At 56.6% G+C, this 121,328-nt stretch overlaps 5 protein-coding genes across 21 annotated transcripts; 1 reads left to right on the top strand and 4 right to left on the bottom strand.

Annotated features, from left to right (window-relative positions):
* Nucleotides 1–8,074: 8,074 nt before the first annotated feature.
* Nucleotides 8,075–10,374, top strand: IL17B (interleukin 17B). The gene is made up of 3 exons (XM_033006143.2): nucleotides 8,075–8,151; nucleotides 9,104–9,390; nucleotides 9,603–10,374. Exons 1-3 carry the CDS (start codon nucleotides 8,131–8,133, stop codon nucleotides 9,856–9,858), a joined length of 564 nt encoding a protein of 187 aa, XP_032862034.2. The 5' UTR covers nucleotides 8,075–8,130; the 3' UTR covers nucleotides 9,859–10,374.
* Nucleotides 10,375–10,913: 539 nt separating this feature from the next.
* On the bottom strand, nucleotides 10,914–14,130 carry PCYOX1L (prenylcysteine oxidase 1 like). Its single transcript, XM_033006791.2, has 6 exons — nucleotides 14,040–14,130; nucleotides 13,520–13,726; nucleotides 12,854–13,028; nucleotides 12,555–12,766; nucleotides 12,315–12,455; nucleotides 10,914–11,737 (listed from the first exon to the last, which is right to left on the bottom strand). The coding sequence occupies exons 1-6, from the start codon at nucleotides 14,128–14,130 to the stop codon at nucleotides 11,079–11,081; spliced, it is 1,485 nt and encodes a 494-aa protein (XP_032862682.2). The 3' UTR covers nucleotides 10,914–11,078.
* Nucleotides 14,131–17,281: 3,151 nt separating this feature from the next.
* Nucleotides 17,282–30,353, bottom strand: GRPEL2 (GrpE like 2, mitochondrial). Its single transcript, XM_033005409.2, has 4 exons — nucleotides 30,000–30,353; nucleotides 24,563–24,731; nucleotides 23,613–23,694; nucleotides 17,282–21,581 (listed from the first exon to the last, which is right to left on the bottom strand). The coding sequence occupies exons 1-4, from the start codon at nucleotides 30,065–30,067 to the stop codon at nucleotides 21,226–21,228; spliced, it is 675 nt and encodes a 224-aa protein (XP_032861300.2). The 5' UTR covers nucleotides 30,068–30,353; the 3' UTR covers nucleotides 17,282–21,225.
* A 773-nt stretch (nucleotides 30,354–31,126) lies between these two features.
* AFAP1L1 (actin filament associated protein 1 like 1) lies at nucleotides 31,127–55,060 on the bottom strand. 3 transcript variants are annotated; one of them, XM_042790102.1, is made up of 20 exons: nucleotides 54,992–55,053; nucleotides 51,267–51,323; nucleotides 40,711–40,839; nucleotides 40,031–40,114; nucleotides 39,576–39,673; nucleotides 39,301–39,412; nucleotides 38,807–38,905; nucleotides 37,901–38,112; nucleotides 37,356–37,535; nucleotides 36,600–36,686; nucleotides 36,242–36,335; nucleotides 35,942–36,094; nucleotides 35,266–35,477; nucleotides 34,694–34,839; nucleotides 34,214–34,292; nucleotides 33,966–34,080; nucleotides 33,588–33,752; nucleotides 33,152–33,330; nucleotides 32,758–32,886; nucleotides 31,127–32,364 (listed from the first exon to the last, which is right to left on the bottom strand). In XM_042790102.1, the coding sequence occupies exons 4-20, from the start codon at nucleotides 40,095–40,097 to the stop codon at nucleotides 32,341–32,343; spliced, it is 2,151 nt and encodes a 716-aa protein (XP_042646036.1). In that variant the 5' UTR covers nucleotides 40,098–40,114; nucleotides 40,711–40,839; nucleotides 51,267–51,323; nucleotides 54,992–55,053; the 3' UTR covers nucleotides 31,127–32,340. The 3 variants fall into 3 exon arrangements, with proteins under 3 accessions (XP_042646036.1, XP_032862348.2, XP_032862354.2); XM_033006457.2 differs by lacking the exon at nucleotides 51,267–51,323 and having other exon boundaries at nucleotides 54,992–55,060; XM_033006463.2 differs by lacking the exons at nucleotides 51,267–51,323; nucleotides 54,992–55,053 and adding an exon at nucleotides 43,527–43,591.
* A 3,129-nt stretch (nucleotides 55,061–58,189) lies between these two features.
* ABLIM3 (actin binding LIM protein family member 3) lies at nucleotides 58,190–113,955 on the bottom strand. Of its 15 annotated transcripts, none has more exons than XM_033005806.2 (24): nucleotides 113,535–113,955; nucleotides 81,838–81,978; nucleotides 80,423–80,452; nucleotides 79,134–79,317; nucleotides 78,616–78,728; nucleotides 76,026–76,152; nucleotides 75,822–75,915; nucleotides 70,691–70,778; nucleotides 69,256–69,314; nucleotides 68,663–68,734; nucleotides 68,095–68,250; nucleotides 67,010–67,039; nucleotides 66,336–66,465; nucleotides 65,377–65,475; nucleotides 63,921–63,971; nucleotides 62,413–62,532; nucleotides 62,092–62,156; nucleotides 61,579–61,726; nucleotides 60,837–60,866; nucleotides 60,306–60,364; nucleotides 59,724–59,784; nucleotides 59,485–59,492; nucleotides 58,837–58,917; nucleotides 58,190–58,449 (listed from the first exon to the last, which is right to left on the bottom strand). In XM_033005806.2, the coding sequence occupies exons 1-24, from the start codon at nucleotides 113,545–113,547 to the stop codon at nucleotides 58,336–58,338; spliced, it is 2,073 nt and encodes a 690-aa protein (XP_032861697.1). In that variant the 5' UTR covers nucleotides 113,548–113,955; the 3' UTR covers nucleotides 58,190–58,335. The 15 variants fall into 15 exon arrangements, with proteins under 15 accessions (XP_032861697.1, XP_032861681.1, XP_032861688.1 ...); XM_033005790.2 differs by having other exon boundaries at nucleotides 62,413–62,547; nucleotides 113,535–113,954; XM_033005797.2 differs by having other exon boundaries at nucleotides 62,413–62,547; nucleotides 81,838–81,975; nucleotides 113,535–113,954.
* Nucleotides 113,956–121,328: the final 7,373 nt, after the last annotated feature.

Below are 121,328 nucleotides of genomic sequence, written 5' to 3'. Positions count from 1 at the left end.
GGCTTGTGATTCCCATTACTTTGAAAAGCTCCATCTGGCTTGGGAAAAAAGGCGTTTCGGCGGCCACGGGGCTCTCGCCAGGCTGCCTGTGTGCGCAGGGTGAGATCCCTGAGTGCCGGTGGGGCTGGGACCCCCATGGGATGGTGGTGGTGAGGCCAGTGCTGCAGGGCTGGATGCGCATGACACCCTTCCTCGGGTTTTAGCAGCATGGGGAGCCGGTGTGGGAGCTAAATCACCGCAGGACTGCGTCAGCCCCAGCCCCTCCTGGCCCTGCGTGGACCATGAGCCCACGTTCGGCCTCCAGCCGGCACTGGGGCCCCATTAATGAGCAGCCACTTGGCAGCTTGTGAGGGAAACACCCAGCACTGAAGCGCCTTCCTCCTCCTGCGCCGGCCGGCCGACAGCCCCTGGCATGGCGAGTCAGAGAGGTTCACCTCTGCTCTGGACAGCGCTGCCCTGCCCCGAGCCCCCCCGGGCGGTACGGCTGTTTGCGGGGCTGGGCTGGGCTCCCCCCGGCAGTGAAGCCAGCAGCAGAGCGCAGCTCCGGAGGAGGGGGAAGCAGCCGCTGCGGGGTCCTCTGCAGCAAGTGATAACAGAGAGAGCCAGGGAGCAAGGCAGAGGCACCAAGAGCTTCTTCTTTGGGTTTTCCAAGGACAGCCCCAAAGCCGGGACCAGCACCCCTCTGCCATCGTGCCAGGCTTTGTACAGGGTGTGGAGTGTTTGGTGTCCCTCCTGCTCCCTCTAGACTTACACACCACCTCAGCACTGAAGCCTCTGCTACAGGAGCTGAATGTCCCTTCAACACCTCTGTGTGTCCCCCCGGGACATCCCTCCCACGCTGAGGCCATGGCTGGCCACCAGCCCCCTCCCCACATTAGCCCTGCACCCTTGCAAACTGGGCAGCCACCAGCCCAGCACAGCTCTGGATGTCTGGAGGGTCGGGGCTGGAAAGGAAGCCCTGCTGCCAGCGGCTGGCACAGAGATGGGTGCTCAGAGTCACCCAGCCCACCCTGGGGAAGTGAAAGAAGGCAAGCTGGCAAAGCCAGCTCTGAACTGGCTGGCCTGGTTTTGCTCAGCTGCTGGAGAAACCCCCACGGCTGGAAAGAGGGAGCGTGGGCAAGTCACTTTGGGAGTTAAAGAGGAGAGGAGGAGAGGCAGCGGCTGGCAGTGCTGGGGAGCACTCAGCCACACCAGCTGGCTCTGGGGAAGGCAGGGGTGACAGTGGGGAGCAAAACCAGTGCAGAGGAGTTGTACCAGTGACAGGATTCGGCCAAGGGAAGGGTGAGTCGTCTGGGAGGTCACTGCCCTACCAGCTGCAGTAAAGGAGAAGCAAGGAACCGGCCTGTGCTTTCTGCACCACTACACGCACACACACCTACGTGCACACACTCACACCTCCCTCCACCCCAGGCACCCTGCAGCAATGAGCACCGTGGCCAGGCCATTACAGAGCAGGCAAGTGTAGGACCTGCCGTGTGCTCAGTCCTGCTGCCTCCCCTGCCAGGGGACAGCAGGGCTGGCAGGCCAGTGCTGTGGGCTGCTTGGTGGGGGTGAGGCCAAGACACAGGAGAGCAGCAGCCAGCACAGCCCCAGGGGATGCTCAGCATCTGCAGGGAGAGCAGGGACTGGAGTGGCTGTGCCTGAACCTGCCGGCAGCATGCCCAGACAGGGGAGAGAGGCAGCTAGAGTCCTCCAAGGAGCCAGAGCCACCATCAAGGTACCTGGCCAGGAATATGAAGGACTTTCCTGGGGCTTCTGGCAGCAGACAGGGGGGGGAAAAACCAACCAACCAACCAACCAACCAAACACCAAAACAAACCCAACAAACCAAAAAGCCGCGATTGTTTCAATCCCTGCACACACACAGATCCATTTGCCCGCAGAGCAAAGCCGTGCCACCCCACAGCAGGGGCATCCCCCTCTCTCTGCTGCAGATAAGCCTTGGTGCATGGCACAGAGCTAGGCTAGCAAGTGTGGCATGTCCCCAGGACACACTGGGGCTCCTCACTGGGCACAGAGTCCCTCCCACAGTGCCCCTCACTGTGCCCACGGGTACCGAGCTCATCCCCATCCCGTGTCCCAGGAGCCCGGCAGCCTCCTCGGGAGCCGGCATGGAGCCAGCACCTCCCAGCCCCCGTCACCCTCTGTCCCCTCTCCCCTCCGCATGGCCGCGCAGCCCCTGCTCTCGGTCGGCTGGCTTTGAGTGAAGCACAACTAACTACTGCCGTTAAACAAACCCTATAATTAGAAACCAGGTTTCCTAAATGAAGTGAAAAATGTAACGTTAGCCTCTGTTTGTTCGCTGGATGCTGCTCTCTTGTTCCATGACCCAGAGGGGTCGTGCCCTGTGGTTTCTGAGAAGCCTTAATAAGGTAATGTTTAGGAGGTTACTATCTTTACAACTCTTGTCTTATTACAACTCCATAAGAAAAACATTTGGGGCAAAGCAGGATTCCTTGGCGTGGGTTTGTTTTTATTACTCCTTCGCTAAGATGCTGCCCAGCGATCCCTCATCACGGCAGATGCAGTTTCAGTATCTCCACAAAAGTGATTTTTTTTCCCACCCCTTGCTGACCTCCAGCCCCCTTGGCCGGCTGCAAGGGCCTGGGTGGTCCCGGGCAGCAGGGACAGCCCCGCTCCCGTCCCAGGCAGGCAGCGAGTCCCACTGGCCACTGGCCGTGCACGGGGCAGCGATGGAGAGGGAGCCCCTGGGCAGGCTCTGTGGGGCTGCTCCCACCTTCCTGAGAGCCCGGGGAGCAATAAAGAGAACCCGCTCTCCCATGAGCCTTGCTAACATCCAAACACACCAAATTTACAGCCTTGTCATCTACTGCCCAACATCAGAGGGGGCTGCTGGGGGGCAGGCGGGCGTTTCTCAGCCCGTATATTATTACACCCGAGAGCAGGCAGCCCCTGCCTCCCTCGCCCCCATGCATGCGCCATCTCCGTCACAGGGGCAGGACAGCGTGATTAATGGGTGAGCTGGGCTGGAGCAGCTCTAAAGGTGACCTTCAGGACTGGCCTGTGCTGCTTTGTAAATCCCTTCCCTCCACAGACTGCTAAAACTGCAGCATGTGGGAGCAGGGGACGGGGACCAGGGCAGGAGACCTTCTGCCCTGACTTCAAACCGCCAGTTCCCCCCCCGATGATGACTCCCCAGGAGCTCAGGGGTCCCTGCATGTACTGCAGTGGCCCCATGCCCATGGCCGCAGGGAGGAGAGGTTTGACTTGAGCACAGCCTGCCAGGGCAGACGTCAGTGCCACCGTCGAGCTTTCCACTTACCTCCGCCTTCCGCTTTGCCCTGGGAAACTGGGAACTTGGATGCCTGCCCACAAGCAAAAGCCACCATAGCCCTAAAAATAAGAGGCTTTCTCCTCACAGACCCAGAGGGCACTGCTGCCCTGGAAGCACATCCCTGGGAGCTCCCTCCAGCCCCGTGGCCTTGCAGGGAGGGCAGTGGGGATGGCTCCGTGCTGCTCCATGTGCCCCGTGTGGGGCTGGAGGGCCAGCGCTTCCTGCAGCCAGGGGCTGGGATGCAGTGTCCTGGCAGGACAGTGCCTCACCTTTGCAATCCAGCACAAAAAGCAGCCACCTCTCCAAAGCGCTCTGGGGTTGGTGTCCGGCCACCGCATTGCCTGCCTTCGGCTGCAGAGGGAAGCAAAACTGAGTTATTTGGAAACCCAGCATTGCCCAGCCATGCTCTGCACTGGTGGGCAGTGGGGCACTGCCAGTACAGGCTGAGGCCAAGACCCCGGAGGGCAAGCACGGAGTACATGGAAGGAGCAGGGCATGGGGCCAGGTGCCAGTCAGGCTTGGCAGGCTGGTGGAACCCATGCCTGGGTGGTGCCTCAGCGGTCCCTGCAGCCTCCTTGCCTGGAGGAGACCACGGCTCTGCCCTGCTCCATCCTATGGGGGAGCTGGCTCTGCCCCACACAGATCACCGAGAGGGGTCCCTCTGGGACCAGGGTCTGTCCCTTGCACGGGCTCCTCCAGCCCTCTGGTACACCACACCGCGCGCTGTGCCAGGCAGGGGCGGAAGGAAATGGGTGTTTCCAGCACGGGGAGTGGGAGAGCAGGCTTTTTCCATCAGGTGCTCCGTCTCCAGGAGCAGAAAGCAAAAGAAAACAAAGGGCAGGAGAGGAGCGATGCAGGAGGAACCTGCACGTCTGGATCGTGTAACCAGCGACGTGCTGTAAACGCTGGGCGGCTGATGGATGTGCCGGCGAGGCCGCAGCAGGATGTGCCGGACGTGCACCCTCCCTCCCGCCCCGCCGTCCCGGCGCTGCCGGCAGCCGCTCTCCTGACGCCTCTGCCCCCCCGCCAGCCTCCTGCCCGGGGGCGGGCAGGCTGGGGTGCTGCCGACCCCACGGCCCCCAGCCCCGAAGGACAACCCTGCACAGCTCTGCCTCCCGACGCCAAAGCCTGGCTGTTATCTCACGCGTGTGATCCAAAGGGCGTGATTTACAGACAGCCCTGAGCATCACCCAGCTCCCCGCCTGAGCAGGCTGAAGGGCTGCCGAGACAGCCGGATTAGGGCTGTATAAATAATACTGTCCTTTGATGCAGAACCCAGGCGCAGCAAGACCCTGGGCTGCCGACAGCTTGTCCAGCCCCTCGCACAGCCACCACGGTCACCCCTCCTGCCTGCAGCACCCCGGCACCTCCGCAGCCACAGCACCCACATTGGGTGATGCCCCTTCCCTCCCACGGGAAAACCCTTCCCACCAAAGTGGGGACTCTGGGGACAGCACCAGTGACACAGGGGCGCGGGAGGGGATGGGTCCGTGTCCCACGACAGCTTCCCAGGGGAGGGCACCCACCCCACTCGATGCCAGCAACAAATTCCTGGCCGCCCTCTCCATCTGGGCCGTGGCTCTGTGTTTATGCAGTGGCAGGAGCCGGCAGAATTAAGCACTTTTTGTTTTTCCCTTTTTTGAGAACGGGGAGTTTTAATTCCCACCAAACAATGTTCTTTTTCCAGCAAGCTTAAAATAAGCCTTTTTGGCCCGGGTGCCTCTGGAGCCACTCACACGCTGAGTGGGCCTTTGTGCAAATATGGATGTGAGTGCCGCGCTGCCAGCTCGGCCGGGCGCTACCTGCCGGGGGGTGGGGGGATGCGGGGGGCCCCCGGCCCCAGCCTGCCTCCTCGCCATGGCATGGGGCTGGCTCTGGCAAGGCCGGCTCGCTGGGGCACGCTTACATTTGATGAGTGGAAAATGTTGCTCACGCAGAGATAGGAGGTACCGCGGCCGTGCCGGAGCCTCCCGCCGGCCCCAGTCTCCTGGCCCACGGGTGGGTGTGTGCTCAGGTGTGCTGGGGCCTCACAAACCCCACGGAGGTTCTGGGCTCAGGAGCAGCCTGGTGCCTGGAGAAGGGGCCGTGCCCGGCAGCGTGGCACCAACAGTGGTGATGCTGCCCACTGCCCACCACGGGTGGAGGGGACCACAGACCCCATGCCAATGGCTCCCGCTCCAGCAGGGCCATTCCTGCTTGTGAAAAAAGGCAAAAAGCTATTTTCTGCCAGCATGGGAACTGTTGTCTGATTCCCCCCGTTCCTTTACCTGTGGTCCCTGTTATGTGCTCTGCTACACACTCCCTGGCCAGCGCGTGCCTCCCACACGGCCACCCTGCATCCCTCTGCCCTGGGAGCTCGGGCTCAGCTAGAAGCTTGGCAGAGGGTTCCGGGATGGTTACCCTGGGAAATACACACCTGTGTTTACTGGGGACAGGTAGAACCTGTCTTCAAGGCCCCTCCTGCCCTGTTTGGGGACTTGCTCTCAGTCTCCAGACTCTACTTTCCACACAAATTTCCCATGGCAGCGGGGCAAATTGATGGGGACGTAGCAGAGATGAGCACATACAAAACCCAGAGGCACATCCCCTCTCCCCTCTGGGTAACCCACACCCAGGGAAGATGTGTGTGGGTTTCCTGCCCTTCCTCATCCACCGTCTCCCTCACCTTCCCCCGTGGGGCTGACCGCAGCACACCCCACTCCCACAGGGACGGCACCACGGCCAGCACGGGCACACAGAGCCCACCAGCCACCTCTCCGTCCCAGCCGGGAGGCAGGGTCTGGCCATGACCCAGCCGCCCATGCACCCCAGCCCCTTCTCTTGTGTGAGGCCGGTGGGGAAAAGACACCCGCGCCCGCCCCCGCCTCTCCCAGCTTATCAAATTTGGCCATGTCTGAAAAGCTCTGGTTTCCTTTTCACCAAAAAAGATCAAAACTGGGTAATTGGCTGCCGGAGCGGATGCCTCTGAGCCTCTCTCATGTGTAAACAGCATTGCCGAGTGCTGACACAACGCAGGCGGCCGCGGCACACGCAGGCGGCCAGCACCCGCCGGGTGCCCCAGGCCCAGGACTGCTCACTGGCCCCTCTTGGGGCATCACGGAATAGGGGATGAAATCGCTGGGGTGCAGGCTCAGCACCCCAGACGAGGCTGGTGGCAGAGGGCTGGGCTCTGCTGTACCACCCAGTGCTGCAAAGGCAGGTGGCTGCAGGGCCCCTGCTACAGCCAGGTCCCCAAGGTGACAAAAGGGACGTGCTGTGCTCCATGTACAGCATCAGACCTCATTCGAGGGGATGGAAAAGCCCCCGAAATGCTGTGTTGGGGCTGTCCTTGGGGATGCTAGCGTGGGCTGGGACTCCCTTGTGGGTGGGAGCAACCAGCTGTGTTCCCAGCTGCATCCCAGGGATGGTAGGGCTGGAAGGAGGAGAGGGGCAGTGGGAGTTGGGGGTGCAGTGAGTTTTATCCTATTTGTGGGGTTTTCTAGAGGCCTAGTTCATGGACTGGGAAAAGGAGGTGAAGATTTTCCACCACCCTACAAAGCACAAGGGCCTTCAGACCCCTGGGGTTGTACAGTGAGTGGGGAGGCAGAGGGGAACGCAACATCTAGTGTCGCCCCAAAAGCTGGCGGTGCTGGGGAGGGAGAGAGGAAGGGGGAGGCAGCAGCCCCAACGATGTAAAGGGCCCCTCCAAAGGAGTAGGGCAGACTCTGCCGTCCGTGGGCGTGGGGAACAGCACCGGGCACCCCCGCGTCCCACGGCCGTCTGGGGCTGGCAGAGGAGGGAGGGAGGGATGCGGAGGGGTGGGAGCTGCCGGAGGAGGGATGCAGCGGGGAAGGGCGGCGGGCTGGCGGCGCGGTTGGGTGGAGGACAGCACCATCGTGTGGCACAGCGGCTGCCTGGGGGCAGGGACAGCCCAGGGCAGGGGGGCTGCAGTGCCGGGCTGCCGCGGCCCCCAGCCCCCTCCCAAGGCCAGTCCCCCCTCCCGAGAGAGGCCCCTTCTCCCCTGTCCCCGGGACGAGCCGTCGCAGCCGGCATCTCTCCCGCCTCAGTTTCCCCCACCGCAGCACCCCGCATCCCAATGCTCGGCCCCGGGAAGCCAGGGCAGCACCGCAGGGGCGGGGGGGGAGCACCCCCCCACTAACACCCGCCATCCTGCAGCTCTGGGGCCCGGCCCCGGGACCAGTTGTGAGCAGAGCTGGTGCGTGCCCACCGCCCGGGGTTGGGCACAGGTTTGAGGACAGCGGGAGAGGAAGCGTTTGGGGACAGACAGCCCAGGGGTGCAGGAATTGATGGGCGCTGTTGCCTCACTGCTGGGCAGAAGGGTCTGGTGGCTCCTGGGGACAGCAGAGCTGGTGGTGGCACATGGGTGACAGCAGGCCCTCAGCTGTCCCCACAGGGACAGCCGGACAGCCCCAGGCTACCCGCACACCTTGCTGAAAGGACGCAGCCCACCCCCAGTCCTCCCCGCAAGCCCTTGCTCCCCTAGCCCAGCAGCAGCGTCCCTCCCGGCCCTGGCAGGGCTGTGACCTCGCCGGTGGCACCACCAGAACCCAAACCCCCTCCCCAGGGCAGGGTTTTGCCCAGCAAGCCCCTCCAGGCCGCCCACTCCACTGGGGACTCGCCACCGGCCACAGCCACAGCCGCAGGTGGAGCCAGCGCCCGGGCAGGCGGCTGGTGGCCCGGTCCCAGACCACGCTGGCCCCCCGCCCCGCCGGCGCCGAGGCTCCCTGGCACCTCGGGGACCGGACACACCTCCGGCAGAGCGGAGCCGGGGGCTGGGGCTTTCCCTTTTTAGCTCCCCAGCTCGCCAGTGCCAGCCACACTGCAGGACAGCGGCGATGGAGTGGGCTCCAAACCTGGTAGGTGACTGCACGGTGGCTCAGGGCTCGCTTCTTGTTTTCCTTCTTTAATATAATTATTTGCACGCTTGTTTACGGGTGGCTACCTGGGTTTGTTTGCTTTGGAGAGGCATGCCGTGATCTGCCAGGCCCGTTGCTCCCACGCCTGGCACGGCGAGGATGCAACAGCCTCAGAGAGCCAAGCTGCGACAGTCCGAGCGGACAGTCCGGCACCGGAGGGGGAAAACAGCCCCGGCTGAGCGGTGGCTGCCCTGGGGCACCGCACACCCCCGGGCAGGGCTGCGGGGCTGCCTGCGGCTGGCTGTAGGGACACGAATAGCAGGGACCAGGACTACAGTAAGCAACTTTGTTTGCCGCTGGGCAGCCTGCCGGGTGTCAGCACACGCGAGCTCAGACCTGCAAGGCCAGAGGGAGAAGGAAAGGAAAAAGCATCTTTCTTTTCTCTCTCACCGTCCCCAGAGCACAGAGGGAGGGAGAGGAGGGTTTGGATAAAGATCCCATTCTTGACTGTCTCATCTCTAAAGCTCCTTTTAAACCGGAGGCTGCCCAGGTACAGCCTGATCTAAGGGTGTGCTCATCCCTCCCAGCATGCAGCCGCCTCGAGTGGGCAGGGAAGGGACGGGGAACAGCCCAGGCAACATGGGCAGGGACACTTTGGGCAACGTAAATTCCCAGCTGCAACCAGGGAGATGGGCTTTTCAGCCACGTATATCAGCTGGGGCTTTGGCTAGGGGCTCACCACAACCGTGTGCCCACCACCCCTGCAAACTGCCCTCGTGTGCTTCTACGGGTCTCGCCCGCAGGCCAGCGTTGCCCTTCGGGGGTTGCATGTGCCACCCTAAAGTCAACGTGGTCCTGCCATCACTGGGCGACCCATGGGAGGTGGGAGGGCTCCCCTTCCACGCCAGCCCTGTGGCGTGGGCAGCCATGCACCATCCTCCTTCCTCCTCAGCTTCTCCTCTGCATCTTCACCTTTGCCATGGTCCTGGTTCCTGAAGCGAAGGACCAAAGCAAGGCAGCAAAGGGCAGGAGAAGGGGCCTGACACAGCCCCCCACGGCTGCCCCTGCCCTCGCCTGGGCCCCGGACGACCCCTACACCACCATGGCAGACTACGAGCGCAGCATCCAGGACATGGTGGGCCAGCTGAGGAACAGCTCTGAGCCGGGCGACACCAAGTGCCGGGTCAACTTGAGGCTCTGGAGGTCCAACCGCAGGAGCCTGTCCCCCTGGGCCTACAGGTGAGCTTGCAGCGGGGACCTCAGGGACATGCACGGTGGCTCCGTGCCAGCAAGTGCTGCGGCGGCCACGGCAGCAGCATCCCGGGCCTGCAGTGGCTGCTGGGGGGTGCAGCACCCCATTTCACCCTGTGAAGGCATTGCCCTGCCCGCCCCCAGCTGCCCACTGCCCCCCACCGTCGCTCCAGCCTCGTCTTGCTTTCCCTCTCCTCCAGCATAAACCACGACGCAACGCGGATCCCGGCAGACATCCCCGAGGCCCGATGCCTCTGCACAGGCTGCATCAACCCCTTCACGATGCAGGAGGACCGCACCATGGCCAGCATTCCCATCTACAGCCGGCTGCCCGTCCGCCGGCTGCTCTGCCAGGTGCCGGGTGAGGTGGGGCACAAGCCCTCCGGGAAGAAGTGTCACAAGAAGTACCAGATGGTCATGGAGACCATCGCTGTGGGCTGCACCTGCATCTTTTGAGGTTGCAAAGCTAACCCCTGCAGCTACCCGTGGGCATCTAACCAGCTTGCTCTTGCTTCCCAAGCTTGCCCAGCCCTCTGGGAGAGGGTGACCCCGCTGAGCATCAAGGTGAGGAGAGCCCCTGTGCAAGGCGATGGCAGCTCCAAGAGCTCCCCAAAATTCCCCGGCAGACTCCATCAGCTTCAGCAGCCAGTTTGGGGACACCCAGCGTGGGGACAGCCCCTGCACGTCACCCAGCTAGGCAGTCCCATGGCTGTCCTCACAGCGAGATGCTGCCCCGAGCTCCCTCACCTCCCAGGAGGAGCTCAGCAGGGTGGGCTCGCAGAGAGAGGGAGACAGCTGTCTGCTGGTCCCTCCAGCTGGCCAGGATCAGGCTTCCTTCTTCCCCAAAGTCTCCATTTGCCTTCGCTCCATCAGTACAACAGCTCCGGGAGCACCCAGCTCTCCCCAGTCCACCTACAAGTTCCTCTGCACTGGGCCAGGCAGCGCGGGGAGCGGGGCAAGCGGACGGTGGTTTGGGAGACTTCTGAGGTCTTCAATAAAGCGCATCGCTGGTCCCCAGCCGAGCCACCCCTGCCTTGGCCTGTCACCCTGCCCCTCTGGCCCTGCCTGCCGGGGTGTGGGTGCTGTCCAGCCTTCTCCCAGCAAGGCTTTTCTGCCCCCCCTCCCCTAACACAGCTGAGGCCCCTGCTCAAGGAAGTCTGGGCACCCCCCTGCAAGCCAGGACCTGCGACAGCCCACCCTGCACGCCCCTCCCCGGGGCACGCGTGGCCAGGCTCCACGCACGTGTGGCATGGGAGAGGCCACGGGACCTCCCCCCCCAGCCGGGGCCAGCCCTACCACCACGTGTCCGGGGGGCAAAGCCAGGAAGGCAGCTCAGGGGGGACCCATCTGCTGCCGATGCCAGCCAGCCTCATTCTTGAAAGCCCCCTGATGTCCCTCCCGAAACCAGATGCACAGTGACCCTTTTTCAGAGGAAAAGGCACAGGTCCCTTTCCAGTAGAGCCTGGGGAGGGGAAACAGGGAAACTGAGGCACGCAGCACAGACACACAGCAACACTGGGCAGGGACTGTATTCCTGAAGGCAACACACATTCAAGTCATCCGGGACACAGCCTGCCCCTTCTCCCCCAGCCCCAACCCCCTGGTGTCCCCAAGGCAATAAGTACTCCCCAGGCTACTACACACAGCAGCTCCCAGCCCACCGCCTCCCCTGGGCGTCACAGCTCAGTCTTCACCTTGTGCATCAAGTCCTTCTGGTCGATTTTCTCCAGGTCCTGATGCCAGCGGTTGTAAGCCAGCAGGGCCACATTTTTGGCCGCTACCGCTATCATCTCCATGGAGCTGGCCACCCACTCCACCCCGCTGAGGTAGAAGAGGTTTTCATGGAGCACGATGGGTGGGAGGGACTTGGCAGCATCGTAGCGGGGATACGTCTGCCACTCTGTCACCTGCACCGAGTAGTAGGACCTGAAGAGGGTCTTCAGCTGCTGCTTGTCCAGCGGCTGCTGGGAGAGGACACGCCACACCGCGGCCTCCTGGGGCTGCTTGCGACGGAAAGCTGCTGAGATGTTGACAGGACAGATGTTGTCCATGGCATTGAAGAAGAGGTCAGGGGTGTCGGTGGTGAGGATGCTGGTGAAGGGGAAGAGCTTGGGGTCGGGGAAGCCAAAGTAGGAGGAGTTGAGGTAGCCGTGCACCACAGAGGTGACGGAAGGCTGGAAGGCCCCGGGGAAGTCAGCGATGGGCGGTTCAAAGTTCTCAAAGGTGAAGTTGCTCCTGCTGGGGTGCAGGGGAGTCGTCACAACCACCATGTCATAGAAAGCTGAGCCCTGCCCTTCACTGCCCTCGTAGTGCACCTGGTACAGGGCTCTCCCCTCTGAAAAGAGATGGTGGACAGTTAGGAGTAGCCCTGAGCCTCAGGTGGTATTGCCCTGTCCTCTTTTTTTCTACCATGGCCTCCACCCCCCGCTTTTCCAGTACACACCGGTGCTGGACCATAGTATCTGATGGTTATGGATGAGTTGCTGATGCTTTAGGGCAGTGGAAATAAGATTTTAGCAAGCTGGTGGGAGAAAGTTTCCGGAGAAGCCCAGCCTAGCAGGGCCAGGAGGACTGGGACAGCACAGCCCACCCCCCAAACCCCAGGTATCCAGACCTTCTGCTGTGGCGAGTGGGGGAGCCTCTAACGAGGATGGTGCCATAGAAGAGACCTGTGGGACCTCAGGAGGGAACTGTACTGCAGGGCACCCACTGGATCAGACAAGGGGAGGAGACGGACAGACCCCTGGGCCCTCACCCAAATGCTTTACCAGGACCAGGATGCTCTCCAGCCTCCCACCGCTCCGTCTCTACACCAGCATCGCCGTGCTGCCACCACCAGCCTCCCGCGCGGGTGCACCCAGACCTACACTCAGGCCGGTGGCACCCAGAGCAGACCCCGTGCCCAGGCTCACCTGAGCTGTGCAGAGAGACGCCCGTCACCCTGGCCGGGATGACGTTGGCTTTGGTCAGCTTCAGCAGACCTGAACACACCAGCTTGTTGCCTCCTTCCACCGCCCAGGTGCTGCCCTGGGCCCCTGCCAGCGACATGGCTCCTGGGGAGAGGAAGAGGAGGGGCGGCTCAACAGCCTGCCCGTGGAGGGGATGCTGGGAAGGAGGGTCCCACGGGGAGGAGAGGGGGACCCCGGTTTCACCTGCGAAGGCAGGCACCAGCACCGACTGCCCGTAGCTGGAACGCAGGACGGCCGCGATGACGTCGTCCACGAAGCGCTGTGTGACGCCCACCTCCAGCAAGGACTCGGCCACCGACCGCTGCGTCATGTTGACGAAGGCGTCACCCCCCAGTGAGCGCAGCAGCTCCTCCAGGCTGGAGAAGGCATAGCCGTGTGCCTGGTACTTGTAGATCCTGGAGGGGACGGGAGCACGGGTGATGCCCCGGTGCCGAGGAAGACCCCCCTTGCATCCCCCCAACTCGCCCTCTGGGCTCTCCCACCTCATGAACTTCTCCATCACCTCTTCCACCCACATCTGCAGGCGCAGGAAGCTGATGCCATAGTGCCACCAGAGCCGGAAGAGGTTGAGCAGGTACCAGTCGGTCTCCTCCAGGACAAAGTGCTCCCCGCTGAATATGGCGCTCTTCCCGGCCACCTCGCGCCGGTGCTTGAGGCCTGCAGGGAGCAGAGGGGCCCCGGCCCTGCTGGGCTCGCACGTCTCCCTGGGGCTGGCCAGCTGGGAAAGGCCACTGCCAAACACCACCGCAGTGGGGATGTGGGAAAAGATGCTCTTGGAGGAGCGTCAGGGAGTGTGAGACCCCAGGGCACTGAGACCCCAGCCGGATCCTATAAGCTGGGGCATCCCACGGAGCTGCTGCTGCTGCCTACTGGGACAAACTGGTGAGATTTTGTGAACAAACCCCCCCCCACACTAATTCCACCACGACCCCTTACCCTGACGCTCTGCTGGGCCACCCCATCCCTTTCTCTTTCAGGGCACAACAGGGTTGGGGGCGCAGGGACAGTGAGGGGGTCGCCCCGTACTTGGGGTGTCGATGTGGACTGGAAGCAGCTTTCCCCACTGCCCCAAGCCCACAGCCCAGGGGCACGCCAGCCCCCCAGCTGGGGGAAGGAGGCCACGCGAGTGCTGGGACGCACGTGCTCACCCAGGATCTTGACGAAGTCCTGCATGTGGAGGCTGAGGGCATGGATGGAGGCTCCCCTGCTCTCGTACTGCTGCTTGTTGACGGTGACGGTGGCCAGCCGCCCCCCCACGCCCCCCGCCTCGTACACGTCCAGCTGCACCTGCGGCCCGAAGTGCTGCTGCAAGAAGTAGGCGACGGCCGAGCCACCCAGCCCGGCGCCCACCACGGCTGCCGGCGGAGAGGGGCGAGGGCGGCCGGGTCAGCAGCGCACCCCGAGAGAGCAGCGGGGCACCGCTGCCCCCCGCCCGGGCTCCCGGGGAGGGGGGGGGGATGCGGGGGGGGGGGGGAAGGGGCCAGCGCTGCGTGCGATGGCGGGGATGGAGCGGGGGTGCATCGCAGCCTATCTCCCGCCGCGGCGCGGTACCGGAGCTCCCCCCCCCCGCCCCCCCCCCCCGCAGGCAGGCAGGAGGCCGGGTGCTGCCGGTACCCGGGCTGGGTGCCCCCCTCCCCGCCCCGTACCCCCCTCCATCCCCGCTCCTACCGATGCTGCGCGGCGGGGCGCGGGCGGCGGCGGGCGCGGCCAGGAGGGCGGCCAGGGCCGGCAGCAGCAGCGCGGCGGGCGGCGGGGCCATGGCGCGGGCGGCGGCGCGGCCAGCGGGGCCCGGCAGCGCCCGCCCCTCACCGCAGGCCCGGCCCCCGCGCCCCCCGCTGCCGCCCCGCCCCACGCCGGCACCCGCCGCCGGCGAGCGGAGCCGGGCCCGCCCCGGCGCTGGCGGGGAGCGGAGCTGGGTCCCGCAGAGCCGGAGGGATGGGTGCCCGGAGCCGGCAGGGAAGCGGCGCGGGGGGCAGCGCCGGGCTCACCGGAGAGAACAGCAGCGTAAAAGCAGGCCTTGGGCTAACCTCCCGCCCAGCCAGGGGAGACCCTCCGCGTTGCAGCTACCGGAATGAAATAGTTTGAATCCTAGAATATTATTTTGATTTTAGTTTAAAAGTATGATTTTGATTTAACATGAAGCTACAGTAGCTCTGAAAATATAAGGTACACTAAGGCCCTTAGGATTAAGCAACTAGTATGCTGTGTGCTTTGAACATTGTAAGAATCGTCATGGGCTCTGAATTAACGCAATGGGTACTGGTTATGGATCTTGACTTGAAACAATAGGTACCTGAGGAAAACTGGTTTGGTTGGAAAGATTGGGCAAGGGAGAGGTGAACATTAACCAAAGGTGGAATGAGCACGCGCAAGGATGGAGTTCAATCAGCAGACACAGTGATGAAGACTATCAACGACCACCAGAGACCCCCATCCAGTATAACCACGCATGCGTCGGAGACATTTGCATATGATAATAATTTCCAAGAAATAACATGAATATCCTAATCATTGCCCTCCCCCCATTCTATTTAAATCAATTAGTGAGGATGACCAATGATTTCTGTAGAATAGGAATATAGGTAGGGAGAGGTAACTAAAAGCCAATCATTATAAAGGTCAGCTTAAACGTTATGGAATTATTGATCTTATGTAACTATGACTCTGCTGAAAAAGTGTATAAATATGTTGTGCTTCGTACCTATCGACGAACACGTCTTTGGCGGAGCTATCCCCCGTGTTCCCCAGCGCTGCAATAAAGAAGTGCCTGCTTATCTGCTGGGTGTAGATAAGTTCTATTCGCGATTGCGACCGCTAACATCAGCACCTGCAAGTGCTGCGGGGTGGCCCACGAGCCCCCCCCGGCACCGCCCCGGCGAGGAGTCTCAGTGCCCTCTGCCCCTCCCGCAGCCGCTGCGCAGCCCCCGCCGCGCTCGGCAGCAGCCCCCTCGCCACCAGCCCAACGGCGAGAGCCAAGGGCCCAAACCCAGGAGCTGCCCCCGGGGGGGCCCTCACCCCGCTGGGGGCTGCACTGCTGGGCAGAGCGGGGGCCAAGGTGCTGCCCGAGCGCGTTGCTTCCGCGCGCTCCGTCTGCACGTGGGTGACGGCACCCGGCGCTCAGCACCCGGCTGAGGGGAGCAGGCTGGATCCTGCACGGCTCCTGCATCAGCACGAGGGCATTTCGAGCTTTTGCTTGCACTTTCTGCCCTGGGCAAAACAAGGTGCCCGACAGCAAGCAGCTTGTGCCATGGAGATCCCATCTGGGAGCCTGCTGCTACTCAGATTACAAAGGATAGCGAAGACTGAGCAAAAACGCTGGAACAGGTAGGACACGTAATTACAGCCCCAGAGCCTGCTGTAGCCCAGGGCTGGCTCTGTACCAAGTGATGAAATTTAGTTTGAGAGTCCTTCATCTGAACTTTGTCTCAAAAGAAACACAACACAAGCTCAGGCCCCCTCCTCTCCCCCAGCCAGGAGCCTCTTCAGAGTCCCTGCATGGGGGAGCACACATAACCTAGAAACTCAGGTGTGAACATTTGGGGGGGGGGGACAGACAGACGGACGACACACAGACAAAAACTACTGTTGCTCAGCTCACCCAAATCCTTACAATGGCCGGATCAACCCACCAGGATGGGAGGGCAGTGTTCCCAAAGCTGCTTAAAACACAGCACACAACTAACTTTGCAGCATGCCTCAGGTTTTAACAAGCTCTTACTTAACGGGCCAGATTTCACCACGGCTGTGGGCGACAAGATATCTGGCTGTACACGCATCGAGGCTCCTAGGAGGCCAGGTCAGCGCCGCTCACGACCGCCTCCCTCTCACGGCAGAACACGCTCTGCTTGCGGGCATTCTGCAATACCGTGCTGTAAGCAAAATGCTCTTCCCCTCGCTCACAAGCTCCGATGCTTTTCTGCAGATGGCGGTGGCCGTGGTTTGAAAACTCTCAACTCTCACTGTCGCTGCGGAGAAAAACCGGCAGAGCCAGAAATGAACTAACACAGCAGCAGGCAGCAGTATTTCCTGGTCTAGTCTGGTGAGCGAGCACCGAGCAATGCCCACACAGATTAGGCAGAATGAGGAAGAGCCCCTACAATGGGCATAACCTCTGCTATCACAAGGGGACTTTGCTGGCAGATCTTTAACACAGAAATTTAGATCTCACCCCAGAAAGGCCATTTGTAAATGGTCTTTTGCAACGTTTTCTTTCTAGTGAAAAGTGCCCAGGGGCACTAAGGCAAAACCAGCAACAGAGGCCCAGCTATTTTTGCAGAGGATGGAGGAAGGGAGAATGAGATCTGTTACAATCACACCCCTACAGAGAAAGCCTGTTCTTTTCTCCAACAAATCCCTGAAATTATAACCCGCCTGCGGATACCACAAGTGTTAACACACACTGTATATTAAGCCACCCTTAATCAAGCTGCCACACAGTACGCCTGCTACAACACACCACACACAAAAGGGCAAAAATGCAGCAAAGCGAAGCTGAGAAAGAATAGAATGGCAAAAATAAAACCAGATATCAAGATTTCAACTGTTAACAGCGTTCTGCATAATGAACCATCACCAAAGGCTGGCAGACAGCATTTCTCTACACGATGGTCCATGAGCAGACACAGGAACAGGCGTGGAAGTACCACGGAATGACACACCTGGGCAGTCTGTCAGTGCAGAAATCCCCAGCTCACCCACGTCAGGCGAGATGGCGCATACACACAGGTATGTGCATCGCTGGGAGTCCACCTAAAGCATTGCTCCAAAAAATGTTGAAGGACTATAGCCCTTATTTTAGACCACTGGATCAGGAACAGCAAGAAACCCTTCCATCTGCAGTCCCACCTGATTAGAGCACCAGTCGGGATGAGCAGCAGTTTGGGACAGGGAAAAAAGGAAAAAGAAGCAACTGCAATTCTTGCTTTTTTATTAGCAAATGGACAGTATCTGGACCTCTAAAGGAAATCAGCCCTTTCCAACATTAACTCAAATGTTGTTGTCAATTACTTGCACTACTTCCACACTTCAGTCTTTGTCTTTCATACAGCCAGGACCTTTGGGTAAACAAAGAGCACACAAACACAAAAAAAAATACAATATATACAGGTTTCCCACCAACTAAATGGACTTAAGATTTTTGGAGATTAGCAACGCTTTGTTCATTTGACTTTGCAAGTAATAGCAAAACATCTCAAATTTTAAAATAAAAAAATACTACAATATTCACAATATAAAACTTAAATACATTTTTTTTTTTTTTTTAAATTAAAGGACTGCTAACAGCTATTGATGTATCACAGCTGTCTCTTTCAACAGAAGCTCTGCTGACGAAGCACTGAGAATTTAAGGTTCACAAAGCGACATTCACATTCTGCACTGCTCCTGGTCAGTTAAGACGCTGCCACATTCACAAGACACTGCCACTGGAAACGCATCCAGGAGTTCAACCCAAATATGCCCCGCTGAGGGGGTACGGCAAGGTCACAGAACAAAGCAAACACCCACGTTCAGTGGGGCTGCCCACTTCTCGAGAGCAGAAACGCAGGTCCACACATCGCCATCACACGCGCGTCTTATCTAGCTGTCTGCTTTCCCAGCTCGAGCTCTTCAGTTCATGGCTGGGCAAACGGAATGGAAATGACTGAGGCACGTGACATTTTCTCTCCTCTTCTATTCCATCCCTGCTAATCTACTCCTGTGTTGTATTAAACAGTCATTGAATAAAGTGTCTGGAGAGAAAAAGCTCCCGAGTCGTCCTCCTCTCTGGTGTAACTCCGCAGAGTGCGATGGAGCTGCACCAACGGGGACTGCCCCACCGTGCTGGGTGTGCAAGCTCTACACAAACAAGGCAGACAAGGGAGCAAGAACCTACAAAGGAGAAATTCTATCCACCCTTACGCAATCTCATCCACTATAAAAAAGATCGTTAAGTGTGCTTGAAAGGCAAGAGAATCAAATTTTGCCTAGAAAAATCTGGATTCTGTGATGGAATCCAGGTTTGGTTATTTCATTTTCACTTCACCATTCAAAGGAAGCAGAAGCTAGGACAAACAACAGCTACAGTATTTATCTCTTTGGTAACTTCTGTAAAAGAGTCTCTAAGCAATGGGTACATCTTACAGTATTCATCATAAAAGCCCGGTAAGATCCTGTAGAAGTTTCATAGATTTTAAAAAAAACTGGGGCATGAACTGAGAAAATAGCTGACCCAAAATTCAACAGGCCCTGTGGGAGGGCGAGAAAGACTGTACAGGAACCGGATCCCTCAGATTCCTGCTCTAGCCACACAACAGTGCCTCAGTGAAAGCAGATCCCAGATATACAAGCTGAATCATTAATCTCTTGGTACGGACAGAAGGTCTGGAGTGCATTTTAGGGTATTTCTTTAAGGCAAAAATGGGTGAATACTGGCTGAGGAGACAGGCAGGCTTAGCAAATAGTTTAGTGGTGGACCAAGTAGCTGCAGTATACTTTCACAGCCAAGTGGCCCCATGGGTCAGTTTAAAGAGGATTTTAGATCCCATCAGTTCTGGTCACACACTACTTTTAAATCTGGCTCAGGTAAGCTGCAGCCTTTCTATGACAGAAAACTACCTGTTGTGTAAAATGCCTTTACTTTTGATTAGTTCCTTATAAATAAAGTTTCACATTCAAAATTAAGTTTCCACAACCAGCTCTCCCCTCATATTGCAAAAAGACTCAGCTGATACAGCAGGGACTGAATAAGCAGCAGAGAATCCAATTGCTTCTTCCAGCTGAAGTCACGTCTCCTCAGAGCAGGCAGTCTTGAGGCAGAACAGCAAGACTTGTATCGTCACGTTTCATATTCTACCTGTTCTTTGTCTTGAGTAACAGCGTAACCTGGTGATCCAGTCAGCATGTAGACCAGCAAAACAATGAACGGAAGTCCTGCATATCTGAAATTTTCAACATGATAAAACAAGAGCACTGAAGAAGGTTTCTCCAAAGTGATCTAATGCTGTCATGAAACATTTTCAGGGTTGAAATCTCAAGCACCTGCCTGAAAACCTAACTACACAAAAGCAAAAAGCCACACTTCAAAAAGCATCCACCACTGAGTCACCCCCACACAGCTGTCACTAAAACAGTTTGCATGAAGCATACTAGAGATGTGCATCTTCCTTAAACTTCTGGAATAACAACCAACTAGCTGCACATAGTCTCCCCAGATGAAAGACTGTCGATAGCTGCTAACTGAAGGATGTGGTAATCTTGAAGTCCACCACAAAAGGATTATGCACTGAAGCCTGCAATGCAATGGGAGAAGAATAAGCTTTCTTCCAAACCAGTGATGGGATCTGCCACAAGTAAATAGTTTCTGAAAATGGATCTCAAATAACCATCAGGCCATGGATCCAATTCCAGAAATTAAAAAAGCAGAAATTAATGAATCGGTAAGAAACCATCTGAAAACAACCATTCCCACCTCGTTTTTGTCTAGTGCAGACCATAGGCTGGTTTATAGAACTCTTCTGCCATTATACTGCTTGCGGCTCTGTAAAGGGTTAAATTCTGATCTTATTCAGTGACTGCATCCCTTCAGCTGAGATAAATGGACTCACAGGCAAAAGGACCACTGGGAAATACACATGCCATGCTGCAACAACAACATGCCTCCAACTAAGAGGACGGCTCGAGGTCAGCTTTCACTTCCTCAGCCTTCTGCTTCTTTTGCTTTCTTGTCACTGCTGCTAAAATTGGTTCAAGGGCACTTGAGACTTTTAGTAGAAAAGATTTTTCTCCTTGCATCAAAACCCAAAAGGTTTAATATTTACTATGACCATGCAAAAGCAGAATCTGAATGTGAACTGGGAGTTAGCGTTATCTGAGTACCATTATCGGGAGAGGTGAGAAAATAAACCAGTCCAGATTTCTTGCTTAAGGGCACACCTCCATTTTGCCAGCAGCTGCAACAAAGAGCATATGAAAGCTGCACAAATACTCATCAGGGAAGAGAAATTACCCTCCTCTAAAATATATTTTTTGGTTGGAGAAAAAGAGATTTGAGAACAGTCTTCTGGCTCCATCAAAAACCACTACTCCCTGTTTTACCTTTAGGAACAAAGAGGCAAGCTGAAATTTTATCTGGAGAACAAACATTAACACATTAGTCTGACCTAACAACTGAATTCTTTTTAAAACCTCATCCCTATTCAACTGTAGTACGACAGAGATTTCATTCATTTGGCATTGTTTTCCTGAAGTGACATAAAAAAAAGCTGCCCCAAATGTCATTTCAGGTGATCATCTTCATCCCCACCTGTGGGGTCTGGGGACAAGGGGAGACACCAAAACCAGCCTGATAATAATACTCAGCCCTTTGGGCTTTTCCTCTTCCAAATGCTTTGCAAAGAAAAAGCCTCATCACTTCCCTGTGAGGTAGGTCAGTATTATTATATTCCCTTAATACAGATATGGAAACCGAGGCAGAGAAGTTACTTTCCTGAAGGCTACACTGCAGGAGTCTGTCTTGGAGATGCAACCAGGAGACAAGACTCCTTAGCTCTCAGAGAGTTTTCCTTTCTCTCCCATATCTCCCCTCCTCCCCATACAAGTCTTAATGGAGAAATGAGCAATGGAGAAAGGGGCTACAGTGCCACAATTCTGACAAATAGCAGGACTCCTAGTACTACTCCACATACTCCAAAAAGGATTATTAAATATACAAGTACCTTAGAATTAATGGCAAAATGACTGCACACATTATAAAGAAGCCAACATACAATACAAACCTATCTTAATAAATAAGTAAAGACATGCAGCTGCAGTTGTGACTGAGTGCTGAGGCACCCTCAGCTCAGTAAGGTCCCAGATGCCAAGGGGTAAGCCCATGTCATTCCTGTGACTCTACTGCCACGCCAACAAGTGCGTGTCTGATAGTGCGACCGTGGAGTTTATAGCCATCCTGAGTCACCAGTGCTATCGTGCCCGGCTGCATTCCCTCGGCTGGTACATGGCAGACTATTTCATGGTCATATGGATCATATTTGCCACCAACAGGGTTCATCTTCTGAAGGCCATGTTTGGCAAATACACTTTGCAGTTTGGCCTCTATAAGAGAGAGGCCTTCACAGATTTTCTTCAGGGTTGGATTGGGATTACTAGGCTCCGCTTCTTCTGAGGCACTCTCAGCAGTCTTCTCCAAGATATCCGCTACCTCCACAAGGTCCCTGCAGAAACTCTGGATCCCTACAGGCACAAAGAGCAAGAAGTAAATGAAGGGCAGTTTACAGAACATACAGAGCTACAGCACCAATGACAGGTACAAAGTCACAGCAGTTTGAAAGCACTTTTAAAGCTGCTAATTGATTTGAACCATAACTTTAGTGAGAGCAGACAGCGCCTTCTGTACTCTGTAGCCAAAACTTTACCGTTACATGGGTAGTACTCTAAAGACTCCCCAAATCAAGGTATATGCAGGAAAGGTACATTTATACACTTCAACATATATATATGTATAGTATACCTGACAAAGCAGAGCATTAGTATTTCACTCCAAAAAGTTCTTGAAACCAAGACTTGCCATTTAAGACATTGTTCTACACCCTCTCATATAGTCTCACAGAAATGTTTTGCCAAGCAATTCACACAAATGCCCATGCACACGGGGAACACACACACTGGGGGGAAGTAAAAATAATACATGACCATTCAAAAGTACATCCACAGTTTTATTCATAAGTTAAAACCACTGTGGAAAGACTGGACAAAATGGTCCTTGGGTTGGTCATGAAAAGTCATACTGTCTTTTTCATTCGAAAAATAGGTTTAGACTGTATACATTTCCAGAAGTGGTATATTACACAGTGCAGAAATTTCAGGAAAACCAGCCTCCCTCAGTCATATAGATGCTGTAACTAACTTACTGGAAAGACATATTAGAAAACGGAGAAACAATAGTTAGGTGCTCTCTGTAGTTGTACATACATGTTTAAACATGCATAGAACAAAGAAGCATGAAGGAGAAGCAACAAAGGAGCAGACAAAAGCAGACTGACTACCAACCATTTCACAGAATCACAGAATCATTTAGGTTGGAAAAGGCCTTTAAGATCATTGAGTCCAACCGTTAACCTAACACTGCCAAATCCACCACTAAACCATGTCCCTAAGGCCACAGCTACACCTCTCGAATACCTCCAGGGATGGTGACTCAATCACTTCTCTGGGCAGCCTGTTCCAATGCTTGACAATCCTTCTAGTAAAGAAGGTTTTCCTAATATCCAATCTAAAACTCCCCTGGCACCATCTGAGGCCATTTCCTTTCGTCCTATCACTTGTTACCTGGGAAAAGAGACCAACACCCACTTTGCTACAGCCTCCTTTCAGGTCTTCCTCTCGCACCTGTGTCTGTTCTAATGCTCTACAGACCCTAATGCCTCACTCCATGAGCAACTTCTAATACGGAACCTAATTTTTCTTCAAATCTGAAGCATATTACATATAAAATTCAAAGACTTCAAAAAAACCCTCTCAAAACCAATGAATGGTGCTGATTATCTCAGAACTCAGCCATTTTATAGCACAATAGGTAGAACGGTAAGAAAAATACAGCAGTTCTAATTTCAAAGCTCCTAGAATTAACTAACAAAAAACCTTCCAAGATTCACGCATTGTAGAGAATAAGAGTTTTGCATTCTCAGAGACGGTGATGACAGACTGCAGCGATTAAACAGCAGTTTCTTCCCACCTTCACCTCTTTCTGTTGCTTAAGATACAAATTCAGTTTGCTTCACTGATGCTAAAATATTTTTTATACAAGTTTTAAAGAACATCTGATATAGGAATTGACCACCTTTGTCCCAGGCAGGATCTATCTCCTAAAACCTAGAGCAGAAGAGGCTGTTAATATAGTACAGTAGCTCACAACCTGATGACACAACTAAGAGTATGAAATACACCCTGCCAGAGCCAGTCCCTAGCACACAGAGCAGTCTGTAATTTCAACCAAATCCACAGAACTACACCAACTGCACTGGGCCTATTTTATTAAAAAAAAATCATTACAAAACAGTCACTGAAGTAACCCTGATAGGACACAGCTGGACATACAGAAAAAAATAGCGAGTAAGCCCAGACACCACGAGTCTGGACCAGACATCATGCCTGATTTTACAATGAACGAGGGCAGCACAGGGGAAGAAAAAAGCATTGACCAGCATTTTATGCTCAGGCAGGCAGGCCACCGCAGTAAACACAGCTCTGCCTCACTTTGCTTACCAAAGAGCTTGGCGTCTTCCACAAACTTCTGTGTTCTCCTCCGGACATTCTCAGAATCTGCCAAGGCTTTCCGGTATCGCTCCTGTAACCACAACAGCAAGGGGAGACATCAATCATGTCCTGACAGTTAGCAGTCCCTTAGAAACACTTTAAAAAGGGTCTACTTCATGTCAGAAGGTTGTGCTGGGCTTCTGTGTTTTCATTACACACAAACCTAAGTCTGTCTCCTACTGATTAATCAGCACAACTGTAAGTCCCTCAAAAGACCCAAGTGAAGCCAGAAACATTCAGGGCGCAGCTCAACTGAACACAGCATTGTCAGGCTGCTGCTTTTTGCATGAGTCACTGTGCCTATTGAGGCACTCCTTTCTCTGGCAGGCAAGTTGGTGGTCTCAGCAACAGATCTGCAACTGGCTGATTTATTGCTTGGCATGGCAGTACCCTCATGGTGACTATCTCCAGAATTGCCTGCCCAGTGCTGCGGTATTTAATCCTTTCCTTAGTCACATCTGTTCTTCAAAGTCCCTATAACATGATCGCTACCATTTCCACCACACCGCCGTCACTAAAGAGGACTTGCCTTCTCAGACAATCTGGATCCCATGCAACACAATATGTGATGCTAATTGGGAAGAAGCTACTGCCATTCCCTCTGTACAATCCTGAGAGAACTGACCAGACCATTTCCAACATACACTTTTGCCTGCGGGGATCATACTATCGGTATCTTGCTCCTAGGTACGACTGACAGATGGTGTTTCTGGGGAAGGCAGACCGTACTTCCACAGTGCACCCTCTCACACTTGGAGCACAGCTGCTTTGAAGGCTGCCATAGCAGAGGAGCATTGTGTGCATGTTACAGGGCTTACAGAAAAATCTAGGGCTGAACAACAGACCAAGTCAAGGGGACTGAACAAAAGACATCATGATGCCATCAGCATCATACTCACAGTTAAATCCTGCACTTGTTCTTCCAATTTGATGGCTTTATGCTGTAAGGCACAGTCAGAAAGGGGATGCTTGGGCTCATCACGGGGATCTTCTGGGCCACACTCATCTCCTGTACTTCTCTGCTGAGCTGCAGTGCTGAAAACACAGGGGGACCTCCTGAAATACAAACTAGTGACAAAGAAGGAAAGTTAAGTAACAACAGGGTCAACAAGTATTCTAGTTTAGTGTCATTACAAAGCAGGCTCTATTAAAAAAGGTATATAGGATTACTAGATAAGATTTTAGCTCTTTTCAGAAAACACGAACAACTAGAAGAGAAACATAGAGACACAGATGTTTTGAAAAATTCTTTTATTTTAGACTCACATCACTACAGAGGCTGTACACCACTTCTTTGACATACCTCGAAGCGAGTCAGGTTTTTACAGGAAAACAAGTTGCCAGTTGCATTTTTGCTGACCTCCCAGTACAGGTGGTCAATACCCAATGACAAACTTCAGAAACATTTTACAAGGTAGTCTTGAAAAGGAGGCAGGTAGTATAAAGCTGTTTTTACAGTTATTTAAAAAAATCCCAATGTTCTGAGCAAAATTCGGTAAGATCTCCAAATCCATGTCACTTAAGATAGGCAGGCAGAGCCTAGCCTGCTACTTAAGATGGTACAGTGACTGCAAGAGGGCAAGCCACACCAGTGGAACGGCTGTGGATTTCTGCGGAGCAATTCAACAAGCAAGGAAAGACCATACACATCTAAAACTGCTGGCTAATGCAGGATCCAGTTCTCAGATGCTCTGACCTGTTTGGTCTCCTGGGTGCAAACACATAGTATTTGGTATATTCAGTTTTCTTCCTATTGAGTGAAAAGTACAGTTTGAACCTTTTGCCAAACAGTTCTTCTCACAAAGTAGCACTCACTAGACTGTACCCCCCAGCTTTCATGTTCACTGCACAAAGAACAGTTAAGAAACCAAAGAGAACTATCAGAGACATGACCAAGTTGTGTGCAGCCCAAATATTCTGAGGCCTTCCCCCAGGACCTTTAGAGCACCCTTAGTTGTGTTTGTAAAAGGGACTGAATGTGCCGACTGAAAATTGTCCCTAATATTCTCCAACAGTTCTAAGCACTTCAACCGTTTTTATCTCTACTGGCAATGAAAGAGTCCCAAAGGCAAAAAACAAAACAAAACAAGCCCAAGCCTCAAGTGCTGAAGCCTACCTTATTTCCAACAACTTTGTCATCTCAAATACGCTTTTCAACTAAAAATCACACTTGTCAGTGGTTCGCGTTGGTATAGCAGGTGAAGCTCACCTGGGAGACTGACTCCATAACTTGCTGATGAAATGATGAAACGTTGAAACAACCAAAGAGTCAGATAATTGGACTGAGCTCTATAAACACTGCCTAGGTGCTTAGCAGCCTATTCTATACTGTAACAACCTCACAGGTTTCCCCAAAACTAGATAATAGAAGTCTGGCTGAAAACCGTTTGGCCAGAAGATGATCAAAAACAGCACGCTAGACACTTTCTAAAATAGAGAAAATATTTTTCACTTCATTCTGTCTTTTCCAGAAAGCCATTCAACTGCAGTAACAATGCTGTCACTCCAAGAGCAAAACCAAAGAGTTTTCACTCCCCCTCCTACACACTTGTTTTTACAAACTGACCTAGACAGAACCCATGCCTGCCATCATGAGGCCAAAGCCTCAGCCCACCTCCCTCTCATGCCTTACATCAGGAACAGAGTCTGCAGAAGAAAGTTCAACTTACTTCCAAACCAGCTCCATCCAGGAAACATTTTTGTATATGCTTACCAAGGAAGGCTGTCTCCTTTTTTGGGAACACTCAGGCTCTTCCTCTAAGCAGGGCTTTCAACATCCCCTTTAATAGGGGGGTTTTGCATATACTAAGTGCACGTCTACTGAGTGAAATGCAGCATGGCACAGAAATCACTGCACTGGCATCGACTCAAACTTCTGTGTTTATACAGCACAATTCAACACTGCACAGAGATGCTAATTTAGGCCCCAGAATCGATATAGCTGAGTTCATGTTACCAGGCCTGCACCATTAACCTTTCTTACTTCTCAGCAAGGTTATATTGCTCAGATACAATGTCGCAGAAGTGCACAGCTTTTGTTTATGGGTCTATCAAATCAGTCACGAGACCTAAGAGTTGTTCAGCAATCCAGCTAAACCGAGCTTACAGTGGCAACTGGACAGAACAGGTTTGCTCCCCTTATTCCAGTACTGGAGCTGTGCAGAATGACAGTTCAGGGAGTTAAACCAGCTGAAAACTAACCCTACAAAACAAAAAGACTTTTCTGTCTGTGCCCCTGAATAGGTTTGCTGACAGATCAGATGAGTGCAAGAGACAGTACAAAAGAGAAGACAAACATGTGAAGGCTGGTGAGATGTGGGAGGCAGAATATGGGGAAGGGGTGACCCCTCTGGGTGTCAGCCAGGGCTCAGACTGGCTCTGCTTTATGACCAAAGCACAGTTTAAGAGATTTATATCTGCCCAAATACCACAAAGCATCTCCTACCACTCCCTGCTTAGCAGCCCAGATATTCCCTCATTTTATCTTTAACACAAGGTTGCTAAACGTCTCACAACACTGATGACAAACCATTTTCCCACCTGGAGACAATTGCATATGCAATTTTTTTATTAAGTGGGTACTTAAAACATGACCTGTATGTCAAACCACTTTTCAACACATTACATGCCAAATACAAATCTGAAAATGCTTCCACTATGTACACTTGCTCTAGAATAGGACATTCCTCACACTAATCCTTAAAGAACCAGGCGAGGGTCTGTCAGCAGGCTCTTTTCAGAAAGCTGCCCAGCCACTGCAGTTCTGGGTGCCAGGAATGCCAACATGGAAGAAAACCCCATATTTTATCTCTGGCTAGAGAGAGGTCTGTTTGGGGCACAAGACCCGATCTTGAATGATTTTTAAGACGCTTGTCACATTCATTTCGCTGACTGGTTAACACAGCACTTTTTCAAAGTTACAGAAAGTAGACTAAACCAGAGGTGAGGACAGAGAAGGACCCTCTCCACCAAGCCTTCAAAATCAATCTGTGAAGCTTTAAAAAACTGCAAATCTTTCTTTGTAAATAAAAGGTGTGTCCATGGTAAGCACCAGATAAAAGCGTTGTCCTTTAACATCCTGTATTTCATTTAAAGAGCTGCAGGTATGGAAATTAGCCATACTACAGATGAAACAAAGAACCTGAAATGCAGCTAAGAAAGCAGCCTTGCTAGGCACCTCACAGGTTAGATTCCTGTGTCGTAAGAAAAGCTACACAAATGAGTTAACTCTTTTGCATGCAAGAAGCAAAGGTTAGTAAGTCATTTCCCTCTGCAAGTGATTTACACTACACGACTGGGTGTGTTTCAATGTGTAGGAGGAGAGGAGCACGAACCAGCTGGTGTGTCAGCTACAGGACCTGCCTACGTGAAGCAGAGAGCTGCCTGCATGGACTCCTTCCTTCAGCTTGTGAAACCAAGTCCCAGAACACTCCCCCATGCAGTGACATGCCCTGAGTATCTCATGCTGTTCGGACGAGCCTGCCTTAAAAGTTGTAGGCAATAAACAAGAACCACAGACTGACCCCAAAGGGAATTCTTAAGAACTATTAGAACTATTATGCAGAACTGAAAATACTGCTCAATTTACTTCTTCCTTCAGGATGAAAGAAATACTCCACTAAAAAGGGCAAGTGCTATTTACAGCCTGTCCACTGCACTGTGTTCCATCTTCTAACCACAGTCTTGATCACTGCTGCCCTAAAAATAGTCAGAAATCCCACTAGAGGATGTTGACACATCCTGAAGTGACAGACACATGCAAGTCCCAGTGCATGTGAAGGGATTATACAAGTATGCTGGTGATACTGAAGGATTTACAAACTGATGTCACAGAAAGCCAAGTAGATAGATGTCGCAGTGAAGTTGATTGTAGCCATATGGTTTAAGCCAATTGTCTTTAACGATCGAAATTTAAATGATGTAAGCAGGTCTCTGTGGTCAGAACAATAGCATCACCTCTTTCTGTAGCACAGGTAGGATACCCAAACATCACAAACCGAGTCTGTCACGTTCCCTCTGAACATGAGGGTCCTACCCCATCTCTCCTTGAACATTCCCTCCTCCTCCCAAATCAGCGTGACAAAGCATGGAAGTGCTGAGACACACTGAAACACCTGCATTGGTGTTTCAGCTCTGACAAGCATGCTTTGGAAGGAAATCTCCTAATTACCCCCAATTACTGCGCTCTGTTTCGTCACTGTGTGATACCAGATACTCCTCTTCAGTGAAATTGGAGAGCAAGCTTGTGCAGTGCACCTCGACACAGCAGTAGGCTCCCAGACTACAGCGAGTCCAGGGTGAGAAGTCCCCGAGATGCATACAGCATGGGGGTCTGGGCCCCACCACCCAGCGCTCTGCTGTTCAGAGCTGCTCCTGGTGGCTGAGACACAGGCAGGGCCACGGAGGACTTGGGTACAAAGAGGAGCTTCACACTGATGGCAGGTTCTGGAGGTTCTCCGTGAAAGATGCCTGCTCAACTCCCATCGAAGTCACCTATTTCAAACTTGGTGCCCATTTCAAGAGGGGCAAAGCAGTTTTCACACATATAAGCACATGGAGAAGAGGAAGGACTTTCAGACATGCATCTTTGTATTTAGTCCTAAACACAGTTCCTTCTATTATGTGCTGCAGAATTATTTTACTGCATTTAAGTGGTCTTTTGGGTTCTTCTTTTTCCAGAGAAAAAGCTCTAGGATAAACTAACGTGTGTTTTGACTTTTCTTTTCACGTGCCCACATTTCACTCAAACAACCAAAGCACCTGTTACAGATTTCCCTTTTATAAGCCATGTTCCACAATGTCCCAAAATATGATGGGACACTGTTTTTCTGTCTAAATATTGACACAATTAAATGGACCGTCTTCCCTTGACCATCCAAAATGTGCTGGAGGTACAGGTGCTGCATCTCTACCAAAAATAAGACCCAATTGGCGTATTAAAAGTATAGTTCATGAATAAACGGTTCAAGAAAAGACGCAGAAATCACCCACGGATACACGTAATGGCAGAAAACCATTACCTCACAACGTGACTTACTGACCACAGAAACGCTGCTCCCTAAAAATTAAAATGAACGTTCTCTCAAAATGTCGCTTTTCCAGGAAAGAGCCTGCCTATGAAAGGCCTTATTTTTGTTCCAGGCCTCCTGAGGAACTAAGGCCCGGCAGCGCGCCCCTCACGAGAGGCAGAAGAGAGGGCTCAGAGGGGTGCGGGCCCCGCGGCAGCGAGGAGGCCGCGGCGGGCCCGGGCGCTGCCACGTCCCGCAGCGCGCCCGCCGCAGGGGGGGCGGGGGGGGACGCGGCCCCCGCCCCCCGCGCCCCCACCGCCACACGTACCTGCCGCGTCGCGCCGCGCCGCCGAGGGAGGAGACGGCCCCGAAGCGCCGCAAGGAGCGGGCGGCCATCGCCCCACAGACAGACAGACCGACGGACGGACGGACGGAGGGGAAGGACGCGCCGGCGCCGCCCGCCAACTACAGCTCCCAGAAGGCCCTGCGCGAACTACGAGTCCCGGCGGGCTGCGCGGGCGGGCCCGGCCATGGCGGGAGCGCGGGCCGCAGCGCCTGCCCCTGCCCCTCCGGGAGTCACCGCTTGTGCCATGAAGACGGTGGGAGGGCAGCCGGCTGACCTCAGGTGGGAGCGAGTGTTTCTTACCTCGTGGTGAATAAACATTAAAAAACCCCAGCCGCATGCTCTAGCGTGCCTTTTAACTGAGGACTACTGTTCGGGCCTACAGGGAAAACGCGGAGGGTCTGTCAGGGAGTGTGGGGATAGGACGAGGGGTAACGGTTTTAAGCTGAAAGAGGGCAGATTTAGATTAGATATTAGGAAGAAATTGTTCCCTGTGCGGGGGGTGAGGCGCTGGCCCAGGGTGCCCAGAGCAGCTGTGGCTGCCCCCTCCCTGGAAGGGTTCAAGGCCAGGTTGGACGGGGCTGGGAGCCCCCTGGGCTGGGGGAAGGGGGCCCTGCCCGGGGCAGGGGGGGTGGGACTGGATGGGCTTTAAGGTCCCTTCCAACCCAAACCATGCTATGATTGTACGACGTGCTATCAGGGGCTGTGGTGGTCCAGCTCCATTTCTTCTCACTGTGGGCACAGACTCCTCATTTCTTTAGCAGGAGAGCATTTCTACTCTTTTCCAAAGTGAAATGAGATGGTGTGGCTCCAGGTCCCAGGGGGGACAGGGGCAGTGACAACTGGCACAGGGAAGCTGCTGCTGAGAAGAGGACGAGCACCGTCAGAAACTCGGCTTTCCTGCACCCCATGCCGGGGAGCCAGGGAGCCCCACCAGCCTGGGCAGCTGGCAGCTAAGCTCATGGCTCTGCAGTCACTAATCTGGCGTCCAAGATTCACCCAGCCTGCCTGCCCAGGCAGCCGCAGGGGTGCCAAGCCCACCCCAGACCCACCCTGACCCATTTCACTGTGAGCAGGAGTTTGCAGACCATGCTCCCCACAGCCAGGGAAAGTGGTATGACAGTGCCAGCGTTTTTATTAAAAGCTGCTTACCTATTTACTAACAAGAAGGCTTTGAAAGAGTGAGCTCCAAAAGTTAATTGTGGCAGTCGTTAGCGTGAGTGGGTGACGGGCCTGCTCCCTTGTTCCTGGCACAAAAGCGTGGGGCTTTCCTTTTTATTCCTGTCCCTTGTTTCTGTCTGTGCTAAATAACCTTCCTCTATTTCTCTTTTCTGTTCCAGTCTCCTCATTTGAATGCACCTTTTTTTTTTTTTTTTAATTTGTAAACTTCCCTTCGCTCCGTTTTGACCACATGCCTTGGCAATCTGTGTCTGACTGCAGCAGCAATAGTGTGAATGCACTGTTGGCCAGGAGACAACGCTGTCCCTTTCTCTGCTCCCCTGAAAGCTGGCATGGGGCAAGGGCAGAGAGAGCTGGGCTGCCTCCAGCCTCGGCCCTTGGCAGCATTTCTAAGCTGTTTAGCAAGGTTGATAGGTATCCGCTGTTAATTTGCTTTCAAATGCTGACACTTGAGTGTAGTTCATTCCCAAGGGAAGCCAGTGTACTCTCACCCTTACTGGCTGGAGGACAAGAAGAAAATATTGGACAAGGGCACTTGGTTGAGGCTCAAGACATGAGTAACCCTGAGATGAGACCCTGCGGAGGTGGGAGCAGTGAGCAGGGCAAATGATCGGCGTCTCCAAAGTGTCTGGTCCTGAGCAGCTCATGAACTCCAACACCGAGGGGGGCCGAAAAAACCCAATGAGTTGGTGGTCTCTTTGGAAAGTGTTAGCCTGGCCTCCAGCATCCCCAGGGTGGCACATACTGATCCTGATAAATCAGAGCACTGGCCAGGCAGCGCCAACCGCCAGCCCCTGGGCTCTCCCCTCCTCCCTTGTTCACCACCACCAGCACACACACCTTGTGCTGAACTCCCAGCCCCGTGGGACGCTCCCCCCCAGAGATGGGTTTCCCGGTAGTATGTGACCCTGATCCACAAAGGACTTCCCTTCCCCACCCACCTCCCAAATCCCCCTCCCGCTCCCTTCCCCATGGTTTATAGTATCGCCCACGAGGCAGATGGTGCTGCAGTGGCGGGGCATGGGAGGGCAACTCTCCCCACATGCCTTCCCAGCACCCTCCCGGCGCCTCGGAGAAAGGGGGCTTGCAGCTCCTCCGTGAGCCCCAGCATGCGACGGGGGCTCAGCAGGCGTTCCCGGAGCCCAGCTTAAGTCTGCTTCTTTTCCCATTCCTGCACAGAAAGAGAAAAAAACAGGGGATGAGGAAACATTGCTGGAGAAGTGAGTGCTGAGCCCTGCAAGGGCATCCCTCCCTACTAGGGGCTTTGGACCACCCCAGCATCTTCAAAGCCCGGGGTCACTGCTGCCCCAGTCATTGCAGAAGCGATGCTCTCCCCTCTGCCCACGCAGCCCTGCACCTTTCAAATTCCCTGCAAGCCAGGCTCATGCCAGCAGTGAGTACTGCTAAGCTGGACCAGCCTGGCTGCAGGGGACCCTGGCAGTACCCCCTGATTTTGGGGTAGGAAGCATCCCCAGTCCCCAAATTCTGTGTTCAAGGAAGGGAGAGAGGACAAAGGATGAGATTTCCCGTGGGGCTGGGGAGGAGAAGGGAAGCGAAGCAGGACCTTGGCCTTCCGGAGCACGTTTCCCTTGTTGGCAGGGAGGATGGAGGGACTTCTTTTCCTCAGTTCAGCTGCACAGTTAACAGGGACCAAGTGCTCAGGGGGGCTCCCGTTTGGCTTGTTTGTAGCTTCCTGTAGAAAAGGGTGAGAAAGAAGGAGGAGGATTTAGGAGACCCAGGGAGCAAGGCCAGCCAAGAAAAAAAAGCAAGCACAAACTGTCATGAGGTCAAAACTGATGTGACCAAATCTAATTGATGCTTTGCTTCCCACCTCTATCCACAATGGGACAAAGCAGCAGGGATGTCCCTTCTTCCCTGCGTGCTGCTTCCCCTTCCGCCCCAAGCACCATTGCTGAGGGAAGCTGGAGATGAAAGAGTGAGGAAGAAGAGCTGCGTACCCCATTCTCAGCCTTGCCGGTCACAGCCAGCCCCAGGGCCGGCCCTCCTGCCAGCGACTGCTTCAGCTGCTCCTTCACTTCGGTGAGCTTGAGCTCCAGGTCGACACGGCACTCCTCCTTCTGCCGGCACTGCTCCTCCAGCACCACCACCCGCTGCTCCAGGTCCTGCAGCCTCATCCCTGCTTGCACAAGCGCACCCAGCTCAGCAGCTTCATCTGGGGATGAGGCTGCAGGGACGGAGAAGCCACCCATCCTCCTCCACAGGGATGCTAGATGGGGCTACCAGCTCAGAAGCATGCTGCAGCTAGCCCGGCTTACCACCACAATGCCACTGTCAGCCCAGTGTCCCCATCCCACCCCCGCTCTGCAGCCTGCCCCCTCTACCAGAGTGCCTTCGAGCAGCCGCAGCCACATTGCTCAGACAGCACCAACGCACCCGTGCTGCCCTTCATGGCTTCCCGCAGCTCTCGCTTCTCTTTCCGCAGCAACACCAGCTCACTGCGGATCGATGCTTTCTCCTTCTCCAGCTTCTCCTTCTCTGTCAGAAATCGCCTGGCATCCTCCTCAGCCCGGTTCTTCCCGTACCTGTACTGGTTGGCATCTGTACGCACAAGGAGGGCCTGTCATGAAGGCTCTGGCCCCGGCTGCACCGATGCCACCTGAGGTCCAGCTGAGCTGGCGCAGCACAGCCCATCACCCGTGTGCCGGAGCCGGCCAGCCCCAGCCTGGCCGCAGGACCCCGTGGGCAAACAGCCTCCTCCCACACCAGCCAGGGTCCCCCCGCGGAGGTTTGTGACTGAGGGCCCCCACTCACTCGATGCGTGCCTCTTCACTTTCACTTGCGGGTCCACGCGCCGTGACTTCTCGCTGCAGGAGGAGGCATGGCGCTTCACCTGGGTTCCTGCCGGCCGCCCCGGCTCCTCCTCGGCCTGCGGCAGGGATGGTGGGGACAGTGTGCTGAAATACTCACGAGGCCATCGCGGCCCGGCCAAGGCTCCCTGCAGCATCTCCTGTAGCCCGGCCACAGTGGTGGCAGAGGGCAAGCCACGGAGCCGCGCTCACCTGAACCTTCTCATAGGGGACATCGTCGTACACCACCCGGGAGGAGTCTGGCCGGTGGTCCTGGGAGGAGCTGGCCCACCTGCAGGAGGACGGACGGGGTCTTCCTGTCCAGGACATACTTACCAACCCCTCAGTGAGCTCTTCCATCTCAGGGGGCTTCCTGCACTGCTCTCCCAGCTTCACTCACAGGCACTCTACCCTACTCTACTCTACTTTACCCTACCATACATATCCCTTCAGTCCTTTATCAGCACTGATGAAACACTTTCTGCTTTCCATCCTGCCCAAGGGAAACTGCCCTGCTTCGGGAACCACCAACCCCTGGGATGCTGGCTCTCTCTGATATCACAGCACAAATCATGTCCCAGCCCGTGCCTCTTCTAGGGAGCAGACAGGGCTGAGGATCACCATGCCCAGCCCAACGCTCTGCCCCCGGCACAGCCCCTCCTAGCCCGCTGCACAGCCGGACAACAGCCTTACAGGTAGGAGTGCCTCACAGCTGTCACTATGTTGGCAATTGTCTCCACGTCCACATAGTCATAGTGCAAGGCCTCCGGTGCCGTCTGAGAGCCCGTCTCCACCAAGAGGAGACCCAGCCAGCGGCCCAGGTCTTCGGAGCAGCTTGCCTGCAGGAGAGAGAAAGGGTTGGGGTACATGCCCAGCTCCTGGCCCGTCGCCCTTCTTCCTGCCTCCTGAGGCAAAGCATCTGTGGTGAAGGGCCCTCTGACACGAAGCGTGTGGACAAGACTTAGGAGCATCCGAGAGAAAGCACCCAGGCACATGCAGGAGGTCCCAGTCCCAAAACCGCAGCCACCCCCTGCAACCTGCCTGCCTCAGCCCTGCCAGCTTCCTCCCTGCCTCCAGCCTGCAAATACCTGCATGGCTGTGCCCAGCTCACCCCAATGATGCCCTGGGCTTCCTTAGCATGCAGGGGAGGGGAAAACAAGGCACTGCTTGCATGCACGCTTTGAACATCACAGGAGACACTCCACCAGCTCGGCAACCCCCTTCTTCATGGGACTGTCACCCTGCCCATCCCACTGCCTTCTCACCTCCAGCGCGGCCACCTCCTGCCCATTGCGAAGGATGCGGAAGGCGAAGGGGTGTTTGGGGCCCAGCCCCGGCACCACCTCGCAGCCCCGGAGGACAATGGCGTTCACGTGGGTCCGCAGGTCGGTGCGGTCCTTGTGGAAGTAGAGGGTGTTGCCCTTCAGGCGACACCAGCGCTCCTTCCAGCACTGGTTAACCAGGACGCTGAGGTGGCCTGGGGGGGTGGCAGGGCCAAGGGAAGGGTCTCAGCACCTGCCTGGCCGGACCTCGGGCAGGCTTCAATGAAACATGACTACCCAGAGGTTATGGCATGGCCCTCTACTCATTTGGTCCTTCTGTGCCTGTTTCCCCACAGAGAGCCAGCAGGGACACCCTGGGCCCAGGTGAGGTGCCAGCTCAGTGCCACACAGTCACCCAAGCCTGTTTTCTGGGACATGGGTGACCCCTTGCGCCTTCCCCATGCACCACAGGAATTTGCAGAGCTGGGACTGGGCACCATTTCGTAGCCTGAGGCAGTGTCACAGCCCTCCAAGCAGCTTGGTGAGCTTGTCCCCACCCCACCACCCCCTTACCCCCAACTTGTCCCCCATACGGGCAGGCTGGGGGGAAGAATGGCAGCTCCCCACCACTCCCAGCCCCGTACGAGCCGAGTTCTATCTCTGCCCTGCCCGCACGAACCGCAGCAGGGGATGTCCTCCTCAGTGGAGGAGGTCTGTGTGTCCTCAGGGGAAGGCTTCTTCTTGGAAAAGCTGATGATCCTGGTGATCTTCTTCCCCGCTGCCCGGCTCATCGAGCCCTTCAGGTCAGCCAAGCCACTCTTTTTACCTTTCCCTGCAAGGAGGACAGCGTAGCTGTGTGCCCCCAGCAACATGTCACAGCATCCCCCTCAACAGGAGACGATGCTCCCCAGCTGTGGCATGCACAGCCAGCCCCCCTGGCCGGGGGGACAGCCCACCTGGCCGGGACCAGGGGCCATACCGTGCTCGCCGGGCTCTCTGCGGGCTGCTGGGGAACTGGTCTCACCCATCGCCACACTGTCCGAGTCGGAGGTGTGCTTCTCCTGCGAGAGCCGCTGTGGGGGGAGCGGCGCAGGCACCCTGTCAGCAGCATCCCCCTGTGCAGCCCCCAGCAACAGCCGCTATCGGCTGTTCCTCCCTCCCACGCAGGGCTGGGTTGTCCCGCTGTGCCAGGGGAGCCCCGTCAGCCCCACAGAGCCGCTGCAAGGATGGCAAGGGCTCCTCGCACAGCACCAGGAGCTCGGTGCTCCCCCAGCCCCGCATTCCGCAGGCCACAGCAGCCCCAGCAGCACCTCGGCACGGCAGTTAGAAACCATCACCTTATCCAGCTCCATCTTGCACGGCAACACTGGGGAGGTGGGGGCTTCCATCCCACCCACTGCTGGACTGCTGGCTTCCTTTATCACCTGTGGAGACAGCCCCCCCATTTCACTGCCAGAGCAGGGCTGAACCACGGGGAAAGGTGTCCTGGTCTCTGCAGGCCAGGCCAGCGAGCCCTGCTCGGGGCACAAGCCCAGCTTGCCTGGGGGACTGCATACACCTTGGCCCTTTCAAAACTGCAACCTGTTTTGCGGATTTTGTCAGGGATTTTGGAAATCTCAGAGGTGAGGGACTTGAGTGCTAAGCCGCACAGTCACCCTGCCAGCACCAGACACCTCATGACCTGCTATTTTACAGGCAGGCACAGTGTGGCTTGCCCTGGCCTTAACCCTGTTCTCCCATACTTGGGGTAACAGCTGGGTTTTTGATGTGCACAGAGGCTCCTTTCCCACCCATGGCCCCTTCCCTGCAGCCCCTGCCTCCTGCCCCTGAACAAAGGCAGGAAAGGGCCACGGGGAAGAGGAGGGGGAGAGCAAACATCCCCATCCCGTGGGGGGCTATCAGTGCTGGAGACGCCCAGGCCCTGGGAAACGGCTGGCCAGCCCCCCCAAGCTGATAAGGGACAGGAGAAAAGCTGCCTTCCTTTTCCAGGGGGGCAAGACCTTTCCCAGGGCAGCCCCCTCCCCACCTCAGCCAGGGAAGATGCCAAGAAGAGTCTGTGGCCCCCCAGGCGAAGCAGGGGGTAGCCGTGGTACCTTCAGCCACTCCTCAGCCTGCTCCTTGCTCTGCACAGCCAGCACCAGCGCCTCGGCCCCCGGCAGCGAGAACCGCAGCTCGTGCTTCTTGCGCCGCCCGTCCTTGGGGACGTAGATGACGTTGCAGGGGCCCAGGGGCACCTCCACATGTGGCTGCCGGTCCTTGGAGCTTTTGTAGCACTAAGGGAAGCAAAGGGGACTGCTCAGGACTCAGCCAAAACCTGCCTGTCCCGCTGCCGTGCCGGACAGAGCTGGGGTCCTTCTCACGGTCCCTCACAGGAGGCACAGATGGAGGTGGCTCAGCCTCTGAAAAAGCCTCAGTGGCGAAGGGCTACAGGGTGCCCTCTCAATCCATGGGGTCCCAAAAAAGGACATCCCTCCATTCACTAGCAAGGGAAGCGAGAACAGTCTCTGCATGTTCTGTGGGGCAGTGGCAGCCTTGGGGCAGGGTCCTGGCTTGGATAGAGCTATTTTTCTTCAGCTTGGACCCAACCACCCTCAGAACCCACTAATGGGTTTCTGTCCCCCACTAGCTCTGGGCTCACCAGCAGTTTGTTGTCCCGTATGATGGTGAGCTGCTTGGCCCACTGTCCGAAGCGCTTCTTGCGCAACAGGAAAGCACAGATCTTGCAATCCTTCACCAGGTTCATGGAGGCTTCCTCCGACGGCCACTGGTGTGTCAGCTGCTGGCTCTTCCCCTCCTCCTCCTCCTCGTCATATGACTCGTAAGAGCTGCTCATCGCATCCGAGTCATTGTCTGGAAGGAAGCGGGCAAGTCACCCCGAATGGCACCCCAGGGTCCTGCCTGCCAGGCATGCTCACACGCTACCAGGGCTTCCCGCGCCTGGCAGGCTCCAGCACAGAGCCTGGGCTGGGTGCCGGTATGGATGGACTCCACGTCATCCTCTGAAAAGAGCAGTGTTTTGACCCCAGCCTTCTCCATTTCCCTTCCAAACCAGGCAGGACGGTCACGGGCCAAACGCCAGTCCCAGGTGCATCTATCCAAACCCCTGTGCTGGCTTATTGCTTTGCAAGGCTCAAATTTTGAAAGCCTAGATTAAACCTTCTACCTGCAACAGAGGATCCCGTGCTGGCCCTCTGCCCCATGCTTCCCACTCAGGGCACGGTGGAGCCAGGCTCTGCGGTGGTGTCCCTGCCCCAGCCCTCCTCTGCTCTGCCAGAGGCAGCTCACGCAGGGCATGAGAGCTTCATGGGCAGGGACACTCCTTCCCCATGCTGGTGACAGACACGGCACTGATTACATCCCTTCCACAGCACAAGGGCTCTGGCTTGCCTTCCCTGTTCCTTGCTTTCTGCCCAGCAGCCTGTGACATGTGAGAGGTCCTCCAGCCTCAACCCCACTGGCCCCCAGCGCAGCACTCAAGCCCCCGTCTTGGGGCTGCACATTGCCAAAGCTCTCCCCTCCATGGTGAGGGCACACAGATACCTACAGGAGTTTTTTTGCTCCCCATTCATCCTGGTAACAGGGTAGTTGCTGTCTGCATCTTCATAATAGCCATCCTCAATAGAGTTGGGGGGGCTGGAGCTGTCTGTGGAGGAAGCAGAGGGAAGCTGGAGCTGCTACATCTGGTTTCCCCCCCAAGGATGCTCCAAGCAGCGAGTCTGAAACTTGGAGCAGAGTAAAACATCTTCCCAGGGCATCTCAGCATCGGTCCCCACACGGTTCCAACCTCTCCCCATCACCCCCTTCCCAGCTGAGCTGAACCAAACACAACTCCTTGCAATAACAGCGCAATGGGATGGGAAAGGAGTGGGACAGGAGCGATGCTGGTGGGACCACCAATGTTTCCTTCCCCAGAACGAGCTGTCACATCCACTGAGGACTGCCTGTTTCTCCGGGCGGGTGGGCAGGTGGGGGGACGCCATGGCCAGCTTGTGGGGCTCCCCCCACCCTCCTGCTGCCTCGACGTGGAGCGGGACTCACTGCGGGAGGTGATGTACTCGGGGGCCTTGCCAGGGCCCAAGGGCAAGGCTTCCTCGTAGTAATCCTCAGGCGGGGGAGTGGTGGGCAGCGGTGGAGCAGGGTCTACAGGAACCTACAGCAGGAACACCACCGGCATTAGCCAGGCAGTGGAGAGGGTCACGAGTCCCAGTAGCTACTGCGGTGGCAAGGGACAGGAAGGGGTCCTGGGCCCGGACACCGCCAGCCCCCCGTGCGTGTGTGGAGCAGACCCCACAGGTGGGCATTCGGGGACTTACAGTTTTTGTTGTCTGGTTCCTTGCCAGCTCCAAGCCAATGCCATCGCTGGTGTCCCCCTCCTCCTCCTGCATGTCCTGGAGATCCCGCAGGTCACAGTCTGCCCAAGGGTAGGCAGAGAGAGTGAAGGGAGCAGGAAACCCCAGAGCTGGTCCCCCCAGCCATGCCCTCCAGGGACCCGCAAGGCAAGCACCCATAGCCCTTCACTGGGCAGGTGCTGGGAGATGGGTGTCGCTGATAAACGTAGCTGGTGCATGGACCCCCTGTGGCCAGCCCCCAAACAGCTACGGGGGAGTGGGAGCAAGCACCCAGGGCGATGATGCCCACAAGGATACAGCTTTCACCCTCCTTCCCCAGGGCACCCCAAGAACCCCTGCTGTCAGCAGGGACCCCAGGGCCAGCACTGCACCCACTCAGCGTGACCCCTGGGGCATCACTGCGCATTGGCTGCACGTACCAAACTCCTCAAAGAGAGACTCCACGAAGCTGGTGCCATTGCTCAGGGACGCCGTGTTGACGTACATGTAGTCCACGTCCTTCCCTGGGAGCGAGGGGGATGGTCTCAGCCCGGGGGTGGGCAGGATGGCTGGGGCGAACACCAGCACCCTTCCTCCCCACAAATCCCAACCCAAGGACACCAGCTCACCCCACCGTGCCACAGGGCACTCCTCCAGCTCACCCCACCATGCCACAGGGCACTCCTCCAGAGCAGGCACCCAGGAAGCAAAGCTGCCCCCAGGGATGCTGCCATCCCCCCTCCCCAGGAGGGCAGGAAGGTGGGAAGGCTGTGAAGGCCCAGGTGCACGGCCCTCCTGGCCTTCCCACGGAAACCCCTGCGCTCAGCAGAAACCCGGCGGCAGGAAAACCTCTGTGAAGCAGCATTTCCGCAGGGAGCAGCCCCCCCTGCAGCCATGGCAGGGCTGACACCAGCCCCTGCACCCGGGACAGAGAGAAGCTGGGAAGCGAGATCACAAAGTGCCCCGAGGGTGCTGAGCGGGTTCTGGGTGCTGGGCACAGGGGCAGCTCATCCCTGCACTGCAGACGGTTTTCCCTACACTGCTGAAGTTTTGGCTCGGGGCAGCTGCTGGGGACCCCCCCTGCTCCTGGGGACAGTCACTGTGGGAGCGGGACACAGACCTGCGGGCTGCTGCAGCTTTTGCAGGATGGTGGAGACAGCCAGCTTCTTCTCCTGCGTGGTGGCACTCAGGTACTCGTGGTCCAGCAGCTTGAGCAAGACGCTGAGCTCTGGCAGGAGCTGGTCCAGCACTGGGGGGAGCAGAAAAAAGCCCGTCAGCCAGGGCAGTGCCGGGGTGCTGGGGTTAACACAAAGCAGAAGGGGCTGGAACATGTGGAAGACTCCAGGATGGTGCCCACAAACACCACAGGCAGTGTTTCTAAGCGCACACGTGCTCCTTCCATGCAGAAGCCCTTCCACCCGCACGCAGACACCGGGATGCAGCCTGCTGAGCCCGTGAATGAAAACACCAGCTCTGCGGGACTACTGGACCGCTATCAAAGTGCTCAGCACACGTATTTTTCCACACAGATAAAACTACACCTCTGCCCAACAGTGTATCACTGCTTCTGGTGCCCCCTCGCTGTGACGGGTGGTGGCGGACAGAAGGAAGGAAGGAAAGGAAACCCAACTGCCATCTCCAGAGCCACCTGGCAACACGGCCCAAGGAGACATCCTCCCACCCCTCGCCTGCTGGAGAACATTCATATTCCCCTGCTGTGCTCAGACCACCCATGACCTCCCAGCCCAGAGCCACCCCCACAGCGTCCCCATACACAGGCTAGAGCCTTCCTCCCCACCCTCCCCACCAGCAGCTCCTCTGCCCTGCTCTCACTCCTCCCTCCCCTGTATCATCCCAGATCACCCACACCCCTCTGAGGCTGTCCCACTCTTCCCTCCAGGCACGAAGTCACTTTCCCAAGGGACAGTCCCTGCCCCACACAGGCATCTGAAAGGTGCCTGGGGAGGGGATGGGGACTGCAGCACAGGAGGGGCTCTCCCCACCCAGCTCTGCGTTAGCTGAGCCTTTGTCCAACACCAACCAACACACACAGCCCCAGAGGTGGCCAAGAGGGTCAGAGCAGCTGAAACCTTGGCAAAGAGGAACCACACCAGAAACCACCGCTCACCGGCTTTCCAGTACGTGGGATCCCAGTACCCACCAGCTCCTGGGATGCTGCTGTACCTGAACACAGCATCAGCCCAGCAGACAGGAACAGACAGGGGAGATAGAGAGAGCCCAGCAAAAAGCAGGAAAAGAGAATTCACCGTAAATCACCATCACAGGCACCTGTGGTGATTCATGGGCTAGTTTTTATGAAGTGAAAGCACACAGCAGCTGTGGGTTTACCCATGCAGGAGGCTCCAGAAAACACTGGGGTGTTTGCATATCAGAGCAGGGCTACAAAAAAAATTAATTGCTAGAAGCTGTATATACAGTTCTGGAAGCGGCTGGCCAACAGCTTTGGGAAAACGTGTTGGCCAGTGATGGGAAGGATGGGGAGGACTTTAACAATGTGAGCTCTGGACTCCAAATCTCTCATGAGCTCCTACACCTCCAATTCTGCACATGCACTGACATCCTCATCCCAGGTCTCTTCCTGTACCTTATGTCCTGTGAGCATGGTAAGACAAAAACTGTGCTGGATCCAAAGCCAAGCGCCTGTTTTACCTGGGACCGTGCACCCGCCTAGCTCCACTGGCATCCTGGGTAACTCCTGCAGGGCCCAGTGCCTGTGGGACATGGCCTGCATTAGAGAGGCCAAGCTCAGGGACCCCAGAAACCTGCAGCTCTGGAGGATACAGACAGCGGGAAAAAAAAAAAAAAAAAAAAAAAAAGGCTGCTGTTTCTTCCAGTGCAAGTGTGAGAAGGATCCTTTCTCTCGGCAGCAACCAAAAGTCATCTCAGCACAGCTGGAGCAGTGTGCAGCTGGCTTTGGGTCTCCAGGGACAGCAGGGAAGGCCAGAGGTGACCACAGAGGCAGCTCAAACGTGCTGTCTGATGGGGATGGTTTGCAAGGAGGGGAGAGCGTGTGCCCTGGCAGCCTGGAGCACTGGGGACACCCTGCCCGGGCTGTACCTGTCCCCACTGCTGCTCCTTCAGGAAGGGGAAGGGCCCTGGCAGAGCAGAGCTGGGCAGCAGTGAGGGCTGGCATGGGGTGTATTTCCCAGGGGAAAGGCAGGATGCTATTCTGCTGTAGCTGATGGGATCCTGGTTATTCATGTTTTTTAACGAGCTTCCTCTGGGCCTTATCCAAACACCACATCCTCTCTGCCCAACACCCATCAAAAACTGAGCTGCTACAGGTTTGACCCAAGGTTGTGGGTGCCCACCTTCCACCCGTCAGACACAGCCTGGAGCATGGAGCGAGTCTCCCAGGACCGGCAGGAAGCAGGCTGGCATTGCTGCCCAAAGCAGGAACAGTGCAGAAAAACCAACTGTTGTTTCAAAGATTTTTGGCCGAAGGGGATCCCAACTTGAGTGGGTTGATGTGGATCAGTGCCCGGCCAAGACGAGCCCCCGGGCAAGGAGGCAGCGTGTCCGGCCTCAAATCACCGCCTGCCCAGGACGCGAGGCAGGATGCGGCTCACAAGTCTCTTCCTGCCGCTCCAGCCGATGGGCTTCTATCTCCACAGACCTTCTGCTTCCTCCTCCCTCCTCAGCGCCAAGCTAAACAGCAGCCTCAGCCCTTTCAGCAAGAGCAGCTTTGCCAGCACTCACCTCCTGTGGGCAGCCCAAACCAGGACAGGTAGCCCCCAGGAGGGCAGAGAAGCCTCAGAACAGCTCCAGAAGGATCAAGCAAGCCCAGGGAGCTAGCAGCAAGGGAAAGGAGTGGGCAACCACAGGGGGAGCAGGGGTCCTGCTCCTTGAGCTGGAAAAACACCCCACAGCAGACAGGCAGCCACAGGACCCAGGTCCTGCTGATGCTCTACTCACTGTCCCCTTCCAGCACACGCCTCCCAAGGTGGGAACCTGCTTTGGCACGTGATGAGCAAGGGTAAGCACTCGGCTCCCATGGCTCTCTCTTTGCTTCTCTACAAAGGCAGGAAAGGAGAGCAGAGAGGCAGATCCTCCCTGAGATGTTTGCAGAGCGCTGCACAGTCAGGATGGCTGGGAACAGGCTCCTGCTCAGCGATGTGGTGGTGGTCTCCAGGCCAGGTGAGACATCCTCCCCTGCAGGGCTCAGCAGGGCAGGGGACTAGCAAGGAAGCAGCTGGAACAAAAAGAAAGATGCCCCCCTGTCCACCCAGCACCTGCAAGCCTCTAGGGAGACACCCATCTTCCTGCTGACCCAGCTCAGCAGGCTCTCAGCTGGCCCTGAGCTCCCACGGGGGAGCTGGGGACCACGCACGTTCCCTACATCAGCTTCCCACAGCACACCAAAGCCCAGGCCATGGTGCTCCCCAGCATCCCCATTCCCTGCCGTGTGTAGGACATCTCCCATCACAGCCACCAGCTCCCGGGTCAAGGCTTTGGACCAGCCAAGGGCAAAAGGACAAGCGGGTTTCTATTAATAGCAATGAAGCAGGCGGTGTGTGTGGCGAGGGGCCGAGGAGACCCTGCTGCACACAAGAAATGAGAGTGCCCGATAAGCGAGGTTTGTCGCCCGGCATGGCAGGCGGGTGAGCTCATCAGCGACGCCCCAAGCGCCAGCTCTGAGCCGGGGTGCACGAAGCACGGCATGGGGCGAGCACTGAAGGCGCCTTTGTTTCCCCCCCAGCTGAGCTGTCCCCTCTGTCTCCCTTGTTAAACATCCTCCAAAATACAAGGGCAGAGGGGGGGGGAGTGAAAGAAGCCTGTGATCCCAGGAGGGTGCAGCGCCTGCTGAGCCGAGCTTCTGCCTGGGGGAGTGGAGGAAGGGAAGGAATTAATTTCCTACACTTGTTAGGCTTCCAGCCTAAATAAAGTTAATGGGGTGACTGCAGGAAGCAAGGGGAGATTGCTCCCGGCTTGCTGTGTGGAGGGCAGTGGGGACTGATGTGACTGAGCCAAGGTCACCCAGAGAGCAAGGACTGGCACGTTACCTCTGCAAGAGCTGGCGGGAGTGAGGACAGAGCCCGCACCAGCCAGCACTGTGCCCACACCGCGGCGGGCAGGCGACCGGGCTCGTGTGCCAAGGGTGGTGCTGGTGCACAACCCTGCCCTTGGGGGCTCTGGCAACCGTGGTATGAAATCATGGAACCCAGGGATAGAGAGGCAGCAGGACATCAAAGGGCTCCTGGGGGGAAACAGGGCACGACAGCAGAGCAACCGCAGGCGCTGAGCAGGTGATGCAGCCGAAAAGGGACCTTCCACCCCTGCCTGCCACCCCCTGCCTCATTCACAGGACACCTCCAGCCTTGAGCCTGCCTCTAGTGCTGACAAATGGCTCCCACCTGCTGCTTTCTTCTGGGGCTTCCCTTGCAACTGAAATCCTGTGGGATTCCACCACTTCGCTGGGCTTGGGCTTTGGACACAGACATCCCAGGACAGGGAGTGACACCAGCCTCCCCTGCCAGAAACTCAACCCTCTCCATGTTTGCAGCCTGTCCCACTGCCGTGGTGGGATGGGGACATGTCAGCGAGGTCTCTGAGCCTGGGAAGGCCAGGAGCCGTGGCAGCAGGTGGCTTTAGCATTAGCTAACTTGGGCTGGATGGGCTGGGGGAAGCCCAAGGCAGCTTTGCTGGGACTGGGTTCGCTGGGAGACCAGCACCAGGACACTGCCGCCGTTCAGGACAATGGGGCAGTATTGCCTCTGCTGCTAAAGCCTGCCCTAGAAGCAGCACCAAGCATGATGCTGGCGGAGGAGCTGTGTCCCCTCCAGCACCACAATACCTCTCTCCACCCTGCACCCGGGCCAGCTCTATTTTTAGACATCGCGAGCACTCCCCTGCTCAGGGACCCACTTCCACGGGACAGAGATAAAGGTCTGGGTGCAGCCTGCAGCTGCAGAGCCCATCTCCCCCTCCCTGGCCTCTGCTCTGTCACGGGAGCAAAAATCAGGTCTTGCTCCAGCAACCTGCAGAGAGGAGGAAGAGGAGGAGGAGGAAGGGGCTCCAGCCAAGCCAAAGCAGGAGTTTCCTGGTGCACAGACCCAGCCTTTGCAGTGGGAGAGATAAGACAATGCACGTGGAGTTGTCACCCCAAGCAAAGCCGGTCTGCAGCCTGAAAGAGAGCCCCAGGGAGGGGAGATGCTGTTTCACAGCACCATAACACGGCGAGGCTGCTGAAGTGGGAGGCACACCGGGACCCCCCGTCCTGCCCCCACGGCTCTCCCGTCCTCCGCCTGCCCCCGGCCACGCTTCCTCCTGCGCCAGGTGAGGGCTGGGGGTGAGGTGGGCCAGGGGGAAATCGGATGCTGGGAGTAACGGCCATTGTTTGTAGCTAAAATAAAAACCAAACAAAAATAAATCCTTCCTGTTGGCGCAGGCAGGGCCCTGGGACACTCTGCCTGCCTGCACAGGGCTGCTTAGAGCCACCACCAGCAGTAAACAAATGTTTATAGCTCCTAGGATGCCATAAATAGGTGGGGTGTGGGCCAGGGAAGGGGGCACAGCTGGGGGCTACCCCAGCCATCCAGTGACAGCAGCGAAGACACCTCAGCCCTACCACAGGTCACCTCCCCTGTGGGACAGACCCAGTGCTGCCAGAGGAGCTGCTCGCAGCACACAAACCGCTCTGCCCTCTCCACAGGCCGGTGTTGAGCCGGGGCACCTGGGCACCAGGACATGCCTCTGTACCTCGCAGCCTGTCCCAGCCCCCTCCTGCCCCAGCGTGGGCTGTGGGCAGCACTGGAGGGGTGATCCCCGAAGTGGGTGTTGGCAGCCCCCTCCAGCCCCACCGTGCTGCTTCCCATGCCGGCGGGGCCAGCTTTCCTCTGCTGCTGCTCCCTGGGGAAGGCTACGGCCTCCTGAGCTCTTTGCAGAGCTCCCTGGGCAGTTCCCGTTCCCATTCCTATTCCCAAGGAGGTTTCTTTCCAACAGGGAGGAGGCAGGCACGCAGCCGGCGAGGAAGTGCCACAGTAGGGGTGGTGCGGAGCTCCCAGAATTGTTCTTTGTGCAGAAGACAGGACAGACCGCTGCCTGCCTGCACCCTGCCTCCGGTGTGGGCAGGAGGAGCACCCTGCCAAGCAGGCAGGAGAAGCCAGTGCTCAGCCCCCGGGAGGCGGCAGGGGCGAGCAGGGCATCCCTGCCAGCCAGGCTCAGCTTCCCAGCCAGCCATCACCAGCTGGGTGTGGAATAAACTGGGATGACTGGAACTGGCTGGTGGGGCCAGGAACTCCAGCCTGGAAAGTACCTCCTCCCCCCAATGCGGCTGTCTGTACAGCTATGGAGGTACTTGGTGTGCTTTAGTCTGGAGGGTTTTTAGAGAAAAGCCAACCATTAATGATCACACTTGAGCTCTGACAACATCCCGTTAACAGTGGAAGATTTTCTGAGGGGTGACTGGATACACATGAATCATCTCGCTGGAAGCAAGGGCCGCTTGAGTGGGGCAGATGGGGGGAGCACCTCTGATTCGGCATCCCACAACGTCAGCAGGAACCTGAGAGCTTGGGGCTGGCTCCTGCGTGGCTGGGAGCCCCCCACCCTCCCCAGCTCTCTAACTGCCCCAGCCAGTGCCTCTTCCCACCCCCTTGCCATTAGCTCCAGGACCCTGGCAGCCGTCCCTGCTCCCCCAGCGGCTCCAGCGTTGTGGAGCACAAAGTGAGCTCAAACCTTTTGACTTGTCCCCAAAACTTCTGGCACTTCCCTGATGCCTCCCTGCCACCCCATGGCACACCCCACACCCTGCCAAGCCAGGCTACAGCAGGCAGGGCAGGGATGCACATCTGCTGGGGATCTCATCATCATGACCTTACAGTAACTAATATCCTTAGCTGATAACCTTGGAAAAATCAATGCTGGGAGATGAACTTGAAACCTGCTTGCTCAAGCGGGCAGAAGGTTCCCTGCCAGCTCTCCCTCCTGCCGCAGTCGCCCACTGGCTTCTCTGCTTACACGAAGGAGCCTAAAGGATTCACAGGGCCCCTCTGTCCCACTCCAGCCCTGGGAAAGAGGGGTTAAATAGCAAGAAAGCTACCTTGGCTGTGCCTCTGGAGCCTCCTTCATCTGCAGCCCCATCTGTTCCAGACGCACACCCCAATGCTGACAGCAGCTTGGGGGGGGGGGGGGGGCGATTCATTTCCTAGCACAGCTCCAGTGGCACGGCCAGTGCTCATGTGAAGGGTCCTGTGTCTGGACCAGTGCCTTTGCCAGCAGCAGCTCATCTCCCCAGTATAAATAGCTCTGCAGAAAGCCTTATCTCATGGCCTCGCTCCCAGCCGCTCACCCACCCCAGCTGAGACTAGCCAAGCAGCAAATCCAACCTGGGGCCAAGTGGCAGAGCTGCCCTCTCAGCCAGCTTCTCCCCAAGCCCTCCTGCTTCACCCTGGCCCTCCGTGCAGAAGGGGTTTCTCAGGGTCCTCACCACCCCTCAAAAAGGGGAGAAGAGCAAGGGGAGCTGTGGCACATGCCTGAGACCTGGTGGTCTGCCCAGTGCACCCAGCCAGGCACAAAGGAATTGGACGCAGAGCAAGACTCCAAACATCCCCATTCTAGTGCACTTTTTTTCTGGAGGAGAGTGAGTTTTACATCCTCCCCACAGTCTTTAACTAGGAAACAGGAGTCCTGAATAGAGGGAAGTGTAATTACAGGCCGACAGAGCTTGCAAAGGGCAAAGATTATCACCTGCATTCTCGCCCCTGCCAGCTGACACATTGCAGAAACCATTGCTCACTGCTGTGGGGCCAGTCACGCCTCTTTTCAGTGTAACCGGATTAAAGGAAAAACTAGAGAACGGGAGGATCATGCTGGTTCCTCCCACTCAGCCCCATGCTGGCAGCACTTCCCTCGCAGCATGGCCCAGAGGGAGGGGTGCTGCCCTGCAGTGAAGCCCCAGGCTGGGTCGAGGCTCACTCAGAGCGTGACTGGGGGTGGGAAATCTTCCCCTCAGGGGCAGCAACTGCACACCCAGAGCTGGAGCCTTCCCCCAGGGCTGCGGCACCCTCACCCCACCTGCTCCACTTGGCACCCCAGTGCCCTTGGGCAGTGACTCACGGAGGGGTGTCACCTCCCCAGGCAGCCCCCGACAGAGACATGGGGCACCAGAGGGGCCGAGGCTCTCTGAACTGGCATCACTGCTGGAAGAAACCCCCAGGGCAGCCCTCGCTGGGCTGCAGGGCATGTCCTTCCTCTCATCAGCTCACACTGAAGCAGAGCAGCTTCACAAGTGGTGCAGGTAATAATTAACAAGCTGATTAAATCACCCACAAACATCTCCTGTGACCCAGGCAGATAAAGACCCTCCCGTGGTCCATTCTGCAGCAGGAGTACTTCTCCAGGGGCTGTCCCCCCACTGCTGATGGCTTAGTCAGCCCTTTCTCCGCCTCCTGGAGAAGACTGTGGTGATTTGCTTTAACTCCTCAAAAGCAAATTTTATCCCTCTAACCCAAAGAGGCTGCAGCTGCCCCCACCCCAGAGGAGGAGGGGGGGTGGGTTCTGGATCAACCCTCTCTCACTGCTGAGAGCAGCAAGAAGTCGAGCAAATAAAAGCACCTGGGTGAGCTATCGCTGAGTGACCCTGCTTGTGTCCTCAGGCAGGGCACAGGCAGCCTCATCCCTCTGCCCCAGACCCCTGAACCCTAGGGGGGCTCCCAAGGCCAGGTGCAAGTTGTTTCCAGCCACAGCTCATCCCAATCAACACAATTAGCTCTGCAAATATGCATGGATCAGATTCAGTACTTTCAGGCTACATTTAAAACTGGGTGCCAGCCTCAGTGAGTGCATGGCAGGATGCTCTGCTGGGCCAGGCTGTGAGCAGGGCGCAGAGGCTGCTTGCTGGAGAACACGTTTAAATAATGAATGAAAAAGAGAGGTTTTAGATGCCCTTTAAAGGAATAGTCAGGCAGGGGTGAGACCTGCTGAGTAATGTATAAAAAACAAGCTTCAGGCAGAGGGGAGATGTTAGGATTAGTCAGAACCCAGAATAAACTGTGTTTTCTCCAATCAAAATTTTAGTGTCAGCCTTTTCCAAACAAACTCTACAGCACAAGGAGCAGCAGGTTGGCCTGGGCTCCCCTCCGGCACCAGGAGAGGCCCCGGGACCGGTGCCACAGCCGTTTGGCCACCTCTGTGACCACCCTCTGTGGCAGGCAGAGCACCGGGAAGCCTTACTGGGTCACATCTTCCTGCCTGCTGCTGTCGTGGAGTTGGGGGGACCTGAAGCTCTCACCTCTCTGTAGCCCTTCATCTCCACCAAACCTCAGCCTCCAGGACAGCAGGAATTACAGCTAATTGCAGGCACTGTGGTGGGAAACCTGCTGACTCAGCTCCTCGGTGCTGATGACTGCTCTCCCATGGACATGCCCTCCCCTCTGCCCTGCACCCTGGCAGGAATGGCCGTGTTACCACCCAGGGCCGGGTGGGTCTTCCAGCCCCCAAATCTCCAAAATGAACACCCCAGCCCCACTGATGGGGGTAGAAATCTCTCTGTATCCCAAAAGGCTGTTCTCTGTGTCCTGTACATCCCCCCTCCCTGAAGCCAAGATCCAAAACATCTCAGATGCAATACCAGACATACAGGAGCAAGAGGTGGGGAGGCTGGCAGGGCTGACACTAGGAGGAAGAGTCACATGAGGTGGTTGTGCTTGGACCCTTGGAAGCAGAGGAGGGACCCTCACCTAGCAAGGTATGGGCAGGGAGGGCGTGGGTTTTGCAAGAAGGAGCTGGTGAATTAGCCGCCAGCCAGCTCTGCTTTCAGCCACATTGAACAATGTGGACCCCTCTTTTCAGAGGTGGTGGGAGGAGAAACCACAGACCCCCTGTGAGGGAAATATCCCTGCAGAGCCAGGGGGAGGGAGACAAGCACCCAGCACCCAGCCTCCTGTGTTAGCATCCCTGCCCTGACCCCAGCAATGCCCAGGGGCTTGGGAGCTGTGCTGGGCATGAGTCCCTCCTGCCTGGAGCAGGGATTGGGACCTTCTCAGTGGCCATCTGAACCCCATCCCTGCAGGAAAACAATGTTCCCAGGCTGAGACAGGCAGGGCACAGCAGAGAATCTCTGCATCTGGGGGCTGCGGCCGTGCTGCCCCGGAGGACCCTTGGAGGGCAGGATAAGCATATTTTCTCAGCTGAGAACAGCCCTTCCGTTTCCTTCCCCTGCCCAGCTCCGCCGGGAGCATCAGGTGCAGCGGCAAGGCCACCAGCCCACAGCATTTCCTACCAGCTTAACTCCTGCGGGGAAGGGGCGGAGAGGCAGGAAAGCCAGTTTCTCTCGATGGGAAAGCTGAAAGTCTTGAGCACAAGGATAAGATGTGACTGCTCTGGTGATTGCCGATGGCTCTGTCAGTGCCAGGACTGGTTCACTGTATCTGCTTTTTAACTCCAGGACACAAAAGCCAGCCATCAAACCTGTTGCTACATAACTTCTATTCCTGGTTCTGTCCTTTACAACCTCGATTTCCCAAAGTGTAAGATGACAGTGGGACCACATAAAATGGGAGGCTGAACCCACTGGACAAGGATCCAAAAAGGGGCGGTTCCCCCATCACCAAGTTGGGTGGGTTTAATGTTCAAAAAAACCCAGAAGAAAGCCAAAGCCATTCTTCAAACTGCTCCTTACACATCTCTTGCTAATTGTCAGCAATCAGAGCATACCAGCGTCTTCCAGAGCTCCCTCCTATCACTTCCAGGATCACATGCACACGAAATCCACTTGAAAAAAGAAAAAAGAAGTATTTTGAGCATGGAAACCCCTTGCAGCGAAGATCTGGTTTTGTTCCAAACTGTTACGAAATGTCAGTGTTTTCCCTTGCCTGCCAAAGAGCCTGCCTTTGATGCGATGGGAGGCATATCAGGAGTGAAGATGGAAGGGGCTTCAGCAGCCGTGCTGTGGGGAGAGCGTGGGGGTGGGAGGGCCAAAGAAGTTATTTTCATCCTTTCCCACCGCGGAGGCTGCAGATCGTCAGTGCAGCATCTGCAGAGGGACCTGAGCTGCTCGAATGCTGCCGCTTTTAGCAGCGCAGGGTGATGAAAGGCAGGCTGTTGGTGGCTGTGTGGGTGCCCTCCCTGGGGGTGGCAGGACCTGCTCTATTCATCCTGCGGGTGCCCTGGCAGGGGGTGCCAGCCCCTTGTTTGAGTGGCGGTGGGGCAGGGCTGGCAGAGACAATGCAGAGCTCCTTGGGAGGTTTCCAACCCAATTGTCCTGCTATTGCCCTGGAAGAGTGACATTTAATAGGTATTTTGCAGGACTGACAGATGTGTCATTAATTTTAAGGTTCCTTATATGCAGGAGGAGATGTGTGTTCCTCAGGAGAGAGTTTTAGCTGTGCCAGACTACATAGTAGCGGGTGTAGGGAAGGGTTAAGAGGTTAGGACGTGAGACTGGGATGACAGAAACCACTTCAAGCCTCCACTCTTCTAAATTGTTATCTCCTGTCCCCAGCAAGTTATTTGGCTGCTGAACAACAGGCAAGCCTTGAGTCAAACCCAGTTTTCACTCCCTGTCCTCCTCTGAAAAGTCTTCCCACTGTTTGGGACAAGACAACTTCTTCAAATCTTTAAACAAAATTTTCCTGGACTGGGATAAGAACCGCCCGTTGGCTACAGGCGAGAGGATTTCAGGCAGATCAGGACTCAGAGCTGTTCCATAGCAAAGGGCGCATCAGCCTCACAGCTCGGCACATTTGCACCGGAAAACAGCATTTCCAGGTCCAGAGCAAAAGCAGGAAAGAGGCAGGTTTTCCAGACAGCCCAGGCAGATAGGACAGTCCCCAGGGTCCCTGGCTGGAGGACAGTACCCCCGCAGCAGTCAGTAAGGGCACCAGCCTGCTCCTCTGCCTCCCCAGCAGCCCCTGCCGCCCTGCACCAGGGCAGCTCTTTGCCTCTCTGGAGCAGCCAGGCTGGCTTCAACGGGGATCCAGTACCTACAGCAAAACCCATTTCCCCTGGTGAAGGGCAGCTTTGCATGCAGAAGGATGTCAGAAGATACAGAAAGGCAAATAGCTTCCGTGCCTCCCTGCTCCACTCAGCATCAGCATCCCCTGGGCTGCCCTCCCACACCGCTTTGCCCATCATGGTGGGGCCGGGGCAGCCCGCGGTGGGCTCAGCCCCTTCCCCGCACACTCCCCGGCTATAAACAGGCAGCGGGCCTGGGCAGCTGAGTTTCCAGCGGAAGGAATGGCTGCAATGCGGGGGAGAGCTCAGCACTTGCCTGGCGTGCTAACAGCTGGCCCGATCTGTGTTTCTCACCCACTCCGCACCCCCTTCCACCGGGCTACGTGCGCGGGGCGGGTGGGATTCCTGTTGCCAGCTTGCAGGCGGCAGGTCAGGAATGATCTGGGCTCCCTCCCACCAACCCCACAGCCTCCCCATTCCTGTGGGCGAGCTGGAGCCAAGTTTATCCCTGACACATCTCTGCTGGCTTTGCTGGATTTAGAGTCCAGATAAGTTTGGTGCAGGACCTAAATTCTGGTGGCACAAAAGGTCAGGGAAGAGTCACTAATGAGGAGAAACCATGTATGAGCACAGCCCTGCTAGAGCAAAGGCTCACAGCACAGATCACCTCCCAGATCATGCGCACATGCACTTATCCATCAGCACAACCTGAACCAACTCGGTAAGCAGCCCACAGCACCAATTCCTCCGTTTAGCCACTGGTGTAGAGCTGAGCCCTGCACTGGGTGCTGCCCAGCCTGCCGGGGAAGGCAGCAGGCTCAGCTGGAGCATGGAAAGCAATGAAGAAGCTGGCAGATCATAAAGCAAGAGCAAGTCAGGATACACACAGGGGCTGAGCAGAGCTCCGGGTGAAGAAAGAGGCTGGCAAAGAGCACGCAGGGACTGGGGGTGGGGTACAGAGCTCCTACCCACCACCAGACCCAGACTCCTTGTGCTAGGGAAGGAGCCTGGCGAGACCCCCACACCTTCCCTCCATGAGCCACAGTCCCCAGAGTGATCTAGCAGCTCTGGGTAATGAGCAGGAGCATCTGAAGGAGGTTTACATTACTAAAGAGCCATCCAGGTACCAACAGAAATTTGTTACAAGCACTCAAAGCAAAGCAAAGCAGGCAGGCACCACTGCCACTACCATAGCAGGCACCAGTGAGGGGGATAAAACAGCAGAGCAGATCTCCCCTGGCAGGGCCAGCCCACAGAGCAGCCACACCATGTCCAAGGACATTTCTGTGATGCTCCAGGATGCTTTTTGAAGCCTGCCCTTCCCTGTGGTGAGGTCCCAGCTTTGATTTTTGGGGTGGGCTGGGATGCAAACAGGGTAGCCTCCAACCAGCTCACGCAGCAAGAGAACAGGGAAGCCGAGACCCACTGCCCATCAGTGAGGTCCTCTGGGACCTTGAAGGACAGCTCTGGCATCACATGTCATTTGGCTGGCAGGCAGGGGAAGGCTGTCCCTGTCACCATCCCTGTCCCCTCCTGGGCTGCTGGGCACTGACACTGCTCTCTGAGCACCGACACCGCGAGCTGCAGCCCAAGAGTCAAACTCCTCATAACTGTATTTCCACTGCGGAAACGCCACCCCATCCTTTTACATCGGGAAGGGGAACTCTTGACCCTCGGGTCTTTCTGGTGCTGACCCAGAGCTGCAGATGCAGCACTGCCTGAACCGGCCTTGAACTTCAGCATGGTCCCAGCCGGCAGAGCCAGAGCGATGCCCCTTGCACCCCTGTTATCATTTTTGGCTGGTGCTTCTGTAGCACCTCTGAGAGCCGGTCAAGGGCCAGGACCCCCGTGCTACACCATGTCACCACCTGCTCCTCCTCTGCAGCCCCAGGCCACCGTTCAGCAGCAGCAAGCAGGAATCCCACTGAGAGCCTCCCTCTGCTCCCTGCAGGGACCTGCCAGCCCCAGCAGAAAGCCAGGGCCTTCTCTGCAAAGTTGGCCCAAAGCCCTGGCAGGTTTATTCATATCCCAGATCAAAGCCTAACAGCTACGTGAGCCTGATGCTACAAGCTGCAGGCGGGAATCACACACATGTGGGAACACAGCCGCTTCCCAGCAGGGTGGGGATCAGGCCCTCTGTGGCTTTATGAGACCACCAGCATCTTCCCCAGCTAGGGAAACTCCGGATCCTATCAGGTCCATCTGGAAACACCAGTCACCTCCCTTTCCTACGACCATAATTTCCCCTAACAAGTGCTTACATCCCATAGACTTGCTTACAAGCCACTGCCTTGTCACCCATCTGACCAGCAAAGGGAAATTGGTACCAGTTTGTGTCCCAACTGTCCCTGCCGCAGGGCTGGGGGGGGGGGGGAAGCAAAATGGGAGGGGGCAGGGTCCCGCATCGATCCGGTGAGCTGCACCCTTGCTCCCGGCACGGCGGGGAGAGGGGGTGCCCGTCCCGGTCCCGCCCCGTCCCCCCTTACCGCTGAGACGGTCCATGGTCCCGGAGCCGCGGGCAGCACCGGCCGCCCCGGGAGGCGCGGGCGGGCGAGTGTCACCGGCCGCAGCCGCCCGGCGGGGCCGGGTCTCGCCTGCGGAGCGGCCAATCGCTTTGTCCGCCCCTCCCTCGGTGCACGGCAGCGCCGAGCACCGGCCCGGCCCGGCACGGCACCGAGAGACCTCCCGGAGGTGTCCCCCGCCGGCAGCACCGGCGGAAAGTTTGTCCCCGTCGCTGGTGACCCCGCCAGGCGCAGCCTTGCAGCACCCACCTCCCTCCACCCGCCCTGGCACGGCCGAGGGAGTCCCGGGGTTCCCGCCCCCCACACCCCCTGCATCTCCCCCAGATGCTGCCCCACACCGGGCATTGAGCATCCCCAGCAGCGGCAGCACCCGGAGATCCCCCCGTGAAGGGTGAGGACCCGCAGTGGGCCACCCCTGCCTGCCCACGGGGGTTGTTGGTTTGTGCTACTTCAGTTTGGGCAAAGATCCAGAACTAGTGCCCCCACCTAAACGCGCAGCTCCCCCCTCACCACCTCACTGCCTGCCTCACCCGTGTTGTCCCTGTTCCCTCCCCAAACCCCTTCATACCTGCTCTCTTCTGGTGTCCCCCATCCGCCCAGCCTCTGCCCGGCCGTGGTGCTCATGCCACCACCACTGTGCCTCCCCAGCAAAGACCTCAGGGGAGACCTGGGCTTGGGAGACTTGTGGGGTGGGTGACAGTGTCGCACACATGGACAGCCCGTGGCAGCAGGGGCAGTGACCCCTGGCACCCCCAGGACAATTTTACCCACCCTCAGGACTGCAGCTGAGCCCTCCTCTGGGGACAGCAGTCTGTGACAGAAATGTGATTCGTACCTAGTTATCACTTGGGAAAGCACTGATTGGAATATTAGATGTGCATTAGCAACTGGCCTCGAGGGCTTCTGCATTTGGGGCCCTCTTAGCCCAGGACAGTCCAAAGCAGCAGCCCCTCTCGCCCCCCCTGTGCCCAGCTGGGAGCCAGCCCTGCCCCACTCTTCCCAGTCAGCTCCTGCCCGGACGCTGCCTGGCCAGTATTTGCTGGTCTCTCCCTTCTGGATCCAGCCGTTTTTCTCTCGTAAGGTGGGGTCACCTCTGGGGCTGTGGTGGGGGCACAGGACACTCGCAGGCCAGGGCCACCAACGCCGCTGCCAGCCGGGCTCCAGCTGCCTTGTGCAGAGCAGCCAGACGCGAGTGTGGGCTCAGTGACGGCTTCCAGGGCAGGTGCTAACACCCCTGCCGCTGCTCGCCGGGTGCAGGTGGGTGCTCTCTGCAACCCCCACAGCAAGGGGAGCCTGTGAGGGTCCCATGGGGCGTCTGCTGCCCCTGAATGGCACGGGCTGGAGAGGCTTCCTTGGGTCTGAGAGGTAGCACTGAGCCCTGCCTCAGTTCCCCCATCTTTGCCATGCAGGTAGTTGCAGGGAACAAGTACTGTCCATAAAATACTTTGAAAATGAAAAGACTCCCGCTGCTGTGTTATTATTAATAATAATATCCTCCAGGCTTTATCACTGAAAGTGCTGCTGGAGATGGAAGTTTCTTATAGCCACAAATGGCTGAGCTTGGTTTAGGGAGCCATAGTTTATATGAGTAAAATCATTATAAATAAAATTGGTTCATTTACTGCTGTACTAAAGCACACAGGAGCAGTTACTGGTACAATATTGCCATCTCCACCCCAGTCCTCAGCCCCTTCCATGCCAGCACAAAGCTCCCAGAGCTGGGGCTGCTGCTGATAGATCTCCTGCCCTCAGCACCCTGCACTGTAGCAAACCTCTGCAAGAGGCCCTGCAGGTCTCTTCTGCCTCACACAGGAACCTGGTGACAGCTTTCTGGGCAACAAGCTGGGTGGCCTTGGCCCCCAAGGGTGATGGTGCTGATGGCAAGGAGGGCATTCACACCACCTGATGGGAGACACCAGGACAGGAGGGTTTCAAGGAGGACCAGAACAGACAGAAGCAGAGCTGGTCCGTGGCATAGTGAAAGTGAGACCCTTGCTGTCCCCTTGGAGGAACCCTGCTAACCCAGATCTTGCAGAGATGCCCTGTGGCTCACTGGCCTATTTGGGACTGCTCAGTCCTGAAATATGCCTGAAAATTGTGCCAGACAAGCAAATAGGAAACCAGAGCAACACAGACACCAGGAGAGATGTTTGTGTAGAAATAACCGTGTTTTAAAAAAAAAAAAAAATCCCAGTAGTTTGCAGAGGAGTGAATGCTGAATGGCCCTGGTAATGGCCTTCGTTCCTGGAGGCTTGCAGAGGGATTCATCTGGGACTCAGGCATCAGTGATGGGGTGATTCAGGAAAGTCCTCATGACAAGGTCCAGCAGTTAGTGGCACTGGCTCCCCCATTTTGGCCTTGCCCCCAGCTCCCAGCCACACTGCTCCCACGGGTGCTGAGAGCCCCGAGCAGCAGGGCTGGGGGGTCCCACCACCTCTGGGAGAGCCCGATGCATGGTGGCCCAGGACTGGGCAGCAGCGCAGCTTGTCCGCTCTCGGGCCTTGCTGGCCCTGGACAAACCTGAAGAGCAGCAAGAAACTGCACAAGGGAGGAGGCAGCTTGGGCTGTTTTGTTTAAGGGCTTGGTTTTGGGATGGCCCCGGGAAGCTGATGTTCTGGCACTTTGGGAGGAAAAACTGGCTCTGTAGCAACACTGGGTTTGCAGGGAAAGCCAAGAGCTCAGGACACATCACGGCTCAAGCTTGCACCTTGACCCATGGGAGTGCACCCTGCTCCCCGTGGGGTCCCTACCACCTCTCCTGCTTGTCCCCTGCCCCAAGATCTGTATTTCTGATCCTGAGAGTGAGGCTGAAGGTGCCACCAGAGCATGGCCATGGTAAAGGCTGGGAGGGCATTAAGGAACCCACAGTGAGATCCCCCTTTCCTGCAACTATACCCAGGGCCTCTTCCAACCCCTAAGTACACAGACCAGCTGAGCAGAGGGGTACAGTACACCCCCATCCCACCCCCTCATGCCAGAGTCCCGCTCTCCCCCAGCCCTGAGTGCCAGTGGCCACAGCAGGAAAATCCTCCCCCCTGTGCCTCCATGGGGCAGCAGTGACAGACACCAAGTGCTTCGGGGCTCACGTGCCTTTAACCCTTGGGAGAACCCAAGGATTGATACAGAAACAGGGTTGGAAAAGAAAAGGAAACAAAGGGCATAAAATGATCTGCAAGACTCCAATTCACTCTCAGGGGTACAGAGGGCGCCTCTGCCATGCGCAGCACTGAGAATCATACAGAGCTGCAATATAGAGATCTTTCTATGTATATATTTATAGGTATGTATATATTTATAGTGCACTGCATTTAGAACAGCCGGGCCTGCTTCTTCAGCTCGTTCCTCTTCCACAGGGCCAGGCGGTCGAACTCGGCGATGGTCATGCCAAAGATCTGGTAGAACTCCTCCTGGGAGAGGTGACGCTGGGGAGAGATGGGATGCTGAGCCAGGGCTGGGGACCGCGGCCACCCCCTGGGACCAGCAGTTGCCAGGTGGGCTGTATGGCTGTAGCAGGGTGTGAGAGCACAGGATGGGGTCTGATGGCATCCCCTGGGTGCAATGGGGTGCTACAACCCCCAGCTGTGCTCACCTGGGAGAGGGGGAGCACCCGGCTCCTTCCTGCTCCTGCCACACACACTCGTGAGTGTGCTGACACACGGGTGCTCCTCAGGAGCCGTGGAGATGCTCCTCACATGTCCCTGAGCCCCTTGCAGCCCCACGCTGCTTGCCGTGGCTAAGAGAGCACCCCACGGGATTGCATCCCTCTGATCCCTGACGAGATTGTCCCCAGTGGAAAAGGCTCTTCTCACCTCTAACCGAGTCCTGTCCACATCTTTGGGCAGCTGGTTCCTCCCTCTCGTCTTCACCAGGAGCAGCTCATAGGGGTATATCTGCACAGGGATAAGAGGACTGTGGGGTAGCTCCAGAGCCAGCGGACAGTTGGGGTGCACCTGGGACTGAGGCCATGGGGACCACCAGGGCAGAGCCTCCTCCTGCCACGCTTAGCAGGGTCTGGGTGGCACAGCTTTCTCCGGGGCTTGGACAGGACAAGGCAGAGGGGAGAACTTGCTCTCAGGGTGACCCTATATACCTTGAATCACCTTGGTAGCTCTGGAATAGCCTGCTCACTCTGCAAAACCAAGAGTGACCTAAGGACATGTGTGAGTAGGGAACCACCAGCACAACCACCCTTCTCTGTTCCTCACCCAGGAGACACTTCTGCGTTGCCAAGTGCTTGGGACCCTGGCAGGAGGGGAAGGACTCTGGTCTGAGCCCCACAGTCCCGGGACGGGGCTTTCAGGTGGGGGACAGAAAGGGATGAAAGTAGGGCATTGCAGGCAGAGGGCAAAACTTCCTCCTGAAGGGCCTGGGGACACACAGACACGTCTCTGGGACTCCCTCTGGGTGGTACTCGCACCTCTGGCTGGCAGCTGCTCCTCGGAGCGGGAGCATCTTACCTTGTACTCTGTGGGGAGAGAGTAAAGACAAGAGAGACATGAGCCATGCTGACCCCTCTCCGCTGCCAGGATCCTCCCCCCAGGGCTGTGGGGACCCATGCCTGTCTCCCCCATTCTCCCTCCAGCCTGGACCTCATTTTCCAGAGTTGCCTGCATTGGGGTAGGCAGCCCCACGGCATCTGTCTCTGTGCCTACAGGGTCCCCTGCCCGCACTGCTCCCCAGCCCCGCAGCACCTTACCTCGCATCCCCCAGTTGACGGCATTCGTGCTGTCGTAGTGGAAAAGTTCAGCACTGGGAGGCTGTGGGAGGGATACAGGGAGGGAGGAGTAAGAGGGGGTCCCCTCCAGATGCTCAGCACAGCACCTCCTGTGCCCCCAGGGGGGGGAACACGCACACCCACCCCTGAAGCAGGACCCATTCCCCACACTTGGCAGTGGGGAAACTGAGGCACAAGGAGGTGAAGTGACAAGCCCAGGTTACATGGAGGCAGGACCAGGTCTCCCAACCCCCAGCAACTGCTGCCCCAGGGTATAAAGCAAAGCTCTCATGCTGGGATGCAACACCAGTGTCCCCCTGAAACGTGCCCTTCAGGATGTTCAGGGCAGGCACCTCTGTCCTGGACAGGGCACTTTGGTCCCCAGTAAGGGTCATATTGGATTGGCATAAACCAGCAGTGGCAGGAGGGGTGCAGAGAAGTGGGGAGCAGGACACCCTAGTGATGAAAGCAGAGCACCAGGGGCTTTGAGGAACCTGGAGAGAATGATGAAGGGTGCAGAGATGCCTGGCAGCAGCAGGACACAGGCAGCATGAATGCACTTACCCTGTGCAGCCCGTTCCTCCTGTAGGCAGGAAGGGAGGCCGACTTAGAAATGAGGGGATCTGCAAAGAAGCCACCAAGGTGCATTAGGGAAAATGCAGGGGTGAGCCACACAGCCTGGGAGAGCACCCACCGGGCCACCCTACCCCTGGGCTCCCACATCGCTATGCAGCTCCACATTCACCCAGCTCTGTCTCCTTCCAGCTCCAACTCATTTCCAGCCTGGCTTCCTCCCATGCTGGTATTCCTCTTCCCAAAATCCCTTTCCCATGGCAGCCCTCCTGCCTCACCCTTCGGTGCAACACAATCCCCGCTCTCAGCTTCTCTGACTCATTCTCTCCCAGCATTGCCACCAGCTCTTCCCTGGTTCAGCTCTACTCTGGCCCAACTTTTCAAGGGCTCCTTCTTTTTCCCCTTCTTCCCTCCCTGGTCCCAGCAACTCCTCCAGCTCAGGCTCTGGACCCTCCAGCTCAGGCTCTGGACCCCAAAGCCACGGGGGACCAGCTGCAGTGGGCTGCAGGCTCATACACTCACCGCTGTCGGCCAGGTAGTGCGTCCGTGGAGCTGCAAGGAGAGCAGAGCCGGGTGTCAGGGAGGACCGAGTGCCCCACGCCATGCAGAGCTGCCCGGCTGCTGGCCCCACGGGCCCTCCTTGGGGCTCCTGGGAGCCCAGGGGGGCTGAGGGGCTCCCTGGGCATCTCTGAATAGCCCCAGCTCCCTCAGGGCAGACGTGCTGTGAGGAAGGACAGCAGGGTGCAGGCAGGGGCATCTGTGCTGCTAGGCTCCCCAACACCCCCAGCCCCGCTTGCAGCCCCAAGGGGAGAGGGGCTGGGTGCCCTGGGTGCTGTGCAGGGAGAGCAGTGCAAGCAAGGCAGGCAGCCCTGAGGCCAGTCAACAGGTCTGGGGTACCGGGAGATCCCAGATGTGCAGTTCACGAGGAGGTACACACACAGCGAGCCCAAAACGGGTCAGAAAAAACCCAGCATGGCCCTGCTGTGAGATTCCCAAGGGACCCTTCAACCACCCCCTGAGGCACTTCATCAGGCTGTCCGAACAGACTGCAAACACCCGCTGGGCAATGCCCCATCCCGGCCTGGGCACAGGGAACAAATGGAGCCCTCCAGAGAGGAAAAGAGCCCCCGAAGTCTGACTCCAGTGCCCAGCACCTCTCCCACCACCCCTTCCCAGTCCCCTGTTCTTCCTTCTCCACCCCAGTAAACTTCCCACGGGGGCTGGGGCTGTGCAGGGTGGGACAGACAGGCAGGGTCATCCTTACAGCCATTGAGGGAGCCCTCATAGCCAGCCGTGTGCAGGGCTTCTCTGCTGCTGGCCGAGCTGCGAGGGGGTGTCCAGGGGTCTGCGTAGGAGTTGGACCGAGCCTTCATCTCCTCCCTCAGGATCAGCCTGCCAATGCCGCTCTGGATCTAGGCAGGGGAGAACAGCCGCTTTGCACCCCTCCTTTCCCTGCCTGGCCCCACCCTGACCGCCGGCACATCGTGGCAAGGCACGGCACCTCCCGGCATGGGCTCGGCACCTCCCATCTGCTCCCCCATCCCTGGGGACAAGGTGCTGGGGTGGGATGCCTTCACAAGGGGGTGTGCTCCCCCTTTTTCAGACCTGTGTTGCGGGTGGCCAAGGGGGGAAGAGATGGCAGAGGGCAGCAGGGACAGTGGTGTCCCCTTCTTGGGTGGCGGAGCTGGTCCATGCCTCCTCCCCAAAGCCAACCCACCCCAGGGGCAGCTTGCTGCCGTCTCTCCCCTGCCAGGCTGTGGGCAGGGTGATCACTCACCTTGTGCATGCCCCGGTCGTACCCATCCTCCTCGCCTCCTGACGAGAACCTCCGGGCTCGGGGGGCTGCAAGGAGACACATGGTGGGGGTCAGATGGGGATGAAGGTGGAGGCAGGAAGGGAAGAGACAGTCCCCAGCTGCATGGGGACAGCCAAGTCCCAAGGGCTGCTAGGATTCCAGGGTCACTTTGGCAGGTATCTTGGCCCAAACCCACCTTTGAGTCCAGACCCAACTAAAGCGGGGTGTAACCTCCCAGGGAATGGCTGGGTTTGGGGACAGGAATGGGTTTCCCTTTCCCCCAGCCCCACGGAGGGCTGTTACCTTTGGGGGAGCCTTGGAAGGACCAGTACTCTGACTCAGAGTGGTAGTATGGGTCCGGGGAGTAGGCAGGGCTATACTTGGATGACTGTGCGATGTCTTCACTGGTTTTGCTTTTGGTGGCTGCAGGGAGGTTGTCTGCAAAAGGAGAAGGCAGAGCTGTAATGAGGACCCTGAGTCCTGATGGCAGGATTGCAACAATCCACCCCAGGACGAAGGCAAATCCTCTTCCCTCCCCTCTCCCCAGTGGCGACCAGCAATTTATGTCTGGGACAGAATGGAGCAGGGATGGGAATAATCCATTTTCAAACTGCTGACACCTCCTGGAGACAAGGGCGCAGAGGCAGACAGTGGGGACCGTGGCAAGCAGAGGGGCTGTCGTTGATGTGGCTGGGAAGGGACTTGAATGGCTCATAGCCCACAGCACCACAAGCTCTGGCTCCTGCATAGTGCTCAACCCGGTCCCAGTACCACCAGTGCCACCAACCTCCCTGTGCCCCAGGCCGTCCAATCACCCAGAGGGCTATAACTGCACAGGCGGGAGGGGATGGAGGAAGGCTCAGTCCCGGCAGGGAAAGGGCTCTTGGTGGGTTACTGCCAGGGGAAGGTGGCAGTGGGCTGTGCAGCAGCGAGGGGGAGCAGAGGGGTGACCCCAGCAATGCCGGCTCTGCTCCCACTGGAGACTGAGCCTCGGCAGCACATGTGAGAAACCCAAGGGTGAGCCCTGCTCCTCTTCCTCAGAGGCCAGGAGTCTCGCAGGGGAAGGAGCACCAAGGACAGGCTGTGGCAGAGCCATCCCACCACCTCAAGCGGGCGCAGGGGACCCTGCCAACGGCAGCTACTTACAGCAGAGGGTGCAGCCAGCAGCGGGGCGGTGGGAGTTGGGTGGGTGGGAAGGGAGAGCCCAGGGAGAGAGAGGACACACAGTTACTGCTCAGGGGGAGCTGCTGCCCCTCTACGTGCAGAAGCGAGCAAGGACAGTGCAAGCCAGCCCCGCTGAGACACACCAAACACACCCGTGTCTCCTCCCCACTCCTCAACACCTCCTCCCCCCTCAAGCCTCTTTCACCCCAGAGCATCCATCCAGGATGGGCTGTGACTTTTCTCCAGGGCTTCACATGAAACTGCAAATTTACCTTGTTCTTCCCCTTCCCGATGCTTATCTGGCTCCCGGCATCAGCAAGCAACGGCCACCCTTGTCCCTTCTGTCACCCCTCCATGGCCTTGCTCCCCCTCCCACAGCTATCCCCGACCCCAGTGCCACCGACAGCCTTCGCCTCCATCCCTCGCGACAGGGATGTGGTCCAAAGCTGCCGCCTTCTCGTGCTTTCTCAGAAGGGAAGCAGGAGTATCAGCCCACCACAGCCCAGCACCCCAACATCTTGCCTTGACGCCTGCTCCCATCTCTCACCCTGCCCCTACACGTGGCTCAGCCAGACCAAGCCCTGCGCTGGCACCCTGCCCCGCTTCCCCCGCAGAGCCCAGCCCGGTGCACAGCGGGCAGACCATACCGTGTCGCTTATAGATGGGGGGTTTTCGGTAGATGTTGCTCTCGCCAGCAGCTGGTGGAAGAAGAAAGAAAGGGAAGAAAGAAGGAAAGAAAGGAGGAAGGGGAGGTTAGCGTGGGCATGCTGATTGCAGATAGGACAGAGGTCCTGCAGGAGATGCTACCCCCACGCCACGTCTCCACCACACAACCGTCTCCGGGTCCATACGTCCCACGGGAGCGCAGCACCGGGCCGGGGCCAGGAGTGGGGTCCCGGGGCTGCCCTCGGGCAGCACTGCGCGCAGAGGACATGCAGTGAGTGCCCCAGCGTCAGCATGCACTGCGGGGCAGCGGGCGCCGCCAGCCCCGGGACGGAGGGCACAGCCAGGAACCGCCGGCCGCCCCTGCCAGCCGGCAGCAATGCACCACGGCTCGCACTGGTGCGGTTTCTCGGGGGTGCCAGTGCCTGGAGGGACCGCCTGAGAGCTATCTGGGGCCAAACAACATCAGCCAAAGCCTTTTTCCACAGCAGAGAGAGAAAAGAGCGAGCTGGGAGGGGAAAGCGAACTGGAAGCCTGGCACTGAGAGCTACAACCCCCGCACAGGGGCCAGGCAGCGGAGCTGGCGGAGCAGGGAGGGGGCCATCCATAAACCACTGACCGTCAGCGGGAGGAGAGGGAAGGGCAGGCAGCAGGGCTGAACCCTGGCAGGGATGGGATGGGAGGAGGGGACCATGGTGGGGGAGCCTCTGGGTGTCCTCATGGTGCTGTCCCAGGGCATCAGCTATACATTGTGGAAGATTCCACGCTTTGGGGGGGGACAAGGGCGGCGGGAGATGCCTACAGATGAGCAAGGTGGTCTGGGGCTCTGGCCCCTCTGCATGTGCTGAAGGATGGATGGGCAGTTCTGCCTGCTTCCCGCCCCACTCTCCCTTTCTGCCCGCTCTGTCCCCGTCCCCATGGGCTCTGCGTGGCTGGGAGCGGGTGGTGGCCCTTACCTGGTGGCCCCCTGCAATCCCTGCAGAAGGGGAGCAGGCATCTGGCAAGCCCAGAAGACTCTGGGGGGAGGGAGCGGCGGGCCCTATGGGGAGTATAAAATAGTCATCTGTAGCGGATGGGTGTGGAAAGGCCTCCGGCAGACACGCTTCGGCTCGTGAACCTGAGGGGGAGGCAGGGGAGGGGGCAGGCTCTCTGCAGGGTACTTGTCTTCATGTGGGGGGTGGAGGAAGGTCAGGGAAGAGGGAGAAGAGGGACATTGCAAGGATCAAGCAGACTCTGGGCAGCTCTGGGACGTCCATGTCGTGATGGGGAGGGTTCAAGCTGCAGGTCCTGTTTATGGATGGCCTCTACCAGGGGTAGATCCTGCTGCCAGCTGGCTCTAGGCAGGCGGTGGAGCTACGCATGCGACACAGGGGGCACGGCACATGCGGGCATGCCACAGACACGGTGATTCCCCGGGAACCGGGGTGCTCCAGAGCCTACCTGGGATGTGGAAATGCTTGGGTGCTTGGTATGAGGTTGGAGTGGAGGACCTCACATCTAACTGGCTATAGTAGGGGGAGCTGCGCCCGCTCTCGGTGCCTATGCAGTGCCGAGCAGAAGCAGCCAAAAGTGACCAAGAGAGGGAACAAGAGGCAGAAGAAAACGGGTGTTAAATGCAGCAGTGTTAGAAGAGCAGGGGGTGACCCACGTGGTGGGGCTGATGGGGATGTGCGCTGGGCCATGGTCCAGGATGGGGCGTGGTGGAGCACAGGGAGATTTCTTGCATCTCTGGAGGAGGGTGGGATGCAGAGGAAACCCTGCGTGCAGGTGCCGTTGCAGGGCAGCAGGCTGTCCCGCCGCTGGTGAGAGTAAAGCTGAGCGTGCTGCAGAGGCAAACAGTGACAGACCTTTGGTGGTGCAGTGCAGGGGTAGCTCAGGGAATGCGGGACCTCTGGACTTACTGACCTCGGATTTTCCCAGTTGTTCTTCCCCGAGTCCAGAGGACAGGAGACACGGCACAGATACACTCTGCTTCCGCCCCCGACATGCTCCAGGGCACGCACACGTGTGTGTGTAAGGACCCCCCCTTACAGCACTGGCTGGGCACAGCACTCGTGTGTACACCCCTCCCAGAGCTACCAAGCCAGCTGAGGGGTCTTCACTGGGCCTGGGAGCCACTTCCCTCCCCATCCCAAACTCCATGAGCCCCAACTCAGGTCTGAGCCAGGACAAAGGCTCCTCGGCCTCTCCTTGCTGCTCACAAGGGTCAGGGGAACCAGAAGATGCACACAGCAGAGTTGGTCACTGCCCCACAGCTCCTGTAGCTGTAAACCTCCCCCCCAGATGCCCCCAGGCCTCCTGCCTGCTTGCCAGAAGAAGGACCACCGAGGTCCCCTGTGAGAAGCTCCACTTAGAGGTCTGAGCTTAGCCCAGCCTGGTGTTACAGCTGAAATCCTCACCTGAGCGGTAGAAATGGTGAGGGGACCTCGGGATGGTGGGGGACATGCCCTGACGACTGTAGGTGGGGGAGTCGATGTAGCCAGGGCTGGAGGCTCGCCTCTGCCGCGTGTCAAAGCTCTCATAGATGTCCTGGGGATGGAGAAAGGCGTGGAGAGAAGTGGGGTTGGGGCTGGCAGGATGAGAGATGAGGCAGGTCAGTGCCTCGGCAGCCCTGCAGTGAGATGCCCCATGGATGGGGGTCCCCATGCTTGTGGCAGCCCAGGAGGGTGCATGCTCTGCGGTGTGACGTGCCAGGCAGCGTGTGTGTCCTCCACGGCTGGAGGGGGTCCCAAGGCTGCTCTACCTCCCCACTGCCAAAGTGCAGGCAGTGAAGCCCAGGGTTTGGGATAAGGTGACAGTGTCCAGCCAGAGGCTTTCACCCCCTTTCCTGGAGATCACCCCCTTCCCCTGTGCTTGTTCCCAGTTACCGACATGCCCCTCCATGGGACAGAAGCTGCACCCTGGGTCCACTCTGCCAGGGAGGGTTTGCACGCTGCTCTCCATGGGGCCTGAAGGACAGGACCCTCCTGACAGGGTCCCCCTGACCCCCCCAACTCGGGACAGCCCCTGGGCAGAGGGATGCCCTGCAGTGACAGCAGGTGAAAAACCCCCCGGTGCACACCAGGGGCATTACCTGTGAGTACGGGGAGAGGGTCCCCAAGGACTGGAGGCAGCAGGAGGCAAAGGCAGGGACAGAGAGAGAGAGACAGCACACAGTTAAGGGGAGCAGTGACAAACTGGGGTCCCACAGCCTCATCACAGCTTCCAAGTGGCGAAGGCAGCTGGTGGCACAGCCAGAGCTGAACTGTGGCCGGACACTGGGCAGGGAGCCCTTGGCCAGGAGGGGAGCTGGTGTGAGGACGGCACCTCCTGAATCATCAGCCTGCACCCCTTCTCAGAGACCTCGACGGAGTGGCTGCAAGGGGTCGAAGGTGGGCTGGAGCAAACCAGGCTTGTGACAAGCCTTGGGACTGAAGATGTAAGAGATGCTGCTGCTGGCCCTTGCAAAGTCCTCTTCCAGAACCACCTCACGTCCCCCATCTCTGCGTGAGCTGCTGAGACCCTCTTCTTCCACAGACTTACTGAAATCATCCAGCAGCCCTAGCCTGCCTGGGGGAGCGGGGCAGGGCAGTCCCATGCCATGTGCTGCTTGGGCATCATCTCATCACACGCTTGCAAAAATGCACTGACCAAGCCCCCCTTCCCTTGGTTGTGGGGCCAGCACCCAGCGGGGACAACCCTGCCATGCTCCAGCCAGGAGGATTGCCTGCCAGGGGCCAGGCTTTGGGCTGAGCCTGCTGGCCATCTGTCCCTCCAGCCCGGATGGATGCACGTGTGCTGTGTGCCCTCCTCCTGTCCAGCTGCAGGCTGTGATGGGGGAGCTCCCTGCCACATCACTCCCGAGGGCAAAGTCTCCTCCAGTGCAGCAGTCAGTCCCTGCATGTCGGGTCTGTGGCACAGTGTGGGCAAGGTGCTGCCATCAGCTGATAAGGTCACTGGTTTCTTTCTTACTCTACAGCACCGGCACCAAGATTTCCCTTCCAGTCCGGGCCCTCTTCCCAGTGACAGGGAGCCCCTGGGAGAGGTCCTACCCCCACTCCTGCCTCCTTGCAGTATTCCCACTGGAGTGAGCAAACCCACATGCAGTTTTCCCCACTGCCCCAAACTGGGGCCCAGCTCCCTGTGCAGCCCAGCATTGGGCATATTGAGACTCAGTACCTCCCCATAGCTATATCTCTCCAGCGTCTCATCCGACATGTATCTGTGATAGGGCTCGTAGGAAATGAGGTCAGGACGCTGCACTTCATAGATGGCTTTAATCTTGGGAAGAGCTGCCAGGTCTTTGTAATTAAGGATCTCATTATCCACTTTAGCCTAGGGAGAGGGAGAGACAGAGACAGAGAGGCGGAAAGGAAGAGGAGGACAGAAGGAAGGGGAAGCTGGAGCATACAGTGTGGAGCCAGCACAGAGCAGACAGAGCCCACCGTCACCCCAGCAGCAGGCAGAGGTAAGAGGAGATGCCTGAGAAGCAGCAGCAGAAAGGGGCAGAGGAGCTGGGAGGGTGGGACTGTGCCTCTCTGAGCGCTCCTGGTCTGTGCCGACAGCACTGGAGGCATGGCATGCTGCTGGGGCAAGGAGGCATGGCTTGTCCGTGCTGTCCCCAAAGGCTGGGCTTGTCCCCAGGGGACTCCTCACACTGCAGAGCAGCACTGGGAACTGCTGCTCCCTTCCCTAGGGCTGGAGCATCCGTCCTGCCCGTGTGGACGAGGGGCAGAGCTGTACTTACACAGATGACACGGTTTGGGGAGCCTATGCTGGAACCAGGGGGTGAGATGGAGGTTTCTGACGTCCTTCTGTGCTGTGGAGGCAGGAAAGCAGAGGATAGGTGAGAGCACAGCAAGGAAGAACCCCTGAGCAGGCACAATGCTGGGTGCAGCAACCACAACCATTGGTTTTAGGGCTTAATTTCACTCAAGGTCCAGTTGCTCTGCCCTTGCTGCACCAGCTTTGTCCAGGTTTGCACCCTGGCCTCTCTCAGAGCCAGATCCAGAGTCAGGCAAGTGGCCTGGTAAGACCCAGTGGGCAGCTGTGCCTGTGTCTGGCTGGGGCGGGAGCAACAGCTCGAGGGGTGCGAGGGGGATTGCTGTGTCCCTGTCCCCCCAGCTGTGGCATGGGCTGGTCAGGAGGCAGGTCCCTGCTAACAGCCTCGGCCATGGCCACCCACCATCCTCTGGGCAGTGGGGACAGAGCTCGTGCCAGCCTCGGGAAGCCACCCCAGGCTCTGACACTGCCACAACAGTTCACCTCCAGCAGAGACTCGGGGGAAGCACCAGCTGGGACGTGCCACCTCTCAGGGATGCCCCTCACCCTGCTGCCTACCTTTAGCTTCTTCTCTGCTCTGGCCGCCTGCTTGCAGATGGGGTGCCACACTTCGGAGCCTGCAACGCAGCAAAAGGGAAGTGTTTCAGCTCCACGCACAGCTCACCCCTACTGCTAGGGATTATCCAGCTCCCCCTGCCATGGGGGAGTCCCGTCCTGTCCCTGCTGCCTCCAGCGCTGACCTGCAGCCCGCGGTCCCTGGGGTGGGGGATGTCAGCAGCTGCACTGAGCAACTGGTGTTATAGGAGTGCAACCCCAGCATGCTGGGGGGACAGCTCCTCGGGGGCCCCCTCTGGCAGGAACCAGAGCCTTTCCACGGGGAGCAGAGCAGGGGGGAGGTGGTGAGCCCCAAGGATGCAGAGCAGGGGGTCACCTGCTGGGTCCCACCAGCTTTTCTGGGCGCCTTCTCCACTACGGCATGGCCACAGGCACATGCCCATTGGGAAGTGGGGACTGGGCGCCTGTACTATGAAACAAAACAGCTCCCAGGCACCAAGATGTAATGGCCAACACTACTAAACTGTGACAGCAAACGCAGGCGTTTTTGGCACAGCCCAAACAGTGTTCAGCCAGGCAGCTCTTGCTGGTTAAACTCAGGGTGACACTGGGCCCGGGCATCCACAGCCCCTCACACACCCTCCAGGCTAGAACCAGCAAAGGCACCAAGCTTCGCTTACGTGGTCCCTGGGATGGATGCTGAGCACACTCATCCTGCTGCTCACAACAGGGCCTTGCTGCAATCCCCTGTCTGGCTCTCTCAGTGCAGTTCCCCCTTTGCCACCCATGGGATCGTTAATGACTCAGGGTGACAGGCAAACACAGGTTACTGAGCGAAAACAAACCTTCCCTCTGCAATGGAAATAGCCCCTAAGGCAGGTCCAGGCAGGGATGAGCTCCTGCCAAAACCAAACCCAAACCATAGGGCTGTGCCCAGCGGAAGCCTTACCCCTCGGGTGCTGCTTGCAGTATAACCTGGACAGGGGGAGTTGGGGGGCAGTGGGGAAGGGGTCCTGGACCACCCTCCCCTGGGGCTGGGGAGAGTGGGGAACAAGGCACCCTGTGTCCATTCCAGCCTCCATTTGCTAGGTGCAGGCCAGGGACACATCCAGGCACGTGTGGCAGTGCTCCCCAGCTGTGCAGGGAGACTCGCAGGGAGCAAAAAGCTGCTGCTGAGGAACAAAATCTCCAGCTCAGGGGCAGGCAAGGTTTCATGGAGAGAAATGATGGCTGCACAGCCCAGGAAGAGTGTGTAGGGGCTGGGGAGCAGCAAAGGAGGAGTCTCTGGCAATGCTGCAGAGAGACCCTTTCAGCACTGATCACCATAAGAACCCAAACCCCAAACACCCTCACAGTCAGCAAATCTCTGCACAGCCATGCTGGTCCATGCCCTGACACAGGGCAGGGGAGTCCCTCCTTGCCACAGCGGGATCCCTACCTGTGAGATACATCTCCTCTCCTTCTGTGAACATCTGGTGGCAGCGGACACATCTGGCACAGGTGGGGTGGTAGTGCTTCCCTCCTGCCTGCAAGGGTGAGCAGAGAAGAGGGCCCCCTGAGCAAGGCAGGACATGGTGACCTGCTCATGTCCCTGAGGGTGAGTGGTCCCAGCATCATTTGCTGATGCAGACAGTGACAAGGTGAAGGGGGAAAAACTGCCCAGGGTGGCCTTGGAGACCATCACAACACGTGGAGAAAATCAGAGACTACTTCATCACTAATGCTTCTGACCTGCTGGACTACAGGTCAGACTGGGAACCTTCTGCTCCCCTTGAACTGTCCAACACACAGGAAATCAGAGCCAGGGGGTCCCAAATCCCCAAGGAAGGTACCCCTAAAAATCTCACCCCTAATTGCCCTTGTACTCTGGAAATAACTGAGACCCTCTGCAGTAACACTCAGCCAAGCAGCCATGCTTTGCACCAGCTCCTTCTCTCTAGAGCTTTGAAGAGAAACAGCAAATTCGGCTCAGGATGTCACAGCAGGGAAGCAGTAAAGGGAGAAGAGCCCCAAATATAAACCTCACAAAGCACAGGCTTCCTCTTGCTGTCAGACCCTCCTAGGCTACCATTGCCAGCCCCTCGCCCTCAAGAAACTTTTCTCCTTCTGTGAAGCCGTGCCCAAACTTCAGTGCTAGAGACATGCTGTTCCCCAGCTGAGCTGGAGCTGGGCTGCTCCCTTTGCTCTTTGACAGGGATAATGGATTTAATTGGTAGCTTGTATCCACTCAAAGTGTCTGCTAGCATTTCAATTATAGGCTCGTTTTCTGGGCTGGGAGCTGGGAGGCAGGAGCTGGCTCAAGGCAGGAGGAATCTGGGCTGTGCTGTTAGAGCTTGACCCCAAAGGACATTTTACTCCCATAATAATCCAAGAGAAGAAGGATAATTTAAGGCAGCAAAGATGAGGCTCTTGCTGACAAAGGGGGTTATGATAGACAGGGATGGAGCAGGTTTGAAACAGAGAGGATCAACAGGAAAATTTGCTGTGAGGATAACTGAGAATCTGCCAGTTGATTGCCCATAAAATTCAACCTGGAATTCAATGTGTTTAGGGTGCAGCTGGCAGCCAGCAGCTCTTCCTGTCCAGTTTATGGCAAATACGAGTGGAAGGTTTTAGTGCAGGCAGAGGAAACGAGTGGGAGAGCTTGGACCCCTCTTCCTTTCATTGCAGTGCACCCCAATCCAAGGAGCAGACAGCCCTGTGCCCCAGGCCCCTCCCTATGCTAGCCGGGCTGGCCCAAGTGAGCCCACAGCCCAAACATCCTCAGTTCACACCCAAAAGCTTGATAACACAGCAGGAAAGTCACTGGTGGGAGGGCTGCAGAGACAGACGCACTGCGAATGCAGAGAAGGGGCAAGAAAGCCCCCAGCCCCACTCCCCCAGGCTCTCCATGGGATGGGAGAGGCCCCCACGCCAGCCCCAGCCCAGACACTGCACTCCACAGTAGGGGCTTGCACCGAACACTTCTCCAACCTGAGCAAACACACCAGCTGGTTCCAGGCCACACATATCCTAAACCAATTTTAGCTGAAAAAGCCTTGTCTGGAGCCCCCAATGTCGTTGACATTGTGCCAACAGGCTCATCGTGTCTCATGCCCATTGCCCCAGGGAGGTGACCCGTTGCCCCACCAAGACAGAAGCTCCCTAAGGATGGCCAGTTCCTCCTGCTCTGCCCACGTCCCTGTGCTCAAAGCCCTGCGTGGGGAGCTGCCTGCCGCAGCACCGTGCCAGCACCCTCTGCAGCAGGCACCCACCCGCCAGTGCTGTGCGCCCACAGCAGGCACACTGAGCTGCAACAAGTGGAGAAGACAGCCATAAACACGGGGAAGAGATGGAAAATAACCCAGCCAAAGCCCAGCTCCTACATGCTTCAGGACAGTGTGACGGCAGTTCCCATCACTTGTATTTCTAGCTGGCTAAGGACAGCTAACACAGGGGACGTGGGGGCCTGGTGACTGATGTGACGCCTTCCCCAGTTCCTCTATGAATCTGGAATGGGTTTGGTGCTCTTGGACACTCTTAATACCCCCAAAGGCTTGGTGTGCCTACATTAAGAGGAAAAAAAACTAACCTATGTATATATGTATATATATATACACACATATATCTTTTCCTATCTGGACTATACGGGCTGCAGTCATGTCAGGTCAGACCATGCCAAAAGGGGATGCTTTGCAGATCAGGCGTGGACGTGGAGGCGTGCTCCCCCAGCGGTATGTACCAGCCCAGTCCCAAATCTCATTTCAACACAGATCTTCTCCAAAAAACACCCAATAACTCAACGCCCACCACTCCTTGAGGAGAAACTCCCCAAACTATTCACAAACCTTGTTCCTTTATATTAGTTAATATTACAGCTCGTAAAAGGCTGGTAGAGGCTGCAAGGGAAGAGACCTGCTTGTTATCACTTGGAGTCCCTTAAAGACTCATTAATCATCCAAGCCTGGTTGCGCAGCTCGGAGCAGTTGGGAAAGCCTGGAGGCTGCTGGGATCGCATGAGAAGGCTCTTTAAGGTCTAAAATTATTTAAAGGCATCCTTTCCATTTCACGCTCTGCTGGAGAAGACAATTAAAGCCTCTGGCTTTACAGATCATTCAATACCATGAGCAGGCACACACCTGGGGAGGGTGGGGAGCGTGGGCTCAGCCCTGGCGAGGCAAGGGGTGCTCGCCTGGCACAGCCTTTCAGCACCCAAACTCTATGCTCCTCTCAGCTCTGTAATGACTAAGGGGTGGCACCTCGGCTCTGCCCGCAGGGACCCTGGCACCAAGGCATGTTACTTCCAGCCCATGGAGTCCCATCGCGTGAGGAGGGCTCCCATGCCCGGGCGTGGGTGCGGCAGGCAAGGTGCTAATGCGAGTTGACTGCTGTCCAGAGCATCTCGTGGGGTTCAGGCAGCTTCTTCCCACAGCCCAGCATGAGCAGGCAGAGCTGGCTGGCCCCTCCGGCCAGGAAGAGCGGATGCTGGGATCAGAGCTGGGGATGGAGGGCATGGGGGGAGGCAAAGAGAGCTAGAGCTACTGCCAGGAAAAGAGCCAGTGGAGATGGAGGTGAGGGACAGCAGGGAGAGCTGTTCCCATGTTACCACCCCAGGGCTGTCTCCAGCTTGCAGGCCGGGTACCTCTACCCCCACACCTATCATGCCCTGCAGAGCTGCTCTCTGTCCGTCCCCTCAGACGTGCAGCAGCAGGAACATCCTATGTTTGTCCTGACTCTGCTGTGGCTGCACCAAGCAAGGAAAGCCCCGAGAGCAGTACAAGTGGCTCAGAAGCAGCGGTGCCCGATGGTGCCAGCCAGCCTGGCAGCACAGCCACTGACCCTGGGGCAGGAGTCCCAGGCCCCCTCTGGCTCCTCTCACCCACCTTCACACACGGAACATCCCACAGCAGGTAACACCCAGCCTACCTGCCCTGCTAGGGTGGCTGAGGATGCTCTGTCCTGGCACAGGGTTATTGGGGACCGGACTGCCCAGGGGAGCCGCGGCAGGGATTCGATGTCAGGGGAGCTTCTGGCTTTGCTCTGCTCCATTCAGACATTTGCTGATCAAGTGGCCCCATGATGGGCAGCCGGCCCGTGGCAGCCGCGCTGAGCTCACCCTCACAGCAGCCAGTGCTGGCACTGCTGCCAAAGCCTGGAGTCAGCAGAAAGCCTTCCCAGGCAGAGGCAGCTCCCTGAAGAGGGGGGAAGATGCTGGAGGGCTCCTGGCTCCAGCTTCAGGAGAGGTTCCCTGGCCAGGCTGGGTGCTCTCAGACCGGCCCCACCAGCAGGACCAGAGGGGGTGACCACTTCTTGGTAGGCTGTGAGTGAAGCAGGCTGGAGATGTCCTGGAACAGCTCTCAGCAGGATGGAGACCTACACAACCACTGCCACTCCAGCCCACAGCACCTGTGGGGAGGCTCGCTGTGGAGCCATGGTACCTTTGATTTTGGGATACAGCTTCCTATCGCTGCTGTCTGGGGATGGCAGAGATGTGAGTGCCAATGCCACCCTGAGAGCACTTCCCTCCTGCTCAGCTGCACAGAAGGGAAGGTCTTAGGAGTGGCTGAGCACGCTTTCAGCATTGCTGCCTCTGTACCACCACAGCCCAGCTCTACAGTATCACCGGGGGGTCTAAAAATCACAACATGCTTCATTCTGACATCTTTCTCTATGCTTCCTGAGCTTTTGCTCTACCCTCAGACCAGATTTTCTGTTTTGATTTGGTTTTTGTTTGTTTGCTTTGTTTTGTTTTGTTTTTCTCCTGCAAACATTGGGGTAGAAACAGAAAGCATGACAGGGGAGCAGAGACCATAGGCGGGATGTGACCGCCTGGCTGACGGGAAGGACCAGCCCTGACAGACCTCTCTGTCCCTCCCCAACAGCAACCCCCACTGCCCTCGCTGGCTGGGAAGCTCCACCATTGCCCAAAAAATGCTCCACAGCCACCTGCACCCATGTCTTGCTGTGGGATCCCAGGGGATCCCTGTATCCCTCAGTGGCTCTGCCAGAGCAGCTCCTGCTGGCCAGCAATGTGATGAGCAAAAGCCCCTCTGGGTTTGAGCCAGGGAAGGGGATTCCCTGCTCTGGTTGCTGCTCTGATAAGGGGTATGCCAGCCCCCCCTTAGGGTTTGGCAGCGGGCAGCCGTGCTGGATGTGTTTCCAAGGCAACAGGCAGGCTGCCTGCACAGGGATGCGCTCAGGAGGTGGGCTGGGGTGAGCATGGGGGGGACAGTCCAGAGCCGGGCATGGTAGCAGCTGGTTAAGGCCAGTGTCCCCGCATCTTGGGCTCTGGGCACGTGTTAGCGCACCCAGGCCACCGCGTGCTCTGGCTGCTTCTGGAGCACCAGTATCCAAGCCACCTCTGCAGCATGGTAGTGCTCCTTCTCCCACTCCCACCCTCCAGAGAAGGTGGTCAGACTGTGTCCACACACCCGCTGCAGGAAAAGCCACGGCCCCGAGAGACCGAGGGTAGGATAACATGGGTGCAGGATGGTAAAAATCCCACACCTCCCCAAGGCATGCACCTCTGGGTGGGACGCAGGGGTCCCTCTCACAGACCGGGACCAGGTGGCTGTGGCCCTAGGACTCACCTCCAGGACCCTGCCGCTGATGTACCGGTCGCAGGTCTCGCACTTGATGCCGAACTGGGCATGGTAGTCAGACTCGCAGTATGGGACACCATCCCTTTGGGAGAGGAAGGAGAAGGGGGTGAGCAGTGGGTGAGCTGGGCTGGGCACCCCCAGCCCGGCGACGGCCAGCATGGCCAAGCCTGCCATCAGCATGGTGGTACTCACTTGCTGATGTATTCGCCGGTGAGGATGATCCCGCATGTTTGGCACTTGAAGCAGCTGACGTGCCACTGCTTCTCCAGGGCCAGGAGGGACTGGCCTTGCTTGATCTCCTCCTTGCAGCCTGCACAGTCTGCGGGGACAGAAGAGGGAGGGAATGTGGGACCACCGCAGCTCCCTGGCAGGGTACTCGGCAGGAACACCCACATCTGCTGCCCCATGCCGAGGCCATTTAACCTGGCACATCCCTTGCACTCAGAGCAAAGCCTTGCCCCAGAGGACCCCCTTTTCTAGGGGATGCTACTGTTATAAACACCCTGCTCCTGAAACCACTCCAGGGGCAGCCTCTTGGAGATCATTTCTTTATGGGAATATACCACCTCTGCTTGATCCCAGAAAAGGAGCTAGGAGAAAAGCCTCCCGCTGAAGCTGGGGCCTCTGAGGCACCTCTGGCACCCAGGCTCCCCAGCCAAGCACCCGCCGCAGCACAGAGCCGGGCAGCGAGCTTGAGCCAGGGCGAGTGCGGGGGCTGCCAGGGCCCTGCTGCCCTGGCAGGTCCCCGGGGGCTCCCCCCCGGGGCGGCAGTGGTGGGAAGTGTCCGGCGGTGAGTGCAGCAGAGGAAGGGCTGTGCTCTCCGGCAGCCGCGTCCGGCCGCGCTTCAGTATTTACGAGACTCCCTTCCTTCCCCACTTCCCCTGGCTCGCATCAAGGCTGGGAGCAGGAAGCACATGGGCCTCGGACCCCTGACCTTGACTCCTCCGTGTCCTTTTCCCTCTCTGGGCAGCAGGTTTGCCCGGATGGGGTTTCTCCTTAACCCCTTCCCTGCTGTGCCAGCATCACACAGGCAACCTGAGTGGGTAGGCTTTCCCACTCAGCCCATCCCCAGGCACCTCTGTACCAAGTCCCTGCCCACTGGACAAAGCTAAGGGGGGAAGATTTTTGACCCCTGGCAAAAAGCAGGCTGGCCAGCTTTGGCTAAGTTAGGATCCATTCCCTCTCTCCCACAGGTCATGCTGGTTTCCAAGTTGCTTGAAGGGCTGCGGCTGTAGAGAGAGGCTCACCATCCTCCTTCTAGAGATGTCCTCACTGCAGAGTACACCAGCGTGGGCTCCAGCAGGCACTCCTCCCCTGCCATCCCTTTTGGGTGGCACTGCCAGGGCCACCGGGATGCAAGGGGCACACGCAGGCAGCAGGCTGCATCTGGCTGCTGCCTGCAGCTGCCTATGAATAAAGCATGGTGCCCTCAGGCAACCCTGCTCTGCCGGGAAGAGTGTGGGTGTGGAAGGGAGAGGCAGGCAGGCGAGAGGCAGAGCTGCCCTTCCCCTGCCCATGGCCCTGGCCCTGCTGTGGGAGACAAGGGGGTGCTGCAGGCTGGCCACAGCCTGCCTCTGGGCAGCTTGGGGTGCCGATGGAGGAAGATGGGGGAAAGCCCCGTCCTCTGGCTGGGGCTCATTCAAACCTCACTATGTCCCCTAACTCCATCAAGGCCAGGGTGAGAACTGGGAGGAAGCAGCTTGGAGCAGGGCTCCCAGGGATGCATCAGCACCAACTCATAACACAACCCAAACAGCCACCACCAGTGCCACTATGATGAGTGGGTGACAAGGACCACGGGTGACACCACGGTCCTGGATCCAGTCCTGGCTGCAGGACTCTGCTCCAGGCATTGATGCTCCACAGCGTGCTGAGCCGCAGCAGCACGGGCCCCCACGCAGCCCCCCCAGCTCAGCCTGCTGACGTGGCAGGGTTTGGGCACCACGGTGCCACAGCTCCCGGCTCTCCCTGCCTCCTGCCACTGCACTGAGGCAGCTCCCCTGGGGCTTGACAGCAGCAAGCATGGGGCACACGGCAGACAGTGAAGCACGGGCCACATGTTAACACTGCGGTCCCCTCACCCCGGACATGGGCTGAAGCAAGCCCTGTGTGCAGCAGCTCCATGCCTCAGGGATCCTCTACCAGTCCCCAAGCACAGCACCCACTGGATGCTCTGCAGTGGCACGGGGCAGAGAGCCAGAAGTAAGGAAAAAATGGGGGGAGGCAAAGCATGGCATGAAGGGAGGGTATCCCACGGAACAATCTGGGTTCCAAAGCAAGGCCAAATCCACCCAAAAGCACCTGTCCATTGCTCTTGCCGAATTTTAGTTTGGGCTCACCAGTGCAAGGGGATGAGCATAAGAAGCCCTTCAGTACTTGCACAGGCAGCGCCTAACCCCAGCGTTGGGAAAGCTGGGTGAGCAGCCCCAGGCTTGGCACTTGGACACAGACCTTGCTGCAGCTAGACACAAAGCAACATCTGGGCACCACCTCAGAGCAAACCCAGTTCCAAAGCCTCCCCGCTGCCCCAGAGAGCACCCACGGGCATGGTGGCACCTGCCCAGGTCACAAACAGGCCAAGGGAGTTTCCCAAACCAGCAGTGACCTGCAGTCTCGGGTGGAGCCGCAGGACTACCCTGTTCCTCCTCTGCAAACACCCGTGGCTCCAAGCAGTGCTGCACACTGGCCCCAAACCCCATCCCATCACCCCCCCAAGCACTGTCCAGGCGCACACAGTCCCTCTCCTTGCAGCCATCACATAACACGAGAGCAATCAACTTACGGCTTGGCCCGTGGATCTTGATGGGCTTGGTGCTGATGAGAGTGTGGGAGCAGTTTTGGCAGACGCAGTCCTTCCCGCTGAACGTGACCTTGTCTCCGATGGGGAACGGCTTCCTGTGGTCAAGGAGAGGTGGGGAGATGTGAGCTGCTTCCTCCCCTCCGTGCAGTGCCTGGGGCTGCCCCTGAGCTCCTGCCCCAGGGCCCAGCGGGACCCGCGGTGCTGGGGAGCAGAGGGGCTCCAGGCAAGGGCTACAAGGGGAGCAGCGAATGTGCACGTGTGCTGGGGCAGGAGGACCTGCATTAAGGCAGGTCTCCAGGCTGCAAAGGGAAGGGTTGAAGCCATTTCATTGCTTCCAAGGGGTTTCCACTAAGAAAACGCAGAGGAGGTGCCTGCTGCGGTGCTGAGCAGGGAACGAGGGGCTGTGGGCTGATGAACAGCCCTCTCCCTGGTGCACAGCAAAGAGCTGCACAGGGCTTCTGCAGGGGGGTCATGCACCCTCGGTGATGGCTTCAGCTCACCTGCAGGTGCTGCAGACGAAGCACTTGGGGTGGTAGGTCCTCCCCAGGGCGGAGATGACCTCTCCGGTGATGAAGTCCCCACAGCTGTCACAGCGGGTCCCGTAGAGCTGCTGGTAGTCGTGGGTGCAGATGTACTCCTGGTTCTTAAAGAAGAAGCCCGACTGGGCCAGGTCGCAGCCGCACACTGCAGGGCGAGGACACGCACCCGTCAAGGGGGCAGCGGGCAGGTCCAGCCCCAGGGCTCGGCCAGGATCTCCCAGCCCACCTCTGCTGCCCCTCCAGCAGCACCCCCAGGGCATCCCTGAAGACACAGCTTTCTGCAGGTATCTCAGAGGGTTTCCCTTCCCACCAGACGCGCTGGGGCCTTCCCCCAGCACCACAAGGTGTCAGTGTTGGGCTGCGGCCGGGTGCAGGATGGGGCCACCCGACCCGGGGTGTTCCCAGAGGAAACCCCGGCGCTGGGATGGGAACCCGGGCAGCCCCCACTCACCATGCACAAACAGCCCGGGAGGGCCCGTGGCAGCCCCTCCTGGACCCACAGCACCTGAATGGGGCTCAGCCCTTCCACTTGACACTCTCACGGTGTCAGGAAACTGAGAACAGGACTGGCAAAGAGTTGGGCATGCCCTAGGGACAGTTGGGGAGAGGTCTTCTCCACGCCCTGGGGCACGACCTTCTCCACGATGAGCCATCTCCACTCCCCAGCCCGGACACAAAGCCGTGCCCTAACGGGAACAGCTCCTGGGATACAGGGGCTGGTGCTCTCACTGCTTGTTTACCCATAGGTGTCCAGCCCAACCTCACTTCCTTCCCTGCTGTGGGAACCATGGGTGGTGCACAGCCCATCAGAGTAATGCAAGGAGATGTGGCAAGCCCTGGCCCTTCGTGTCATTTCCCTCCTACATCTTCTCCACCCACAGAGAGACCTCAAGAGCATCAGACCCTGGAAGGCACCTCAGGAGTGGCACAGGGACCAGGTCCTTGGGCCTTTGCACGATGCTCATCACTCGTCCTGCAAGGTGACGGGGTGGAGGGGGAAACTACAAAGCCACTGAGCATCCACTGGCACAGCACATCTTGGTCTCTGCTTTACCCTTCACCCCCAAGCAGCCTTCTGTCCTTTTCTTTCACAGTTGGACCCGCCAGCTGCAGGGCCCACGGGGGCAGAGATGCAGCTCCTCTCCCACAGAGCATCCCCTGGCAAATCTGCTCCCTGGAGCTGTGGGCAGGCAGCTGGCGGGTGCAGGGCCAGCACTCACTGCTCTCCAAAACATCCTGCCAACACTTACTTGTCAGTGATGAGGGACAGGTCACAAGCTCTGGAACAGCATCAGGAAGCAGAAGCAAGAAAAACCAAGGCAGGTCTGGGCCCTGTTTGCTGTAGGACCCATAGTACAAGCCCAGTGGCTGCACCAGCCACGCCAGGCTCCCAGGGACATATCAGGGACAAGCCACTGGGCTGGTGTGGGAGCTGGCAGCAGCCAGACAGAGGTGGCAGGGAGTAAGAGCTGTGAGGGAAGGTGAGACAGGAGGATTTCCTCTCATTATTTATTCCCTTTCACTTGGAAATCAGGCAGCGAGCACTGCCAAGCTCTCCCTGCCGGCTCCTGGACCCTTTGAAGCCGGCAGCTGTCTGAGCTCTTTGTCTGGATGTGCAGCTCCCACTCGATCCCGCACCTCTGAGCTGGGAAGGGGCAGGGGGCTCAGCACGGCACCCCGCATATGCGCATCAGCCCCAAGGACAACCTGGGGCTCACACCCTCCTCCCATAGATCTGGGGCTGCCCACACCACGGGGGACAGGGCTGCAGTAGGGGTGGTGACAGCCCAGGGGAAGAGTTCCCTCCAGCCAAACCCTCTGTTCCCAGGGGAGGAGCAGCAAGGCATGGCCAAGGGGACGGGGATTTATGTCCTGCTTAGCACAAGGTGCTGGGAGGTTGGAAGACCAGAGACCTTTAAAAAGCCCTGATAATGGGATGTTTTACAACTTATAGAAGCAGCCACTGTCCTGGTTGAGAGCGGCTGCTTTAATAAACACGCTAAGGAGCCCTTCAGTGTCAGCTCTGAGCCATTAGCTTTCACGGCTCCACAGCTCTCCTCTTGTGCTCAGGGCAGATTCAAACAACCTCTCTCTATTTCTGCCAGCCCCTGGGGGCTGCCGAGCCCCAGCTGCAGCACAAAGCATCCCACAGCACCTCGGTCGCATCCCATGTGTGGGTGCCAGCGATCCATCACCCACCCCCAACCCTGTCAGGAGCCACTCCGGGCATCTCCCTCTCCTTGCTGCCTCTCAGCCAGGCTAGCGACACCTCCTCCTCCTCCTCATTTGGGGGCAGGCAGGAGGCTGAAGGACGTGGTGGCCCCCCCAGATCACAGATGGGCCGTGGGTATGTTTGGGACCAGCGCAGGCTGTTGGCATCCGGGCAGCTCGAGGGTAGCGACGGTGCCCAGGTCTCAGCCACCCCTGTTCACAGCCTGCCAGCTCCAGCACCACGCAGGGACATTGCCTGCCCCGTGCCAGCCCCACACCATTACCTCCCCACCTGCACCGTGCCACATCCACCCCTGTGGGAAGCTGCCACCCCTGGGCGTGTGACCACATCTCAGTGGGCCAGGTAGGCCTGTCCCCAGCCTTTTGCTTTTCAGACTGCACCCAGGGCTGTGGGGCAACCTGACCACCACCTTTTCAGGTGGCACCATCCTACCTTGGCAGGTGAAGCAGCGGATGTGGAAGTGATTGCTCTGGACCCGCACCACCTCGCCCTTGCAGGTGTCCCCGCAGCGGTAGCACTGGATGACGGTGGAGCTGCTCCCAGGGGTGTAGGGGTTTTGCTGATAGGGAACTGCTGGCAGAAAGGAAGGAGGGAAAAGCGAGAGAGGAGAAGGGTCTGTTAGCATTTGGGACACAGCCCAGTGCCACGGGACTGACCTCAGCTGGGCAGCTGCGACAGCCGCCGGACATCAGGCCATCGCTAAGGGCAAAGGACAGCCAAGAGTGTGCCGGCACCCAGTGACTCTGAGCTGGGTGCACATCAGTGTCTGGATTTGGGATTTCCCTGTCCCCACAAAAGAGCCACTACCCATGTCTGGCTCACAGATTTGTGGTCCTAAGTGCTGTGCAGTGCAAGTGCCTGGGCACTGCTCCCTCCCTGTGCCCACACGGATCACCAGGCCACCTGCACCGTCGCCCCAAAGCCCTGCAGAGCTCCCCGGATGCTCTCCTATCTCCTATGCAGGTGCAGAAGGAAAACACGGGGACCAGCTACCCACCAGCTCTGCTCCACTCAGCCCCTGGGCAGTCCTGGCTTGCTGCTGACCTCCTCACAAACACACCAGCGAGCACTGATTTGGCACCAGCACGGGAAGGAACTGTTGTTTTTTGGAGCTTCCACTTGTTTGGTTAGGATCTGGATGAAGAAGTAATTTTTCAAGGAGCTTTCAAACATCACAGCAATTGAGTGTTTGGCCCTGGTGGGACTCTCACCTCCGCGGCGAGGAGCAGCATCCCAGCCCCACAGCTCCTTCTGGAGCGGCACCACAGCATGTGCAGGTGCTGGGCTGAGCTGGGGGCTGCAGGGGATGGGAGGGCAACGTGGCTCCCCCAGAGCTATGGGCAAGAGTCGACCTTCTGCCAACCTTCTGAGACGCAGCTCCACTCCTCAGCCCCCTCCAGCAGCTCTGCTGACCACCACGAAGGGCTGATGCTCTGCAGCTTCGCTCCAGGGGAGGAACCGTATGGAGCAAGGGGTCTTCCTGCTGTCTCAGCACAATCCCCAAACACGCAGAGCAAACAGTTTAAAGAGCAGCTCCTGCTTTCCCTGCCCCACCTGCAGGTGCATGGGCTGCTCGCAGGAGCTCCGGGCTGGCAAACACCACGCTAACCACTGCAGGCAGGGGCCACGCAGCGAAGGAAGGACTTGTTTGCTGTAAAATTTCAGAGAGAGTTGCAATTTGGGCAACTCGAGCAGCAAAGGGCTGGATTTCAATGGACCAGAGACTTTCTGACCCAGTGCTGAACTGCATTCCCAGGAATAAGAGAAGCAGCTGATTGAAACCTGGTATGTGAACTCCCCCCAGAGCAGGGAGGAAGGGGCACAGGACAGAGGAGATCACTCATCAGAGAGGCTCCTCATTCACCGTGGGGCAGCTCATGTGACGGGGAACAGAAACAGCCCATTATTGGCTTCAAAAGCAAAGAAAGAGAAGTCAAAATGACATTGAGACTGTCTCACAGTAAAATCCCATCCCATATGCCAAGTGCCCAGAGACATGCTCTACGGACATGCAGCCCTGCTCACCAATGGGAAAATGGGTTGACTGTCCCTGACCACTGCTCCATCCCCCGGGGACACGGAGCTGCTGGAGCTTGGCTGCCTTGCCAGGTCTGACCCAAGGGCTGCAAGAAAAGCCATGGTGCTTTCCTATGAGTGCCCCACAGCCCCCTGCAAAGCTCCAGCCTTGATGTGAACTTCCAAGAGTTGCTGGGACTTCCCTCCTGATCATGCTCTTGCAGGCCAGGAGCTCTCAGAGGACAACAGAGGTACCTGAGGTACTAAGGGGTACTGCGGTGCCAACGGAGGAGATATGAAATGGGAGTTGAGCCTGGAGCTCAGACCAGCAGAAACACTAACTAGTCTAGGTCTAAATCACTTTGAGGCCTCCAACACAATGAAGGACACCTGTAAATGGACCAGGGTACCCCCACAAATGCTTCTGCAGGCATGTTTTGCAGGGAGGCACAAGCCCTGGAAAGAGGGTTCCAGGACCTCGGGCGGCAGCTGCTGCTGGTGGGTGCCCATGAGCTCTGCAGCAGCCTGGGGGGTCCCAGGCCTGACCCCAACAGGATCTCCTGAGGCTGGAATAAATGGGGGATCTCTTCCGTAGGGCTCTCCAGCAGAGCAGGAGTTACAGCACTGAAACTTCCTCCCACGCACCCCATGCTCGCACCCTCACAGACCGAAGCAGGAGCCAAGCCCTGGGACACAGCCATGGCAATCCACAAAGCTCGGAGAGAAAAGCAGGAGGGAGGTGGGGTGAAAGGCTGGGAATTAATCAACACTTAAACAAACATTAATAATAAAAAAAAGGGGAAGAAAAAAAAACCCAATCAGTTCCAGAAAATGCAGGCATCACTTATTCCGGGCTTCTGGTCTCTAGGGGAAACTTCTTGGTGTCCATAGCAACACATCGCCAAGCTCCTGCACTGGCAGGTCTGATGGGAGGGAAAGCAGAGAAAAAAAGGAGTCCAGGATGGAAGAGATGCTTATAGCTGTGTTATACCACTGGCAGAGATGAAACCAATATGGTCACTCCTATTTGTACCCATGGAGATAGGTCAGGACACAGCTTAGGGCACCATCGCTCTCCCGCATGCCAGCTTTGTTCAGCACTAAGCCAAAAGCTCCCTGATTTGTTACTAACCTCCGGCCCATGCTGGAATTTTGCTCTGGGAACATTAATGCATTGTTTTGCTGGGGCTCTGCTTGTTTTTGAGCAGGCAGCTGCCCGCCTCGTGGCCTTGCGCAGGAAGTATTACACATCACAACACCCCTGAGCAGAGGGACAGCTGAGCAGGGCAAAGCTCATTACACCAAAATAATCCAGTAATAACGTAAGTAGCGTTAGTGGCCTCACAGGTCGAGATACAGCAGTCAGGGTGAAGGGGTGGGAGCTGCCCAAGGAATGCCTTAACCTCACCCCAGTTTGCTCCCGCTTTTGCTTGTAGAGCAGGAAATTAAGTTGGCTTCGTTCAGTGATGAATGCATTTGTGCTCCACAGTGCAGCACAAGAGGCTGCCCAGGGCTGGGCTCCTGCAGAGCTGCCCCCCCAGCCCGGCTGGTGCTTGATCCACAGTGTCCGAGGAGCCGCTGCGGCCACAGCCGGGCAGCGACTGCCACGCTGGGCTGCGCGGGCACACAACACATTTCCCACTGATCCGGATTAAGGTGGCACCTCCGGTCAGGAATCGGTGCCCTGCACAGTCTTAGGGACAGACAGCAGCAACCATACGCAGGCAAGGGAGCTTGTAACCTGAGCGAGGGAGGACACGGTGTCCCCATACAACACTCCGGGCTGCCAAGAAGAGCTCGGTCACCCAGGAGGGCAGACAGACCTTGCCCGAGACATCCTCCAAGCCATGCTGCAGTGAGCAATCTGCAGGTTCCTGCTGCGCATCCCCAGGCAAACCCCCTCCTTCATTCCCAGAGCACCCACCTTCCGCTTCGGGAGGGTCAGCAACCTTGTTTGCCTTCCTGTCCTCTTCCTGCACAGCGTCCCAGCCCTCCACAGAGGAGCAGCAGGATGAGAGAATGCTGAAATCTTTACACTGCCTCTGAAACACTCTGAGTCCTTCAGGAGCTGGGGGCCGATGGCATCCCCATCTACCTTGGAGGGAATGGCAGCTCAACACCAATACAAGTAACAGGGTGTCTCAGGGCTGAAAGGAGGACACAAAGCAAGTTCCACCAACTGCAAACCAGGAGCAAGTTTCCAGGAGTACAAACAGGACAAAAGGAACAGGACACACAAGGGCATTTAAAAAGATCCATCCAGGTGGTGCTGGTTTCCCACCTATCTCCCTCCCCCAGCCCACTAGCCCTCCAGAAAGGTCAATTAGGTAGAAACTGCAGGAAGTGGGGTTTGCATCATTAACAACAGGTAATTGGAAGCTCCCACCCAGCTTGAAGAGCCTGCCCTGACACCCCTGTTTGCTATCAGCGTGTTTGTAAGACAGCATCTCCACAGAGGGATGGGGAGGCCTGATTGAATTAATTACCAGTAATTAATATTTGCACAATGCTTGGAGAGCCACAGGTGAAGAGGACTGTGGAAAGGCAAAGCATTTACTCTTTAATTAATAACAAAAGGCGGTGCCACCGTGGGAGGCTGAGGTGGGTGGGTGCCAGGGGATGGGAGGCGGGGTGGCTGGGGCTGAGCTCTGGCATATGTGGCGAGGTGTGAACAACGGGTGCTGGCAGCATGTAGGGAGACATCCCTGCTGGGTGCTGTGGGTGTCAGCACAGGGCCCAGCTCCAGGGGGGGCTGGGCGTGTGCCAGGGCAAGACCTGAGTTGGGGTGGATGCCAGGCAGGCGACAGGGAACAGCAGCAGTGTGCTGGGGCAGATGATACTGTCAGGAGTCCTCACAGCTCCCTAGGGCTGAGCCCCCTTCCAGCAGCTGCTGCCTCCCAGGGAGCGACTCACCACAGTCATCCTCTGCACACTCCCTGTGCTAACTGGGGCTGTACATCATCCTCTCCTAAAAACCCACTGAGGGTGATGGGACCAGCACGGCACTGGGTGCACATGGGATGTGGCTCCCCTAGGGAGGGTGAGGGAAGCTGGGCACCCCACCGGGCACCTGAACCCCAAGGTGGGCTCAGCTGGCAGACCCCATGCCCTCCTGTCCCCAGGGAAGGGCCAACGCCACGGCTCTGGGCGAAGGCGAGGAGGGGGCCGGGAGCATGGTGGGGGCTGGGGCGGCTCAGGAAGAGGAAGCCCGGCCCTGCCAGCACACCGGCGGAGGCTTCGAGGCTGAGGGGTGACAATGACTGGCCAGAAAGGAATTTTGCTGGAAGCACTGGAGACTGAGGGAGAGGCTAGGGTGAAGCACCAGTGATGGGACACGGTGTGCTGGGCTGGGGGTGGAGGGGCACAAAAAAAAACCCCAGCTGGGATGCAGGGAGAAAGAGGTGGTGCTCCAGGAGCCTGCACCCCAAATCCTCTTGCCACAGCAGGGATGCAGGGTGATCTGGCCAGCTCTGAGCCCCACAGGAGGTGAGGGTGAGGGGAGGATTTCCCCTCCAGGCAGGAGCTGTGCTGCGCCCCAAGGGCGGCCGGGGAGGAAGGGTGGGAGCTCCAGCGGCTGTGGGATATGGGTTTCTCATCATCAGCGAGGCTGAGGGCTCCTGCCTGCTGTCCTGCAGCAGCGAAAGAGCTTGGCCACAGCCATAAAAACGCCTTGGGGAGGAAGGGAAAGACGGGCTTGGAGCTAAATGATGCTAGTGCAACGGGTGGGCACGGGGAGAGCCGCAGCCGGCCAGCCTGTGGGGCTGCCTCTGACCCTGGCATGACGGAATGAGCCTGCTCCGGCCACCACAGCTGCTCGCCCACCCCTGCCGAGAAGGTGGCAGTGGGGCTGGGGGCTGCCAGCAGCGGAGAGCTGGGTAAGGGACACAGTATGGACATGTGCATCCTGCTGTGCCGGTGCTGGTGGCCCAGCTGAAAGATCAAATGAATTACTCCTGAAATAAAGGGAGGGGCCAGCAGTCAGGATGCTGGGCTCCAGTGGCAGATCTGATACCAGCTGTGACATCTACGTGGCCATCTCAGTACTCGGGCAGCTGGCCACTGCTTTCCATCGAGCTTCCATGATAAAAGTCCTTTTGATTAAGGAAAAATTTAGGTATTTACCTTTGGCCAAAATATTTGCTCTTCTGATCTTTCCCTTAAGTAAAATCCACAAGTGTCACATGATTCCTTAGTATTTACATTTTTAAGCTGGGGCAGGCTGGGTGCTCCCAATAAAGTCACAGGCTGAGGGCAGGTACCATGGATCTGCTGTGGGACAGTTTGAGCCTGGATTGGTTCCAGCTGCTTCTCCCAGTGTTTGCATTGCGCCCATCGCTGTCCCCACGCATGCAATGCAGGTGTGGGCTGTGCTGGTCGTGGGCAAGGAGTGGGGCAGTGTGGGGACCGTGGGCTGGGAGCAGTGGGAACTACCCACCTTACGTGGACTGGGCACTGAGGTATTTCCAAGCCATCAGCAAACAGTCCTGGTTGGCACTGAGCGTCGTGCAGGCAGGATTACAAACTGCCAGCAAATCCATGCCAGCCTCTCCTCTCCCAGCTCACAGGCAGAGTCATCTGTGGCTTACGGCTAAAAACCCTCACTGTGTCACAGCTCCTAATCTAGCCCTAGGCTTCCCTAATTAGATCATGACCAACTATTGCTTCCACCTGCCTCACGCCGTCCCCTTGCCCCCCAACACTGTCACTCCTGCACCGCGTCACCTTCCTCAGCATGACACAGGACATAAACAAGACGTGGGTGCTGTGAGGACGGCAGCCAGCGGAGCTGGAGTGGCAGATGCCAGCGCGGGCGAGGGCACGTGGCTGCCGGCAGTGGGACAGGGATGCAGGGCCAGCACCGGCATCGCACCGGGGAGGGAGTCCCCGTTAGCCGGGTACCGCAGGGAGGACCTGACTGAGCATGGCTGGGTATCACAGAGGATAACGGCAGCTAAGCTCTGTGCAAGTCCCTTTGCAGAGGTGGGCCAAGGATGCAGGGCAGAGGTGCCACCCTGCAGCACCCTCGCTACTCTCCATGTGCTACCGCCCAGCCCGCCTGCGCCTCCCCCCACCCGCTGCCTCTCCCGGGAGGGCTGGCAGCCAGGCAAAACCACTGCAACAGGCTCCTAAGGAGCTCAAAGGTATGCTTTGGTCCGACTCCAACCCCCGACCCTGGGGCTCCCTGCAGATTTGAACCTCGGGATGCTCGAGGGCTCACACCCTGCCTTGGGGTGTGGGCACAGCCCAGAGATCCAGCAGCACCATCCAGAGTGGTGCAGCAGGCAGAACATGCCTCTCCGCTTGCTCTGTTCCCCAAGTTCCCAGCACCACACTGGGAAGCAAAACAGCCAGTGCTGGGGCTGGTTCCCCAGTACTGGGGGGGTTCCCCAGAGCTCATGTTGAGCTGGAACAGGGAAGAGGCAGCAAATTGTCACTGTCACACAGACTCAACTGGTGGCAGCCTCAGTGGCTGGCCAGTGACGTGGGAAGGTGCCCAAATGGGTGCCAAAGCCTCGTGCTCACAGCAAGGGCACGGCAGGACCATGTGCTGGGGTGGGAGCTGGTCTATGGCAGGGGTACACACTGCTATTGCTCTGAAAAAAAGAGAGAAGGGAGGTCAAAAACACAGTCAGAGGAGACAAAGGAGAAGGGTAGAGAGAAAGAGGGAAGGAGAGAAAGAGAAAAAGAAAGAGGATAGAAGGAAAAAGGAAAAAAAAGATGGAGCAGTGAATAGTGAGGGCCCTGCCCACACAGCAGAGTTTGTTTCTGGCTGCATTCATGGAAATTATTCTCCAAATGTGAACGCTGAGGAAGCCGGCGATTGTCTCCCCACACTGACCCGGCTGCCGGCAGCTGCCCGAGCCTGCCTGCAGGATGTTTACTTCCCCAGCACAGGCAGGGCTGTAAGGTGCCGGGGAAATCCAAAGCCCCCACTGTCAGCTGGGGCTGCCGCAGGTTTTATCTCCTCCCCTGCAACCCCCTAGGGAACCCTCCTGCCACCACCCACCCCCAGCCCCACTGCCAGTAGGGCCGGGGGGTGTGCTGGGCAAGGGGCCCCAGGATGTCCCTGGTTTGCTGAAAGCACCGACTGCTGCCATCGTGATTCTTCCAAATCCTCAAGAGGAAAAAGTTGCTCCCCTAGTTCTTGCAGCTGCAGGGAAATTTGAAGACCTCAATGCAAAGCAACATGACAACAGAAAGCCTTGTGTAGCGCTCACAAGCTTCCCCAGCCTGACAGCTATTCCCTGGGCTGCCCAGAGCTGGCGAGCCGGGGAGCACCAACCCCCCAACCACCAGTCCGGCATGGCCAGGGAGCACCACGGGGAACGAGCCTGTGTGTGGCACCCTCACTCGCAGGGTTGCAGTGACAGTCACACCCAGAGCACCACTAAGGCACTAGTCATCGTCCAGGGAAAGAGGTCCTTTCACCACTCACCAGACAAAGGAGGCGGACGAGCACCCTGCTGCTGAACAGCGTCCCCAGCCCCACGCTGATCTGTGCCACGGGGTGGGTGCCCGCAGCTGGGCTGCACCCCTTGTTACCAATGCTCTCACCCCAGTAGCAGCGCCCACCCAGAGGCACTGGTGTTTTTAACAGCACTCGCTTCCCTGTGCAGAACCACCCTTTAAAGTTTAACTGTCACTCACCAGCCCCTGCTACTAAATAAATGAAGAAGCGGAGGGCTTGGTGGGCACAAGCCTCCACTGCCCAGCAAGCTCTGCTGCACGGGGCTGGCATCTCTCGAGAGCTTCACTAACACCTTCTCTTTCCTGCAAGGGGCCTGCTGGGATGGCTGCGTGAGGACTGGAGGAGGGTGAGGGGCCAGGAACACAGCTGTGCACCCCTGCACGTGGGAGCTTGAGAGGCACGGAGCTTGGGAGGGGGCTGGAGCAAGGCAGGAGGTCTTGGGGGTGTAATACTGGAAGATAACTCGTGTTAGGAGGAGTTTAACATGTGCAGTTGAACACAGGTGCTTGCAGCCACATAAGAACATGGCTTGTGTGGTATGTATATACCCTCTACATTAGCTGCTTTTCTCCCATTTCCAACAAGCACTGCCGAGGTCTTTTTTTCCCAGATAATACTTGTACAGCTTGTCATGGCAACAAGATCTCCTTGAACTGCAATTGCAGCCGGGACGCCTGGTGCTAGCACGTTTCCCTGCCTGCAGACATCATGGAAGCCCCTTCCAGCAGAGCCCTGGGCTCCACAGACCCCCAAACTGGGTGTGAGCAGGAGCCCCAAGGGAGGGTGGCAGCCTGCCTCTCTGCACCAGGCCCAAGCTGCCCCCCAACTGGGATTTGGGGATTTTTTGCAATGCCTAACAGACAGCACCAGGCAGTTCCTCCCATTTCATGCCCTGTAAGAAGGGTCTGTGGGATGCTCAGCCCCCCTGCGCCCAGCCAGCTGCTCCCCACCTTGCACATGCCACCCCCAGCAGCAATTTGCAGGTGGAATGGAAGAACGGGGTGATGTGGGAGAAGGCAGGCTGTGCATCCAGCAGCCCCCTCCTTGCAGGCAGGGCAGGGGCTGGGGCTGCTCCTCCCACGGCCACAGCTCTCAGAGCTGCCACCAAAACTCTCCTGGCTGCTGCCCACCTCCACTCCCAGCACCTTGCTTGCACGGGAGCCGCTCTCCACAAGCAATCCTGTTCTCATCCTAACACGCAGTATCACACCCAGAATGCCTGTCCCACCGGGGCCCCGGGCTGCATCCCAGAACTGCCACCGAGTGCTGCAGATAATCGTGCAGGTCAGAGATGAGGAGTTCAGACCCTCCAATGGCTCACGGAAAAGAGATCCCCCAGCACCTGGCGTACCATATCTGCATGAAGGCTGAGCGTGCTGCAGCTGCCTGTATATCTTACATGGCGTGCCCAGTCTCCCAGGCAGGCATGGTATTTCCACCAAGCGTGGGGCTGGAGACGTAGTACTCAACGGGGAATTGCAGGCTCTAGGCATGGCAATAAATCTCCAAAAGGCACAGCTCAAATTTCTCCGTAACTATTTCATTCCCCTTCCTATTATCTCTGAGAATATTTTAGCAGCCCTTGGTGTCTTGGGGAGAGGAACAGAAAGGATAGATTGCATTTTAATTAATAATGGCTGAAAGGCATGGCTGCCCAGAGCAGGAGCTGTGGTGAGGCAGGAGCTATGCCAAACAGGAGGGGATGGCACAGCGGTCCCCAGGCACCAGTGGGCTGGTGCTGGGTCCTGCGCCAGCGTGGCTCTTCCAGGACAGCTGTGAGCAGCCTCCTCCGCCCCATTCCCAGGCAGGAGCAAGGATGCTCTGCACCTCTACAAGCCAGGCAGCTATTTTGCTTCTTCCTCTTAAAATCTTTGCGAGGACATTAGCCAGTCACAGACCTGAAGCTCATGCCCCGCTTAGATTCATGAAGGAGTCCCAAAACAGCCCCGTGAAGGTGGATCTGCCCCAATGAAGCTGCGGAGTGGCAGCTGTCCACATGGCCAGCCCTGGCTGCAGCACCCAGAGGTGGCCAGAGCCTGGGTTGAGCAGGGCATCAGCAAGGACCATGGCTGTCCCAAGCACGCTTTTGGGTTGAGCGTGACTGCTCCTTGCTGGTGCTGCTCCCCAGCATTTGGCTATCCAACTATTATCCAGATCCACTGCTGTGGTATGAAACCCCTGCCAGCAACTTGGGACTAGTAGTGCTGGGAAGCAAGATGCTTCCCCCAGCATGTGGGATACGCTTCTCCATCGCCTGATGGCTATGAGCTGACTTGTGCTGCCAGCTCTCCTGGGTCTCCCACCCCCTGCAAGCGCAGCCTGGCCAGGAAAGCACCCTGGCTTGCATAGGTATCAGGTGCAGCAGGGGTGGAGGGGTCCAGATCAGAGCTGCTCTAGCCCCAAGAGCACCACTGCAGCACAGGTGGACCAGCTCCCAATTCCACTGTGCTCCCCACAGCCACACTGAGGTCCCCGCACAAGGCACTTCCACCCAAGCTTGGGTGCCATACCCCACTCTTCACAGGACGTGCAGGGCTGAGAAAGGCTTGATTCAGACATGCCGAAGCACCCTGCAGCTCCCACGGCCAGAGTCAGGAGCCCAAGTGCCACCCACGGTCTGGGAACCAGCCAAGCTGTGCTGGGACCCCCAGTGAGCTGGTGCAAAGCTGGCAGCCGGGCAGGGCACCATGGCAGCACACTGGGCTGCATGGCACAAACTGGTGCAGGGCTGGGGAGCTGCCCGGGAGCACAAGCAACTGTCGATTTAGCTTTGCTTTCAAGAAGAATGGAGCAGTGAAGCCATGGGGGAGAGGGGTAAGAGGCGTGTGTGTATGAGCTGAAGGAGAACTGGAGGATGCAGACAGTGAACAGGCAGCCCCAGGGGCTGAATGCAGAGCACATGCACTACCCAGAGCTCTTATCTCTCTCCCTCACCCCAGCAGATGACAGAGGTGCCCCACCACCGCGGGGGACACACTCACTGAGACGCCTCGAGCAAATGTCGGCACACACGCACACCAGCACTTCACCCGGGAGGCTGCTAAGATGCTGGATCTGGGCCCAGAAAGCCAGAACAGGTCCCTTTTGAGGGATTTCCTCTTGATTCAGAGGGTCAGCCACAATTTAGGAGGTCTGATGAAGCAATAAGCAGCAGAAGCAAAACCCAGGGTGTCACAGAGATGCAGGAGCCAACAGGGAGCTGCCAAGAGCCCTCAGGCTCAGGCTGTGCATCCCAGCCCTGCTCGGGGGGGGGGGGGGGCGGTCACAGCCCTCCGGGTCTGGAGCCCTCGTGGCACCTGCCAGGGGAAGCAAGACCGGGCTCCTACTGAGTTGCACAAAACCCACCCTTTTACACACAAAACTGACAACAATCTGGCCAGAGACCCAGTGAGAGCCGACAAACACGCTCCTGTCCCCTTGCACACCCCTCTGCAGCATCCCAGCCCCGACGTGCAGCCAGAGGCATCCCCTGCATGCTGCATGCAGCCGGGGCTGCTCTCATCACCACCACCTCCCTGGCAGATGTGCAGCACTCTCTGAGATCAGCATTTTGGGCTGCGGAAAGGTTTATTCAAGGAGGGATCCCTGCTGAGAGGCTGAAGATGGGATTTCATCCTTACATCTGGTTCAGTTTAAAAAATCTTGCCCGAGCTGCTATAGATACAAATAAATTGTGTATGAGCGAGGGGGCGTGAGGCGGATGAGTGCATCCTGCACACAGACACACCGCACACCCATGGCTCGAGCTCTGCCTAGGTCCCAAAGCAGTGCTGGGTGGGGAGTACCCTGGGACACAAACTCATCTGAGTGGTCATGGAGACACATGGCTGCTCTTTGTGGCTCTCTGTGGATCCCAGGTGCAGGGGAACCACCTGAGGCCACGTTCTCTGGAGGACACCATGCTGCAGCATACAGCCAAATCCTCAGTAGCAGCCTTCCTCTGCCCTGCTGCCAGATCCTGCTGTCCCTGGGGCACGCATGCCCCACAGGCAACACACAGTCCCAGCCCCAAATCTCCAGTGCACTGGGATGCTGCAGAGCAAGAGCAATGCTGAAAGTCTTCCCCACGTCCCCTCCTTCACTGTGGCCATGTCGTGACATCCCCCTCCTTCAGTACAGGCGGCTACTACATCCCACCCATCCTCCAAGCACAGGGCCAAACCAGAGCTGCCACCCTCAGCAGGGGCTTTGGGCCACTCAATGGCCCCACTGCTGCCTTTGGCCACCCCAGCCTCTCTCCTGCTCACCTGGGGTGATGCTGGCTGGGGAGGGGACCTGGCAGGGTGGTCTCAAGGGAGGCAACCCACTTGGCAGCCAGGCACTGGCCAGAGCCCATCTCTTCCCCCAGCTTTGTATTCATGAGGCGTGACAAGTGGGTGAGCTGCAGCCAGCCAAACAGCTCACCCAGCAGCCTCAGACAGTGAGAACATGGGAAGAACACACCTCGGCTGGGGGCTGGACCCAGCCCCAGCCCACACAATACCATTTTCTGCTCTAACTGGGCTCGACAGGTTTGGGGGTGGGGTCCATGAGAGAGGATGCCCTTGGGTCCTAGAGTCAAGGGATGCCAGATGTGCGTGGTAGAAGAGACTAAACTTGAGGTCCTGACCAAAACATGAAAACCGTTAGCTCATCATCTTGCCAAGGCCAAATTTCCTGCTAAATAGAGTCTGTGTTCAATGCTGGGAGGCAGTCTGTGCTGTGTGGGAGTGCAGGGGGCCCATGGGTACTCTCCCCTCCAAAGGCCAAAGCCAGGGGTGCAGAGCCTGGGCGAGCTTTAACAGGAGGGGTCTGTCCCAGCCAAAAAAAAGAGGAGGGGAAAAAAGAAAAAAACAAAAAACAAAAAACAAGAAACCCCCATAAAGCAGAAAAGGGACTTTCTGAGGAAGGGAAAGGGCAAAGGAGCTGTCAGATGGTCTCCGACACGGTGGCATCTCCTGCTGGGCCTCGGAGGGGGCTGTGGAGTCCGTGCCAGGGTGTCCAGGACAGGAGCTGACACAATGGAAACGTTCAGGCTGGTTCCTTGCACGCACACAAACATACCAGAGACAGCCAGGACAGAAAGGAGCTTATTTCTGGCTGATGCATGGAGGGATTTTCTGTTTGCTGCTGTGTTTTGTATTTGCGGCTTCCCGTATGGAAATGCTTTTTCCCTTTAACCTCCACCCACAAGCCCAATGGATTTTGTTGCAGTTTTCAAAACATATGGTGCATGCATCAAAAACATAAAGGATGCTATATTTAAAATATTACAAAGCAAACCAGGAGCCAGCATTTTTTAAACTAGGGCAGTGTCTGAGAGTGAAAAATGTGGGGATTTAGGATTTTCTATACCGGATCAGAGAAACAGCCCCGTTAGACGAGATAGAGCCAGGTTGGCAACCCGCCACCTTGCAGCAGACTGTTGCTTACATAGTCTGGTACCCACTTCTGGGAGAGGATCCACCCGGTTAGCCTCCGTGTCTGCACCCTGCTATTTCAGGGGGACCACAGTGCTGCTGAGTCCAGCACCTCTCTGTCCTGAGCATTCAGTTTAGCATCCAGCCCATACTTGGCAAGGTGGTCTGCATGTGATGGTCTAGAAAGACAGCCCCAAACCATAATGCGCTGAGCTAATTTCTTCCTGGTTTCTTCTGCCATCAGTTGATTCCCTGATGGACCAAATACCTCCTGTATTACTCCACTAATCGCTCTGTGCATAGCATCATTTATCTGGCCAATACAGCACTGCAAGAAAGAGAAATTCTTGCCTTTTGCAGGCACAGGTTAGAAAACCAGAGGCTCCTCCATGACATTTCTCCAGGCTGGAGCTTGTTCTCCTATTCTGCAGCATGCAGTACACTCACTTGTTTTATTTTAAACCATATTCACGCTGGCATTGTAACTCCAACCTGGGAGACTGCGTCATAGCCAGGGAATGAGGGGTGTTGGACTTGCTATTTTTAACTCCTTCTACTCCAAGGAGGGAACTGAAATAAAATCTCTATCCAGAAACACTGTATAGATATTAATGCAATGAAATGGGAATTTGGACGGGAGGTGACAGCTGGCAAAGCGAGCCCTGGCGTCAGAGGGGACAATCTCCCCATAAATAGGATGCATGGAAGGGGTATATGTTACAGAGCAATCTCAATGCCATCAGCGTGTGCTCAGAGGGACAGGAGGTTCAAGACCAGCCACCTCATTCCAGGGGATGAATTACGGCTCAGAGCTGGCGACAAAACACCATCAGGAGCTTCCCTGGCAGGCTACAAATTCCTTTATCCCCTCTAATATCCTGGGAAGGTGCTTTCTAAAACAACTGGGATCTCATCAGCTGTGCTCCTAGGAGGGGGGCAACACAGCCCAGCGCTGCAGCGCAAAGGGCACTGCCACATCCCCTTGGAGCCCTGCTAAACCATCAAACTGCCCGCAAACCCCAGGGTCAGAAGAGACAAAACATACACCTGCAGTCAGTTAATACAGACCACCCCACAAAAACTGTGCAAACCCTCTTCCAGAGAAGGGCTCAGCAGAGCCCCAGCCTGGTCCCTGCAGCCAAGCGCCACACAGCACAGAGGGTGTTTACTGCTTTACTTAATCTACTGTGATCCCCACTCTAATTCTGTTAAAGGTAGCAAATGGAGCCTTTAAGCGGTCATAAAAAGATTGTACCCACCCCCCATGGAGCTTATTTGAGACACCTGGCCATGCATATGGGTGGTGGAGAGGGGAGCGCAGCAGGCGCCAGGGCTGTGCAGGCGGTGGGGTGCAGTGGGGGACAGCACTGTGCCAGAGGTGCCCGTGGCCACCGACGGGTTTCAGGCACCACAAGCAGTATGTGATGGCACATGGCATCAGACAGACACACTGACCCACACGCTCCTCAGGACAGCGCTAGAAAACACCACATCACCAACCCCTTGCTGACTGCGATGCCCATCTCACCCACCTCATCCTTAGTGCCTGCAGTTTGGGTAAAACCCCACGGGACAGAGCAACTTGGCACTGCAAGGGGCAGCAGGACACCCTGGAGGCAATGTTCCTGTACCAGGAGCACCCCTCAGCACAGTGATGAGGGGCTGGCCAACAGCGGTGACAAGTGCCTGATGGCAGCATCTGAGGCCTCTGCAAGCCACTGCCCCAGCCCACCTAGCAGAGGAAAAGGTGGGTTCAGCAGGAGGAAACCCCCTCCCTTCAATGCAGGGATGCACTGAGGAGTCCCCAGGGCAAAGCAGGGTGGAGTGGTCATGGGCCACCCGTGGTACAGAGCCAGCGTTGGGCTCTTGACAACCTGCAGGTGCAAGCCCTGCCCCGACCACCTCCTAGCACGCAGAGGTGTGTGCTCACACAGGCGTGCACAGCCAGCCACCACGGCAGTGCCGCCTCCCCGGGTGGTGGGCTCAGGTCCGTCCCCCTGTCCTGAGAGAGGCTCATCCCCCTCTGGGCTCTGCAAGGCCTCCAAGAGCTCCGGCCCAAGCTGGTGAGGCACTCTGGTCTCACCTAAAGCTGTTCGCGTTTAACTTCTGCCATGTGTTGGTTTCAGTTGGCCAAAAACTGTGCTTTCAATATTAAAAGACAGCAGTTTTTGTTCTTCTTGCCATCTGTATGTTTGTGTATTTCCCCTACCACCATAATTAGCAGGCTGGGCTCCAGCCAGGCTCAGGAGGAGATCTTAGTAGACATCTTCTCAGCAATTTGAACAGCTTCATCGTTTCTTTTATGGCTCCCCTAGTGCAGTCCCCATCACCGAGATCATCACAGCCCAAGCTGTCACTCCCAGTGCCCCAGCAGAGGCAGCAGGGATGAGGATGCTGTGCTCCAAAGAACATCAGCCCCTGCAGCCATGGGAGCCAGCACCCCAGCCATGCAGGTGAGGGACAAAACCCCACACCATGAGAGGCAGGGGGAGGTTTGCTGTGCTCCTGCCAGGTCCCCCAGCATGGACCCACGTCACCAACACCGCCAGAGCTCTGCCACAACAAGCCTCGCTCCCTCTGAGGTGCACGCCGCTGTGGCTAGCTGTGCACTATTTGCAAAAACAAGAAGCTAAATCAAGGTGGGCCTGACAACTAACGGAGCCCAGTTGATGCCCGGAATCTCCCTCGTGCTCCGAAGGAAGCTGGAAGCACCGCATCCTGCGAGTCCAGGGCCAGCTGCCTCCTCCCTGCAGCACATCCCTGCTTCTTCCCACTCTGACCCAGCCACCAGCACCAGGGCTTGAAAAGCCACTGGGGCTGGCCCAAGGGTGGTCAGGACTCAACCAAGCCCGACAAAACCTCAGTTTCCATCCCAGGCTAGTGCTGCTGAAAGCCTCTGCATGGGTTTTGGCAACCGCATCTCTCCTCCCTGCCCCTCCCCGAGCACACCCACACCCGTGCACCTCAGGCAAGCCTGGGTTGCTTGGGCTGCACAGCTGCTCCTGCTGCCCTCACTGCAAACCCCAAAGATGACGACCGGGTCAGGGCTGTGCACAGTGATGCCTGTGAAGCAGTTGTGTGTGAGCAGCGCTGGCTGCGGGAGGCAGGGATGTGCTGGGCTCTCCGTGTGGGACCACGGGAGAGGAATGTTGCTGTTACTGTAACTGCACCGCCTTGGCAAACCATATTCTGGATTCAGGCTGTCTGATAAACAGACTTGAGCTTGCACATACACAGACATCTGCCTGAGGCAAACAGCAGGACAGAAATGTACAAGCAAATTTGGCAACTTTATGTGCATTAAATGTGTGTTTAATTGGGATTTATAGGGGGGGTTGCAATAGCAATTGATTATCAAAATCAGATTATTTATGGGGGTTTAGCAACTATACAGGAGATTAATGTTGTTTCCAGAATAAATCCTCAGTAAATATGTTTCCCCAGTAATCAGCTAATAACACGTCATCCTAATTATCTCATGAAAGGGGTACAGAAGATCTGACGAATACTGAAAGGATATATTGTTGTCTGCAAATCAGCACCAAAAGGCCAGAAGCCACACTCTGCCTCCAAGACATGGCTCCACTTGTGTCCTCCAACACCAAACCATGGCCAGGGGATGCATCCAAGTCCCCGCTGTCAGCCTTAGTCCTCCACATGAACAAATACTAGATCTAGGGTCCAGACGATACTTTGTCAAAAGACATGGGGAGGTTTGCACCCCAGGGCCCTCCGCCTAGCCAAGGCAAGCGCAAGTCACCAGTCACTTGCATGGTGACAGGTGGTGATATCAAGAGAAGAAATAGCATGGCTCCTAGGTGGTGGTACCCCATTAAACCTAAAGGGATTGCCTGTGCTGCAACAGCTCCTCATTTTCCTTAATTTGCTCATTAAAAAGATTGCTTATTAAAAAGATATTTATTGAAGATTAACAGTTCTGGCAGCAAGAGGCCAATAAGCTGTGCCATGCAGCCAGCCCTGCCGGTTCGTCCCCCAGCCCCCTGCACAAGGTGCTGCACAGCCCCGTCCTGGGCTGGTGAGGGCCACCCTGTGCACTGACCTGTCCTCTCCCTGGACACCAAGATGTGTCACAGGGATGTCCCTGGGGACCTCCATCCCTGGGAGGTGGCGGCAGCCAGCCCCTCTGAGGGGCAGGAGGGTGCCTTGCCACTCCCCATGGCCAGGGCAGGCGCAGGACCACCACTCCAGGATGCAGAGATGCTCTGGCAGTCACCATGGCAACCCCAGTACACAGCCAGGGTGAACAAAGCTGACAGGAGAGAAACAGGGAAGAGAAGAAAGGGGAGGTGGGGAGGGGAAGCAGAAAAAGAAAGAAAGGGAAACAGTTTAAAGTCATGGAGCAAAGGCTGGGGCAGGAGGGAGCGATGGGGTGGGAAAGCAAAAGTGTTGTGGAAGAGGAAGAGGGCTGCCTCTAGGCTGCTCACCTTGAGATGACCTTCAGCAAGGGGACCCAGGGTGTGCGCTGAGCGCACTGCCGAGATGTTGTCCATCAGCCCCACTGCAACTATCCCAGCAAAGGGTCCCTCCAGGACATGGCATGTCCCCTGCCAGCTCCCAGGCTGGGAGCCTGAGGCTGTGCTGCCAGACATGCTGCAGGCAGGCAGCCCCCTGCTAGAGACCCAGGAGGCTGCAAGTAACCCTTCCCAGGCGCTGAGGCAGCTCTCAAACCCCACACTGAAGAGACCCTTAAGGTGATGGACAGATGGGTATCTGGGGCTAGGTTATTCAGCACCATCCTTCTGCCACTACCATAGATGATTGGCCCAGCTTCTGGGTCACAGCACATCCCACACAGCACGCTAGCTCAGGGCTGCCCACGCTCCCACTACCCACTGTGCCCCAGTTTTGGGGTCCAGGCCCATTTCTCAGCCCAGCTGTGCCAGCTCTTCATCCTGCTACTTCCCAAGCAGAGCAGGGCTGCCTGCATCCCCTGAGCCCCCAAGAAGGCATTTCAGTGGCCAGACTACCAAGACCCTCAAGTGGAATACAGGGCCCTTCAGATCAATAGCTAAGTCCCAACCCCACAACCATGAGCCATCTCCACAGCTGGTTGTGAAAGGAGCCTAGAGGCAGCAGGGTACAAAGTATGCTTTGTCCTATGCCTTGGGGCTCACCTGAACCCCTAACCCAAGGTCAGAGCAGGAGGCAGAGATGCAACCACAAATACATTGATGTAAGCCCTTGTACTGCAAGAACACAAGCTGTGTCCACTGCCAAAGCATGCTCTGCTCTCACTTATCCATCCCACTTCATTAAAGGCAGAGAATTAAAAATCAGACATCAGGGTTTGGGTCAAAAAGCAGCAACTACAACCTCTCTCAGCTGGAACGGAAAATAACATCCCACTTGGTTGTTTATTCTAATGGAATAACATATCCCAAAGGTAATCTCCCCCTCTGCTGAGCCACTCTCACAATAGCTGAATGGTAAACACAGAATCAGCCTCTTGCAGGCAGAGAGCGGGTGTTGGGGTGGTGCCTCAGCCCACCGATCGCAAGGATGAGAGCAGGTACCTGGGGAGCAGGAGGTGGTCAGCGGGGCTAGCTGTATAAGAAAGCCTGGCAGGAATGAGAGAAAAACTTAGAAAAATCTCGAGAAAAGCACTGGGTGAAACAGCTCATCCATTTTAGCAAAGAGAAAATGAGAGAATTGCCTGAAGTAATTTGCTCAGATGCTACAGGAGCGGCTGGAGCTGGGCAGTGGGTGATGGGCACCCCAAAAGCTGCTGCTGTGGGACAACAGTGCCCATCCCCGCAGGTAAGAGCACACCCCTGTGCAGGTGCTCACACAGCACAACACTCTAAAGGGGCTTAATATTCCCCCAGCCACATCCTGAGCCTCTGCTGGCAGGACACGGGGTAGCCCAGCAATAGGGCCAAGCTGGGCTCAGTGCTGGGCAAGGACAAACCAGGCTGGGGATGGTGGGGGATGTGGCAGGACACGGCACATCTAGAACAATAAACTCCCATGAGTGTACGAGGGGTTTTGGCACAGACATAATCCTCTCCTCTCCTCCTTCCCGCACTTGTGCTCTTCTCCTCTCCTGTGTACGCCCAGAAACCCGACTTCAAAAGGAGGGGGGGCTGCCAGCGCGGGAAGCAGCAGGCAGGCAGACACGGCTGTCTCCTGCTAAAAGCCTTTGGTGCCTTTCATCAGGGATGAGGGAAAAACAGCCTTCAACCATCAGGCTGGAGGCAAATGGCCAAGTCCTGGCATCAGACCCTGCTGCCCAGCAGCCCTGTGTTCCCAGCATGGGCCAGCCAGAGATTTAACCCTCCCTCCTGGACAGGATGGGTTTAGCCCTCCCCATCCCACCTCCCTGCTATATATACATAAATAAATCCATCTGTGTACAGTAAGCACCAGAGATCCTCTTAACCCTCCACGCTGTCTGCTCTGGAGTCAGGGCTAAGCGCTGCTGCCCTGTGCCACAGGCACAGGAATTGGGGCATTCTCCGGTAACGAACCCATTCATGTAGCCCAATCCACCCGTGCTGAGGTCACAGCTCCCTTCCCCACTGAAAACATCATTCTCAGGCTAAAGCTACAGTCTGTCCCCAACAGCCTCTGAAAGCCACCATCTCCCCGCTCCTCATTAGTGACAATTAACAAGCAATCAGGCAATCAACAGGCCCAGCAGAGCTGGCACTTTCCAGGGAACAAGTCCTCTTTCAACTGGGGGGGAATGAACATGTGCTTTGTTGTGCACGCTTTTGGCTTAAATGAGCCAGAAACTGCCTGCCAGGGAACAGAATTATTCCCCAAACCGGACCCTTTACGCCACCTGACCAGCCAAGCGGGGAGCGAGGGCCAGGGCAGGCACAGATGACCTCTCTTGGCGAGCCCTTGCTCTTCCACGCGCCCACAGATGCTCTCACAGCAGCCCAGCAAAGGGCCGGCAAGGAGGGAGCAGCAACTGGGGGTGCCCCCTGCCTTGGGGAGGGTAACAGGCACTCTTCAGCAAGGACTGGCCTGCTGGCTCGGAACCACCCACTGTTCCTCCAGAAGGTATTTCAGACAGGTGAGAAGCTCCTCAGTCAGCAGAAGCCAGCCAGGGCAGGAGGCATCTCTTCATCCTCCCCAAGCTAAGGGCTGCCCCAGGGTTTGGCAAAGAAGGTAGGGTAGAGACCTCAGCACCCAGAGAGGGTGACTGGGCTTGGACTTCAGCTCCCCTGCATTAAAAAAAGCTGTGGCCTTGGCAAATACAGTAAAATCAGTGCAGAGATGAGTGGGTAACTTTTTGCAAGAGGCCAGCACAAGGACCGGGCAGCACATACTCTCCAACTTCGATATTCCCCAGCCTGGAGCTGGGCAGCACTAACTCATCACCAGCCTCTGCTTCCTTGGGTATTTGCCTAGCTGATGAGGAAGAACAAAAAAAAAAAAAAAAAAAAACAAGAAAGCAAGCAAGAGGGAGATGGCCTGGATGTGACAGGCTGGCAAGTTTGACAGAGGAGTCTTGTTAGCAGTGGTTTTTCCCTGCAGTTCAAGCAGGGGCAAAGACAAGGAATGCTTCCCAGCAGCCTGCACCGAATGAGCCTGGCTGTGCACAGCTTTAGTGGCAGAGCACGGGTGGGCAGCAGCAGCTGAGGGGTCCAGGAAGACAGACGGCAGAGCAGTGCTGACTGCTTGTGCCACATCTCCCAGGATGGAGAGCTGTTGTCTCTCCAGCCACTTTTCCTCCAGCACAAGGGGTGCATCTGACCCCATGCTGTGCCTGCTGCAGGCTGACCTGGGCCAGCCTGGGTGCAAGCCTGCAGCTCAGCTGGGGCGCAGGGATGTGGGGATCAGCAATGGACACAGCAGTCCTCCACCAACTCTCCAGAGGAAGGAAAGGAAGGATCTGGCAGATCTCTAAGCTGACTAAGAGCTCTGAGTGCCCAGTGGCTCTGTTGCACCAAGCACAAGCCAAAGCAATTAGCATTTCTTGGAGACACTCTGTGTAATCTTCCCTGAGTGATGGGGAGAGCTGCCACAAGCACAGGGAAGGGCCTGGAACCACTTCCCAGGACTGGGGAGATGCTGTGCTGGCAGTGACACAAGGCAGAGCAGGCCTGTCCTGCTGAAGGGATCTCCTGCCAGCAGCTCTGGGACCGCTGCTCCAGCCAGGCGCTGGGGAACTGCACCCCCACCCAGCCCCAGCCTCCCCCCCCAGATCTTGCTTCAGGGTGCTGCAAGCTACGAGGCAGCAGAAAGCCAGAAGACACAGCAGAGAGGCAGCTCTCAGCATCTTTCTTGGAGTACAGCCCAGGTGGGAAGGGCCACCTTGGGGAAAGCCAGGGCCAGGACCAACCTCATCCATCAGCTCCCAGGCAAGGCAGTCAGCCTGAGCCTCGAGGCAGGAAAGGAACACAGATGAGCCTGGAGCTGTTTGGGGAATCACACAAGAGCGGCAGCAGCCAGCCCAGGCCAGCCATCCAAGAGTCAGGGATTATTTTTAACAGCTACTTGTAGAACGCAGTGAGCACCCACAGGGGAGACAGCCTGAGCTGATGCTCACCCCATCCCTCTCCCCAGCACGTGCAGGGAACATCTCACATCCAGGCTTTTTATAGGGTTTCCCATTCCCGCTGGGCATGCAGCTCAGAGGCTCAGTATGACCACACCGCCCCCTCCCTCAGTAATCACTCGCATGCCGTTCACTAAAGTCTTTCCATTCCCTCTAGTCGTTTCCTCTTCTCTCCTTATTAGGGATCCACCTACCTATCCATCTTCTCATTCTCTCCCCCTCTGTGGCTATTTTTAAAATGCCATAAAAGCTTTCAACTGGTAGCATCCTCAGGGATGCGAGGGATTTTATATGTAACCCATCACGAGCCATCATCACCACATAACTCACCATGCAGGCGGTGACTTTTCTTTTTTCAAAAGCAGAGGAGGGGACAACATCCACGCTCAGTCCCTCAGCTCTCCCAGGGCAGCACTGCCAGGCACCTCTCATCTCAGAGAGGAAGGATCAGATCCACCCCACTCCTCTCCCGGGGGGGTGGCTGGGCCAGATGGCAGGGCAACACTGCAAGTCCTCTCAAGTAGCATCTGTGGGTGTATGAAGGGATGGTTTTGCTCAGTGAATAAAAGGCTCTGAGCTGGGGATCATCCAGCTTCGTGCCTTAGCATCTGCCACCAGATGAAGGAGGGTTTCCTTGCTGAGAAAATGTCTGTTTCTCCCTTTATGCCCATGCACATCTAAGCTGCTATACTGCTCAGTTTCCATACTGGTTGATGGTCAAGAGGCAAGGGATACATTGGGGCTGCCAGCAAAACTACTTCCAAAGGAACAGTCTGCCCCAGGAACTGAATCTCTGGTGACAGCCTAGATAGATAAGGAGGACCAAGGCTTTTCTGATCAACCCCAACCTCTAGCCCAGCCTGAACGGAGAGAGCGAAGAAGCATTCAAGGACCACACAGGCAGTGCACCAGCACCACAAAAACCACTTTTATCTCCCTGATCTGGTTATTCCCTACAGAAGAGCTGCCTTCCCCTTCCTTCCCAAAGGTCTGGGCAGAGACCTAACACACACACCAAAGACACCCCCTCGCCCTGGCCCATCCATGCCACTTGCACCCCAGCACACCTTGGCAAGGTTGCTACATCTTTACTGCAGGGGGAAGGCTCGCGGGTACGAGCTGTCTGGCTGCTGCTGCCAGCGAGGTGTGGGCACGCTGACCCAGCCGCAGGACGCCAGCCTCCGCGGCTGCCAGATGAGATTAGGCTGTGCATAACCTGAGAGGTGTCCCGCAGCGCGCTAATGTGATGACACGCTTCGTGTCACTCGTGAGACCCGTGGGAGCCGTTTCGACCAAGTGTTTGGTATGTCTGCAATGGAGGCAGCAGGTCTCCAGGAGTCCAAACTTGGTCACATCACTCTCAGATGATGCTTGGGTGATGCGGCTATTTATAGCACATAGGAGGTGAGAGGGAGCTCATCTTACCTTGCTCCACCTTCTTCATCCTCTGAGGACCAGGAGGTGATGCAGAAGGTGCTGAGGCAGAGGGGGAAGCAGGGTGATGGGGAAGGACACCCCACAGCCCCCAGCACAGCACAGGGCAGCCAAGGCAGAGGGAGGGGTTTGCAGGGACCACTGCTGTGCCGTGATCTGAGCACAGACGAGAGCTGGGGAAGCCTGTACTCTATCACACTCCGAGAACTGCTGCGATATGAGCAGAGAGAGGGAAAATCTGGAGCAGAGCTGCCTGCTCGGACAGCCAGAGAAGCTGGCACTGAGCTGCACAGCACGCTGCCTAGACCCAGCTCCCATGGCCCTGCTCAGGCTGCATTTGAGCTGGGTGCTGAGAGAGTAGGGGCTGCACCACCTCCAGAGGGGCTCTGGGACCTCTGCCTGCCCCAGCCCCCATTTCTTTGGGCCAGGCAAGGAGAGCCTTTCCATGCCTTTGTTGTACTTGGCACTTGACCACTGATCTCTGGCTTGCAGGAGAAGAACAAACCATGGGGACCTGCTGTAGGTCCTTCCTAGCAGCCCAGAGACCTGGTTGCTCATGTAGTCACACACAGGCATCCCAGCTGATGCAGATCTTACAGCCACACCAGCCTGCTCAGAAAGCCACTCACCACCCCAGCCGGGCTGCACTGTGGCCAAGCCAGCCAGAGGTTATTTTACCCAGGAAGAGCACTCAGTGATTCCGTGGAGGAGACGGGCAGGGCAGCAGGGGGTGACAGACAAGCCCTGATCCAGCCCTGCCTCACAGCCAAGGCAAGGAACCCCCTTCTTTCAGAGAGGGGCTGCTAGGGGGAGGCAGCTGCCCCTCACACAGCTCTGGGGCTTTGATGGGCTGCAGCTCCTGATGTACGACAGAAACTGGTTTCCACACATAGCTTGTTTCCTTCCTTCCCTTCTCCTCTTCTAAAGCTTTTAGCAGGGAAAAGTCCTTGACCAGGGGCTGAAACACAGCCTCCCCGGGCCAGCCACCCTGCTGGGACACTCCCTGCCTCTGCTGAGAATCCGGGCTTGGGAGCAGCTGTGACTGGGAGATCCCCACCACGGCGCCCGACATGTCCCAGCAAGTGCTGCTGAGCCAGGGAACAACCCACCCAGTCCCCCAGCTGCTTTAAAAATAGCTCCCCGCTGCAAGCAAGCACCCCTGGGCTGGCCTGTCCTTCCTGGGAGGCCTCTGTGCAAAGGGGTCCCTGGGGCTGGCAGGGGGATGGATGCCATGAGAAAAAACCAGCAAGATCTTCAGGGTCAGCTAGTGCAAACCACAGATGCTGGGAATAACAGGCAGGGCCTCACAATGTGCTTTCACGAGAGATGCTAGAAGCGTGTTTGTGTGGGGTGCTGTACTGCAGAGTCTCACACGTGCACTTTGGGAGCTCACACTTCAAGTCCTGGTCTAGGTTATGCTTGTCTCATCCAGCAACAGATTGGAGCCTGGCTGCATGTATCTGAGAAAGTAATATAATTCACTACTGTGAGAATAGGTGAAACCCTGAAACTTAAATTCAGATTGCAACAGACTCAAGTTGGGCTGAGGAAGGGCTCCAGGGCTGGCATTGCAGCAGCAAAGCCTTTCTTGCCCCACAGCAGTGTAGTGCTCTCCAAAATGTGCCACTTGTTGCCAAAGATGGACACAGAAGCCAACAGGATGGTTTCAAACACTCAAGCACATGCTCCTCTCTTATGCTGTCCTGTTTGAGAGAAACATTCCCCCCAAAGACTCTCCTGGTTGTCCAAGTCTCAGAAACGAGAAGATTTAAAATGGAAGTGTAACAAAATGCCCGTGAACAGAAAAACAAGTGAAACTTGGGGCTCAGAGGACCTTGCCAGGTTAGAAAGGGTAAGGAGAAAGGAAGGTCAGACAGGTTGCATAAGGAAGCCATATCACTAGCCCTTTCTTCTTTTGGATTTCCACCCAAGGCAGCAGAGAAGGCACATCAGTTCCAAGGCCAGGGCTTATGGCCAATACTGATAAAGCATTAAAATGACTATACCCAAACTGAAAAAAATGCATGTATAAACAATGGCCTACCAAAAGCCAGAGCCACCACCAAATAAATGGGAACTGTGCACCGGCATTTGCTGCCACCCTAGATCAGTTTAGTCCTGTTAAGTTTCAGACAGTCCTTTACTAGAAAAGAAAGTATGTCGATCAGGGCTGTGCACCAGTGCACTCAAACTCTTCTACTTTCAGAGATTTACTGAGCCTACAGACTCAAGAGGCAGAGATGCTGGGCACAGGAGGACTTGGGACAGCCCAGGTACCCTCCAAGGCTGCTAGGCACCCTGCCATGCTTGCCCTGAACTGCTCACAAGCAAACTTTATGGGTCTGAAACACCTGGACTTGGGCTCTCCCTTCCCTCTAGCTACTGTGCTCACTCCTAGTCCCTTTTCATCCTGCAGAGCTCTCTCCTTTCCCCATCACTCTCTGCCCGAGTCCTTGCCATCACCAGTCTACCCCCAGTATGCTTTCTGGAAGTACTGCAGTGCTCACAACTGAGACATTGATGTATTTTTTTTTTGTCTAAAAATATCTAATTAGATGTTCCAACTATTTCATTATGGCACTGTCATGATAGGACTTACAGGGCCTGGCAGGAACTTAGTGGATTTGCCTTCACTGCTTTGCAGAGAGCAAAGGCAGCATCACGCTGACTCCTTGCTGATAACAGGACAGTCTGTCATTAGTCCAGCCTGCTGGCATCACAAATACAATTATCTGGCTAAACTGATCGTCACTTTGTCATTAGAAAACTTGCTATTTATTTTATAAGAGCATGGTAGGCCCTTGAAATAATTCAATTGCTTCAATTGACTTTACAGCATGCACTTCATTGGCCTGCAGGGCCACTTTCCATGGCTTCTGCTCTTCAAAGGGCAAGCTGCCAAGAGGGGTGGTTTGCAGGAGAGCGTGAAGGAAGATAGGTGAGAGGACAGAGTCCATCCACCAGCCTCAGAACTGAGAGAAGCTTCCCAGGCTCTGAATTTTTTGGCACCAAAGTGAATGCAATGAATCACTGTCCCTTTGCTAGGCTGCCCAGGAGAACAGAGGGGACAATTTGTATCAGGTTGTTTGTGGAAGAAGAGTCAGGTTTGGGTATTAATTGAGAAGGCCAAGATGTGGGTGGAGAGCCTGGAGTTCCCCTTGGTGGCCAAATTCTGAAAAACACAGTGCTAGAGCCCTCCTTGGAGAAGCATGGACACTAGATAATGTTCATGGCTAGGTCTGTAGAGAACGTACTAGGAAGGTAGCTTTTAATCTCTTGCAAGACTGTCTTGCATCTTTGTCCCACCTGTACCCATACCTTGAACTCCAACTCTACTCCAGCCTTTCTTAAAGCTCTTTTACAAGCCTCCTCCATGATAACCTGCCAGAGAAAGAAGAGCTCTAGCTTGGAGACCTGCCTCTTTCCCCACTGCATGTGAAGAGCCTGTTCAGCAGCTCTTGGGGGCGCAGGGGTGGGGAGAACAAGGGCTTATCCAGAGCCAGATCCCGTCTCACCAAGCACCCAGGGACTGGGCAGCGGCATCACTGTGCCAGTCAGCACCTCGCTCTGCTGGGTCCTCCCTCACTGGAGCTGTGCTTTGTCCCCAGTTCACTGCCTGCCCGTGGCAGCCTCCAGCACTGCAAAAATGAAATGCAAACCAGTGCTGGCCAAGAACCATGACTGAAAAGGCTCATCTGTACCACAACCCCCCATGCCTGGTGTCACCCCCACAAAAACCAGAGCCTCCTCTCAAAAAAGACACTAACAGTGCTCATCACGCTGACGGGCTGATCCCTCCAGGTTCACCCAACTTCTGAACACAGGAGAAACCCCACGTCCTCCTCAGCAGGTCCTGCCCCACTGGGTGGGGAGACCTGGTGAATCACCAGGGCTGATGAGCTGTACTGAGCAGAGCCCAGCTCCCAGAGATGTACAGCACCATGTGATTCCTTTTTAATTACACAGGGTCTTAATAGAGCTTGCTGGTAAACACCTTGTAACCACATGTGCCTAGAGATTACTGGGTAATTATGCTTAGTGGATCACCCCGTAACAGGGAGCATGATTTAGGAAAGACAAAAATAACTAAGCAAACATGCTGCATTCATTAGTATCTGTCATGAAACGTTCCTGCCCAAATGCTTAGCTGGCCAGTCTTTCCTTGTGTCTTCTTCCCTGGCTTTCTGAGCCTAGGGGAGCCTTCGAGCAGGAATTTGAGAGGTGACAGCAGTTCGGATGGTCTGGGGAAACTTTTCCCTTTGCATACCAAACCCTCTGGAACAGCCCCCCATGCTCCAACAGGCTGTCAGCTGCTCAGAGGAAATAGGATGGATAGATGGTACTGGTTCCCCATCTCCACTGAGTTAACTTTCTGTGGGGACAGATTCTGGTCTCCCTCTTCAAGGTGCGTGTTGGAATCAGAACAGAGTCTGGAAGGTCTCTAGTTTGTGAACCAGTTTCAGCTGCTCATTGCAACATCCATCCAGAGCCTGCCAAACCTGGTACCACCCAGGAGTTCAGCAGGCTTTCACCTCTCCCAGGAGTTATGTGTGTCTGTTCAGACCAGCGCAGCCCATAACAATGAGGGGCACTTTGCTCTGACAAGACCAGTGCCAAGACTCCCAGCAGCCCCCTCCCACCCCAACAGAGCTGGGCCAAAAGAGACAACGTGCAAATGCCATCATTTCCCATGGGTCCCACTGGGGTGACTCCTACTCACAGGCTGTACTCACTGCATGGACTTGCAGCACCCAAACCTGATGGCTACCTTCAAAGCAGTGGAAGCAATTATTTGCACCCATTTCAGAGTCTTAAATCCCTGGAGCAGTTGACAGCTTCAACCCTTTGCCTTTTAATGAGCACAAACACAGCACTGGTCATGTTAAACTCTCTGCACCAGGCCAGTTTCTGAGGGGGAGGCGGAGCGCAGAACATAAGATATTTCAGGGGGTGATTTTAAATAGATGTTCTCTTGGGCAAGGGTTTGTACTGTAGGATCCAGCTTCAATGGAAATGCAGAGCAGCACTGATAGACCTGTTTATGAATGTATGAATCCATCTGCAACCAATTAGCAGTGCTAACTACAGTAGGAGGTATAAATACCATAGCTAACGTAAATATCAACACTGTGCCCAAATGCTTGCTGCACACCTGGTGACCCTAGGAGGACAGGTCCCCTTCCCAGCCAGCACAGCCCTTGCACCCTCATGGCCACCTGGTCTGCTCTGCGGCCTCAGGATATGAATTTACACCTGAGATCAAAGGCCTTTTCCTCTTCACCTTAAAAGTAACATTTCCATATGGCTTTGCATTCCCTGCGTCATGGGAAAGATAACAGCATGCGGCTTCCAACTCTCTGGGACAAATACCAGGGTGAAAAGCAAACCTCTGTCCGCTCAACAAGGGCAGGAAAGACTCCTGTGTGCTGTGCACAAAGCATCTTCAGAGATACACCTGTACAGCCCAACAAATCCTGCCCAGAGTTCCCCAGAGGCCTCATGGATAGTTTTGCACAACAGCATGGCTTGAGGCCAGCCATAGCCCACAGCCCTGGGTTTCCCGCCTCATGTCAGCTTCAGACAGAATAGAAGTGTTATCAAAATGCATCAAGTAAAATGTAAAGGAGTAGTGGGAATTCACTGATCAGATAGTGGCATTTTGTCCTCAGCTGCACATTTAATTAATTTGCCAGCCCCAAAATTTTGGTCCTGCAGCCATGGATATACCTGTAAGTCATCACACCATGCACGATCTGGTTCCACCACCCATCCATCCTCCTCTTCCTGTGTCTCCCTCTCTCCTGTACACCAGGAAAGAGACCAGACTGGGGAGGCTGGAGCACGGCTGAGCCTGCTGGCTGGACCCCACCGTATCTGAGCCCTCAGTCACTACAGGAGCTGGGGGAAAATAAACAATCAATGCAGAGAGCAGCAGAGCTGGCCATGCCTGGGAGGCAGAGCTGGGAAGCCTCTGACCAAGTGGCACCGAGCTCCCCTGAGCCACTGGCCACTAGCAAAGAGCTGCAAAAGCCATTGCAGGTCACTGCCAGGTAGTGGGTTGAAATAGAGGTGGCACAGAGGGCACTGACACAGGCTCCTGGGCTCCTCTTTTTGCCTCACAAGCACACAGACCTGAGGGATACAGGCTGGGTAGGGTTGTGCAGAGCTGGGCAAGGCAGCAGCATGAGGGAGGAGACAGCTTTTGGCAACATTCACACCAGTCACAGAACATGGTGACAGAAGAGATGGCCCCACACCCCATGCCTTGCTCACAGAACCAGCTAGGAGAGGATCATACCATTGCTAAGAACAAAGACGAGCCAGCATTTGGGTATGGCAAGCCCTGCTTTGAGCACCTCAGCTACTGGGAAATAGCCTGTAAGTCCAGCAGGGCACAGCCTCGCCAGGTTTGCACAGCCCTTGTACCAGACGTGGTCCCAAAGGGACCATAAGTAATCAACTGATGTCACGTAAGATGTTACAAAGTTCCCAGACCTTTACTAAAATACATGGCTACTTAGAAAGAGGTAATGGCAATATTTAAGTAAAGATTGCAAAGCCATCCACAGGGCTGGGCAACAGCCACAGTGGCAGCGTGCTGCCGGCAAATCCAGCAGCCCCAGGCACGGCCGAGTGATGTGCCCAAGGTGACAGAGCAAGGCAGTGGCAGAAGGAGGAGCACCTCCCGGGAGACTCCCAGCTCTGTGCTTGCTGCCTGCCCGGTGGCCTCCCGCCAGGAGTCATGTCAGAGCAACAGGCAGGCTGCACGTTTGGGTTGGCCAGCACCTCTGTGTGGGGGAGGACCCAGTACAGAAGTTCTGCAGTGCAATCTGATAGTTATAACACACCAGTGCCGTAAACAGCCCTTATCACTATCAGCAGCCAAGCTGGCTATTAAGAGCTGGAAAGGAATCCCAACAGGAACCAACACGCATTTGTCAAAATTGCTTAGAGGAAGCTTAACAGTCCCACCTGACCACTGTGGTCACTGACCCCAGCAAGCACCGTGTGCCATCCCAGCCCTCTGCACCGGACCCAAGCTCATCTCCGAGTGACAGAGGAAGGCCCTTTGTTATCAGACATCCAGCAGGCTCAGAAAGAATCAGACCCTATTGTTTCCTACCTGGACACCCCCAGTCCCTCTCCTCCTAGAAGGGGGCCAGCTCCTGTCCCAGGCGTGGCTCATTCCGAGGGCACCTGGAAAGTTTTCTCACCTCTGACACAGCCTAACAGAGCTGGAATCACCTGTTCTGTTGCCTTACAGCATGCCAAGACATTTTTCACAGTGTTTTGCTTGGGAACCACCCCAAGCCCTCAGATTGAAAAACCTCAGCACACCAATGCAATGGAGAAGTCACTGCTCTCCCACTTTCTGCCTGGGGGAGTCCTCTTTTCTTCACATAGCCCCCAGAACCCGCAGGAGGGAGGGCACCTTCCTCAGACAGGTTATCTCAGGAGGAGGACCCTCAGGTGGCCATCAGTATCCACTCCTTTGACTGGGGGCTCACTGCTTCTAAAGGAAAGGATCAAAGCTGTGCTAGTGAAATGGGTACAGATGTTACACATCATATCAGTGAGGAAAAATAAATTGGTTGTGATTTGATCAAACCTAATCAATCTTTCCAGACTTTGCAACAAGGACACAAAACCAGAAGTAACCAGACTAGTACCAGGTGCCAGTTCTCATCTTACACAGCACATTTCCAAGCTCTGCTTCTTCAGAAATTCATATAGTGCATGAGTGCTTCTGTCCCTGTCTCTCTCACACAATAGAGCCACCCACATCCCCAGCTGCAGAAGGTATATGTTTTTCAGTACTGCACCTGTGCTTTGCTCAGATCCCTGGTTTCTGGGTCTCTCCTTAGCCTGCTTCTCCTCCCCATTAGCTGTACCCCCTGTGTCCATTTATATGTAGGCAGTGGCATCAGCAAGTGAGCCTGCTGCCTGTCAGAGGCTGGCTCCCTGACATCCTGGCTCCCTCTCACCATGTTGCATATCGACATTTTAGTCTGTGATCTGCCCTCCAAACCCCAGAAATACAAGCCAAGAAAAGTACTCAGTGGAGATAAGCACCACGGCTTAACCTACAGGAAAGAAGGGCCAGCAATGCCAGACCCTGTCGTAAAGCGAAAGGTGGGTAGAAAAATAGGAAAAAAAAAAAAAATCCATCTCATTAGGCTTGTCAAGCCTGTTGTGACATTTTCTCTCCAATTCCTCCCAGCCAGATCAGTGCAATACCAGCCCCATTCCCATAGCAAAGGCAAGGGAAAGCCGTACTTACTGCTAGTGCTCATCTTGCCGGTCCTCCTCTGTCCTTCTCATTCAACAAAGGGGGCAAAGATGCTCTGTAAATCCTCTTTTTCTTCCACCACCCCCCGTCGCTGGGAGGAGGTTGTCTCTCTTCTTCCTAGGAGAAATATTTCTGTGCAATCCGCCGGCTAACGCATCCCGCGGCAGCCCCGCGACCCAATCCTCCCGGCTGCCGGATGGCAAGGTCAAGGGTGCCGGCGGCTGGGAGGGGGGCGAGGCGGGACGGGGAACACCCGGGACCGGCCCGGGGGAGGGTCCTGGCAGGGCCTCGGCGCCCCGGGCAGGCGCTGCCATGCACTGCGGAGCGCGGCCGCGGCCGCTGCTCTTATAGCGGGGTGGGGACCCGCGGCGGGGGCCGCGCAGCGCCGCGCAGCGCCTCGCTCCGCCCCGGCGGCTCAGCCCGCGGACGGGCCCGCGCCGGGCGGGGCAGCGCGGGGGGCAGCGCGGGGGGCGGCGGCGGCCCGGCCCCGGGGGGCGGCTGCGGGACGAGCCGCCTCGGCCCCGCTGCCATCTGCTGGGCACCGCACCGCCTGCCCTGCCCTGCCCTGCCCTGCCTGCTGCCCTGCCTGCTGCCCTGCCCTGCCCGCTGCCCTGCCCTGCCCTGCCCTGCCCGCTGCCCTGCCTGCTGCCCTGCCCGCTGCCCTGCCTGCTGCCCTGCCCTGTCCTGCCCTGCCCTGCCCGCTGCCCTGCCCTGCCCTGCCCGCTGCTCTGCCCTGCCCGCTGCCCTGCCTGCTGCCCTGCCTGCTGCCCTGCCCGCTGCTCTGCCCTGCCCTGCCCGCTGCCTTGCCTGCTGCTCTGCCCTGCCAGCAGTCCTGTCCATGGTCTGGCCCTGCCTGCCTGTCCTGCTGCGCTCTCCTCAGTCCTGCGCTCTGCCTGGTGACCTACGTACGAGCTGCCCTGCCTGCAGCTGCCGGGGTCCCCCCTCACACGTGCACCCCGCTCGGTGCTGCTCCCGTCCAGCCCTGCTCACTGTCTGGCTTGGCCCTGTGGCGGCTGAGCCTGCAAAGCAATGCTGTCCCAGGACAGGGGAAGGGGGAGGGATACAATTTATGCTGAAAACAACTTTCTCTGGTGCCAAGGTTCTCCTCAAGCAGCTGTCCGGGCTGGCCACCCCTGGCTGTCCTGGCAGCCCCACGCAAGGCAGCGCGGGTGTCTGTCCCACGCTGGGAGCAGGGAGGGGGCTGTGGGTGTCTGCACAGTACCTGGCTGCAGGGCGGAGAGGGGGCTCTTCCCTCACGGATCAGCAAGAAGCCTTCTCTGCTGGCAGCACATCAGGATTCCTGGAAGGGCTTCAAAGCCATTAGCGCCTTGTTTTGGTTGTGAGACGCTATCTATCTGAATAAAGCTTTACCCAGCGGAGCTGCTCCCAGGGTGCGAGTGGAGACGGGGCTGTGCCTGCCCTGCCTGAGGAGCCCCCCCCCCCCCCCCCCCCCCGAGAAGCTGCGCTGCCGTTCAAAGAGGCGAGCTACGATCTTGCCGCTAATGAAAGGGGTTTTTCATGCAGCGTGACAGGCGCCGCATCTCTCCTGCTCCTGGGGCTGGAGTGCCGCCCAGAGAGGGCCTTTTGCTTTCCCTTTCTCTGGCTGTTTTATTTGCAGCAGCGGATGTTTGCGGTGACATGACAAGACAGGTAGCAGGTCATGTCAGCTACGCCTGTGCTGCCGGTGATGCAGGCAGCTCGCTGCAAGCCCTGCTGCCTGTCCCTGGGCTCTGTCCTGTCCCCAGAGGCATCGGGTGAAGAGCGGGACCAGCAGCAGGGGTGGGGGTCCAGGGGTTCCTGCAGTGCCGGGGGCAACAGGCAAGGGGAAAGCAGTGCTGCTGATACAGCAAGGCGGGATGGCTCGGGCTGTTCCATGACGCTGATTTGAGGCCTTTGTGAAGTTTTCCTGTACTTGACAAGTGCCGGGGGCGTCCCCTCCTCAAGGGAAGAGCGCAGGACCCTGGCGTGGCAAGGCTCATGTCTATTGTATCAATAACGTCTATTTGGGGAGTCAATAAAACAGACACGATATGAGATGGTCCCCATGGTTCAGTGAGCTAATTAAGCTTCTTCCACTGACCTGGTTTGCAAATCTTTTTAACTTGCTGCTTTCAGAACAACTTGAAATTTCCAGCAGAGGCAGGCTGGGATTGCAGAGGGCTGCTGAGGAGGACAGGGTGCTTTGAGGGAGCTCAGGGGACACCAGTGCAGAACCTCTTCCCCTTCGTCCCATCCCAGCCAGACGGTTCCAGCCCCACAGAGCTGCACCATGAGGAAGGGGCAGCGGATGCTGCCAGCAGGGCAGGCGGGTGGGGCATCAGGTGCCCCCTGCCATGGGAGTTTTGGGGTTTTGGAATTTATGACCTGACAGCAGGGAGCTCAAATCCTTGCCACCCCCCCAGCTCGGCCAGTGGATCCTGCCCAGGGATATGGTCCCCAGCCAGGCTGCAGCAGGGGCCCATGGTGCAGGGCACTGGTTGGAGCCCCTCACCACCAGCACTGTCCCAGGGTGTTTTGGAAATCCCATTTCCTTTTCTTTGACTGAGGAAACAGGCTGCAAAAGCTGCCTTTTTAAAAAGGGTTTTAGGGATGCCTGACACAAGAAGCCAGAAATGAGGAACTATCAGGATGTTAATGCAGCCTCCTTTCATCCCTGTGCATTGCAACAGTCTTTCACGGCAATTATTAGATGCGTATTTTTCCCATAAGGCGCCTGCCTCATTCAGTACCCAGCATGTACCATGTAGCTCAGGCTGTGCAGAGGAAGCTGCTGCTTGCAGGACTCTGCATCGTTCAGTGAGAAGGGACATGGTAGCGATGGGGGTAAGAGGATGGAAGAAAAAAGGTTCTAATTTCACTGAATTTTACTGACTACTTCCCTGGACACTATGTTTTTTTATCCCTGCCTCTATGCTCTTGTGAGATGCTGAGAGTTACCTCAACCAAACTTCTCCCACCCAGTTGATAATTGTGCTCTTCTTTCCCTGATGCCTGACTTGAACACTGGCTGGCTGATCATTGGGAGAGCTGGAAGTTGCTGTCTGCATGTGGAATCACTGGGAGCTGTGCTCAAAATGTATCTTGTGCTATACCAACACCAGGAACTTGGAGAAATCAGGCTCAGTGACTCTTCTGCCAGTGGCTCGGGAAGCCACCACCCATGTGTTTCCGTCTGAGGCTGTGCTCAGCCGCTGTCCTGGAAAGGATGTTGGTTCCCAAGGCTGGAGGAGCAGCCCCCATCCCACTGCCGCAGAGTGGGATGCCTGGGGAATGCCCCAGGAAAGGGGATCCCTCCTTACTCCTGCATGACTTGGGGACCAGGTAAGTAGTGGAGAAGGGAATGCAAGGGAAATACCAGATAGCAGGTCCCAAGGCCAGGAGAGACAGGGTTAGGAGAGGTCAGAGAGCTGAAAGATCACGTAAGCATCTCTGTCCTCAAAGCGTATGGGGGGATGGTTCAGCAGCAGCCTTAGCTCTGGCATTTCTGGTTTACGAGGTACAGACACATGCATACATACATGTTTGCAAACACACACACATACAGTCACACGGAACAGCTTTCAGAGAGCTCTCTGTAGGAGCCCCAGGCTTTCTACTCACTTTCTTTCCCCTTCAACTGGTAGTCATCTTGATGAACAACCTTCAGTGCTGGGCCCTGTGAATCACAGTTGCAGGAGGAGTGGAAATGCCTTGGCCAGAGATCCCAGCTGCAGCCCTTGCTCCAGGGTGCCGGAGCACAAATACGTCTGTCTGTCCCAGAGGCACCAGCTGGCCGAACGCGCCCCTGCCAGCCCGAGCTCCCGACAGACCTGCCTGCGTGTGCGCTGGCAGTGAAAGGCTCTCCTTCCTCAGCAGGAAGATTTAAGTCCAAACATCGGCAGCGAGATGCCCGTGGGGACCTCAGCATGGTGCAGCCCCATGCCTCGCACGAAGCACTGGGCAGGCTGCAGACAAGTAGAACTCTGACTCATCAGAAGCTGGTGGCATTTTCCAAAAAAAGCCTTTAAGACCAGGGCTGTAATGTTCCCAAAAGGCATCAGAGAAGCCTAAGGGGTCTGAAGACCCCGTTACACCACAGCACATGGTGTGTGTCATAGGATGGAAGAAATTCTGCCTCACTGGGCAGTTCCCCCCACCCATTTTTCTTCTGTCGCCTGCCTCCCCCATGAGGTGGAATCTGACAGAGGTAGTCAGGAGTGGTCAGATGCTGCTGCCCACTGCCCCAGGGCAAAGCCAGACTTGCTCTTTTAGTGATGACAGGATTACTTTCCAGATGATGGCGATCACCATTTTACTTTGGCAGTCCCTGGAAAATGTAGCAACTGGGACCAGAGGCAGTGAAGTGGGCAGTGGGTGTTTTAAGAGAGGCTCTGGGAGGCTATGGTGGGACCTGACAGCACAGCTGGTGCCTCATTCAGCACAGGACTCCACTCCTCTTTCTCAGTCACAGCAACCACCAAGTCATTCGCCAGTGGTTTGGCTTTCTTCCAGTTCACACAGCAGCACAACAGCCCTTCCCAGCAATTCCCCATGTTGGCAGGAGGAGACACAGACAGGCAGCGGCAGATGTTCCCCAGGCTGCCTGCATTAAAGTGATAATCAAATGATAGATTATTTTCAAGCAAACTTACATTTTCAGTCATTAATTTTAGTGCTGTGCAAATAGTTTCAGCGAAAAAGATTACCCAGACAGTGGAAAATGGTTGTGAGCTGGATCTGCTCCAGGCGATGCTGGTGTGCTCCGTAGCCCATGTGTAACCTGTAGCCATCCTGCACAGCCAGGAGGGGATACCTGTGCCATGCACGGAAAGCTCTGCTGGTCCTCTGGCATTATCCATTTTACCACAGGGGCTGAGTCCCTAGGACATGTGCAAAAAATGTTCCCAAATCAAAAACAGATGAGCGAAAAGAAGTGCTGCAGAAGCTCAAGAGTGACTTGTCCTGCATGTTGGGAGTCTTGAAAGATCAGGACACCAGGAGAGGAGAGATGCTGCATGGTCTGCCTAAGGGAGAGGTGGTGGCAAAGGCTTTAGGGCACTGGAAACCAGTGTTTGTCCTAAAACCTGCAAGAGTCTTTCACTCTCTAGCCCTTCAGCAGAGCTAATGTCCCTGTGTACACCTCTGCTGCAGCAGTGTGCCAGAAAAAAAAAAAAAAAAAAAAAAAAAAAAGGGAGCATGCTGCTTGCTTTGGTACTCAGCAAGGCTGGGGCTCCCAGGCAGTATCAGGCCTTATTACCTGAGGTCAGACATCTCAGGTCTGCTTCGTTTCCCCCTCTGCACGTGCAGCTGAATTCGTGTACAGCATGCTGGTGCAGCTCCTGCTCCCGGCCCCAAGTGGGGACCCACGGGGGACAGCCACTCCCCACAGCTCAGCTAGCGGCTCCGGCATCAGCAAAGTGATGCAAAGGGATATTTGTACCAACTGCAGCCCTGGCCCCAGAGGTACCTGACCTGTTTTCCCATTGCCAACTATGTTTCGGCCCATTAAAGGTCATCGGAAGTTGGGTTTATTTTTAGTTTTCCCTTTTAAGTTGCCCTGAAGCAGCGAGGACTCATGGAAGAAACATCTTCCTTCTCATCAGCTGTTGGGTCAGGATCCTGAGATGTTGTTAATGGACAGCCTTGCCCATCACAAGCCGCCTGTGAGAAGCCCGGCCCTTGGACCTCTCCACTCGTGGAAGCTGGCTGGCACACCCCCCATCTTCCCAGAGCTCCTCGGGGAGCACCACCTTCCCAGAAAGATCAGTTTTGCCTTGGCAAGTGCTGCTTCTTTCTTATTGCTGGAGTGGCATTATCACAGTAACTCGCTTTTTCTTTTGTTCCTTGTGTTGTTTTATGGGGAAACTGGGAATTAGGGTGAGTGTGGGAGAATCTGGGGGACTTTCAGGCTGGAGCATGGCACTCCTCTCTCCAGGGACTGGCAGTAAAGCTCAGACCAGTTCTCCGGACCATACTGCCCATGCAGTTCAGAAGGAGACCAAACGATGTAATTAAGAAAATATACTTTATTTTTACACTTCTAAGCATACAAAATACTGCAGGATGGCTAGCCCTGGGTAAACAGTGGGTTATCTATTTTCTAGGAAATCTGACTTTTTTTTTTTTTTTTTTTTTCCCAGTCTAAAAATGGAATGCAGACACTTAAAATAAACTCCCAGAGAACAAAACTGAGGACACACAACAGGATTTGAATCAAAGTGTTTGGATTAATTAGCTTAAACTAAAAGCTTTCATTCTGATTTCAGCCTTGACTTTATGTACAAAAAATTAAAGCAGCAAAGCTCTATAAGTTGAAAAATCAAAATGTTCCATCCTGAAAATATCAAAATGAGATGCTTAGCCTCACTGAGCTGCTTTGTTGCTTTCTAAAAGGAAATGGCATCAAGATCAACACCTTTACAAGCAGCTTGGATCATTAAGAGCTTCAAAAAAATCCTAGATCAGCACAAGCAATTAATATCTTAATCAGTTTTTCTCTTCTTCTTCCAGATGAAAGTCTAAAAATATTGATTTTTTCCAAATTATCAAAAAATTTCTTTAAATATGTTCCCTTTACTCTATTGTTAAGCATGAGCTCGAGCTGTGTGAATTAGATGGGGTGGATCATATGAATCACGTCTTTGCTCAGGCTCCATGGCAGGCACTGCTTGTATCAATGCTTGCTGGACTGGCAGTCAGGATAGCAGCACTAGATTTGTTTTTGGGTGCTGTATGTGCAGGAGACAGTTATTCAGCCCCTTGCAACTCATATCATGGATGTTAGAAGGAAAAGTAATATGGAGGTTGGGATTTTATACATGTTTGTAGTCGAAAGATGAACAAAATGTGTTTTCGTGGCCATTTTCCTACTGTTGGTGAAATTGAAAAATGAAAAATTGGAGGTCTGAGGGCTTGTGCTCACTTTGTCATTTTTCGTTCTCCTTCCTTGTCCTGTTCATTTCTGTTTCAATGGCAAAATAGGAACAGAGTAAAACCAGAGGCAGGGGAGAATAATAAAGGAAAAGAGAGACTAGAAGTAAGAAATAAGGAGAAATTGAGAAGTTAAAATGAAATATTTTGAAAGTTTGATTTTATAGAGATATTTCCAAATGAAACATTTCTTGTGGAAACCTCTCCAAGGAGAACAACTTTGATGTTTTGAGTAGTTTTTCCTTCTGATTTTCAGTCAGCTCTATCCAATGCAGCACCCAAACGAGCATTGGCCGCACATCCCAGGCAGGGTTTGCCCAGCTTGTTACCTGACCCATAGTGCCTTTAACACAGAGACAATAAAATTGCCGCTGGAAGCGAGCGCGGCTTCACTGAGTGCTCATTACTGCGGTGCATGGAAACTGGCTTTTGCAAGTCAGCACCCAGCGATTCCAAGCCTGTGCTCACAGCAATCCCTTGCAGATGGACTCCAGAGAGTCATCTTCCCTGGAGGTGTCCTCCAGCCCCAGCTGCTCATACTCACGTCCCCACTGAGCCCAACGATGCTGCTCAGGATGCTGGTCCCCTATTTCAGAGCCTCCCCTTGGTTTTCTTTGCAAGCCCAGCCCCACAGTCCCACAGAGCCATCCCCGGGGTTATTTCCCCAGCCCACAGCCCACCCTCTGGACCAGGCGTGGGCTGCTGGTGCCCAGGGGCTGTGGGCAGCAGGGCTTGGGCCTGGCTTCAAAACTGTTTTTGCAAGGTTTGGGCTGCGCGGGGAGCGGGACGCTGGTGTCGCGGTGGTTGCTGCCATCTAATGGCTTTGGCAATTAATATGCAGGAGGGGGAGAGCGCGGCCAGGCTGCGCACCTCTGC

This window comes from Tyto alba, unplaced genomic scaffold, assembly GCF_018691265.1.
Source record: "Tyto alba isolate M040663 unplaced genomic scaffold, T.alba_DEE_v4.0 Super-Scaffold_17, whole genome shotgun sequence".
In the NCBI taxonomy this organism is placed as follows: domain Eukaryota; kingdom Metazoa; phylum Chordata; class Aves; order Strigiformes; family Tytonidae; genus Tyto; species Tyto alba.
Note: the sequence above shows the minus strand (reverse complement) of the source record. Positions and strands in the feature narration are given on the sequence as shown.

Excerpts from the sequence above, each read along its gene's own strand:
- GRPEL2 (XM_033005409.2), bottom strand. The coding sequence starts at position 30,067 with ATGGCCGCCCGCTCCTTGCGGCGCTTCGGGGCCGTCTCCTCCCTCGGC. Across the intron at positions 23,695-24,562 it reads AACAAGTGCAGGATTTAACT|GAGCGATACCGGAAAGCCTT; the intron begins GTGAGTATGATG and ends TTGTGGTTACAG. Across the intron at positions 21,582-23,612 it reads GGAAGACGCCAAGCTCTTTG|GGATCCAGAGTTTCTGCAGG; the intron begins GTAAGCAAAGTG and ends TTGTGCCTGTAG.
- ABLIM3 (XM_033005790.2), bottom strand. Across the intron at positions 69,315-70,690 it reads AGAGGAGATGTATCTCACAG|GCTCCGAAGTGTGGCACCCC; the intron begins GTAGGGATCCCG and ends GCTGCGTTGCAG. Across the intron at positions 68,251-68,662 it reads CCCCAAACCGTGTCATCTGT|GCTAAAGTGGATAATGAGAT; the intron begins GTAAGTACAGCT and ends CCCTCTCCCTAG.
- PCYOX1L (XM_033006791.2), bottom strand. The coding sequence starts at position 14,130 with ATGGCCCCGCCGCCCGCCGCGCTGCTGCTGCCGGCCCTGGCCGCCCTC. Across the intron at positions 13,727-14,039 it reads CGCCCCGCCGCGCAGCATCG|CCGTGGTGGGCGCCGGGCTG; the intron begins GTAGGAGCGGGG and ends CTCCGCCGGCAG. Across the intron at positions 12,456-12,554 it reads GCTGGTGCCTGCCTTCGCAG|GAGCCATGTCGCTGGCAGGG; the intron begins GTGAAACCGGGG and ends TCCTCTCCCCAG.
- AFAP1L1 (XM_033006457.2), bottom strand. Across the intron at positions 36,336-36,599 it reads GCAAGATGGAGCTGGATAAG|CGGCTCTCGCAGGAGAAGCA; the intron begins GTGATGGTTTCT and ends CTCCCCCCACAG. Across the intron at positions 33,753-33,965 it reads AGTGAAGAGGCACGCATCGA|ATGCCAACCAGTACAGGTAC; the intron begins GTGAGTGGGGGC and ends TTGTGCGTACAG.
- IL17B (XM_033006143.2), top strand. The coding sequence starts at position 8,131 with ATGGAGTGGGCTCCAAACCTG. Across the intron at positions 8,152-9,103 it reads TGGAGTGGGCTCCAAACCTG|CTTCTCCTCTGCATCTTCAC; the intron begins GTAGGTGACTGC and ends CTTCCTCCTCAG. Across the intron at positions 9,391-9,602 it reads CTGTCCCCCTGGGCCTACAG|CATAAACCACGACGCAACGC; the intron begins GTGAGCTTGCAG and ends CCTCTCCTCCAG.